General features: G+C 44.5%; 2 protein-coding genes across 6 annotated transcripts in view; one reads left to right on the forward strand and one right to left on the reverse strand.

Annotated features, from left to right (window-relative positions):
• Positions 1-65,227: 65,227 nt before the first annotated feature.
• On the reverse strand, positions 65,228-106,475 carry sh3tc2 (SH3 domain and tetratricopeptide repeats 2). Its single transcript, XM_031791350.1, has 25 exons — positions 105,569-106,475; positions 102,890-102,988; positions 101,761-101,889; positions 100,170-100,297; positions 99,844-99,949; positions 99,392-99,535; positions 97,868-98,066; positions 97,261-97,334; positions 95,836-96,031; positions 91,172-91,308; positions 90,452-90,502; positions 85,305-85,615; positions 84,820-85,014; positions 84,328-84,629; positions 83,874-84,105; positions 83,380-83,706; positions 81,934-82,154; positions 80,931-81,097; positions 77,258-77,435; positions 76,195-76,345; positions 75,192-75,314; positions 74,748-74,898; positions 74,361-74,557; positions 72,903-73,195; positions 65,228-65,558 (listed from the first exon to the last, which is right to left on the reverse strand). The coding sequence occupies exons 1-25, from the start codon at positions 105,651-105,653 to the stop codon at positions 65,228-65,230; spliced, it is 4,527 nt and encodes a 1,508-aa protein (XP_031647210.1). The 5' UTR covers positions 105,654-106,475.
• Positions 106,476-118,085: 11,610 nt separating this feature from the next.
• Positions 118,086-144,179, forward strand: part of LOC109905929 (actin-binding LIM protein 3) — a 93,663-nt gene continuing 67,569 nt past the window's right edge. For all 5 annotated transcript variants that reach the window (XM_031789705.1, XM_031789706.1, XM_031789707.1 and 2 more), the window contains exon 1: positions 118,086-118,467. In XM_031789705.1, the coding sequence (XP_031645565.1) occupies positions 118,455-118,467 (13 nt within the window). In that variant the 5' untranslated portion in view covers positions 118,086-118,454. The remainder of the gene's footprint in view (positions 118,468-144,179) is intronic.

Consider the following 144,179-nt stretch of genomic DNA (forward strand, 5'->3'; position numbering starts at 1 on the left):
CCAAGCCTCCCCATTTCTCCTTCACCCAAATCCAACGATATCATAACCGCCATTGACAAGAGACAATACTGTGCAGCCGTCTTCATCGACCTGGCCAAGACTTTCGACGCTGTCAATAACCACATTCGGCAGACTCAACAGCCTTGGTTTCTCAAATGATTGCCTCACCTGGTTCACCAACTACTTCTCTGATAGAGTTCAGTGTGTCAAATCGGAGGGCCTGTTGTCCATACCTCTGGCAGTCTCTATGGGGGTGCCACAGGGTTCAATTCTTGAGCAGACTCTCTTCTCTGTATACATCAATGATGTCGCTCTTGCTGCTGGTGATTCTCTGATCCACCTCTATGCAGTCGACACCATCCTGTATTTTTATGGCACTTCTTTGGACACTGTGTTATCTAACCTCCAGACGAGCTTCAATGCCATAAAACTCTCATTCCGTGGCCTCCAACTGCTCTTAACTAGACGTGCCGCTAGCAGCACACCTTGACAACATCCGGTGAAATTGCAGAGCGCGAAATTCAAAATACAAAAATCATAATATTAAACATTCATGAAAATACAAGTGTCTTACATCATTTAAAATATTAACTTCTTGTTAATCCAGACGCTTTGTCAGATTTCAAAAAGGCTTTACGGCGGAAACATACCATGTGATTATCTGAGGACAGATTCCCATATACAAAAGCATTAAAAACATTTTCCAAACCAGCAGAGTCAGAATAGCAATAAAATAAATCACTTACTTTTGAAGATCTTCCTCTGTTTGCAATCCCAAGGATCCCAGCTCCATAACAAATGGTTGTTTTGTTCGATAAAGTCCTTCTTTATATTCCATAAAAGTCAGTTTAGTTGGCGAGCTTGATTCAATAATCCATCTGTTCCCCTCGTTCAAAATGCATGCAAAGGAATCCCAAATGTTCCCAATAAACTTTGTCCAAACAAATCAAACAATGATTCTAATCAATCATCAGGTACCCTAATATGTAAATCAATGACAAAACTTAAGACAGAGAATAGTATGTTCATTACCGGTGTCGTGTCTTTGGCATCATTAAACTGAAGACTTATTTATCAAATAACTCTCTGTAATTATTATTACGTAATTAAACTGATTAATCATGTAACTGTAATTAACTAGGAAGTCGGGGTACCAAGGAAAATATTCAGATTATAAAGTTATAATTTTCCTAACATAACTTTCAGATATTTGAATATCTGATCACTTAGTCTTCGAATTAATGAATTATTTACCTCAGGTAAATGACTAACATCATAAAAATGTTAGTCTCGTTCCAAACAACAATCGTAAATTGTTGGTTATCTGCACGAACCCAGTCTTCACTATGAGCCATCCATACATCAATTGTCTTAAATCATTGATTTACTAACGAAGTAATTCACAGAAATACTTAAACAAACAGTAGATAGTTACAAGGAAATGATAACGGAGTTTCCCTAGTGAGATACACCAGCATCGCGGCTTGGTGTACAAAAGGGAAGTGGGGGTCGACTGAGATAAGACAACACACAGTTTATAATTATAATAATTGAAATGCTAATCCTTTGCACATGAACGCTCACTCATTCGGGAACAATTGAAATCAATATATATATTTACGCTCAGTGTGTCGTCGGGATCTCTGTTGAAAAGTTTGTTTCTGTTGGAGAGTCTGTCCGCCCTCTCTCTTTCTCTCTGTCGTGGTTAGAATGGCTAGTTCAGAGTGACATTCATTCATGTCGTTATAGAGTAGATGTTTCGGCGGTTGTCTTTCTTCACGTTCAATGATACCAAATTCCTAGCTCCAGATTAGTAATTAATATCAAAGACTTGTTCTTATTCTGTCGGTATCGATAGTCTAAGAGTTTAACCACGTGGGATGGTTAAAAGATTCAGCAATCATCTCAAACCTTGGCCCTCTCATTATCGAGGTAAGCTGGTCTGCAACCTTTGTCCTCTCATAATTGAGATAAACATGGTCTGGTGATAGGAAACCTGGGTGGGGTTTTTATTCGGAAGAGCAGAAAAAGGCTGTCTCATGACGCCAGGTCCTAACTGTGCTCATGGGGGTGTGCCAGTGACTTAAGTGAAACTTTACACAGAAATACAATTATCTCACATTACATCATAACATAGCATCCCATAATTTCACAAATAGTTAAAACTTTCCTCATTCATCCTGTACAGCGATTAGATGCAAGCCTCATAACTGAGGCTATTATATAAACAGCGTTATGGTCATGTGGCCGTATTGTCTCAGCCAGGTAGGGTTGGGCAGGCTCGGTGCTCGAGACCTCCAGTGCGCCTTCACGGTCCGGTCTATCCGGTGCCACCTCCACGCACCGGCCCTCCATTGGCAGCCCCCCGCACCAGGCTGTCTCTCCGTCTCCTCCCTACAGGTGCTCCCGCCTGTCCAGAGCTGCCAGAGCCTTCCTCCTGCACAGTGTTGCCAGAGTCTCCCGTCTGTCCTGAGCTGCCAGAGTCTCCCGTCTGTCCTGAGCTGCCAGAGTCTCCCGTCTGTCCTGAGCTGCCAGAGTCTCCCGTCTGTCCTGAGCTGCCAGAGTCTCCCGTCTGTCCTGAGCTGCCAGAGTCTCCCGTCAGTCCTGAGCTGCCAGTCTCCCGACTATCCTGAGCTGCCAGAGTCGCCCGTCTGTCCTGAGCTGCCAGAGTCGCCCGTCTGTCTTGAGCTGCCAGAGTCGCCCGTCTTTCCTGAGCTGCCAGAGTCGCCCGTCTGTCCTGAGCTGCCAGAACTGCCCGTCAGCCAGGAGCTGCCAGAGCCGCCAGTCAGCCAGGAGCTGCCAGAGCCGCCAGTCAGCCAGGAGCCGCCAGTCAGCCAGGAGCTGCCAGAGCAGCCAGTCAGCCAGGAGCTGCCAGAGCAGCCAGTCAGCCAGGAGCTGCCAGAGCCGTCAGTCAGCCAGGAGCTGCCCCCCCCCTTTGTTTTTACACTGCTGCTATTCACTGTTTAATATCTGCGCATAGTCACTTTACCGCTATCTACATGTACACATTACTTGGACTAACTTGTACCTTGTATATTACGGTAGCCTCATTATTGTTTTTATTGTGTTACTTTTTAATGACATTTGTTTTACTTTAATTTATTTAGTAAATATTTTCTCAACTCTATGTCTTGAACTACATTGTTGGTTAAGTAAGCATTTCACGGTAAGGTATGCACCTGTTGTATTTGTGCAACATTGTAGCCTAGAGTCCAACTCGTGGCAGAGTGAAGCATGCCTGTATCTCTCTCAGAACCAGAATGAGATTCACTTTCTATGATCGTTTTCCCTCTCTCTGCTCTGATAGACATGAGCCTGCAACTACCATCTCTCCAGAGTTGTACTTCATCATTTATTTCCTTATAGAATCATATGAGAAAAAATAAGACACCCACACACTGCTCTTGCTCGTATCACTGCTCTATATTAAGCTTTACATATCAGCGTCAGGGCCTTTGTCAGAGCTGTGCATCATTGGGTGAGTCATTGAAACTGGAAAGCTTTTTTAGGACTATCATTTCCTCCTCATGTTGTACAATATGTCTCCTCCAACACCTCCACACACCTTGGCTATTGATGTTTTCAATACGAGGTAGTTTTTAATTATCTCACATTCTCAGTTTGCCAGTGTCAAAGTGGCCTGACATTTAAATCATTTGTGCAGCATTTAAAAAGATTCTGCTGAAGTCTCAGTCATGTAAAAAATGACATAGAATTGCATGAAATGCATTTTTATAAAAGGCCCAATGTTTCCCAGACCCTAGGCTACAAAAACCATTTTGCAAGCACCTCTACTCTGCTTCTCTAGTCTAGACCACTTCGCAAATGTGATGATATGCATGCAAAGCTTAATTATAAAGGTGTTTTTCTGGTACCTCACAGCTCCCCAGTTCACCTACCTCTCGCTCTCACTATTTGTTCTGGCACCTCCCAATATACAAATTAAAAACTGGGGAAAATAATACCTGTGCAATGTTCTAGACCTTTTTTCCTTCACAAAGAACCTAACATGAGGTATGTAGCTCAAATCGTTTGTGAGCTATTGACGTTTGAAGGTCCCAAATATCGAATCTGAAACCAACTTAACCAGGGTAAAGCACCGAGGTCTGTAGCCATGCGAAAATGGAAGAATAGCGCCAAACCTACCGAGTTCATTTACTATTTCAAGAATGTTTTAATTATATGCCTACTTTTCACTGTATTTATTACAATTTGTAGCATTTTAAATAATATCAGTTATACCCACATATATTTCTAATTTTCACTTTAGTGTTAGTTTCCTTATATTTTGCATTCCATTACATCGTTAGTTTTCTTTCGACTAACGTATTACAAGTTGTGGAATAATTAGCAAAATGTAGTCTATTTGTATCATTATGGAACGCAGACCAAAAATAGTACTTTAAACCTGGAGCCTGCGCTCCACATGCGCTGGCTTGGGCAGGGGGACCTTGCGTGCGCTGCAGGATTTGAATCCATGACGGTGTACTGTGTTACTAATGGTTTTCTTTGAGACTGTGGTCCAAGCTCTTTTCAGGTCATTGACCAGTTCCTGCCGTGTAGTTCTGAGTTGATCCCTCACCTTCCTCATGATCAATGATGCCCCACAGGGTGAGATCTTGCATGGAGCCCCAGACGAGGGTGATTGACCGTTATCTTGAACTTCTTCCATTTTCTAATAATTGCGCCAACAGTTGTTGCCTTCTCACCAAGCTGCTTGCCTTTTGTCCTGTAGCCCATCCCAGCCTTGTGCATGTCTACAATTTTATCCCTGATGTCCTTACACAGCTCTCTGGTCTTGGCCATTGTGGAGAGGTGGGAGTCTGTTTGATTGAGTGTGTGGACAGGTGTCTTTTATACAGGTAACGAGTTCAAACAGGTGCAGTTAATACAGGTAATGAGTGCAGAACAGGAGGGCTTCTTAAAGAAAAACTAACAGGTCTGTGAGAGCCGGAATTCTTATTGGTTGGTAGGTGATCAAATACATATGCAATAAAATGCTAATTCATTACTTAATTTTTTGTATTTTATTTTCTGTATTTTTGTTTTTTGTTTTAGATTCCGTCTCTCACAGTTGAAGTGTACCTATGATAAAAATTACAGACCTCTACATGCTTTGTAAGTAGGAAAACCTGCAAAATCGGCAGTGTATCAAATACTTGTTCTCCCCACTGTATATAGACTACTGTCCAACCCCTACTGTACTCTTTTCTCACCTTCCAATATTTCATGGATTGAACAATTGAATATGGAAACTTTCAGGATGACTCAAACCACCTATATATTTAGTGTTTAATGGATTGTATTATTCACTAATACATTTCCTAACACTAAATAATATACAACATCAGAGTATTTTTAAATCTACCAATTGGCGCTGAAAGGGAGAAAAACATGGCTTTCTTTCATTGATCCCTAATATTCTAAACTATTCTCTCCATACTGTATATTCTAGTGAGTCTGTCGAGAAAATGTTATTAAAGGTACACCTAATTTAGATGAATGGCTTTAGATAAATGTACTGAAAACCCTATAGACTTCCACAATATGAGTCATAATACCCATAAAACCTAGCAGTCAAAGGAGGAAATGGTTCCAATTGTTTTTCCACCATTCATTTTTCCCATAGGGGATTTTAGAAACACATAAAATAAGGGTTGTGTTTTGTGTAGGCTTACCCTGGCGTGACATTTTGATAACCGTGCAAATCTCTGTAGGACAAGGTGACTTTTCTCAATATAATTGCCGGTATTTACACCCCAAAAATGAAATGCTAATTAACTGCTAATGTAGCTATCATGAACTACAAATGACATGATGATCTGGACGAGACTGCCGAAACGAGGCAAATGTAAGAATATTTGGATTAAATGTCTAATGTTAGCTAAATTTAAGAATTAATAAATGTGATACTTTTCTTTGAATTGACAATTATGTGAACAGTCTTGTGCTAGTTTTAAATTAACACAATACCTGTTAGCAAAGGTGTCAACTAGAGAGGATGAGCAGGAGCTTGCAGGGATTTGTAGTCTTGCATAATGTCTATTTTGATGCTAATTAGCATTTTAAAATCTGAGAGAAAATAGAGATGGATATATTGATAAAAGTTAGCTTGTCCGAGAGAGATTTACATGGTTATTAAAACGTCACTCCAGGGTAAACCAAAACACAGCCCACTGAGAAGTGTATAGGAAAGATGTGAGTAGGAAAGTTGTATAGAGAAGTCGTAGGATAGGCATACATTTACTAAGTCTGAATTGGCCTCCAAGTGAATATGGAATGTGTCATTCATCCAAATCCTTCATTCCATCCAGAAGGTTGTCCCCGCCCCTCTGGCAGTTTTCATTCACTTCCTTGGATCTGAGACGACAAGATCAGGATAATCAATACATCTACTTGTAGGCTCTGCTGTATGGCTTTCACCTGTCTAAACCATGTTTCAACTAGATAAAGCAATATCTCTACAGACTATCGGTCTAAACCATCAAGATAAAAAGTGGAATTATAATGCTGCATATATCCAAGACATACAGTCCTCTCACCAAGGAGAGGTTCAAATCACATGCTGCTGATCCATCTTCCATCTCTCACTCTGATGTTCGTAGGCAACCACTCTCATACCCCATAGGAAGGACAGAGCTGACAGTCTTTATTATTCAACCACTCTCATACCCCATAGGAAGGACAGAGCTGACAGTCTTTATTATTCAACCACTCTCATATCCCATAGGAAGGACAGAGCTGACAGTCTTTATTATTCAACCACTCTCATATCCCATAGGAAGGACAGAGCTGACAGTCTTTATTATTCAACCACTCTCATACCCCATAGGAAGGACAGAGCTGACAGTCTTTATTATTCAACCACTCTCATATCCCATAGGAAGGACAGAGCTGACAGTCTTTATTATTCAACCACTCTCATACCCCATAGGAAGGACAGAGATGACAGTCTTTAGTTTAAATGGGCCACTGCTGCTATTCACATGCTCACTCTAGAATCCATCTTCCTAACCCTGATGCAGTCGATAATCCTCCTCACGCACGCAGGGCCAAATGACATAACTTTACATATGTCAGAATATCAGACATGTAACGGATGTTCAATGTCACTATTTTGACATATTGGGGACCATGTTGCAAGGACAGAGTTGTGAAAGACACTTCTATGTCATTTTTCAACATCAGCAAACTTTCATAGTAATATAGTAGAGTCTCTGAGTGCTGAGGAGAACGGGGGTAGTGGCGTGGACATGGACTGAAATGTATAGGTAACATTGCAACGGAGGCATTTTGATGGAAAGGATTACAGTAGAGAAAAAGCAGGGAATAAAACTTACTGTACGAAGAAGCTGTTGCAATTACATTAAAGACGTCTGTCTGTAATATCACGGTGTAAAATTACATTAAAGACGTCTGTCTGTAATATCACGGTGTAAAATTACATTAAAGAAGTCTGTCTGTAATATCACGGTGTAAAATTACATTAAAGATGTCTGTCTGTAATATCACGGTGTAAAATTACATTAAAGACGTCTTTCTGTAATATCACGGTGTAAAATTACATTAAAGACGTCTTTCTGTAATATCACGGTGTAAAATTACATTAAAGACGTCTGTCTGTAATATCACGGTGTAAAATTACATTAAAGACGTCTGTCTGTAATATCACGGTGTAAAATTACATTAAAGACGTCTGTCTGTAATATCACGTTGTAAAATTACATTAAAGACGTCTGTCTGTAATATCACGGTGTAAAATTACATTAAAGACGTCTGTCTGTAATATCACGTTGTAAAATTACATTAAAGACGTCTGTCTGTAATATCACGGTGTAAAATTACATTAAAGACGTCTGTCTGTAATATCACGGTGTAAAATTACATTATTAAAGACGTCTGTCTGTAATATCACGTTGTAAAATTACATTAAAGACGTCTGTCTGTAATATCACGGTGTAAAATTACATTAAAGACGTCTGTCTGTAATATCACGGTGTAAAATTACATTAAAGACGTCTGTCTGTAATATCACGGTGTAAAATGAGTCATTTAGCAGACACACTTATCCAGAGTGACTGACTCTGAGTGAGTGCATGCCTTTTCATACTGGTCCCCCACGGGACTTTAACCCACAACCCTGGCATTTGAAGTGCCATGCTCTACCAACTGAGCGACACAGGACTTTGTTTGGGTTCACTATAAGATGTGGACTTACAATGAAGATGTCTGTCTGTAATATCAGGGTGTATAATGTTTGGGTTCACTATAAGATGTGGACTTACAATGAAGATGTCTGTCTGTAATATCAGGGTGTATAATGTTTGGGTTCACTATAAGATGTGGACTTACAATGAAGATGTCTGTCTGTAATATCAGGGTGTATAATGTTTGGGTTCACTATAAGATGTGGACTTACAATGAAGATGTCTGTCTGTAATATCAGGGTGTATAATGTTTGGGTTCACTATAAGATGTGGACTTACAATGAAGATGTCTGTCTGTAATATCAGGGTGTATAATGTTTGGGTTCGGTATATAGTATATTTTTTATTTAAGTCAGTTAAGAACAAATTCTTATTTACAATGAAGGCATACACAGGCCAAACCCAGAAGATGCTGGGCCAACTGGGCCAACAGTCTGGATTGGAAACATTGTTTCTGTTGTGACGCCTCTAGCACTGAGATGTGCCACTCAGGAGCCCCGAGAGGTGGATTTACATTGAAAATGTTTATAATCTACTCTACTTATCGGAAGAAACGGTTGGACCTCCATTGAAGTTTATGTTTATGGTACCAAGCGTCACCATCTCTGTGCTCTGCAATTTGATGGAGAAGAGGAGATTATGAGTGTATCCCAAATGTCACCATGTTCTCTGTATAATGTACTAATTTTGACCAAGGCCTATGGGGATTTGATGATGGAGAGCTTGTAATCAATGTTTATTTCAACGTCAGCAGACTGAGACAGCCAGAGTTCATCTGTACAGTCCTGCTCTGTGAGCGTTCCAGGGTTTAGTGGGTAATAGTGTGTAATCTGACAGGTTGACTAGATTAGACCCACCAGTCCCATTAATCCTCACAGTGGGTTGTTAAATGACAGCAGAATTACAGTTAACATGCAGAACCCTAATCAAAATAAACCACATTAAATCATTGTGCAGGAACATGGCTGTGACCAGTGCTGTGTTACGGTTTTCTTCAGGTGAAAGAGAGTCGGACCAAAATGCAGCGTGGTTAATTCGATACATGTTTAATGAAGACAAAAACACGAACTATACAAAAACGTAACGTGAAAACCGAAACAGCCTATCTTGTGCAAACAAACACAGAGACATGAACAATCACCCACAAAACACTCAAAGAATATGGCTGCCTAAATATGGTTCCCAATCAGAGACAACGAGAATCACCTGCCTCTGATTGAGAACCGCCTCAGGCAACCATAGACTTTGCTAGAACACCCCACTAAGCCACAATCCCAAAACCTACGAAAAACCCCCATACATAAACACAACACAAAATAAACCCATGTCACACCCTGGCCTGGCCAAATAAATAAAGAAAACACAAAATACTAAGACCAGGGCGTGACATGCTGGTTATTTATATTGTATTTTAAAGCCACCTTCATTGGCAGAATGTAACATATTTATATAGCCAATTCAATCCCAGAAAGGACCACCCTCTGGTTAGAGACCCTGAGGATTATGGGTATATCACGTTCTGTCTGTCCCCACAGATACCATGCAGACATGGCGTGAGCATGGTGTCAGCAGCGCCAAGTTGTGGGTTCAATTCCTGCATTGGGAGAAATACACTTGAAATGTTTTCAAGCTCTGTACTGTAGGACATTTTTGTTACAATCCAGGACCTACGTGGTCCAGGACCTACATGGTCATAGCACTTCTAGTATTTTGAACTATTTGACCTAAGTGTGTCTAGCTGCAGATCTGTCCAACCAGTGTTTCTATCTCTGTTCTGTTTTATTCTGTCCTGTTCCACGGAGGTCCGTGGGGCGACGCACAATTGGCCTAGCGTCGTCCGGGTTAGGGAGGGTTTGGCCGGTAGGGATATCCTTGTCTCATCGTGCACCAGCGACTCCTGTGGTGGAGTGCGCGCTAACCAAGGTGGCCAGGTGCACGGTGTTTCCTCCGACACATTGGTGCGGCTGGCTTCCGGGTTGGATGCGCTCTGTGTTAAGAAGCAGTGCGGCTTGGTTGGGTTGTGTATCGGAGGACGCATGACTTTCAACCTTCGTCTCTCCCGAGCCCGTATGGGAGTTGTAGCGATGAGACAAGATAGTAGCTACTAAACAATTGGATACCACGAAATTGGGGAGAAAAAGGGGTAAAAAATAAAATAAAATAAAAAGATTAGGCATTAAGTCTGAATGGTTAAGGTTAGGCATTATCTCTGAGTGGTTAAGGTAAGGGTTAAGGTTTGGTATGGACTTAAAACAAAAATCTCAAAACAACTTTCTATTGCTGGATTCAAACTTGCAACCTTTGGAATCAGAGGCAGATGCTTACACCCATCTGCCATCCCCGTCCACAACACCCTAGCAAAACCGAAACCTACTTGAAGGTAACAGCGCTCACTGTTGCCCCTAGTGGCCGGTTTCCACGTCATCTCCCGACATCCTCAGACATGGATGGACGTCAAAAACTGTCTTGTATCACGGTGTGACCTGGCAAGTGAAGTGAGTGGTTGTGATGTCTCAGTAGTGTGGTTATAAGTACCCTCTCCTGATAAGAAGAGGAGCACTACAGTATAAATAGACTGTGTGTGTATGTCTTGGCTGTGTGTTTGTGCGTGTGTGTGTGTATGTCTTGGCTGTGTGTTTGTGCGTGTGTGTGTGTATGTCTTGGCTGTGTGTGTGTGTGTGTGTGTGTATGTCTTGGCTGTGTGTTTGTGCGTGTGTGTGTGTGTCTCTGTGCTGCTGTCGTGCTCTGAACTACTATCAGGAGACGTCAGGGGAATCTGGTTCAACTGTACACCAGCAGTACAATACACTACCCAGCTCTGTTCTCCTCTGCTCTGCAGTGTCAGCCTACGACAATGGGACACCCAGATACACTATCACAGTCCTAAAACACTGAATGACAACGATGCACACATTCACATTCACTCAAATGCATGCACACACGCACGCTAGAGGTGAAGAAGAGAGGAAGCTAAATCTCTGTTATAGGCTAGGGGCCAATCCTCTAAAAATACTTTTGTTTCTGAGATACCTCTACCCAAACTGAAACAAAACACAATCATTCACATCTCCTTTTATGTATTTATTTTTATTTAACCTTTATTTAACTAGGTAAGTCAGTTAAATATTTATATATATTTTTTTATAGTTATCATTCGGGGTTTTAGGACTGTGATAGTGTATCTGGGTGTCCCATTGTCGTAGGCTGACACTGCAGAGCGGAGGAGAACAGAGCTGGGTAGTGTATTGTACTGCTGGTGTACAGTTGAACCAGATTCCCCTGACGTCTCCTGATAGTAGTTCAGAGCACGACAGCAGCACAGAGACACACACACACACGCACAAACACACAGCCAAGACATACACACACACACACACACACACACACACTCACACACACACACACACACACACACACACACACACACACACACACACACACACACACACACACACACAGCCAAGACATACACACACACACACGCACAAACACACAGCCAAGACATACACACACACACACACACACACACAGCCAAGACATACACACACACACACACACGCACAAACACACAGCCAAGACATACGCACACACACACACACAAACACACAGCCAAGACATACACACACAGTCTATTTATACTGTAGTGCTCCTCTTCTTATCAGGAGAGGGTACTTATAACCACACTACCGAGACATCACAACCACTCACTTCACTTGCCAGGTCACACCGTGATACAAGACAGTTTTTGACGTCCATCCATGTCTGAGGATGTCGGGAGATGACGTGGAAACCAGCCACTAGGGGCAACAGTGAGTGCTGTTACCTTCAAGTAGGTTTCGGTTTTGCTAGGGTGTTGTGGACGGGGATGGCAGATGGGTGTAAGCATAACCTTAACCACTCAGAGTTAATGTCTAAACTCAACCCTTACCTTAACCATTCATAATTAATGCCTAACCTTTACCACTCAGAGTGAATGTCTAACCTTAACCCTTACCTTAACCATTCAGGGTTAATGTCTAACCCTAATCCTTACCTTAACCATTAAGAGTTAATGCCTAACCTTGTCCCTTAAATTAACCATTCAGCATGAATGCCTAACCCTTACCTTAACCATTCAGAATGAATGCCTAACTTTAACCCTTACATTGATGATTCAGGGTTAATACCTAACCTTAAGATTTCAGAGATAATTCCTATCTTAACCGTAAACACTTGGAAATGTATTGTTTGCAGATACTAAATCATTGACTTGAATACATTTCCTTTATCAGAGACATATAACCTGACCTTTTAATATATGGATAATGTAATAGAATAAGGATCTAGTAAGAGAAAATATAACGTATGAATACACAGTAGATCTAATAATCCTGAAAAGCAAAGCGAGAGTGTAGGAATGCAGATCTAGTTCATGAATGAAGGTTGAACAGTACAGTTCCCTCACATCATTATCTGAGTCCATAAATTACACTGTATTCCTTATCGGCCTTGGTCAAAAAATAGCCACATTGAAAGGGAATAGGGTGCCATTTGGGAAGCAGACACCACTTTGAACGGCAGAAATAAACTCATTGGTTATCACCTTGCTCTGAAGAGACCAGTATAGAACTGTATCAGTTAACAGAGAAGAGACCAGTATAGAACTGTATCAGTTAATAGAGAAGAGACCAGTATAGAACTGTATCAGTTAACAGAGTAGAGACCAGTATAGAACTGTATCAGTTAACAGAGAAGAGACCAGTATAGAACTGTATCAGTTAACAGAGAAGAGACCAGTATAGAACTGTATCAGTTAATAGAGAAGAGACCAGTATAGAACTGTATCAGTTAACAGAGTAGAGACCAGTATAGAACTGTATCAGTTAATAGAGAAGAGACCAGTATAGAACTGTATCAGTTAACAGAGTAGAGACCAGTATAGAACTGTATCAGTTAACAGAGAAGAGACCAGTATAGAACTGTATCAGTTGTCAGAGAAGAGACCAGTATAGAACTGTATCAGTTATCATAGAAAAGAACAGTATAGAACTGTATCAGTTAACAGAGAAGAGACCAGTATAGAACTGTATCAGTTTATAGAAAAGAGACCAGTATAGAACTGTATCAGTTATCAGAGAAGAGACCAGTATAGAACTGTATCAGTTTATAGAAAAGAGACCAGTATAGAACTGTATCAGTTTATAGAGAAGAGACCAGTATAGAACTGTATCAGTTTATAGAGAAGAGACCAGTATAGAACTGTATCAGTTAACAGAGAAGAGACCAGTATAGAACTGTATCAGTTAACAGAGAAGAGACCAGTATAGAACTGTATCAGTTTATAGAAAAGAGACCAGTATAGAACTGTATCAGTTATCAGAGAAGAGACCAGTATAGAACTGTATCAGTTTATAGAAAAGAGACCAGTATAGAACTGTATCAGTTTATAGAGAAGAGACCAGTATAGAACTGTATCAGTTTATAGAGAAGAGACCAGTATATAACTGTATCAGTTGTCAGAGAAAAGAACAGTATAGAACTGTATCAGTTAACAGAGAAGAGACCAGTATAGAACTGTATCAGTTGTCAGAGAAGGGAACAGTATAGAACTGTATCAGTTAAGAACAAATTCTTATTTTCAATGACGGCCTAGGAACAGTGGGTTCACTGCCTGTTCAACGATGCACACATTCACATTCACTCAAATGCATGCACACACGCACTCTAGAGGTGAAGAGGAGAGGAAGCTAAATCTCTGTTATAGGCTAGGGGCCAATCCTCTAACAATGCTTTTGTTTCTGAGATACCTCTACCCAAAGTGGAACAAAACACAACCAGTCACATCTCTTTTTATGTATTTATTTTTATTGAACCTTTATTTAAGTAGGCAAGTCAGTTAAGAACTAATTCTTATTTACAATGACGACCTTCACCGGCCAAACCCGGACGACGCTGAGCCAATTGTGTGCCACCCTATATATAGGACTCCCAATCACGGCCGGTGGTGATACAGCCAGATACAGCCAATCTTGTCTGGGTTGCCGCCCCCCCTTGGGTTGTGCCGTGGCGGAGATCTTTGTGGGCTATACTCGGCCTTGTCTCAGGATGGTAAGTTGGTGGTTGAAGATATCCCTCTAGTGGTGTGGGGGCTGTGCTTTGGCAAAGCCTTATATCCTGCCTGTTTGGCCCTGTCCGGGGCTATCATCGGAAGGGGCCACAGTGTCTCCTGACCCCTCCTGTCTCAGCCTCCAGTATTTATGCTGCAGTAGTTTTTGTCGGGGGGCTTATATCTGGAGTATTTCTCCTGTCTTTTCCGGTGTCCCTGTGTGAATTTAAGTATGCTCTCTCTAATTCTCTCTTTCTTTCTCTCTTTCGTTCTTTCTCTCTCTCGGAGGACCTGAGCCCTAGGAACATGCCTCAGGACTACCTGGCATGATGACTCCTTGCTGTCCCCAGTTCACCGGGTCGTGCTGCTGCTCCAGTTTCAACTGTTCTGCCTCCGGCTATGGAACCCTGACCTGTTCACCGGATGTGCTACCTGTCCCAGACCTGCTGTTTTCAACTCTCTAGTGACAGCAGGAGCGGTAGAGATACTCTTAATGATCGGCTATGAAAAGCCAACTGACATTTACTCCTGAGGTGCCGACTTGTTGCACCCTCGACAACTACTGTGATTATTATTATTTGACCATGCTGTTCATTTATGAACATTTGAACATCTTGGCCATGTTCTGTTATAATCTCCACCCGGCACAGCCAGAAGAGGACTGGCCACCCCTCAAAGCCTGGTTCCTCTCTGGGTTTCTTCCTATATTCCGGCCTTTCTAGGGAGTTTTTCCTATCCACCGTGCTTCTACACCTGCAATGCTTGCTGTTTGGGGTTTTAGGCAGGGTTTCTGTACAGCACTTTGAGATATCAGCTGATGTACGAAGGGCTATATAAATACATTTGATTTGATTTGTATAAGCGCCACTGAACAGGGCCATGCCTCGATACGGTTTGGGAAAGGTTTCGATCCTCTCTCTGTGACTTGCCCCACAATGGACCCCTGCTAAGACGCCTGTGGCAGTGGGGCCCATTAATGGCTACCCCTCGATCTGCATGTCTCATTGTGGATGGCTGTTGCCTCTGACCTGCTGGCTTCCACACTATGAGGAGCAGGAGCTCGCCACTTCAATTCAAGGGGGTCTCTCTCTCTCTCTCTCTCTCTCTCTCTCGGCTCTTAGTAGTGCACTACCTTTGTATCTGCTCTAATTGGCCAGGTACATCGCCCATGTTCACGAAAATGGTTTGCTCCTACAGACAGAGAGTTACAGTTGGTTGAACGTTAGAAATGAGTGACCAAAGCAACTTTGAGCGTGATATGATCGTCGGTGCCAGGCGCTCCGGTTCCAGTATCTCACTCACAGGGTCTAGGGTATACTGAGAATGGTGAAACAAATCAATAATATCCAGTCAGCGGCAGTCCTGTGGGTGAAAAACAGCTTGTTGATAACAGTGGTTGAAAAAAATACCCATTTGTCAGTAAAAGTAAAGATACTTTAACAGAAAACGACTCAAGTAAAAGTGAAAGTCACCCAGAAAAATACTATTTGAGTAAAAGTCTAAAAGTATTTGGTTTTAAATATATTTAAGTATCAAAAGTAAGCACATAACTCCACTACATGTAACTGTTATTCTATACATTTGAGTATACTATACATATACATTTTCTTGTTTTTGGACCATTTTTCTGTCCTGCTAATTATTGCAAATGTAACGATTACTTTTGAGTGTCAAGGAAAATGTATGGAGTAAAAGTGCATTATTTTCTTTAGGAATGTAGTGGAGTAAAAGCAAAAGTAGTCAAAAATATAAATAGTAAAGTACAGATACCTAAAAAAATGACTATTTTTACTTTACACCACTGGTTGATAAGAGGTCGAAGGAGAACTAACAGGCTGGCCACAAACAGCCAAATTACAGCACAGTGCAACAGAGGTGTGCAGAACGGCATCTCGGAACGCACAACTCATCCGTCCTTGTGTCACGGAAGGACTATTGCAGCAGACGACCACACCGGGTTCCACTCCTATCAGCTAAAAACAAGAAGAAGCGGCTCCACACGATCACCAACACTGGACAACCTGCCGGGTGTCAACGGTACAGGCTGGTGACGGTGGTTTAATGGTGGGGAATGTTTTATTGACCATTTGAGCAACACTTCCATTCCCCAAAGAATTCAGGCTATTCTGTAGGCAAGGGGGGTCCGACCTGGTACTAGATGGCTGTACCTAATAAACTGTCCACAGTGTATATAGGGCACTACTTTTGCCCATGGTCAAAAGTAGTGCACTATGAAGGGAATAGGAGGCTATTTGGGACACGTCACTAATCATCTAAACCCACTGTGATCGCTATTCCGTCCCTATTTTCTCTCTACGACCCTTGTAACTTCCTCTCTGTATGAATGTTCCTGTAATGGCCGGTCTGTGCTATGTCGGTCAGAGCAAAGCATTCCAGCCGTGTAGATAATGGGTTGATATTGGAGGCCAGCAGCACAGGACCAGTGGAGCAGCTCTCTCAAACTGGCAGCCAGGGACCGGACCAGGTCCAGAGTTGTTCTACACTGGCCTAATTATATCTACAGGGAGGGGGCAATCAGGAGAGGTTATTTCCATCTGATGAAAGGCCCTGAGAGAGAGAGAGAGAGAGAGAGAGAGAGAGAGAGAGAGAGAGAGAGAGAGGGATACGTCGTTCATTGTGGGTCATAGTGGAAAGAACGTTTCACCGGTAACATATCATGGAAAGAGGAATGTGTGAATGACGTGTGTAGCATAACAGACACTGTAGTTGTTGCTAACGTGACTTGTTGCAATTAGATGACCTCAATGATAGCTTACCATTAGACAGTAGCATAGTTTAAAACTGTAAGAGGTGACCTCTATAATACCTAACCATTAGACAGTAGCATAGTTTAAGTCTGTAAGCAACGTGCTTCTTCAGAAAGTTATACAAAGTGTCACCATTACTGACCAAACAGAAGTTAGCATTCCTGATATGACATGGTATTTCACAGACCTGCTGTAGCCTCTCTTCTTCTGGCTCTATAGACACTATCTGATCTCTATGTAGTTCATTAAGTAGGTCATGTATTAGGGCTTCTCAGTAGCTTCCACACCACTGTGTCCCATACCTCCCCCATCAGCATGGGGTCATATACAGGGTCAGGAAGGGGATGCTGGATATCCTTTGGTTTCCAACCAGACAGGAAGCAATTTTTCCCAGCATTGGGTGTGTTTGTTGTTAGCTTTTAAAATATGTATGTATGTATGTGTGTGTGTGTGTGTGTGTGTGTGTGTGTGTGTGTGTGTGTGTGTGTGTGTGTGTGTGTGTGTGTGTGTGTGTGTGTGTGTGTGTGTGTGTGTGTGTGTGTGTGTGTGTGTGTGTGTGTGTGTGTGTGTGTGTGTGTGTAAAAAAAATGCGGCGTCATAGGGAAGGACAGGGGAATAACTCTGGACTAGAGGAAATCTGGTCATATAAGAGTTGATGAGAAAACAGTCAGGGTGAACAACTATCCCTCAACCTATCAGATCAGACCATGGCCCCTACTTCCCTCAACGTCTCAGATTAGACCATGGCCCCTACTTCCCTCAACCTATCAGATCAGACCATTGCCCCTACCTCCCTCAACCTATCAGATTCGACCATGGCCCCTACTTCCCTCAACCTATCAGATTAGACCATGGCCCCTACTTCCCTCAACCTATCAGATTAGACCATGGCCCCTACTTCCCTCAACCTATCAGATTAGACCATGGCCCCTACTTCCCTCAACCTATCAGATTAGACCATGGCCCCTACTTCTCTCAACCTATCAGATTAGACCATGGCCCCTACTTCCTTCAACCTATCAGACCATGGCCCCTACTTCCCTCAACGAATCAGATTAGACCATGGCCCCTACTTCCCTCAACCTATTAGATCAGATCCTGGCCCCTACTTCCCTCAACCTATCAGATCAGACCATGGCCCCTACTTCCCTCAACCTATCAGATCAGACCATGGCCCCTACTTCCATCAACCCATCAGACCATGGCCCCTACTTCCCTCAACCTATCAAATCAGAGTACAGAAAAGGACTGGGAGGGAGGGAATGGCAGGCTTACGTCAGGGGGCAGCACACACACAAACTGCTATGCCCTAAGGACATACCTGATTTAATCAGAATTTTCCATTGACCTCCTATCATGGGACAACTCTCTAAAACTCTAGAAGGTAATCTGTAGTGGCAGGGGAACTAGTCTCTAAAGCTCTAGAAGGTAATCTGTAGTGGCAGGGGAACTAGTCTCTAAAACTCTAGAAGGTGCCCTGTAGTGGCAGGGGAACTAGTCTCTAAATTTATAAAAGGTGACCTGTAGTGGCATTGGGACTACTATCTAGAGCTCTAGAAGTTGCCCTGTAGTGGAAGGGGGACTAGTCTCTAAAGCTCTAGAAGGTAACCTGTAGTAGCAGGGGGACTAGTCTCTAAAGCTCTAGAAGGTGCCCTGTAGTGGAAGGGGGACTAGTCTCTAAATTTATAAAAGGTGACCTGTAGTGGCATTGGGACTACTGTCTAGAGCTCTAGAAGTTGCCCTGTAGTGGAAGGGGGACTAGTCTCTAAAGCTCTAGAAGGTAACCTGTAGTAGCAGGGGGACTAGTCTCTAAAGCTCTAGAAGGTGCCCTGTAGTGGAAGGGGGACTAGTCTCTAAAGCTTTAGAAGGTAACCCATAGTGGCAGTAACCTATTGGCAGTTCTAATGGGGTACATCCTGAGGGCGGGCAGGGGAGCAATCACACTTATATATTTGTTAACAGGCTGTTTGTCTGCTTCCCGAGGAATCTAGGTTACCATGAACTCTTTTACCCTGTGTCCCAAAAGTTTATTGTTAAATCATAGACACCTATGTAAAGTGTGGCATATGTGTCATTTGGGAGGTTTGTCAGAGTCAATTCAAAACAACTCATTAGCTACTGAAAACAATTCTAAGATGGAGGGAGAAAGTCAGCCGTTGTCAGTCAAGTTGCCGATTGACATCCACACAGACGATGGCCTCGACTTTTTCCTGGTCAGAATATCATTCCATAATACTACAAAAGAGAAAGTGGTTTAGGTGAGTGCAGTTACAGAGTATGTGTTATAAAGGCTTTATAACTCCAATGGGGCTGCTGTAACATATGACCCACTTCTTAGAAACGACAGAAAGATTAAAGGGTTATGTTGAGGCGTTAATTAGCATGGTGCTGAGGTTAACCTCTTCTCCTGGCTCGGGACACACACACACACACACACACACACACACACACACACACACACACACACACACACACACACACACACACACACACACACTGTGAGAGGAGGTGATTTGTGCTCCAGAAGTATTGGGATCATGATGTTCACTATGTGTGTGAAGTGTGCAGTTGAAGAACCGACTTCACACCATCAATCTGCCACCCACACACACACTCCATCATTCATTGAATCAGATGGCTCATTCATCACAAAACCCACTGATATTGCCAACAACTTCAATTACTTTTTCTTTGGAAAGATAAGCAAACTTAAGTATGACATGCCAGAAACTAACGCACATCCAAGTATATCTGACCACATTATGAAAGACAGAATTGTACTTTTGAATTCTGTCAAGTTCGTGTGGAAGAGGTGAAAAAATGATTGTCTATCAACAATGACAAGCCACGAGGTCTGACAATGTAGATGGAAATTTACTGAGGATAATTGCCACTCCTATTTGCCACATTTTCAATATAAGCATACTAAAAAGTGTGTGCCCTCAGGCCTGGAGGAAGCCACAGTCATTCCGCTATCTAAGAATAGTAAGGCCCCCTTTACTGGCTCAAATAGCCGACAGATGTGCCTGTTACCAATCCATAGTAAACTTCTGGAAAAAATTGTGTTTGACCAGATACAATGCTACTTCACAGTAAACAAAATGAGAAAAGACTTTCGGCACGCTTATAGGGAAAGATACTCAACAAGCACAGCACTTACACAAATGACTGGTTGGCTGAGAGAAATTGATGATTGTGGTGGCTGTCTTGTTAGACTTCAGTGCAGATTTTGACATTATCGATCATAGTCTGCAGCTGGAAAAACGTATGTGTTATGGCTTTACACCCCCTGCTATAATGTGGATAAAGAGTTACTTGTCTAACAGAAAACAGAGCCTGTTCTTTAATGGAAGCCTCTCAAATATAATCCAGGTAGAATCTGGAATACCCCAGGGTAGCTGTTTAGGCCCCTTACTTTTTTCAATTTATACTAACGACATGCTTTGAGTAAAGTCAATGTGTCTTTGTATTCGGATGATTCAGCACTATACACATCAGCTACTACAGCAACTGAAATGACTGCAACACATAACAAAGAGCTGCAGTTAGTATCGGAATGGTTACCAAGGAATAAGTTAGTCCTAAATACTTCCAAAACTAAAAGTGTTGTAGTTGGAACAAATCATTCACTAAACCCTAAACCTCAACTACAGCTCATAATGAACCATGTGGAAATTGTGCAAGTAGAAGTGACTAAACTGCTTGGAGTAACCCTGGATTGTAAACTGTCATGGTTAAGACATATTGATACAACAGTAGCTAAGATGGGGAGAAGTCTGTCCATAATAAAGCGCTACTCTGCTTTCTTAACAACACTATCAAAAAGTCATGTCCTACAGGACCTAATTTTGTCACACCTAGACTAATTTTCAGTAATGTGGTCAGGTGCCACAAAGAGGGACTTAGGAAAATTGCAGTTGACTCAGAACAGGGCAGTACGGCAGGCCCTTAAATGTACACGGAGTGCTAACATTAATGACATGCATGTCAATCTATCATGGCTGAAAGTGGAAGAGAGATTGACTTCATCACTACTTGTTTTTGTAAGAGCTGTTGACAAGCTCAATGTACCGAGCTGTCTGTTTTAAAATACTAGCACACAGCTCGGACACTCAAGCATACCCCACAATACATGCCACCAGGTCTCTTCACTGTCCTCAAGTCCAGAACAGACTATGGTAGGCGCATAGTACAACTTAGAGCCATGACTGAATTCCACATCAGATAACTGATGCAAGGAGTAGAATCGGATTTTAAAAAACAGGTAAAAATACAACGGGGACTGTGGAACAACGGGGACTGTGAAGAGATACACAAAAAAGTACAGACACGTGCATATGCATACATTGTGATATTGTTGTATGGTGGTATTAATCATTTTGTGTTGTAGATGTGTAGTGGTGTAATAATGTTATTTTATGTGTAATGTAAATACTTTATTATGTTTGAACCCCAGGAAGAGTAGCTGCACATGCACAAACACAGACAAGGTGTAATATATGCCTATATTTAAAATGGAACTCAACATGCTGTAATTTGTGTGTGTAAAGATGCATGCCTGCACTCACGCTTATGTGTGTGTCTCAGTAAGTTACACTGCAACCTGATGCACCAGGAACCAACAGGTCCAAGTCTTGTAACATTAAACTGGACAGAAACTGACTAAGAAACTAATGAGGTGGTTGTGAACTCAAATAAGGTACAAGCATACAGTTGAAGTCAGAAGTGTACATACATCTTAGCCAAATACATTTAAACTTTAAAATACTTTAAACTTTATTTCAGCTTTTATTTCTTTCATCACATTCCCTGTGGGTCAGAAGTTAACATAAACTCAATTCGTATTTGGTAGCATTGCCTTTAAATTGTTTAACTTGGGTCAAATGTTTCGGGTAGCCTTCCACAAGCTTCCCACAATAAGTTGGGTGAATTTTGGCCAATTCCTCCTGACAGAGCTGGTGTAACTGAGTCAGGTTTGTAGGCATCCTTGCTCGCACACACCTTTTCAGTTCTGCCCACAAATGTTCTATAGGATTGAGGTCAGGGCTTTGTGATTGCCACTCCAATACCTTGACCTTGTCCTTAAGCCATTTTAACACAACTTTGGAAGTATGCTTGGGGTCATTGTCCATTTGGAAGACACATTTGCGACCAAGCTTTAACTTCCTGACTGATGTCTTGAGATGTTGCTTCAATATATCCACACAATTTTCCTTTCCTCATGATGCCATCTATTTTGTGAAGTGCACCAGTCCCTCCTGCAGCAAAGCACCCCCACAACATGATGCTGCCACTCCCATGCTTCACGGTTGAGATGGTGTTCTTTGGCTTGCAAGCTTCCCCCTTTTTCCACCTAACATAATGGTCATTATTGCCAAACAGTTCTATTTGTGATTCATCAGACCAGAGGACATTTCTCCAAAAAGTACAATCTTTGTCCCCATGTGCAGTTGCAAACCTTAGTCTGGCTTTTTTATGGAGGTTTTTGAGCAGTGGCTTCTTCCTTGCTGAGTGGCTTTTCAGGTTATATCAATATAGGACTCGTTTTACTTTGGATATAGAGACTTTTGTACCTGTTTCCTCCAGAATCTTCACAAGGTCCTTTGCTGTTGTTCTGGGATTGATTTACACTTTCCACACCAAAGTACATTCATCTCTAGCAGGCAGAATGAGTCTCCTTCCTGAGCTGTATGACGGCTGCGTGGTCCCATGGTTTTTATACTTTCGTTCTATTGTGTGTACAGATGAACATAGTACCTTTAGGCGTTTGGAAATTGCTCCCAAAGATGAACCAGACTTGTGGAGGTCTGCAATTTTTTTTCTGAGGTCTTGGATGATTTCTTTTGATTTTCCCATGATGTCATGCAAAGAGGCAGTGGTTTGGAAGGTAGGCCTTGAAATACATCCACAGGTACACCTCCAGTTGACCCAAAGGATGTCAATTAGCCTATCAGAAGCTTCTAAAGCCATGACATAATTTTCTGGAATTTTCCAAGCTGTTTAAAGGCACAGTTAATTTAGCGTATGTAAACTTCTGACCCACTGGAATTGTGATAATGTGAACTATAAGTGAAATAATCTTTATGTAAACAATTGTTGGAAAAATTACTTGTGTCATGCACAAAGTAGATATCCTAACCAAATTTCCAAAACTATAGATTGTAATAAGACATTTGTTGAGGACTTGAAAAACAAGATTTAATGACTCCAACCAAAGTGTATGTAAACTTCCGACATCAACTGTATATGCAGTGCTCCAAACAAATAATTTTGACTAATCCGTCACACAAGAGAGAGAGAGAGAGAGAGAGAGAGAGAGAGAAAGAGAGGGGAGTAAAGAGACCACTAAACCAATTGTAAACCACAAAGGAGGGATATATCTTCAGCTAGTGGCAATCATAGTGCTCTACTGTAACTCTGCCCCCCACCTCAGTAACAGCTAGTGGTAATCAGAGTCCTCTACTGTAACACTCCTCCCCACCACAGTAACATCTAGTGGTAATCATAGTGCTCTACTGTAACTCTGCCCCCCACCACAGTAACAGCTAGTGGTAATCATAGTGCTCTACTGTAACTCTCCCCCCACCACAGTAACATCTAGTGACAATCCCAGTGCTCTGCTGTAACTCCTCCCCCCACCACAGTAACATCTAGTGGTAATCATAGTGCTCTACTGTAACTCTGCCCCCACCACAGTAACATCTAGTGGTAATCATATTGCTCTACTGTAACTCCTCCTCCCACCACAGTAACATCTAGTGGTAATCATAGTGCTCTACTGTAACTCTGCCCCCCACCACAGTAACATCTAGTGGTAATCATAGTGCTCTACTGTAACTCTGCCCCCCACCACAGTAACAGCTAGTGGTAATCATATTGCTCTACTGTAACTCCTCCCCCCACCACAGTAACAGCTAGTGGTAATCATAGTGCTCTACCATAACTCTCCCCCCACCACAGTAACAGCTAGTGGTAATCCCAGTGCCCTGCTGTAACTCTCCCACACCACAGGAGCTAGCAGTAACATCTAGTGGTAATCCCAGTGCTCTGCTGTAACTCCTCCCCCCACCACAGTAACATCTAGTGGTAATCATAGTGCTCTGCCATAACTCTCCCCCCACCACAGTAACAGCTAGTGGTAATCATAGTGCTCTGCCATAACTCTCCCCCCACCACAGGAACAGCTAGTGGTAATCATAGTGCTCTACTGTAACTCTCCCCCCACGACAGTAACATCTAGTGGTAATCATAATGGCTTCACCTGTGTCAACATCATGGCAGAGTGTCTTCAGCAACAGCACAGGGGCTGTTTTCCTACTGACAGGCGTTCAGTGGTATTCAGTGGTGGCGTTAATTCTAACTACCATACTGTAAATCACTGCTGTGTTCAATGAGCTCTCCAATTACAGACATCCCAGTGAACACACTCAGGTATCTAATAATTCAAGACTGTCTGTGACTCTCCCGTCCCTCGGGTAGAATAACTAGACTGTCTGTGACTCTCCCGTCCCTCGGGTAGAATAACTAGACTGTCTGTGACTCTCCCATCTCTCTGGTAGAATAACTAGACTGTCTGTGACTCTCCCGTCCCTCGGGTAGAATAACTAGACTGTCTGTGACTCTCCCGTCCCTCGGGTAGAATAACTAGACTGTCTGTGACTCTCCCGTCCCTCGGGTAGAATAACTAGACTGTCTGTGACTCTCCCGTCCCTCGGGTAGAATAACTAGACTGTCTGTGACTCTCCCGTCCCTCAGGTAGAATAACTAGACTGGCTGTGACTCTCCCGTCCCTCGGGTAGAATAACTAGACTGTATGCTAATTTCTCAAAATGCAAACAACTACATGACCACGCGGTATGTTTGTCAGTGCTTTCACCGGAGTGGCAACATGAAGCTTGATAAAGCCAGCTTGCCTCATAAACTTTTAAATAATTGTCATAAAAAAATGGGAGAACTTTATGCAGAAAGAAACGGTATGGTGACCCAATGCAGGGTGTCACCCCAATCCTACACACACACACACACACACACACACACACACACACACACACACACACACACACACACACACACACACACACACACACACACACACACACACACACTGGGTTCACCTCTGTCCTTCTCCCTCCTTCTCCCTCCAGACTCAGGCAGAACATTTCTGATCAGGCAGATGTGCGGGACCTTCCTGGGGTCCTTGCTGTGTGTCTGTTACCTGAGAGTCAGTCCATCTCTCTGACACCTCATTGGCTGATGTGTGTGTGTGTGTGTTTGGGAGCAGAGGAGAGGGGACCATGCCAGTAACAGAGGGCCAAGAATCTGTTCCAGGGTTTCCATGTCACAGCCACACTTTTCCTCTGCCAGGGAACACTGCATCATCTAGGACAGCTTTTTTCAAACCTCTCCCCAGGGACCCCCAGACATTTCACAATTTTGTTGTAGCCCTAAAGTAGCTCATCTGATTCACCTAGTCAAGGGCCTGAAGTAGCTCATCTGATTCACCTAGTCAAGGGCCTGAAGTAACTCATCTGATTCACCTAGTCAAGGGCCTGAAGTAGCTAATTTGATTCACCTAGTCAATGGCCTGAATTAGCTCATCTGATTCACCTAGTCAAGGGCCTGAAGTAGCTCATCTGATTCACCTAGTCAAAGGCCTGAAGTAGCAAATTTGATTCACCTAGTCAATGGCCAGAATTAGCTCATCTGATTCACCTAGTCAAGGGCCTGAAGTAGCTCATCTGATTCATCTAGTCAAGGGCCTGAAGTAACTCATCTGATTCACCTAGTCAAGGGCCTGACGATTAGTTGACCAGGTCATTAAGGTGTGCTACTTCTGGAATAGTTCAGCTAACAGCTCAGCTAACAGCACAGCTAACAGCTCAGCTAACAGCACAGCTATCAACACAGCTAACAGCACAGCTAACAGCACAGCTAACAGCTCAGCTATCAGCTCAGCTAACAGCACAGCTAACAGGACAGCTAACAGCTCAGCTAACAGCTCAGCTATCAGCTCAGCTAACAGCACAGCTAACAGCTCAGCTGTTAGCTCAGCTAACAGCACAGCTAACAGCACAGCTAACAGCTCAGCTATCAGCTCAGCTATCAGCACAGCTAACAGCTCAGCTAACAGCACAGCTATCAACACAGCTAACAGCACAGCTAACAGCACAGCTAACAGCTCAGCTAACAACACAGCTAACAGCTCAGCTAACAGCTCAGCTATCAGCACAGCTAACAGCTCAGCAAGACATCTCCATTTAGTTCTGTCTGGTGAGGCAGAGGTCAGTACATGGGTGTATCTTAATAGTCTAAGGTGGCAGAAATCAGTACATGGGTGTATCTAAAAAGTCTAAAGTGGCAGAGATCAGTATATAGGTGTATTTCAATAGTCTGAGGTGGCTTCACTCCTCTTGTCTTTTCACCCTAATATTCACTGACAGACGTTATCTGCACATACTCAACTTCGACACAGGAAGGAAGGAATGTGTGAAAAAAACTTGACATAAGTGGATGGCTACAACACTTTTATGTTAATATGCTGGCTACTATGTCTCAAATATGGACATTTTACATTCAACAACCTTTTGGTGTGGAGAACATCAAATCAAATCAAATGTTATTGGTCACATACACGTGTTTAGCAGATGTTATTGCGAGTGGAGCAAAATGCTCCACCTTGTTGGACTGAAGATGTTGATATAAATCCAAGAGGGAGGTTACACATTGTCGGTGATATACGCCAGTTTATCTACGATATAAACAAAACCATAAAACCCTCAGAAAAGTTGGCCGTCTTTACAATGAAAAAACCAAACCTTGGATATTAATGTTCGGAAACAAGCGCCTAAACTTTTCCTAGTAAATGTTATGAAGTTTTTCTCCTTTTTTCTCCTTTTTGTCTGTGGCCCCAATGGCACCATATTCACTCTGTAATGCAATGCTTTTGACCAGAGCCTTATGAGGGAACAGGGAGCGAACCAATAACATTGTTACAGTATGTTCAAATCAAATCTAATTGTATTGGTCACATATAGTACACATATTTAGATGTGTTTGTGGGATTAACAAAATGCTTGTGCTCCTAGGTCCAACAGTGCAATAGTATCTAACAATTTAGAACAATACAAGCTCATTTAAAAGTAAAAGAAAGGTATTAAGAAATATATAAATATTAGGACAGGCAATGTTGGAGTGGCATTGATGAATATACAGCAGAATGGAATACAGTATATACAAATGAGATGAGTTAAGCAGAATGTAAACATGATTAAGGTGACTAGTGTTCCATTATGAAAGTGACCAGTGATTTCATGTCTATGTATATAGGGCAGCAGCCTCTAAGGTGCAGGGTTGAGTAACTGGGTGGTAGCCGGCTAGTGATGGCTATTTAATCGCTATTTGTGAATTTATGAAACCTGTGCCGGTGGAAAAATATTTTGATGTGTGGTGCCGTCCTCAAACAATGGCATGGCATGCTTTCACTGTAATAGCTACTGTAAATCAGACATTGGCGTTAGATTAACAAGAATTTAAGCTTTCAACCTATATAAGACACTTACATGTAACTACATGTTTAATATCCATAATTGTTATGATTATTCATTTGAATTGCGCGCCCTCCAGATTCACCGGAAGTTGCTAGCAGGACGCCTAGTCCTATTAACATATTGATGGCCTTGAGATAGAAGCTGTTTTTCAGACTCTCAGTCCCCGCTTTGATGCATCTGTATTGACCTCGCCTTCTGGATGATAGCGGGGTGAACAGGCCGTGGCTCAGGTGATTGATGTCCTTGATGATATTTTTGGCCTTCCTGTGACATCAGGTGTTGTAGGTGTCCTGGAGGGCAGGCAGTGTGCCCCCAGTGATGTGTTTGGCAGACCGCACCCCCCTTGGAGAGCCCTGCGGTTGAGGGCGGTGCTGTTGCCGTACCAGGCGGTGAAACAGCCCACCAGGATGCTATCAATTGTTCATCTGAAAATGTTTTAGGGGGTCTTAAGGGGCCAAGCCAGATTTCTTCAGCCTCCTGAGGAGGAAGAGGTGATGTTGCACCTTCTTCACCACACTGTCTATGTGGGTGGACCATTTCAGATTGTCATTGATACAGATGAAGTCAGAGGTTTACATACACTTTGGTTGGAGTCATTAAAACTCATTTTTCAACCACTCCACAAATTTCTTGTTAACAAACTATAGTTTTGACAGCTCAGTTAGGACATCTACTTTGTGCATGACACCAGTAATTTTTCCAACAATTTTTTACAGACAGATTATTTCAATTATAATTCACTGTATCACAATTCCAGTGGATCAGAAATGTACATACACTAAGTTGACTGTGCCTTTAAACAGCTTGGAAAATTCTGGAATATTATGTAATGGCGGCAGCGATTGGTTGCGAGTTCAAACCCCCGAGCTGACAAATCTATCGTTCTGCCCCTGAACAGGCAGTTAACCCACTGTTCTGAGGCTGTCATTGAAAATAAGAATGTGTTCTTAACTGACTTGCCTGGTTAAATAAAGGTAAAATAAAAAAAATGAAAAAATAGAAGCTTCTGATAGGCTATTTGACATAATTTGAGTCAATTGTAGGTGTACCTGTGGATGTATTTCAAGGCCTACCTTCAAACTCAGTGCCTCTTTGCATGACATCATGTGAAAATCAAAAGAAATCAGCCACAAAAACATTGTAGACCCCCACAATTCTGGTTCATCTTTGGGAGCAATTTCCAAATGCCTGAAGGTACCACGTTTATCTGTACAAACAATAGTACACAAGTATAAACACCATGGGACCACGCAGCCGTCATACCGCTCAAGAAGGAGAAGCGTTCTGTCTCCTTGAGATGAACCTATTTTGGTGTGTAAAATGCGAACCAATCCCAGAACAACGGAAAAGGAAAATGTGAAGATGCTGGAGGAAATGGGTACAAAAGTATCTAAATCCACAGTAAAACGAGTCCTATATCGAATAACCTGAAAGGCAGCTCAGCAAAGAAGAAGTCACTGCTCCAAAACCTCCATAAAAAAGCCAGACTACTGTTAACTGCACATGGGGACAAAGATCCTACTTTTTGGAGAAATGTCCTCTGGCCTGATGAAACAAAAATAGAACTGCTTGGCAATAATGACCATCATTATGTTTGGAGGAAAAATGGGGAGGCCTGCAAGCCGAAGAACACCATCTCAACCGTGAAGCACAGGGGGTGACAGCATCATGTTGCGGAGTGCTTTGCTGCAGGAGGGACTGGTGCACTTCACAAAATAGAAGGCTTCATGAGGAAGGAAAATTATGTGGATATATATTGAAGCAACATCTCAAAACACCAGTCAGGAAGTTAAAGCTTGGTTGCAAATGGGTCTTCCAAATGGACATTGACCTCAAACATACTTCCAAAAGGGCTTAAGGATATCAAAGTCAAGGTATTGGAGTGGACATCACAAAGCCCTGACCTCAATCCCATAGAAAATTTGTAGGCAGAACTGAAAAGGCGTGTGCGAGCAAGGATGGCTACAAAACCTGACTCAGTTACACCAGCTCTGTCAATAGGAATCGGCCAAAATTCACCGCTTATTGTGGGAAGATTGTGGAAGGCTACCCGAAACGTTTGACCCAAGTTAAACAATTTAAAGGCAATGCTACCAAATACTACTTGAGTGTATGTAAACTTCTGACCCACTGGGAATGTGATGAAAGAAATAAAAGCTGAAATAAATCATTCTCTATACTATTATTCTGACATTTCACATTCTTAAAATAAAGTGGTGATCCTAACTGACCTAAAACAGGAAATGTTTACTCGGAATAAATGTCAGGAAATGTAAAAAACGAAGTTTAAATGTATTTGGCTGTCATTCCCTGACCTTAGCGATCCGTTTTATTTAGGTCAGGGTGTGATTTGGGTAGGCATTCAATGTTTTCTATTTCTTTGTTTTTGGCCGAGTGTGGTTCCCAATCAGAGGCAGCTGTCTATTGTTGTCTCTGATTGGGAATCATACTTAGGCAGCCTTTTCCCCACCTATGTTGTGGGTAATTATTTATTTTCTGTGTGTGTTTGTGTGCCCCACAGTCGGGTCGCGGTCGGTTTCTGTTTAACTGTTTCTTTTGTGAAAGTTTCACTTTATTAAAAGTTGTGGAATTTCATGCACGCTGCGTCTTGGCTCATCTATGACAGGGAGTTTGAAGACAGTGAACGTGATATTGGCTAAGGAAAACCTCCGACTTCAATGGTATCTGTCGAGGAACTTGAAGCTTTCCACCATCTCCACTGCCGTCCCGTCGTGCTCCCTCCTGCTGTTTCCTGAAATCCATGATCAACTCCTTTGTTTTGTTGAGGGAGAGGTTATTTTCCTGGCACTGCTCCGCCTGTGCCCTCACCTCCTCCCAGTAGGCTGTCTCATCATTGTTGGTAATCAGACCTACTACTATTGTGTCGTTAGCAAACCTAATGATTGAGTTGGAGGTGTGCATTGCCACGCAGTCATGGGTGAACAGGGAGTACAGGAGGCTGAGCACTCACCCTTGTGGGGCCCCTATGTTGAGGATCAGCGAAGTGGAGGTGTTGTTTCCTACCTTCAACACCTAGGGGCGGCCCGTCAGGAAGTCCAGGACCCAGTTGCACAGAGCGGGGTTCAGTCTTAATGATGAGCTTGGAGGGTACTATGGTGTTGAATGCTGAGCTATAGTCAATGAACAGCATTCTCACATAGGTATTCCTCTTGTCCAGATGGGATAGGGCAGTGTGCAGTCTGATGGCAATTGCATCATCTGTGGATCTCCTGGGGCGGTAAACAAGTTGAAGTGGGTCTAGGGTGTCAGGTAAGGTAGGTGATATGAACCTTAACTAACCTCTCAAAGCACTTCATGATGACAGAAGTGAGTGCTACGGGGCGATAGTCATTTAATTCAGTTACCTTTGCTTTCTTGGGTACAGGAACAATGGTGGACATCTTCAAGCATGTGGGGACAGCAGGCTGGGATAGGGAGAGACTGAATATGTCTGTAAACACTCTAGGCTGGTGGTCTGCGGATGCTCTGAGGACGCGGCTAGGTATGCTGTCTGGGCCGACAGCCTTGCGAGGGTTAACACGCTTAATTGTCTTACTCACGTTGGCCACGGAGAATGAGAGTCCACAGTCCTTGTGAGCGTGCCGCGTTGGTGGCACTGTGTTATCCTCAAAGCGGGCGAAGAAGGTTTTTAGCTTGTCCGGGAGCAAGACGTTGATGTCCGCAACGTGGTGGTTTTCCCTTGTAATCCGCGATTGTCTGTAGACCCTGCCACATACGTCTCGTGTCTGAGCTTAGCAGGGGTGTTCTCTGCCCTTCTGCAGTAAACATTATATATCTGATGAAATGTGTACAGTTAATATACTGTAGGTCATAATCTCAGTCATATCATGTACCAGTCCACTGAGGTGGTCCAGACTATCTTTGTTTCCACCAAATGAATCAGTAGATAAAAATGTTTTATGTTTTATTGTCACATGCCCCAGATAGTATGCTGGTATGCAGTGGTACCAATTGTTGTTATGGTATTGGGGTGCTTGTCTGAGTTTTGGGAGGACATTTAAGTCAATCTGGGTAGAGATATCTGTAAATTAAATCAAGAAATAGGTTGTTGTTTTTGTCTGGACAATCAATGATCCATTCTTCAATTACGATGTCTTCACTCCAGAGCAAATAATGGGGTGGGGGGGTTCAAAGGTTACAGTCCAGAAGTGACTGCTCTGCAAACAGTGATGTCATCAGAATGTCGGGGGGTTGGAAGACGTCACAGAATATTCTACGTAAGCTGCTCAGACATGCAGTTAGCTAGACTATGTAAAGGGTTTCAGTTGGCCAGAGCTCCAAGCCAGGTGGATCATCGTTGGCCGCTCATGCCCAATAAAGTAAGACGCTCTGGGCTGTGGGCAGACTCAACAGTCACACTAATACATCGACAACTGTCAGGAAATTGAAAGCCCGAGAGGAGGGTTTTGAACATTAACTTGGGGAAATTTGACCTGGGTCAGCGTTAAGAATGTATTGTACAGCTCCGGAGTATATAGGTTGATGTCATTGGATGATTTCTCCGTAGAGACAGAGGGATCACACACATACTAATCCATCAATAGTGGGCTGTTATCATGTTGGAGCCTGTTTTGGTATTGTTGTAATAACGTTAGGGGATATTTGTAAAGTGAAGTAACCCCATTGTGTGTGCGTGTTGGATTTTTCCCCAAACGTAACGCTTTGTATTCAGGACATAAAGATAATTTCTTCAACAACTTATTTTCAGATTTACTCTAGTGCCTAATTGCTAATTGTTTTGGAATATTTGTATTCTGTACAGGCTTCCTTCTTTTCACTCTGTCAATTAGGTTAGTATTGTGGCGTAACTGCAATGTTGTTGATCCATCCTCAGTTTTTTGCTATCACAGCCATTAAACTCTGTTACTGTTTAATTAATAACTTCACCATGCTCAAAGGGATATTCAATGTTTGCTTTTTGCATTTTTACCCACCTACCAATAGGTGCCCTTTGTGAGGCATTGGAAAATCTCTCTGGTCTTTGTGGTTGAATCTGTGTTTGAAATTCACTGTTCGACTGAGGGACTTTACAGATATTTTTATGTGTGTGGTACAGAGATGGCGTTGTCATTTAAAAATCATAGTAAACACTATTATTACACACATAATGAGTCAATGCCTGGGGCGACAGGGTATCCTAGTGGTTAGAGCGTTGGGCTAGTAACCAAAAGGTTGCAAGTTCAAATCCCTGAGCTGACAAGGTACAAATCTGTCATTCTGCCCCTGAACAAGGCAGTTAACCCACTGTTCCTAGGCTGTCATTGAAAATAATAATTTATTTTTTAACTGACTTGCCAAGTTAATAAATAAAGGTCAAATAAATCAAGATTATGTGATCTATTAAGCTCATTTTTACTCCTGAATTTATTTAGGGTTGCCATAACAAAGGGATTGAGAACTTAGACATTTCAGCTTTTCATTTTTATTCATTTGTAATACAACTCTAAAAGCATAATTCCATTTGGACATTATTGGGGTATTGTGTGTAGGCCAGAAACATATAGATATTTTTTTACTATAAAAAAATTCAGGCTGTTACACCACAAAATGTGGAAAAAGTCCAGGGGTGTAAATCGTTTCTGGAGCCACTGTATTTATTAAGTAGTGGGTAGAAAGATGTTTCATTAACATTCCTCTACACAGTGAGAATTATTACCGGTAAGGGATTATTGTGTGTCTCTGCTTCTCTCTGTAACCAGAACAGGGGAGGGGAAGGTACATTGAGTACATGGAACCCAATTGATTCATTTAGTACCTAGAGAATCCTGTTTTGTGACTTATAGACGGAATCCGTTTGCAAGGTTTGTTTGAATAGGGCACTTGGCCAATCACAGTGTGTGACCCTTAACCTTTTATACAGCAATGTGACTGTTAAGCCCTTTGATGGTTTGTGTACATGTCAAGATCATCATTATGTCAATATCATCACCTTGTCAAGATCATCACCATGTCAAGGTCTCCATCATGTCAAGATCATCATTATGTCAATATCATCACCTTGTCAAGATCATCACCATGTCAATATCACCATGTCAAGATCATCCTTATGTCAATATCATCACCATGTCAAGATCATCACCATGTCAATATCATCATGTCAAGATCATCACCATGTCAATATCACCATGTCAAGATCATCATTATGTCAATATCATCACCATATCAAGATCATCACGTCAATATCATCACCCTGTCAAGACCTGTCAACAGGTCATTAACACTGAGCCCAGGACCTGTCAACAGGTCATTAACACTGAGCCCAGGACCTGTCAACAGGTCATTAACACTGAGCCCAGGACCTGTCAACAGGTCATTAACACTGAGCCCAGGACCTGTCAACAGGTCATTAACACTGAGCCCAGGACCTGTCAACAGGTCATTAACACCGAGCCCAGGACCTGTCAACAGGTCATTAACACTGAGCCCAGGACCTGTCAACAGGTCATTAACACTGAGCCCAGGACCTGTCAACAGGTCATTAACACTGAGCCCAGGACCTGTCAACAGGTCATTAACACTGAGCCCAGGACCTGTCAACAGGTCATTAACACAGAGCCCAGGACCTGTCAACAGGTCATTAACACTGAGCCCAGGACCTGTCAACAGGTCATTAACACTGAGCCCAGGACCTGTCAACAGGTCATTAACACTGAGCCCAGGACCTGTCAACAGGTCATTAACACTGAGCCCAAGGCATGCAGATGGTTACGCAATACAATACCAGACCAACCTCCGTCCTCTCCTCTTCCTGTGAGAGGAGGACAGATCTGATAAGATGGAAAGTGGTTAGAGCTGATATAACTAGAGGAGGTGCTGACTTTCAAATAAACCCTGAAAATGCACCGCTCTCTCCAGTAGACTTGTCCAGATAACTATACATCTACTGTGTGTTGAATGTGTGTGTATATGTGTGTGTTTGGGTGTGGGTGTGGGTGTGTACATGTGAGTGAGTGTGTGTGTGTGGGTGTGTACGTGGGAGTGTGTGCCCATAGAGAGACCAAAGACTAACTTCAGGACGTTGTTCTACAGGAGGATTACAGCCAGTTGTTCTACATAAAGGAGAATACAAGACTGGAACACACATCATTAATCATATGGTTCTTATTTTGTCATCAGCAAAAAAGCTGCAGATTATTCAGAACTGAAATTCCCCCTAGTCTTCATTGGATTCTAATTTGACTGCTATGTAGGAGGGGGAACACTTTCAGCTTCCAGCCGCATCTGTTTCAGGTTTAGACTCTATATTGGCCACTTATTCCAGGGTTTGGGGGGGATTTGGTGGACCATTACAGAGTGCCTAAGGTTGAAAAGACAGACAAGAAGATGGGAGAGTTAGTGTACTGGAGGACAAGACAACAACATATTTGTTATGTCTGCCCCCCACACTGTCTCTGTACATGTAGGAGGAAGTCCTAACAGGAGATGCAGTATGTTTGTGTGTGTAATTCCAATGTTCATATGAATTATAAGCTTCAGTCTTCCCACTATATTACAATACCATCCTGTATTAGTGTAACATGAAGAGGTTACGAGGTAATGTGTAACAAGGAGGGTTGAGACTGGCACGGATCTCAAGACAAAACACCCGTTTGAGTGGATATGAATTATAAGCTTCAGTCTTCCCACTATATTACAATACCATCCTGTATTAGTGTAACATGATGAGGTTACGAGGTAATGTGTAACAAGGAGGTGTGAGACTGGCACGGATCTCAAGACAAAACACCCGTTTGAGTGGATCTTTTGAACAGATTGAAAGGATTGGAACATCTGTCTCCAACATGTGCAATACCTCTGAAGTCTTCTTTTATTTCAGTCTAGTAGAACTTGCCTTTACAATGGAACCAATAGAATAGTTGTGTTAACCCGCCTACATGACACCCCAGACAAGCTAAAGCAAATGCTCAAAGAATGAATAGTATATAAACCTCTGGTCTGGTTGCTGTAGGTGGTTAGGAATCTGCAGGCGGGCTGCAAAAGTAATTAATCACTGCTTCCTCTTTCCCTTAGAACTTCTTCCTGTGTGGTGTCTCAGAGTGACGCACACACACACACACACACACACACAAACACACACACACACACACACACACACACACACACACACAAACACAGCCCAGCCCTAATAACCCCTGACCTATCTGACTATGTGTGATTATGGAGTGTGTGTGTGTGTGTCTGTGTGTGTGTGAGAGAGAGAGAGAGAGAGAGAGAGAGAGAGAGAGGAGTGAATGTGTTTGCTTTGAGGAGATACAGATAACACCCTCTGAGCAGAACGTGTTGAAGCATGTTGGAATACTCGCCAAGCATCCTCTCTCTTCCTGTTCTCTGAGTAAACAGTCACCAAGCATCCTCTCTCTTCCTGTTCTATGAGTAAACAGTCACCAAGCATCCTCTCTCTTCCTGTTCTCTGAGTAAACAGTCACCAAGCATCCTCTCTCTTCCTGTTCTCTGAGTAAACAGTCACCAAGCATCCTATCTCTTCCTGTTCCCTGAGTAAACAGTCACCAAGCATCCTCTTTCTTCCTGTTCTCTGAGTAAACAGTCACCAAGCATCCTTTCTCGTCCTGTTCTCTGAGTAAACAGTCACCAAGCATCCTCTCTCTTCCTGTTCTCTGAGTAAACAGTCACCAAGCATCCCCTCTCTTCCTGTTCTCTGAGTAAACAGTCACCAAGCATCCTTTCTCGTCCTGTTCTCTGAGTAAACAGTCACCAAGCATCCTCTCTCTTCCTGTTCTCTGAGTAAACAGTCACCAAGCATCCCCTCTCTTCCTGTTCTCTGAGTAAACAGTCACCAAGCATCCTCTCTCTTCCTGTTCCCTGAGTAAACAGTCACCAAGCATCCTCTCTCTTCCTGTTCTCTGAGTAAACAGTCACCAAGCATCCCCTCTCTTCCTGTTCTCTGAGGAAACAGTCAAGTAAGTGAACGGATGGATACAAGTAACTGTCAAAATAATGGAACAGATTGAGTAAAATAGGCATACAAAGTACAGTGCATTTGGAAAGTACTCCGACCCCTTGACATTTTGTTATGTTATTCTAAACAAAAAAATTGAATGAAATTAATAAAAAATGGTACATTTACGTAGTACTAGTACTTCCGGCGCCGACAGAGATGGCCGCCTCGCTTCGCGTTCCTACGTGTTATTTCTTACATTAGTACCCCAGGTCATCTTAGGTTTCATTACATACAGTCGAGAAGAACTACTGAACATAAGAGCAGCGTCAACTCACCATCAGTATGACCAAGAATATGACTTTTGCGAAGCGGATCCTGTGTTCTGCCTTTCACCCAGGACAACGGAATGGATCCCAGCCGGCGACCCAAAAAAACGACTTCGTAAAAGGGGGAAACGGAGCGGTCTTCTGGTCAGACTCCGGAGACGGGCACATCGTGCACCACTCCCTAGCATTCTTCTCGCCAATGTCCAGTCTCTTGACAACAAGGTTGATGAAATCCGAGCAAGGGTAGCATTCCAGAGAGACATCAGAGACTGTAACGTTCTTTGCTTCACGGAAACATGGCTCACTGGAGAGATGCTATCGGAGTCGGTGCAGCCAACTGGTTTCTCCACGCATCGCGCAGACAGAAACAAACATCTTTCTGGTAAGAAGAGGGGCGGGGGCGTATGCTTCATGGTTAACGTGACGTGGTGTGATCATAACAACATACAGGTACTCAAGTCCTTCTGTTCACCTGATTTAGAATTCCTCACAATCAAATGTCTCCATTCATCTTCCCCTCAATCCTAACTAGTCTCTCAGTCCCTGCCACTGAAAAACATCCCCACAGCATGACGCTGCCATCACCATGCTTCACCTTAGGAATGTTGCCAGCTTTCCTCCAAAAGTGACACTTGGCATTTAGGCCGAAGAGTTCAAACTTGGTTTAATCAGACCAGAGAATCTTGTTTATCATGGTCTGAGAGTCCTTTAGGTGCCTTTTGGCAATCTCCAAGCGGGCTGTCTTGTCTTTCACTGAGAAGTTGCTTCCGTCTGGACACTCTACCATAAAGGCCTGATTGGTGGAGTGCTGCAGAGATGGTTGTCCTTCTGAAAAATTTTCCCATCTCCACAAAGGAACTCTGGAGCTCTGTCAGAGTGACCATCGGGTTCTTGGTCACCTCCCTGCTCAGTTTGGCTGGGTGGCCAGCTCTAGGGAGAATCTTGATGGTTCTTCCATTCAAGAATGTTGGAGGCCACTGTGTTCTTGGGGACCTTCAATGCTGTAGAAATGTTTCGGTACCCTTCCCCAGATCTGTGCCTCGACACAATCCTGTCCCGGAGCTCTACGGGCAATTCCTTTATATCTCATGGCTTGGCTTTTGCATTGACATGCACTGTCAACTACGGGACCTTATACAGACATGAGTGTGTCTTTCCAATTGAATTTACCCCGGGTGGACTCCAATCAAGTTGTAGAAACATTTGAAGGATGATCAACGGAAACAGGATGCACCTGAGCTCAAAGCAAAGGGTCTGAATGCTAATGTTATGGTATATACATTTGCAATTATGGGGTATTGTTTATAGATTGATGAGGAAAAACATTTATTTAATCAATTTTAGAATAAGGCTGTAACATAACAAAATGTGTAAACAGGGTCTGAATACTTTCCGAATGCACTGTACATTATATATTGATATCAGGTGCTTCCACATAGCTGTGCTTCATGAGTTAATTAAGCAATTAACATCCAATTATGCTTAGTGTCATGTATAAAAATGCTGGGCAGGCCATTATTTTGGCTACCATTCCTATGCCCCCATAGGATGACAATACCCCCAGCCACAGGGTACGAGTGGTCACTGAATGGTTTGATGAGCATGAAAATGATGTAAACCATATGCCATGGCCTTCTCAGTCACCAGATCTCAACCCAATGGAACACTTATGGGAGATTCTGGAGTGGCGTCTGAGACAGCGTTTTCTACCACCTTCAACAAAACACCAAATTATGGATTTGGACAGGGGAGGGGAAGGTATTTAACCCTTAGAGGACAGGGAAGGGGAGAGGACAGGGCAGGGGAAGGTATTTAACCCTTAGAGGACAGGGGAGGGGAGGGATTTTAACCCTTAGAGGACAGGGGAGTGGAAGGTATTTAACCCTTAGAGGACAGGGGAGGGGAGAGGACAGGGCAGGGGAAGGTATCTAACCCTTAGAGGACAAGAGATGGGAGAGGACCTTAGAGGACAGGGGAGGGGAAGGTATTTAACCCTTGGAGGGCAGAGGAGGGGAGGGATTTTAACCCCTAGAGGTCAAGGGAGGGGAAGGTGTTTAACCCTTAGAGGGGAGGGGAAGGTGTTTAACCCTTAGATGGCAGGGGTGTGTATGGTGTTTAACCTTTAGAGGGGAGGGGAACGTGTTTAACCCTTAGAGGGGAGGGGAGGGGATGGTATTTAACCCTTAGAGGGCAGGGGAGGGGATGGCATCTGGTAGAGCACGTTCATAGGATGAAAACTTCCTTTGAAATAGCACTTAGCACAGTTAGACAGGGTGGGGTGGAGGGAGGGAGGGAGGGAGGCTGGCTGCTCTGCGATATCCTCAAGGGCAACTTGTCACACTGTCTAGTAGCGTTCAGTCCATAACTGACTGAATGTCTAGGACGTGATGTTAGAAGGAGGACTGTAGCTGGCACTGAGATTATAGAAAGTACACCTCAAACACACACACACACACACACAAAAGCATAACAGCAGATGGTTGGTGAAGTCACTGACAATCCGCCTCCCCTTCAACACAAAAATGCTTTGTTAAAGACGATGACATACTATGGTCACTGGCTTTTATAGCTTGAGATTCATATCACTTGTATTGCCACCGTTGATTAAAACATCAGTGCCCATTTGATTAATCTGGCTATGCTAGCTGCTCTAATACATGAAAGACAGACTCTGAGATAGCATCTTGTCTCCATGCTTCAGTATATTCTCTGATAGAGGTTCAGCCATGTCTCTGTTTAGAATAAGCCAGTGACGGACTGTGATGCTGATATAATTTCCCCACACCGTTACCAGCCGTGACCCCAGCTGCTCTGGCTTCTGGCCGGCTCTGTCTGTCATCATTCAACACTTCCTGGTACCTCTCAGAGAGAACTCAAGGAAGGTGGCTGTGGTTGAGGTCTCATATCTGCTTCAGTCATAGTTTACAGTCATACTTTACAATGACTGACTAAAAATGGTCTGGTGAGGTGGAATAGAATCAAATAGAATAGAATAGAATCAAATAGAATAGAATCAAATAGAACAGAGTAGAATTGAATATAATATAATAGAATCAAATAGAATATAATATAATATAGAATGGACCCTATAGCTTGGGCACAACTATGATGTCTCATTGTAATACTGTTGGAAGAAGGCTGCTTCAATCACACATGTATCTCTAGTCTGAAATGGTATTATAGTTTTGGCTCAGCTGTATGACTTTTAAAATGATTACCTACATTCTCTGCTTAGGCAGGCACAGCTGAGGCTCTGAGGTTCTGTTCGTGCATTCTCCAATCCGTTTGTACATATTTTGAAGCATACATTGATACAAGCTTCAATGGAAAGTATGCAAAGACAGTTGACACAACCACTATGCAGAATTTCTTGAACCCTGTGGGGGCTATTATTTGAGCAGTAGTGAGAGAAAATACACTCCGACTTCAGAATGAAATGTCACCTATTGTAACGGCGTTCTTCGTTTGTTGAGAGAGAGTCGGACCGAAATGCAGCCTGGTGGTTAATCATGATCTTTAATAAAGAAAAACGGCGATACATGAAATAACTAAATAAATACAAAAACAACAAATGGAACGTGAAACCTAATACAGCCTATCTGGTGAACACTACACAGAGACAGGAACAATCACCCACGAAATACAAAGCGAACTCAGGCTACCTAAATACGGTTCCCAATCAGAGGCAACGAGAATCACCTGACAGCTGATTGAGAACCGCCTCAGGCAGCCAAGCCTATACAACACCCCTAATCAGCGTCGATCCCAAATACTACAAACCCCAATACGAAATACAACACGTAAACCCCTGTCACACTCTGGCCTGACCAAATATATAACGAAAACACAAAACACTAAGACCAAGGCGTGACAGAACCCCCCCCCCCCCCAAGGTGCGGACTCCCGGACGCACCTCAAAACCAAAGGGAGGGTCCGGGTGGGCGTCTGTCATTGGTGGGGGCTCCGGCTCGGGACGTGGACCCCACTTCATTAATGTCCTCGTTCCTCCCCTTCGCGTCCTGGGATAATCCACCCTCGCCGCCGACCATGGCCTAATAGTCCTCACCCAGAACCCCACAGAACTGAGGAGCAGCTCGTGACTGAGGGGCATCTCGGGACTGAGGGGCAGCTCGGGACTGAGGGGCAGCTCGGGACTGAGGGGCAGCTCGGCACTGAGGGGCAGCTCGGGACTGAGGGGCAGCTCGGGACTGAGGCAGCTCGGGACTGAGGGGCAGCTCGGGACTGAGGGGCAGCCCGGAACAGAGGGGCAGCCCGGAACAGAGGGGCAGCCCGGAACAGAGGGGAAGCCCAGTACTGAGAGGAAGCCCAGTACTGAGAGGAAGCCCAGTACTGAGATGAAGCTCAGGTAGGTAGTAGGCTCCGGTAGATCCTGGCTGGCTGGCGGATCTGGAAGATTCAAGTTGACTAGCAGATCTGGAAGATTCTGGTTGACTAGCAGATCTGGAAGATTCTGGTTGACTAGCAGATCTGGAAGATTCTGGTTGACTGGCGGATCTAGTTGCTCTATGCAAACTGACAGCTCTGACTGCTCCATGCAGGCTGACAGCTCCTTGCAGACTGGCAGCTCTTTGCAGACTGACAGCTCTGACTGCTCCGTGCAGGCTGACAGCTCCTTGCAGACTGACAGCTCCTTGCAGACTGACAGCTCTGGCTGCTTCATGCAGACTGACAGCTCTGACTGCTCCGTGCAGGCTGACAGCTCCTTGCAGACTGGCAGCTCTTTGCAGACTGGCAGCTCCCTGCAGACTGGCAGCTCCTTGCAGACTGACAGCACCCTGCAGACTGGCAGCTCAGGCTGCTTCAAACAGGCAGGAGGCTCCGGCAGCGCAGGAGAGGAGGAAGGCTCTGGCTGCGCTAAACAGGCGGGAGACTCCGACAGCGCAGGAGGGAAGGAAGGCTCTGGCTGTGCTGAACAGGCGGGAGACTCCGACAGCGCAGGAGGGAAGGAAGGCTCTGGCTGTGCTGAACAGGCGGGAGACTCCGACAGCGCAGGAGAGGCGAGGCACACTGTAGGTCTGATGCGTGGTGCGGGCACTGGTGATACTGGAGCGAGGACACGCACAGGAAGCCTGGTGCGGGGAGCTGCTACCGGAGGACTGGTGTGTGGAGGTGGCACAGGATGTGCAAGGCTAGGGATGTGCACAGGAGGCCTGGTGCGTGAGGCTGGCACCAACTTCACCAGCCGACTAACACGCACCTCAGGACGAGTATGGAGCGCTAACTCAGGTGCCATCAAATCCCCGACACGATCCGTCGGACGAATATGATATCTATAGCACCAAGCTAGCAACTCCCTCATTACTCTCCACTCCACTTTCCCCATTAACTCCTTCACAGTCTCATCTTCGCTCACCTCTAACACCGCCTCTGGTTCTGGTCTCCTCCTTGGCTCCTCACGATAAACAAGGAGAGTTGGCTCAGGTCCATCTCCTGACTCAGCCACTCTCCCTCTGAGCCCCCCCCCAATACATTTTTTGGGGTGACTCTCGGGTTTCGCTCTGTGCCGCCGTGTCTGTTTCTCCAACTCCATTCGCCTATAGCCTTCTTCACACTGCTCCAGCGAATCCCATGCGGGCTCCTGCACTCTCTCTGGGTCGGCCGCCCACCTGTCGATTTCTTCCCACGTCGTATACTCCATGCCATTGCTGTCCATAACATCCTCCTTTCGCTTTTCCTGCGGTCGCTGCCTGTAACCACGCCGCTCGGTCCGTGTGTGGTGGGTGATTCTGTAACGGCGTTCTTCGTTTGTTGAGAGAGAGTCGGACCGAAATGCAGCCTGGTGGTTAATCATGATCTTTAATAAAGAAAAACGGCGATACATGAAATAACTAAATAAATACAAAAAACAACAAACGGAACGTGAAACCTAATACAGCCTATCTGGTGAACACTACACAGAGACAGGAACATCACCCACAAAAGACAAAGCGAAAATCAAGCTACCTAAATACGGTTCCCAATCAGAGGCAACGAGAATCACCTGACAGCTGATTGAGAACCGCCTCAGGCAGCCAAGCCTATACAACACCCCTAATCAGCCGCGATCCCAAATACTACAAACCCCAATACGAAATACAACACGTAAACCCCTGTCACACCCTGGCCTGACCAAATATATAACGAAAACCCAAAACACTAAGACCAAGGCGTGACACCTATTCACATCTCAGATGTTGCCTGACCACAATATTTTATCTTGATTTGTTAATAAATACATACAGTGTTCATTTTGGCATGTTTACCTGCCTACATGCTCTAGATCGCTTGCCCATAATAAGTCAATAGGGCCAACTGGCTAGCTACTACTGTTAACTAGCCACAAATAATTGTTAGCTAGCTACCCACGAAGAATCTTGCATAATATTAGTTTTAGGTCATTTTGGTCATCTGGTTATCTACATAACTACGATTTACATATTGCTAGGTGATAGTTATGAAGTGAAACGGTTGCTTTGTGCATGTCTTGTTTTTCATCTCTATTGCCATTGTCCTGGCTGGAAGACTGTTCAGTGAATGGGTAAGTCCATAGGTTAATAGGGCTAACTGGCTAATTAGATAGCCACGAAAAATGTACATCTATCTTGCACAACATTCGTTTTTCATCTCTACTGCCATTGTCCTGGCTGGAAGAAGGTTCAGTGAATGTGGAGGTGAAGTGTGAGGTAATACCGTAAGGGGAGTGCGAGAGTTAATCAAATGTAATGTTTTATGCATTCTCCACACTCTCGTCCTCACAAGAACATAGTTAAGAGAACGTTGTTGCAGAATGCACTCGGAGCACGGTAGTATGCATATTAAGAAACAGCCTCTGTGAGATCGGTGAGACCGCAGTAAAAACAACTTGATATCTTTCAAGCCTGTCGCCTGGCAGTCCTTACTGATAAATCTGTCAGGGGTGATATCATAAGCTTGTATGGGAAAGTCCTTCTCTATCCCATGAGAGATATACTACTATAGTAGAAATCTGGCCCTGCCTCAGCCCACAGCTACTCAAACACATGAGAATACATAGAAGAGAGTGACAAAACAAATGGAGAGAGAATCCCTCCATCCACAGAAAACGAGTGATGTCTCATTCTCTGACCTAGACTTCTATTTTGGGAGTTGGTATTTTTGTGTTGGTTGTTATTATTTTTATTGAGGGGCTTCCATAGGCATGCCTGCCTTTGAAAAATGTATTACCCAAACATGGCAATCCTAGTCGCCGTCATGCCACAGGAAATCAATGCTCTGACAAAACAAATTTTCATTAACATCCCTCAAAGGGGTTTTCTTCAATAAAATTGGATCAGCCAGGAATCCTGTTAAATATCGTATTTCAACAATTATTCCTTTTAATGTCATTTAGGAAATCTGATTTGAGACTGAGACATGTTTTTGTGCTGTTCTTGCAAGTACTGTATGGTTTGTTTTAACTGATTACAGGAGAGCTGTGTTTTGCAAAGTTGTATATTAAAACACGTTAGTTGACATAGTGCCTTCAGAAGGTTTTCATACCCCTTTACAGCCTGAATTCAAAATTGATTAAATAAATACAAATATCTCACCATCTACACACAATACCCCATAACGACAAAGGGAAAACATATTTTTAGACATTTTAGCAAATTTATTGAGAAAGAAATACAGAAATATCTCATTTGCATAAGCATTCACACCCTTGAGTCAATGCATGTTAGATGCACCTTTGGCAGTGATTAATCAAATTCATCAATCAAATGTATTTATAAAGCCCTTCTTACATCAGCTGATGTCACAAAGTGCTGTACAGAAACCCAGCATAAAACACCAAACAGCAAGCAATGCAGGTGTAGAAGCACGGTGGCTAGGAAAAACTCCCTAGAAAGGCTGGAACATAGGAATTAACCTAGGGAGGAACCAGGCTGAGGGGTGGCCTGTCCTCTTCTGGCTGTGTCTGGTGGAGATTATAACAGAACATGGCCAAGATGTTCAAATGTTCATAGATGACCAGCAGGTTCAGATAATAATAATCAGAGTGGTTGTAGAGGGTGCAACAGGTGTCAGTTGGCTTTTCAATGCCGATCATTCAGAGTATCTCAACTGCACCTGCTGTCTCTAGAGAGTTTAAAACAGCAGGTCTGGGACAGGTAGCACGTCCGGTGAACAGGCAATGGTTCCATAGTCACAGCCAGAACAGTTGAAACTGGAGCAGCAGCACAACCAGGTAGACTGGGGACAGCAAGGAGTCATCAGGGCAGGTAGTCCAGAGGCATGGTCCTAGGGCTCAGGTCCTCTGAGAGAAAGAGAAAGAGAGAAAGAGAGAGAGCATACTTCAATTCACAGAGGACGCCGGATAAGACAGGAGAAATACTTCAGATATAACAGACTGACCCTAGCCCCACCGACACATAAACCTTTGCAGAAAAAATACTGGAGGCTGAAACAGGAGGGGTCGGGAGACACTGTGGCCCCGTCCGATGATGTCCCCGGACAGGGCCAAACAGGCAGGATATAGCCCCACCCACTTGGCAAAGCACAGCCCCCACACCACCAGAGGGATATCTTCAACCACCAACTTACTATCCTGAGACAAGGCCGAGTATAGCCCACAAAGATCTCCCCCACGGCACGAACCAGAGGGGGTGAGCCAACCCGGACAGGAAGAACACGTCAGTGACTCAACCCACTCAATCAGCGCACCCCTCCTAGGGAAAGCATGGAAAGGACCAGTAAGCCAGTGACTCAGCCTCTGTAATAGGGTTTGAGGCAGAGCATTCCAGTGGAGAGAGGGGAACCGGCCAGTCAGAGACAGCAAGGGCGGTTCGTTGCTCAAGTGCCTTTCTGTTCGCCTTCACACCCCTGGGCCAGACTACACTCAATCATAGGACCTACTTATGTTAAGAGATGAGTCTTCAATAAAGAGTCTGTGTCTCTCACATGTGTAGGCAGACCATTCCATTAAAATGTTGCTCTATAGGAGACAGCCTCAAGCTGTTTTTCTAAGAAATTCTAGGGACAGTAAGGAGGCCTGCGTCTTGTGACCGTAGCATACATGTAGGTATGTACGGCAGGACCAAATCGGAAAAATAGGTAGAAGCAAGCCCATGTAATGCTTTGTAGTTTAGCAGTAAAACCTTGAAATCAGCCCTAGCCTTAACAGGAAGCCAATGTAGAGAGGCTAGCACTGGAGAAATATGATCACATTTTTGGGTTCTAGACAAGATTCTAGCAGCCGTATTTAGCACTAACTGTTTTTAATTTAGTGCTTTATCCGGGTAGCCGGAAAGTAGAGCATTGCAATAGTCTAATCTAGAAGTGACAAAAGCATGGATTAATTTTGTGGTGATCGATGGTATAAGAGAAGGGAATAAACAATAAGAGAAGGGAATAAACAACAGGAGAAGGGAATAAACAACAGGAGAAGGGAATAAACAATAATAAAGGGGAATAAACAACAGGAGAAGGGAATAAACAACAAGAGAAGGGAATAAACAGTAAGAGAAGGGAATAAACAATAATAAAGGGGAATAAACAATAAGAGAAGGAAATAAACAACAAGAGAAGGGAATAAACAACAAGAGAATGGAATAAACAATAAGAGAAGGGAATAAACAATAATAAAAGGGAATAAACAACAGGAGAAGGGAATAAACAATAAGAGAAGGGAATAAACAACAGGAGAAGGGAATAAACCATAAGAGAAGGGAATAAACAATAATAAAAGGGAATAAACAATAATAAAGGGGAATAAACAATAAGAGAAGGAAATAAACAACAGGAGAAGGAATAAACAACAAGAGAATGGAATAAACAATGAGAGAATGGAAAAACAACGAGAAGTGAATCTCACTTACAGGAATTGGAAACTCGAAACACCCTTCTGTTAGTGCTCCCTGTCCTTGGAATGGTGTTGCACAACTCTTGATTAAGTAGAGTTAGAAGACACCATGTCATGTTTCAAAACATCTCAGGATGATGTTTCAATAGTCTAAGTTTGTGGCAGCTCAGATGCCATCAGGATTAATTGGCAGATTCAAGAGAAGATCTCTTTGTTTCATGGGACCTAGAACTAGCATCTCTGTTTTGTCCAAGTTTAAAAGTAGAAAATGTACCACCATCCACCTCCTTATGTCTGAAACACAGGCTTCCAGGGAGGGCAATTTTGGGGCTTCACCATGTTTTATCGAAATGTACAGTTTGTGTGTCATCCGCATAGCAGTGAAAGTTAACATTATGTTTCGAAATGACATCACCAAGAGGTAAAATACATAGTGAAAACAATAGTGGTCCTAAAACGGAGCCTTGAAGAACTCCAATATTTACAGTTGATTTGTCAGAGGACAAACCATCTGCAGAGACAAACATATCTTTCTGACAGATAAGATCTAAACCAAGCCAGAACTTGTCCATGTAGACCAATTTGGGTTTCCAATCCCTAAAAAAGCATGTGGTGGTCGATGGTATCAAATGCAGACACTAAGGTCTAGGAGCACGAGGACAGATGCAGAGCCTCGGTCTGATGCCATTAAAACATCTTTGGGCTGAGATCCCGCTAACGGGATAGATATGACAACAGCCAGTGAAAGTGCAGGGTGCCAAATTCAAAACAACAGAAATCCCATAATTAAAATTCCTCAAACATACAAGTATTTTACACCATTTTAAAGTAACACTTGTTAATTCCACCACAGTTTCCGATTTCAAAAAGGCTTTACAAAGAAAGCAAACCAAACGATTATGTTAGGTGAGTGCCTAGTCATGGGAAAACACAGCCACAAGAGTCACAAAAAGCAGAAATAGAGCTAAATTAATCACTAACCTTTGATGATCTTCATCGGATGACACTCATAGGAATTCATGTTACACAATACATGTATGCTTTGTCCGATAAAGTTCATATTTATATAAAAAAATCTCAGTATACATTGCCGTGTTATGTTCAGTAGTTCCAAAACATCCGGGTGATTTTGCAGAGAGCCACTTCAATTTACAGAAACACTCAAAATAAACATTGATAAAAGATAGAACTATTATTAACTATTAGATACGCTTCTCCTTAATGCAACCGCTGTGTCAGATTTCAAAAAAGCTTTACCGAATAAGCACACCATGCAAAAATCTGAGTACAGCGCTCAGAGACCAAAACACTCCAAACAGATATCCGCCATGTTGTGTAGTCAACAGAAGTCAAAAATAGCATTATAAATATTCACTTACCTTTGACGATCTTATAATTCCACTCCCAGGAATCAGAGTTCCACAATAAATGTTTGATTTGTTCGATAAAGTCCATCATATATGTCCAAATACCTCCTTTTGTTTGCACATTTAGCCCAGTAATCCAAATTCATGACACGTGATCACTAGGTGCAGGCGAAAAGTCTAAAAGCTCCATCACAGTCCGTAGAAACATGTCAAACGATGTATAGAATCAATCTTTAGGATGTTTTTAACATAAATCTTCAATAATGTTCCAACCAGAGAATTCCTTTGTCTGTAGAAAAGCAACGGAACGCAAGCTAACTATCACGTGAACGCGCGTGGTCAGCTCGTGGCTCTCTGGCAAAAAGTTTTAGAAACGTCAGAGTGTTTTCTATCCAAATATGCTAATAACATGCATATATTAGCAACTGGGCCTGAGTAGCAGACAGTTAACTCTGGGCACCTTATTCCTCCAAGCTACTCAATACTGCCCCCAGCCATAGCAAGTTAAAAGGTCGTTTTCCACTTTCACAAGTGCAGTCTTAGTGCTATGATTGGGTTTTAAACCAGACGGAAGTGTTTTGTATACATTGATTGTCTTCAGGAAGGCAGTGAGTTGCTGCATCAAAAGCTTTTTCTAAAAGTTTTGAGAGGAATGGATGATTCGAAGCTCATGAATTTATCACTGCTGAAGTGAAAGCCATCCTCTCTTGGGGAATGCTGCTTTTTAGTTAGCTTTGCGACAGTATCAAAGATACATTTTTGATTGTTCTTATTTTCCTCAATTAAGTTGGATAAATAGGGTGATCGAGCAACAGTGAGAGCTCTTCGATACTCTCTTCGAGCTCTTCGATACTTTCCAAGCTAGTCGGAAGACTTTCAGTTTGGTGTATCGCCATTTCCATTCCAATTTTCCGGAAGCTTGCTTCAGAGGTCGGGTATTTTCTGTATACCAGGGAGCTAGTTTCTTATGACAAATGTTTTTTGTTTTTAGGGGTGCGACTGCATCTAGGGTATTACGAAAGGTTAAATTGAGTTCCTCAGTTAGGTGATTAACTGATTTTTGTACTCTGATGTCCTTGGGTAGGTGGAAAGAGTCTGGAAGTGCATCTAGGAATCTTTGGGTTATTTTTATAGCATAGCTTTTGATGAGCCTTGGTTCGGATCTGAGGAGATTATTTGTTGCGATTGCAAACATAATAAAATGATGGTCCGATAATCCAGGATTATGAGGAAAAACATTAATATCTGCAACATTTATTCCACAGGACAAAACTAGGTCCAGAGTATGACTGTGGCAGTGAGTAGGTCCAAAACCTACTCGATGATGGCTCCGAAGTCTTTTGGAATGAGTCTGTGGACTTTTCCATGTGAATATTAATGTCACCAAAAATTTGAATGTTATCTGCCATGACTGCAAGATCCGATAGGAATTCAGGGAACTCAGTGAGGGACGCCGCATGCGGCCCAGGAGGCCTGCAAACAGTAGCTATAAAAAGTGATTGAGTAGGCTGCCTAGATTTCATGACCAGGTCAAAAGACAAAAACTCTGGTGTTTTTTTTTGTACATTTAAATTTGCTATCGTAAATGTTAGCAACACCTCCGCCTTTGCAGGATGTGCAGGGGATTTGGTCACTAGTGTAATTTAACACAGTAAATTCATCAGGCTTAAGCCATGTTTCAGTCAGGACAATCACATCAAGATTATAATCAGTGATTAGTTCATTGACTATAACTGCCTTGGAAGTGAGGGATCTAACATTAAGTACCCCTATTTTGAGATGTGAGATATCACAATCTCTTTCAATAATGACAGGAATGGAGTAGGTCTTTATTCCAGTGAGATTGCTAAGGGAAACACTGCCATGTTCAGTTTTGCCCAACCTAGATTGAGGCACAGATATGGTCTCAATGGGGATAGCTGAGTTGACTACACTGATTGTGCTAGTGGCAGACTCCACTAAGCTGGCAGGCTGGCAGAGAGCCTGCTGCTTGGTCTGCACCCTATCACATTGTGGAGCAAGGGGAGTTAGAGCCTTGTCTATGTTCGTAGATAAGATGAGAGCACCCCTCCAGCTAGGATGGAGTCCGTCATTCCTTAGCAGGCCAGGCTTGGTCTTGTTTGTGGGTGAGTCCCAGAAAGAGGGCCAATTATCTACAAATTCTATCTTTTGGGAGGGGCAGACTCCCCCTAACTGGGAGGGGGGCAGAAACAAATACTCGATGCCAACACATCTTTCTAGCTGATTTAAACGCTGAAGCTATGTGCTATTGGTGACCTCTGACTGTTTCATCCTAACATCATTGGTGCTGACGTTGATAACAATTTCCCTATACTCTTTACACTCGCCAGTTTTAGTATTAGCCAGCACCATCTTCAGATTAGCCTTAATGCAGGCAGCCCTGCCCCCTGGTAAACAGTGTATGATCGCTGGATGATATGTTATAAGTCTAGTGCTCCGGGTAATGGAGTCACCAATGACTAGGGTTTTCAATATGTCAGAGCAAATGATGGGTGGCTTCGGCATCTCAGACCCCGCAACGGGAGGAGGAGAGACCAGAGAAGGCTCGGCCTCTGACTTCGAACCGTTTGAAAGTTTCTGTCGGCTGAATGAGCGATACCGGTAAGTTGAGCGAGTGAAAAAATGTAAATATGAAATGGTAATTAAAAAGTCAAAACCGTAAAGTTGGCAGGTAGCAAAGTAAGGTTAGCAACTAGATAAGTCTCTAAGAGCTTTTCAGACATGGATTGTGCGAAATTTGCCCATTAGTCTTCTCAACTCTGTTAAATTGTTTGTTGATCATTGCTACACATCCATTTTCAATTCTTGCCATGGATTATCAAGTAGATTTAAGTCAAAACTGTAACTTGGCCACTCAGATTCGGCCTTGTGTTTTAGGTTATTGTCCTGCTGAAAGGTGAATTAATCTCCAAGTTTCTGGTAGAAAGCAATCTTAATCAGGTTTGCCTGTGCTTACTTCCATTCTGTTTCTTTTTTATTGTGAAAACTCACCAGTCCCTAGTGATTACAAGCATACCCATAACATGATTCAGCCACCACTATGCTAGAAAACAGTTGAGGCTGCTTAAGGAAGTATGGCTCATCAACACGGCTGGAACGGAACGAGTGGAATTGCATCAAACAGGGGGAATAGTATCCCTCAATTGAGCAGTGAACGGAGCAAATGGAATGGCATCAAACACATGGAAATCATGTGTTTGCATTGTTTGATACTATTCCTCCTGTTCCGCTCCAGCCATTACCATGAGCCCGTCCTCCCCGATTAAGGTGCCACCAACCTCCTGTGCTTGAAAATATGGAGAGTGGTGCTCATTAATGTGTTGTATTGAAATGAACCGTTTGTTTTCAGGACAAAAAGTAAATTTCTTTGCCACATTTGTTGCAGTATTACTTTAGTGCCTTGTTGTAAACAGGATGCATGTTTTGGAATATTTTATTCTGTACAAGCTTCCTTCTTTTCACTCTGTCAAATAGGTTAGTATTGTGGACTAACTACAACATTGTTGATCTATCCTCGGTTTTCTCCTATCACAGCCACTAAACTCTGTAACTGTTTTAAAGTCACCATTAGCCTCGTGGTGAAATCCCTGAACTGTTTCCTTACTCTCCGGCAACTAAGTTAGGAAGGACGTCTGTATTTTCATAGCGATTGGGTGTATTGATACACCATCCAAAGTGGAATTAATAACTTCACCATGCTCAAACGGATATTCAATGTCTGTTGTTTTTTGTTGTTGACACATCTACATCTACTTTTCGAGGCATTAGAAAACCTCCCTGACCTTTGGGGTTGAATCTGTGTTTGAAATTCACTGCTCAACTGAGGGACCTTACAGATAATTGCATGTGTGGGGTACAGAGATAAAGTAGTCAACCTATTATGCAACCTATTATGTGACTTGTTAACTTATTATGGCTGGGGGGCAGTATTGAGTAGCTTGGATGAATAAGTTGCCCAAAGTAAACGGCCTGCCCCTCAGTCTCAGTTGCTAATATATGCATATTGTTATTAGTATTGGATAGAAAACACTCAGCGTTTTGTATGCGCAACAGAGTTTGGGCAGCCATTGCCTTTCCCTCTCCTACTGAAAAAGACAGTTGCGGTTGATATATTTTAAAAACAACCTGAGGGTTGATTTAAAAAAATCGTTTGACATGTTTCTGTGGACATTACGGATACTATTTGGAATTTGTCTGTGTTGTCGTGACCGCTCTTTCCTGTGGTGATCTGAACATAACACGCCAAACAAACAGAGGTCTTTTTGGATATAAAAAATTATCTTTATGGAACAAAAGGCACATTTATTGTGTAACTGGGAGTCTTGTGAGTGAAAACATCCGAAGATCATCAAAGGTAAACAATTAATTTGATTGCTTTTCTGATTATTGACCAAGCTACTCGATGTTAGGTGTTCATAATGTTTTGTCTAGCGATCGCTAAATTTACACAAACGCTTGGATTGCTTTCGCTGTAAAGCATTTTTTTTAAATCTGACACGACAGGTGGATTAACAAAAGGCTAAGCAGTGTTTTGCTATATTGCATTTGTGATTTCATTATTCATTATTCATCATTTTCACCCAGCCTAAATTCCCAAACAGCAAGCAATGCAGGTGTAGAAGCATGGTGGCTAGGAAAAACTCCCTAGAAAGGCCAAAACCTAGGAAGAAACCTAGAGAGGAACCAGGCTATGAGGGATGGACAGTCCTCTTCTGGCTGTGCCGGGTGAAGATTATAACAGAACATGGCCAAGATGTTCAAATGTTCATAAATGACCAGCATGGTCAAATAATAATAATCACAGTAGTTGTCGAGGGTGCAACAAGTCAGCACCTCCGGAGTAAATGTCAGTTGGCCTTTCATAGCCGATCATTAAGAGTATCGATACCGCTCCTGCTGTCTCTAGAGAGTTGAGGAGTGCCAACAAAGGAGTGCCAACAAAGAAGCTCGTCAAAGGTAATGAATGTTTTATATTTTATCTCTGCGTTTTGTGTAGCGCCGGCTACGCTAATTATTCTGTTTATGTCCCCTTTGGGTATTTCGGGGGTTGCATGCTATCAGATAATAGCTTCTCATGCTTTCGCCGAAAAGCATTTTAAAAACTTACATGTTGGCTAGATTCACAACGAGTGTAGCTTTAATTGAGTACCCTGCATGTGTGTTTTAATGAAAGTTTGAGTTGTATCGAGTACTATTAGTTGTCACTCTGAAATTTCCGCTGATTTCCGCTGATGTTGATCCCTGTACAGGGCTGCAGCCCTAAGAGGTTATTAACAGGATGCCAGTGTAGGGAGGCTAGGACTGGAGTAATATGATCAAATGTTTTGGTTCTAGTCAGGATTCTAGCACCCGTATTTAGTCCTAACTGAAGTGCTTTTTCCGGGCAGCCAGAAAGTAGAGCATTGCAGTAGTCTAACCTAGAAGTAACAAAAGCATGGATGAGTTTTTCTGCATCATTTCTGGACAGAAATGTTCTGAATTTTGCAATGTTACGTAGATGGAAAAAAGCTGTCCTTGGAACAGTCTTGATATGTTTGTCAAAAGGGAGATCAGGGTCCAGAGTAACGCCGAGGTCCTTCACAGTTTTATTTGAGACGACTGTACAACCATTAAGATTAATTGTCAGATTCAACAGAAGATCTCTTTGTTTCTTGGGATCTAGAACAAGCATCTCTGTTTTGTCCGAGTTTAAAAGTAGAACGTTTGCAGCCATCCACTTCCTTATGCCTGAAACACAAGCTTCTAGCGAGGGCAATTTTGGGGCTTCACCATGTTTTATCGAAATGTACAGCTGTGTGTCATCCGCATAGCGGTGAAAGTTAACATTATGTTTTCGAAAGACATCCCCTTGAGGTAAAATATATAGTGAAAACAATAGTGGTCCTGAAACGGAACCTTGAGGAACACCGAAATTTACAGTTGATTTGTCAGAGGACAAACCATTCACAGAGACAAACATATCTTTCCGACAGATAAGATCTAATCCAGGCCAGAACTTGTAGAACAATTTGGGTTTCCAGTCGCTCCAAAAGAATGTGGTGATCGATGGTATCAAAAGCAGCACTAAGGTCTAGGAACACGAGGACAGATGCAGAGCCTCGGTCTGATGCCATTGAAAGGTAATTTACCACCTTCACAAGTGCAGTCTCAGTGCTATGATGGGGTCTAAAACCAGACTGAAGCATTTCATTTACATTGTTTGTCTTCAGGAAGTCAGTGAGTTGCTGGGTCAAGGTTTGGCTTTTCCAAGACAGACTTTATTGCTGCCACTTTTAGTGAGTTTGGTACACATCCGGTGGATAGAGAGCCGTTTATTATGTTCAACATAGGAGGGCCAAGCACAGGAAGCAGCTCTTTCAGTAGTTTAGTTGGAATAGGGTCCAGTATGCAGCTTGAAGGTTTAGAGGCCGTGATTATTTTCATCATTGTGTCAAGAGATATATTACTAAAACACTTGAGTGTCTCTCTTGATCCTAGGTCCTGGGAGAGTTGTGCAGACTCAGGACAACTGAGCTTTGGAGGAATACGCAGATTCCATAATTTGTTTTCTAATGATCATAATCTTTTCTTCAAAGAAGTTCATGAATTTATTGCTGCATATCATTAGTAGAGATTTGTCCATCTCCTGTGTCCATGGCGACACAAAGCGGTATCCGACAGGGCAGGCCAACATCGTTACACCACAAGGGAGCTGCCCGATGGTGGTGGGTGCCGTACCCAAGTTGCCGGTGTCTGATCAGTGTAAACGTCTTGATCAAACCCCCTGGTCTGCCACAGTATAAGTAATGCACTTTGTCAACTTTGATTTTTAGCTGTGTCTATCTCTGGTGTCTTTTCTGTCTCTGACTTTCTCTCTCCTCTTATGTGTCACTATGTAAATGTAACCTTTGTCACTCTTTGCAGTGTGGCCAGGAAATCAGTGTTGTCATATATACTGTACAGAGCCATTCACACGTGAACGTCATCAAAATTACCTTGAAAACCACTGAAAATAGATCTGAAGGAAGTTTGTATTTGTCTATTTACATTTTCCATTCTTTTAGTCTATTTTGGGGACATTATTTTCCTATTCTCTGCCAGATGATTCTTTGTGAATGTTAGATATTCACTGGAATGTGTCCAGTGGCCATATTTAACCAGATGAAACAGCAAATAAATACGGTGTTCTCTGGCTTGGAAACGGGAACACTGAATTGCATTACCCATGACAAAGCTTTTACTACTGGCCTGAGATGTATAAAACACAACGCATACAGGTAGCTGCCAAAATAAACAAAACACCAACATAAAGTGTCTTAATAGGGTGCTGGGCCTCCACGAGCCAGAACAGCTTTAATGCACCTTGGCATAGATTCTACAAGAGTCTGGAACTCTATTGGAGGGATGCGACACCATTCTCCAATGGTGAATCTCCCATAAGTGTTCAGTTGGGTTGAGATCTGGTGACTGATGTAGAAACACACACACTTTAAACCTTCCATGCTACTTTGCAACCCCTCTTTCAAAGTCACTGTAATGTTTTCTTCTAGCCATGGGCAACTGGGCATTTTATACGTGGCCGTAAGTATAATGGAATGTTTGATGCTTAATTAACTCAGGAACCATACCTGTATGGAAGCACCTGCTTTCAATATACACTACATGGCCAAAAGTACGTGGACAACTCCTTCAGATGAGTGGATTCAACTATTTCAGCCACACCCATTGCTGACAGCTGTATAAAATCAACCACATAACCATGTAATCGTCATAGACAAACAATGGCCCGCACTGAAAAGCTCAGTGACTTTTAATGTGGCACCGTCATAGGACGCCAGCTTTACAACAGGTCAGTTTGTCAAATTTCTGCCCTGCTAGAGCTGCCCCGGTCAACTGTTATTTTGAAGAGAGAACGTCTAGGAGTAACAATGGATCAGCCGCGAAGTGGTTGGCCACACAAACTTCAAGAACGGGACCGCCGAATAGTACCAACTAGGTTTGGTGGAGGAGGAATAATGGTCTGGGGCTGTTTTTCATGGTTTGGGCTGGGTCCCTTAGTTCCATTCTAGACGATTTTGTGCTTCCAACTTTGTGGTAACAGTTTGGGGAAGGCCCTTTCCTGTTTCAGCATGACAATGCCCCCGTGCACAAAGCAAGGTCCATACTGAAATAGTTTGTTGAGATTGGTGTGGAAGAAATTGACTGCCCCGCACAGTGCCCTGACCTCAACCCCACCAAACACCTTTGGGATGAATTGGATCGCCGATTTCTAGCCAGGCCTAATCGCCCAATATCAGTGCCTGACATCACTAATGCTATTGTGCCTGAATGGAAGCATGTTCCTGAAGCAATGTTCCAACATCTAGTGGTAAGATTTCCCAGAAGAGTGGAGGCTTTTGTAGCAGCAAAGGGTGGAATACCCTCAATATTAATCCCCATGATTTTGGAATGAGATGTTCGACGAGTAGCTGTCCACATACTTTTGGCCTTAGAGTGTGCTTGTATGCCTCATTTACTCAAGTGTTTCCTTTAGTTTGGCATTTCACAAGCTACTCTAAACTCCCCTAGCAGACACTAATGCTAAACTCTAAACTCCCCTAGCAGACACTAATGCTAAACTCTAAACTCCCCTAGCAGACACTAATGCTAAACTCTAAACTCCCCTAGCAGACACTAATGCTAAACTCTAAACTTCCCTAGCAGACACTAATGCTAAACTCTAAACTCCCCTAGCAGAGACTAATGCTAAACTCTAAACTCCCCTAGCAGAGACTAATGCTAAACTCTAAACTCCCCTAGCAGAGACTGACGCTAAACTCTAAACGTCCCTAGCAGACACTAATGCTAAACTCTAAACTCCCCTAGCAGAGACTGACGCTAAACTCTAAACTCCCCTAGCAGACACTAATGCTAAACTCTAAACTTCCCTAGCAGACACTAATGCTAAACTCTAAACTTCCCTAGCAGACACTAATGCTAAACTCTAAACTTCCCTAGCAGACACTAATGCTAAACTCTAAACTCCCCTAGCAGACACTAATGCTAAACTCTAAACTCCCCTAGCAGACACTAATGCTAAACTCTAAACCCCCCTAGCAGACACTAATGCTAAACTCTAAACTTCCCTAGCAGACACTAATGCTAAACTCTAAACTTCCCTAGCAGACACTAATGCTAAACTCTAAACTCCCCTAGCAGACACTAATGCTAAACTCTAAACTTCCCTAGCAGACACTAATGCTAAACTCTAAACTTCCCTAGCAGACACTAATAATAAACTCTAAACTCCCTCCTAGCAAACACTAATGCTAAACTCTAAATTCCCTCCTACAGACACTAATGCTAAACTCTAAACTGCCTCCTAGCAGACACTAATGCTAAACTCTAAACTGCCTCCTAGCAGAGACTGACGCTAAACTCTAAACTCCCCTAGCAGACACTAATGCTAAACTCCCCTAGCAGAGACTGATGCTAAACTCTAAACTCCCCTAGCAGACACTAATGCTAAACTCTAAACTGCCTCCTAGCAGAGACTGACGCTAAGCAAAGAGCAATGACAATGTTTCATGTTGAGTATATCCTCCCAGGGTTTGGTGCTGGAATACCCACACACACACACACACACACGCTCTCTCTCTCTTCTTGTCTGTCTCTCTCTCCTCAGCTCCCCCTCACACCCCTTTGTCCCTGAGTCCTATCTACAGCACAATATTAAGCTGTTGTTTACTGTAGCATGATTTACATTGCTGTACCCTGTCAGACAATGCTGCAAAGAGTACGTCCGAACAGCGAAGGGATAAACAGAGTTCAAATATAACTATCAAGACTGTAGCTCCATCTCAGGTCTGAAACACTAAAATCAGACCGTAGGGGAGACTCTGTCATCCAGTACAGCTGGTTTTTTAAAATTATTTTTTGTTTTTCTTTTTCAAGTGGTTTGAGATGATTTCTGGAATGAAAAGCACTATAGAAGTTTTTAGTTTTATTTGACCTTTATTTAACTAGGCAAGTCAGTTAAGAACGAATTCTTATTTTCAATGACGGCCTAGGAAAAGTGGGTTAACTGCCTGTTCAGGGGCAGAACGACAGATTTATATCTTGTCAGTTCGGGGATTTGAACTTGCAACCTTTCAGTTACTAGTGTAACTCTCTAACCACTAGGCTACCCTGCCGCCCCGTTGAAAAAAAATATTATTATTTATTCAGTAAAAGTGGTTCAATGTTTACTTCCCAGACATGTTTTTTTTCTTTGTATTATCTTCTACCAGATCTATTGTGTTATATTCTCCTACATTCATTTCAGATTTCCACAAACTTCAAAGTGTTTCCTTTCAAATGGTACCAAGAATATGCATATCCTTGCTTCAGGTCCTGAGCTACAGGCAGTTAGATTTGGGGGAAAATTGAAAAAATGGTCTGATAATTATTTAAGCAGGAAACTGGCCCCAAGTGTCTATGTTGAGTTTGTCCTTCCTACCGTATTCTTTACTACTCTCAAGCCAGTTCCGTGAATCAGAGAGGAGGGAAATGGCTCCTTTTGAGATGTGATGACAGTGGAGTGAAGTTAATGTAACTCATTCATTATTTAACCTGCTGATGAGTACCTCTGACTGCTCATCAATCTCTGTTTGTGTGTGTGTGTGTGTCATCACTGATGCTCCTGGCAAGTCAGCAAAGCCTCCATTACCTCCCCAGGTCTTCACAACAGGAGTTCTAGGACCTCTTTTTCTAGTTTATGGCTGGCTTTCTGTTTCACTGAATTTGATAAAAAATCCAAAGCTATACTTAAGTAACATTTCCAACAGTCCAACATATCCAATTATATACTTTTTATAAATTTCTTTGAAATATTTCAATGAAGAAAGTCAACACTGAAAGACTTTGAGGTCCTTTCAATGTTCAGTACCCAATAGGATAAATACAGAACATGACTCACTGTTGCTTATGGGAAGTTTTCAACAGACATCTTTACATGTTTTGACTACACTACAGTATATATCATATTTTTATCAACCAGAATACATCATCTGTAAAACCTGAGATTAAAGCTATCCAGTGTTTGTGAAAATGTGTTGTTGTAATAATCAGCTCTCTGCTCAAACAAGCAGAGCTATACAGAGCAGAAACACTGAGGGTGGGTCACAGTCACAGCTGGCACACACACACACAGGGGCATCATGCACCCCAAAAATCTGAGAGGGCACAAAGTACGTGAGGATGGCTCGGGGGTGTTCTGGAGTAGGCAAAGCCCCCCTGTCCATAAATTGGAGATTTATTTTTTATTTTTCAAACACGTGAAACAGACTTTTCCTGTGATCTAGAACCATAATCATTGTGCTTAATTTTTCTGCATATCTAAGCATTTTGAAGTGGAAATGCCTAGGAGCAACAACGGCTCAGCCGCGAGGTGGCAGGCCACACAAGCTCACAGAAGGGACCTCTCTCTCTCTCAGCTCCTTGTGAGTAGCATGACAATGAATACTTGCCTTTTATTTACATTGCTGTACCCTGTCAGACAATGCTGCAAAGAGTACGTCCGAACAGCGAAGGGATAAACAGAGTTCAAATATAACTATCAAGACTGTCGCTCCATCTCAGGTCTGAAACACTCAAATCAAACCATAGTTAGTCAATAAAAGTAGTTCAATGTTTACTTCCCAGGCAGTTATTTATGAAATCATATGCATTAAGACTCTGAGTTAACTTTGAGTGATTCCATGTACATAATGCTTCTGATATTGAAAGAGAACCTCCATTAGATGAGCTGAGATTCACAAAGACAAAGACTAGATTAAGAGTGAGAACGACCGGAAGGATCATTGACAAGGTGGACCTGAATGTTTAGACTTTTGAAAACTTTTAAAAATGTATCCTTCCTTTCTTCACAAGTAGGATATGACTCGTTTCCCAGACACCAGGCCAAGCCTATTTCTGGTCTAAAGAGCACTTTCAACAGGGATTCTCAATTAAGTATGATACAGTATTCCTGGTCTAAAGAGCACTTTCAAAAAGGATTCTCCATTAAGCAGGAAACTGGTCCCAAGTGTCTATGTTGAGTTTGTCCTTCCTACCGTATTCTTTACTACTCTCAAGCCAGTTCTGTGAATCAGAGAGGAGGGAAATGGCTCCTTTTGAGATGTGATGACAGTGGAGTGAAGTTAATGTAACTCATTCATTATTTAACCTGCTGATGAGTACCTCTGACTGCTCATCAATCTCTGTTTGTGTGTGTGTGTGTCATCACTGATGCTCCTGGCAAGTCAGCAAAGCCTCCATTACCTCCCCAGGTCTTCACAACAGGAGTTCTAGGACCTCTTTTTTTAGTTTATGGCTGGCTTTCTGTTTCACTGAATTTGATAAAAAATCCAAAGCTATACTTAAGTAACATTTCCAACAGTCCAACATATCCAATTATATACTTTTTATAATTTTCTTTGAAATATTTCAATGAAGAAAGTCAACACTGAAAGACTTTGAGGTCCTTTCAATGTTCAGTACCCAATAGGATAAATACAGAACATGACTCACTGTTGCTTATGGGAAGTTTTCAACAGACATCTTTACATGTTTTGACTACACTACAGTATACATCATATGTTTATCAACCAGAATACATCATCTGTAAAACCTGAGATTAAAGCTATCCAGTGTTTGTGAAAATGTGTTGTTGTAATAATCAGCTCTCTGCTCAAACAAGCAGAGCTATACAGAGCAGAAACACTGAGGGTGGGTCACAGTCACAGCTGGCACACACACACACAGGGGCGTCATGCACCCCAAAAATCTGAGGGGGCACAAAGTAAGTGAGGGTGGCTGGGGGGTGCCCCCAATCCATAAATTGGAGAATGTTGCATTTTTCAAACACCTGAAACAGCTATTTCCTGCGATCTAGAACAATAGTTATTATGCTTAACTCTATTTCAAAAATATTTATATTTTCCTGCATATCTAAGCATACCTCTTGTGCTGTCTGTATGCTGCTGACTGGTGGTTATTTCTTTATTAAGGAAACAAAATATGCTTCACTGCTAAAATCTGGATAAACGTTTGAAAGAAATCTGTGTCTTTTTCAGTAAATTTAGTAATTGCTTGCTTTTCTAAAGTCTACCAATCTTGCCTGCAGGAATGCCAGCTAAGATAGTTAGACAAGCTACTCGAACTTGATTAATAGCCTGAAATAGCTTATGATGAGGTCGGGAGCTAGTTATGAGGTCGGGAGATGGGGACCTAGCTAGCTAAAGACAACTTCATAAAATGGTTTGCTAGCTAGTAGTATTACAGAGAAACAACCATTTGTTTTTAAATATACAGTGTCTTCAGAAAGTAAATCTGTAGAAGTTTGTGAGTGCTTTTGGTGACAAGCCGAATTTCTTCAGCCTCCTGAGTTTGATGAGTTGGAGGGTACTGTGGTGTTGAATGCTGAGTTGTAGTCAATGAACAGCATTCTTACATAGGTATTCCTCTTGTCCAGATTGGATAGGGTAGTGTGCAGTGTGATGGCAATTCCATCATCTGTGGACCTATTGGGCCATTAAGCAAATTGAAGTGGGTCTAGGGTGACAGGTAGGGTAGAGGTGATATGATGCTTGACTAGTCTCTCAAAGAACTTCATGATGACAGAAGTGAGTGCTACGGGGCGATAGTCATTTAATTCAGTTACCTTTGCTTTCTTGGGAACAGGAACAATGGTGGCCATCTTCAAGCATGTGGGGACAGTGGACTGGGATAGGGATTGATTGAATATGTCCGTAAACACACCAGCCAGCTGGTCTGCCCATGCTCTGAGGACGCGGCTAGGGATGCCGTCTGGGTCAGCAGCCTTGCGAGGGTTAACACGTTTAAATGTTTTACTCATGTCGGCCACGGAGAAGGAGAGCCCACAGTCTTCGGTAGCGGATCGCGTCGGTGGCACTGTATTGTCATTCAAATAAGTTTTTTTTATGGTTACACTTCAACTGTGAGAGACGGAATCTAAAATACTTATGTCATGTAATAAAATACAAATTAATTACTTAATGTTTTAGATTCTGTCTCTCGCAGTTGAAGTATACCTATAAAAATTACAGACCTCTACATGCTTTGTAAGTAGGAAAACCTGCAAAATCGGGAGTGTATCAAATACTTGTTCTCCCCACTGTAACTAAGTGGCTAAGGGAACCAAACATTGATATTTTGGGTCCATGGCCAGGAAACTCCCCAGACCTTAATCCCATTGAGAACTTGTGGTCAATCCTCAAGTGGCAGGTGGACAAACAAAACCCCACAAATTCTGACAAACTCCAAGCATTGATTATGCAAGAATGGGCTGCCATCAGTCAGAATATGGCCCAGAAGTTAATTGACAGCATGCCAGGGCGGATTGCAGAGGTTTTGAAAAAGAAGGGTCAACACTGCAAATATTGACTCTTTTCATCAACGTCATCTAATTGTCAATAAAAGCCTTTGACACTTATGAAATGCTTATAATTATACTTCAGTATTCCATAGTAACATCTGACAAAATTATCTAAATACACTGAAGTAGCAAACTTTGTGAAAATTAATATTTGTGTCATTCTCAAAACTTTTGGCCACAACTGTACACCAGATAGGACAGACTGACCCTAGCCCCCGATAAATAGGCTATTTCAGCGTAGTTACTGGGGACTGAGACAGGGGGATTGGGAAACTGTGGCCCCATTCATAATGACTCCCGGACAGGGCCAATCAGGCAGGATAAACACCACCCACTTTGCCAAAGCACACCCCCAAACCACTCAAGGGAAATCAACAGACCCCTAACTTACTACCATGAGACAAGCCCAAGCATAGCCTCCGGAAGAGGGTCAGAGGCACAGAATCCCAGGGGTGAGTAGAAAGCCGGCCAGGCAGAGACAGCAAGTGCCTTGCCGTTCACATTCACACTATAGAGCCACAATCATAGGACCTATTGAAGAGACTTATAGGTTGAGACCGAGACTACATCTCTCAAATGGATCGGCAGACCATTCCATAAATGAGGTCTATAGGCGAAAGCCCTGCTTCCAGGTGTTCCTTTGAAATTCTAGGGACAATTAGGAGGCCTGCGTCTTGTGACTGTAGTGTACGTGTAGGTTACATCATGTATGGCAGTGGGAGCAAGTCCATGCAACGTCTTGTAGGTTAATATTAAAACCTTGAAATCATTAATAGACATAGGTGTTGTCTGAGTGATGATGTTCCAGGAGTTTCAGGAGTTTCAGAGAAGTGCAGCTGAGCTGAAGGCACTGAAGAAAAGGTCCCCAGTGGCCAGGAGTCTAGTGTTGGGGGTGATATGGAAGCCGGAGTCAGATGAGTAGAGTGAGTGACAGGGGATTGAGATGTGCAGCATGTCAGATAGGTAAGAAAGAGCCAGGACATGGAGAGATTTGTAGGTGAGCAGTGAAGTTGGTGGAGAGTGGATGTGATGTATCAAGATGGCGCAGACAGAGATGGTCGCCTCGCTTTGAGTCCTTAGGAATCTGCAGTTTTTTTACCCCAGGAAATCTTAAGTCTTATTACATACAGCCAGGAAGAACTATTGGATAAAAGAGCGACGTCCTCTGTTTGGACTACCACCCAGGACAATGGATCTAATCCCAGAAGCCGACCCAAGACAACAGCGCCGCAGAAGGGGCTGATGGAGCGGCCTCCTGGTCAGGCTCCGTAGATGTTCACATCGCCCACCGCTCCCCAGTATACTACCCGCCAATGCGCAGTCTCTTGACAACAAGGTAGACAAAATTCGAGCAAGGGTGGCCTTCCAGAGAGACACCAGAGATTGAAACATTCTCTATTTCACAGAAACATGGCTCTCTCGGGATATGTTGTCGGAATCGCGCCTACAAGGATAAACACAACTCTTTGGGAAGAGGAATGGCGGGGGTGTATGCTTTGTGATTACTGACTCATGGTGTAATCATAACAACATACAGGAACTGAAGTGCTTCTGCTCACCCGGCCTAGAATTCCTCACAATGAAATGCCGGCCGTATTACTTTCCAAGAGAATTCTCGTCAGTTATCGTCACAGCTGTGTACATTCCCCCTCAAGCAGACACCAAGATGGTGTCTTCTTCAACCTCAGGAGGCTGAAGAAATGTGTCTTGTCACCCAAAACCCTGACTAACTTTTACAGATACACAATCGAGAGCATCTTGTTGGGCTGTATCACAGCCTGGTGTGGCAACTGCTCCGCACTCAACCGCAAGGCTCTCCAGAGGTTGGTGGGGTCTGCACAATGCATCACCGGGGGCAAACTTGACACCTATAGCACCTGCTGTCACAGGAAGGCAAAAAGATCATCAAAGACAACAACCACCCTAGCCACTGCCTGTTCACACCGCTACCATCTAGAAGGCAAGGTCAGGACAGGTGCATCAAAGCTGGGACCGAGAGAACGAAGAACAGCTTCTACCACAAGGCGATCAGACTGCTAAACAGCAATCAATAACTCAGAGAGGTTGCTGCCTGCATGGAGATCCAATCACTAGCCACTTTAACAAATGGATCACTAGTTACTTTAAAACTTCTTAGGGATAGCTCAATTTTATTAAATGTTCACCTAAAATGACATACCCAAATCTAACTGCCTGTTGCTCAGGCCCTGAAGCAAGGATACGCATATTCTTGGTAGCATTTGAAAGGAAACACTTTGAAATTTGTGGAAATGTGAATTGAATGTAGGAGAATATAACACCATAGATCTGGTAGAAGAAAATACAAAGCAAAACAACTGTTTTTTTCTACCACCATATTTGAAATGCAACAGAAAGGTCCCACGACTCTGATTGTAATTCCAATGGCGTCCACAAGATGGCACCAGTGTGTGTGCAAAGTTTCAGAATGGTAACTTGAAGAATGAGCAAGCTACATGACATTTAGTATGAAGTCACCGAGGTGTCCTTCACGATTTGCCGAAATGTACCCAAGTGGCCTCCGAGTGGCCGAATTGGTCAATTGAAAGATTTTCAAGAACATAACTATAGAAAACATACAGAAATGCTATGCTAATAAAAAATACAGGTTTACACACTCCAGGGAATATCAAACATTAAACACCTCCTTTAGTCTCTATCCCCCTGCGGTCATCAGCTGTGGGCCGTCCCCTTAGGCGGTTCCCCGACTCAACCCGGCTACCCTTCCGCAGGGCCTCAGTGTTCTGATGAGCCTCCATTGCTTCCAGGGGGTCCTACAAGGTCTGGGGCTTGCATAGACTCACAGCCCTCTTCATGTTGTGGGGTAGCGCACTTAAGAAGCGATCCATGACCACTTTGTCTACGATGGAGAGGGTATATCCGTCGGTTAGGAGCCATACCCTGATGATGTGCAGTAGGTCATCTGGGCTCGGGGGGACCAGTTGGGTCCACCGGGCCTGGCTGTACCCATAGCGGCAGAGTATCTCCCGTTTGAGTCCGTCGTAGTTAGCCGCCTGTTCGATGTTACGTTCATAATACTCCTTCCGGACAGGAACGGGGCCCGAAGACTCGCCCACTTCTCCGTTGGCCACCCTTCCCAGAGTGCTGTCCGTTCAAACGTGCAGAAGTAGGTTTCCATGTCGACATCCTCCATTAGCTTTATTAAAAATTGGTTTCCTTGTCCTCATCCTCCGTTAGCTTTATTAAGAACTGGTTTCCATGTCGACATCCTCCGTTAGCTTTATTAATGACTGGTTTCCATGTCGACATCCTCCGTTAGCTTTATTAAGAACTGGTTTCCATGTCAACATCCTCCATTAGCTTTATTAAGAACTGGTTTCCATGTCAACATCCTCCATTAGCTTTATTAAGAACTGGTTTCCATGTCAACATCCTCCATTAGCTTTATTAATGACTGGTTTCCATGTCGACATCCTCCGTTAGCTTTATTAAAATCTGGTTTCCATGTAGACATCCTCCGTTAGCTTTATTAAAATCTGGTTTCCATGTCGACATCCTCCGTTAGCTTTATTAAAATCTGGTTTCCATGTCGACATCCTCCGTTAGCTTTATTAAAATCTGGTTTCCATGTCGACATCCTCCGTTAGCTTTATTAATGACTGGTTTCCATGTCGACATCCTCTGTTAGCATTTTTTTATACTTGTTTGGATGCGATTCGGTAGGCGTTCCCCCTCCTTGATTCAGACATTTTGTAGGCACTGCTCCTCCAGCATTCATCCTGAACTGCCAGTTGCGGTTGTTGGGCCAGGACTGATGATGATGCTGCGTAAATGTCAATCCTAATCTGACCACGTTGTCACATTCCCGCATTCTCCGCCACTTGTTTCAGACCAGATTCCTCCTACTCCTCTGTGAAAAAAATTGCCTTTCATTTAACCATCTTTGGTACACATTAAGTCATGAACATTCTATTCTATTGTTATGAAAATGGTCAAACACAAAAACGACAGTCTGGAAGACATCGCAGCAGAGGGAAGGGTGGAACATAGCAAGAGACAATGGAAGTGTCATAATGAAGCGCTGATGTTTAGCCAATTAAGAGGTTGTACGTGTATTTGCCTTGGCTACAGTAAGTTCACAGAGAGAGGTCAGAGCTTTCTTTCCCTCATAGGGGATCCATATCTCGTTGTCAATCAACCCCAAATGAAATTCAGAGCTTGTGTGTGTGTGTGTGTATGTGTGTGTGTGTGTGTGTGTGTGTGTGTGTGTGTGTGTGTGTGTGTGTGTGTGTGTGTGTGTGTGTGTGTGTGTGTGTGTGTGTGTGTGTGTCTGTGTGTGTGTCTGTGTGTGTGTACGTGTGTGCGTCAGGGGTTGAGGCCTCATTGGCTAGAACTCGAATCGCTAGGGGAAATGGCACTGCACAGCTTCCAGAAAACATCTGCTTTCAAACTAGGGATTTTGTGGCTAATTGAGGTAAGACAGTAATTTCTGCTCATAGGTTTTGCATGGAGGAACTACACATTGACACATCCAGCCCATAGCGGGAGGTTTGTTTAAAACATAATTACTAGTTGACAAAGTGCTGGAGCATGTCTTTAAGTTGTCACACAATAGCATTCCAAAGTACAGCACATTGTGCACCTTTGTAAAAGGTGTGTGTGTGTGTGTGTTGTATGTAGAGAGAAAGAGTGTGGGGGTCAATTCCACCTCTCTCAGCACCAGTCATCACTATTCTGCTAACCACTACAGTGTTTCCAAAACTCCTCCACTATGCTGTCACTCACACAACCCACTGCCTTCCTGGTATCAGCACAATGAAAAATGAGAGAGAAGGAGAGAGGGGGGAGAAGGAGAGAGGGGGGGAGAGAGTGGGGAGCGAGAGAGAGACAGAGAGAGATGAAACAGCACACTCAGTCTGCACCTCATGTGATGTGCTCATGTCCAGCACACATCTCCCACATACTGTTTAGATGCTGTTGTATGGAGTTGTCTGGAGTTGGCAGTTTTGTAAAAAGGGGAGTGTGTAAAATATTTTCTTTTCACTGGAACAAAACAGCCCACTGCTAATACCACGTGTCTCCTCACATCTCCTAAGACAGGCAATATGGCAGGCCCAAAGCAACTGTTCTCTGAACATTTTCCCCTGGTGAATGATGACACAAGGTAGCAGTACAACAGTTCTAGGATAGAAAAGAGGGATGTCACTGCAGCCCTGCATGCAAACACTGTTTGACCTGGCTTATAGAGACGCCAGTCAAGTCTGTGCATATAGTAACACAACAATGAGAGTGAGAGTGAGAGTGAGTGAGTGAGTGAGTGAGTGAGTGAGAGACAGAGAGAGAGAGAGAGAGAGAGAGAGAGAGAGAGAGACCACAGTGTGCAGCAAGATTTGTGACCCTCTCCAAATATGGTACTGACTCAATAGTATTGATTTCTTCCTTACAAACATGCACAGTCCTGATCACTAAAGCTCAGACAGTACCTTTAGGTCTCTGCATGCAAAACAGTCTTCAAGTGATTCAAGTCACTCTTTTCTATTTAATGAGAACCCCCCCCCCCCCCATCCCTCTGTCTCTTTCCCCAGAAGCTCTTGCCAATAGAGAGGTGCTGGAACCAGAACTTGACATACAGTACATTATAGTATACTGCCATCAGGTGGAGAAACAACAGGTTACATACCGGCTTAGTGAAATCAAGCAGCACAACAACGATCTCTACTGGTTGAAGTACTACACAGTACTACACAAGTACTACACAGTACTACACAAGTACTACACAGTACTACACAACAATATGTACATTTGATCGTGACAGTGTAGACTCTTTTAGGGGCTTTTAACACAACATTTTGAATGAAGAAATAGATGGAGAAACCAATAAGGATAATCACTGGAGAGCACACACTCCTTTCCTGCCTACTCATTTGAAGCCAGACCGCAAATGTTTGGTAATGTTTTTTCATGTTGTAGCATTTCAAGCGTTGTCAAGCATTGACCCATAAGCCTGACATGTTCCATATTTGTATATAAAAGATCACACGCGATTAGAAATGTGAACATTGCGTCAGTTGCAACCAATATTGAGAACCATATGAAGAGGTGATCTCTCAGTAAACCATCAATATGCGCTAAGATCACATGCACAGCTGATCTCATTGGCAACCACTATTGGCCACTATGGCCTCATATGGGCAAAAATCTCCTCCGTTTTCTCTCCTCCTTGACCAGAAACCAGTAAGTGGTCGAGGAGCATGTCAATTTGTCAGTAGGAAAATGGAAGACAGTGGAAGACAGTCCATAGCAGCCACCCGTCTGAGCGGTTGGCTTGTATGCCCTCACCCGTCTGAGTGATCCTGTCAGAACTTAATGTTGTCTATTACCACAACACAAATTAGAAAGTGATTAATGTGTGATACACAGGACTGGAGTTCTACAGGGAAGAAAAATACACATATGACAGTATTAAAATACTTGTAGCACAATGGGATGGAAAGGGGGATACCTAGTCAGTTGTACAACTGAATGCCTTCAACCAAAATGTGTCTTCCACATTTAACCCAACCCCTCTGAATCAGAGAGGTGCGGGGGCTGCCTTAATCTACATCCTCGGCACCTGGGGAACAGTGGGTTAACAGTGGCCTTAATCAGGGACAGAATTACAGATTTGTACCTTGTCAGTTTGGGGATTCAATCCAGCAACCTTTGGGTTACTGACCACTCTAGCCCGGCAAATACGAAGGGCTGGTATGAACAGTACCGGGCTATGCACCCCCACTGGAGACACCGTGCGCTCCATAGCATAACACGGTGTCTGCCCGGTCTCTCTAGCCCACCGGAAAGCACAGGGAGTTTGCACAGGTCTCCTACCTGGCATAGCCATACTCCCTGTAAGCCCCCCCCCCAATAATTTTTTGGGGTTGCTTCTCGGGCTTCCTTGCCAACCGTGTTCCCTGGTATCGCCGGCTCCTATCTCCTGCTGCCTCTGCTTCCTCCTTGGGGCGGCGATATTCACCAGGCTGAGCCCAGGGTCCTCTTCCGTCTAATATCATCTCCCAAGACCAGAAGTCCTTATATCGCTGCTCCTCATGATTAACAGGGAGAGTTGGCTCAGGTCTGACTCCTGACTCTGCCACTCTCTCCCTGAGCCCCCCCCCAATACATTTTTTGGGGTGACTTTCGGGTTTCGCTCTGCGCCGCCGTGTTTTCCTTTTCGACTCCATTCGCCTATAGCCTTCTTCGCACTGCTCAAGCGAATCCCATGCGGGCTCCTGCACTCTCTCTGGGTCGGCCGCCCACCTGTCGATTTCTTCCCACGTCGTATACTCCATGCAATTGCTGTCCATAACGTCCTCCCATGTCCATTCCTCCTTTCGCTTTTCCTGCGGTCGCTGCCTGTAACCACGGTTGTGTGTGGTGGGTGATTCTGTAACGGTGTTCTTCGTTTGTTGAAAGAGAGTCGGACCGAAATGCAGCGTGGTGGTTACTCATGTTCTTTAATGAAGGAAAAGGTGATGATACATGAAATAACTTAATAAATACAAAAACAACAAACGGAACGTGAAACCTAATACAGCCTATCTGGTGAACACTACACAGAGACAGGAACAATCACCCACAAAAGACAAAGCGAAACTCAGGCTACCTAAATACGGTTCCCAATCAGAGGCAACGAGAATCACCTGACAGCTGATTGAGAACCGCCTCAGGCAGCCTAGCCTATACAACACCCCTAATCAGCCGCGATCCCAAATACAACAAACCCCAATACGAAATACAACATGTAAACCCCTGTCACACCCTGGCCTGACCAAATATATAACGAAAACACAAAACACTAAGACCAAGGCGTGACAGAATCCCAGTGCTGTGCGTTAAGTCCGCCTGTTGGTTGCAAATTATCCATTGGTTTTTAGATTTAAAATGTCCAAATGATCGCTGCCTGCCTACTCTCCACCACCGTGGATAGTTTGTGGACTTATAAGAGGAGCACTATCCAGCAGGTGTGACCGAACAGTATTTGGAATGTTCCATAAAAAAATTTAGGATATTTTCCTAATATCTTTATTCATTTAATATTTCTGTGACAATATGGCCTGATATGCTGAAATGTACTATGTATTGGCCAGTGAAAAACAAACTATTTAGAAATATTGAATAGATGAAATGATCTGTTTGTTATTTAGAGTTTGTACAGTATGTTAGTGTTCGTTGCCAAATCCTTACAACTGAATAATTCAAAACAAACACTAAGCTCAAGTCATACATAACTTTAATTCAGTTATAAAAACGACATATTTACAAAAGCTTGATAAACCTCTGTAATATACAGAGTATGTAAACTACAGAAAAGTTACGCATTCATAATTACATACAGACATAATATTAATGTTAAAAAAACACACTGTCATTGCTACAGTAGACCATAGTAAAGATGGCCGACATCTTTGTCTGTGTGATGTCTGTAGGACTGATACTATCTTTATGGAGAGTGTCTGTGAGGGTGTGAACAGATCTATCATCATCCTGCTCAGTCTGTGGCTGAACAGCGTCTGTCTGTCTTTCTAACGTTACTCACACTCAACATCAACAACATGTCCGTGTCTGTAGGGCTGTCTTTGTGGGTTACCTATGTGTCTGTCTTTGAAAGGAGTCTATGTCTGTATCTGTGTCTGTGTGACTGCTGTCTGTAGGGCTGTCTTTGTGGGTTACCTCTGTGTCTGTCTTTGAAAGGAGTCTATGTCTGTATCTGTGTCTGTGTGACTGATGTCTGTAGGGCTGTCTTTGTGGGTTACCTCTGTGTCTGTCTTTGGAAGGAGTCTATGTCTGTATCTGTGTCTGTGTGACTGCTGTCTGTAGGGCTGTCTTTGTGGGTTACCTCTGTGTCTGTCTTTGAAAGGAGTCTATGTCTGTATCTGTGTCTGTGTGACTGCTGTCTGTAGGGCTGTCTTTGTGGGTTACCTCTGTGTCTGTCTTTGAGAGGAGTCTATGTCTGTATCTGTGTCTGTGTGACTGCTGTCTGTAGGGTTGTCTTTGTGGGTTATCTCTGTGTCTGTCTTTGAGAGGAGTCTATGTCTGTATCTGTGTATGTGTGACTGCTGTCTGTAGGGCTGTCTTTGTGAGATACCTCTGTGTCTGTCTTTGATAGGAGTCTATGTCTGTATCTGTGTCTGTGTGACTGCTGTCTGTAGGGCCGTCTTTGTGGGTTATCTCTGTGTCTGTCTTTGAGAGGAGTCTATGTCTGTATCTGTGTATGTGTGACTGCTGTCTGTAGGGCTGTCTTTGTAGGGTGTGTCTGTATCTGTGTCTGTGGCCGTTGAGTCGCTATGTTTGATGCATGTTTCTGTTGGCATAGTCTCAGTGTTGTTAGGGTCACAAGGTATTCTGTCTATGCTGCCAGTGTCCTCTGTTATTGTAGTGTCTACAAATGCACTGCTTGTTGTTGTATAGTCATTCTGTGTGTGTTCAACGTCTGCTTGACAAGGGCTTGTGTCTGTAGTGTCAGTGTCTTGGTCTATGTGAGTAGCCCATGGGAGGATCTTGTCTGGATTTGAGTTACTGGTGTCTCTGTCTATTTTAAACGCATCAGAATCGGCTTCATGGTTATCTGCATTGGTGTGACTGCTATCCTTACAGTTAGCATCTTTGGAATTTGCTTCTGCAACGATAGAGTCACCACATCCAGTCTCAGTCTCTGGTTCTCTCTTTTTGGTAACTGGATGCTGTTTCTCTGTAGTGTCTGGGTGTCCTATCTCTGTCTCTCCCCTCTCTGTGTCTCCAAGTCCTGTGTGTTGTCCCTCTGTGTCTCCCCTCTCTGTGTCTCCAAGTCCTGTGTGTTGTCCCTCTGTGTCTCCCCTCTCCATGTCTCCAAGTCCTGTGTGTTGTCCCTCTGTGTCTCTCCCCTCCATGTCCTGTAGTCCAGCTGGCTCCAAACTCAGGCTCTGTGCACTGTCCATGTCAATAGCCTCTTTGGGGATAGTATCTGTATGCTCACTGCATCCAGTCTCTGACTCGGTCTCCTCCATAACTGTTTTTCTCGTCTCCAGGTCTGTATCACATGTTACTACTCCTCTCCCCTCTGTCTCTTCTCTCCCCTCTGTCTCTGTCTCTCCTCTCCCCTCCATCTCTCCTCTCCCCTCTGTCTCTTCTCTTCCCTCTGTCTCTGTCTCTCCTCTCCCCTCTGTCTCTTCTCTTCCCTCTGTCTCTGTCTCTCCTCTCCCCTCTGTCTCTTCTCTTCCCTCTGTCTCTGTCTCTCCTCTCCCCTCCATCTCTCCTCTGCCCTCCGTCTCTTCTCTTCCCTCTGTCTCTTCTCTTCCCTCTGTCTCTGTCTCTCCTCTCCCCTCCATCTCTCCTCTTCCCTCTGTCTCTGTCTCTCCTCTCCCCTCCATCTCTCCTCTGCCCTCCGTCTCTTCTCTTCCCTCTGTCTCTTCTCTTCCCTCTGTCTCTGTCTCTCCTCTCCCCTCCATCTCTCCTCTTCCCTCTGTCTCTTCTCTTCCCTCTGTCTCTTCTCTTCCCTCTGTCTCTGTCTCTCCTTTGCCCTCCATCTCTCCTCTCCACTCCTCTGTCTCTCCTTCCCTCCCATCCATCTCTTCCAGCCCAGAGAGTTCCCTCCTCAGGCTCTGTGCTCTTTCCCTGTAAGCCTGGCAGAGGAGTGGGTCTGGCATATGGTTGGCATGGATCTCTGCCAGCTTCATGTAGACCACATACAGCGCCTGCGGGTTGGCACGGTCCTCCAGGGCAGCAGCTAGAGCCAGCTGGAAGTAGCCCACCGAGTCATAGGCATCCTGGGGAGAAGGAGGGTGGGGGAGATGGAGGAGAGGAGGGAGGGGGGGGGGTATGGGGGGAGAGGAGGAGGACAGAGGTGTTGGGAATAATTGGCCTTTTAGGTAATGTATTCATTAATAGCTTTAAAGGGTTTGTTACTATCTATCAGTGGTGTAAAGTACTTAAGTAAAAATACTTTAAAGTACTACTTAAGTCGTTTTTTGGAGTATCTGTACTTTACTATTTATATTTTTGACAACTTTTACTTTTACTTCACTACATTCCTAAAGAAAATCTGTACTTTTTACTCCATACATTTTCCCTGACACCCAAAAGTACTCGTTATATTTTGAATGCTTAGCAGGACAGGAAAATGGTCTAATTCAAGCACTTATCAAGAGAACATCCCTGATTGTCACACCCTGATCTGTTTCACCTGTCCTCGTGATTGTCTCCACCCCCTCCTGGTGTCGCTTATTTTTCCCAGTGTATTTATCCCTGTGTTTCATGTCTCTCTGACAGTTCGTCTTGTATGTTTCCAAGTCAACCAGCGTTTTTCTCGTTCTCCTGCTTTTTGCATTCTCCTTATTCTAGTCCTCCTGGTTTTGACCTTTGCCTGTTTCTGGACTTTCAGACCATTCTGCCTGCCTTGACCACGAGCCTGTCTGCCACTCTATACCTCCTGGACTGATCTGGTTTTGACCTTTTTGCCTGTCCACGACCCTTCTCTTGCCTACCCCTTCGGATGAATAAACATTGTAAGACTCCAACCATCTGCCTCCTGTGTCTGCATGTGGTCACGCCTTGTGCCTTGATATGCTTATCCCTACTGACTCTGATTTGGAGGACTCACTAAACATAAATGCTTAATTTGTAAATTTTGTCTGAGTGTTGTAGTGTGCCCCTCCTGACTATCTGTAAATTTAAAAAACAAGAAAATCATTAGATTTTTACTCAAGTAGTATTTTACTGGGTGACTTTCACTTTTACTTGAGTAATTTTCGGTTAAGGTATCTTTACTTTTACTCAAGAATGACAATTGGGTACTTTTTCCACCACTGCTATCTCTCTCTCCTCTCTCACATGCTGTAGTGCTATTAAACTGGAAAGCCTATACAGATGAATGAACTACCGATAGTAAAGACAATCAGCAGTACTTCTGCCCTTCAGAGCTGGGGCCTTTACCTTTAGTTTGTGCAGGGTCAGATCCCCCAGCCTGCAGTAGAGCTTGGTGTAGTATCTAGCCTCCAGGGGGTGCTGCAGTACAGCAGGGCTGAGAGACAGAGACTTGAGGTAGTAGTTCTCTGTCATCTCATACTGCTCCAGACTGTAGTACACTGTAGCCAGACGGTGGTACGCTGCGCGCTCATTCACACACACACCTGGAGGACAATAACATCACAGGATGGTTATCTACATGAATGGAATGAACAGATTCAAACCAAGATTGGTTGTCCTGGTTATAGGAAGCAGACCAGTAGCTGGAAGCTGAAGGGTTGCTGCTTCAAATCCCGGTCCAGGTAATAAAAGTGTCCCTCCCTCCCTCCCTCCCTCCCTCCCTCCCTACATTACCTGTTTTGGTACTGATCTGTACAGCCAGAATGGCGTACTGTAGAGCCTCTTCATACTCTTCCTGGGTCATCAGTAGTTCAGTCAGTTTACTCAGCAGTCTGAACTCTGAGTGGACGTCATGGATGCTCCGAGCAAACGGGAGACTGCCGTCCTAAAACAAGAGTAGAGAACCACTGGTGTCATAATGTGTTGCTTTTAACAGGCTCAGGCCATGGTATAAAGCCTGTTATAAATGTGTGTAAAATGGCACACTAGTCCAATTAAAATCGTATGTGTCACTCATTTTCCAATTGAACTGAAACTATTATACAGTAACTTTGAAATACATGTTACCAATAAGTCATAACAATCTGTAATCTCATGGAGGAGATGGACCCTCCACAACCTCATTTCCTCCTCTGGTGATCAATAAAGTTCAATTCAATAACATCCCCTCATCCACACCCTGTAGAAGGGCAGTGACGCCAGTCTGTTCCTGTGGCCTTTGAAGAAGATATCTCCTGCCTCCTCGTAGATACTCATGGCGAAGCGAGGGTCATTCATCCTCAGGGCTGTCTTCACCGCTGCCTGCAAGTCAATCAGAATCAATCCATAATCAATACACCACCATATTAAGGGGGGAACATCATATTAAGGGGGGAACATCTCGTATGGTATTTACATTTTGGAAAATGCCAAAGTACCAGTAACATGTGGCATATACTTCATTAAACTCTTACCTTCTTGTTTGGCATTTGGATCATGCAACGCAGGATGTTGTAAACAAGGTTTATAGAGAGACAGATATTGTGACATCATATGATAAAACGTGTTATGAAGATGATATGATCCAGTGTGATTATAGGTCAGGTATGGGGAGAAGATGGTTATCACTGTGGTTGTTGACTGATAAGAGTCCATAATGTTCATGTTCATGCAGACACACATAGAGAGACTAATTTACTTCCTTCTTTCTCTCCTCTTCTATCTTTCATTCTCCTCTTTGCCTTCTCTACTTCTTCTCCTCCGTTCCTTCCCCTCTCTCATGGTGGTACAGGTCAACCAGTTAATCTTTGTGGATGAGGTAATAGATTTCGCTCTGTCCCTTTCTCTCTTCTCCCTTTCTCTATTCCCCCTTTCTCTATTCCCCCTTTCTCTCTTCCCCCTTTCTCTATTCCCCCTTTCTCTCTTCTCCCTTTCTCTATTCCCCCTTTCTCTATTCCCCCTTTCTCTCTTCCCCCTTTCTCTATTCCCCCTTTCTCTCTTCCCCCTTTCTCTATTCCCCCTTTCTCTCTTCCCCCTTTCTCTATTCCCCCTTTCTCTCTTCTCCCTTTCTCTATTCCCCCTTTCTCTCTTCTCCCTTTCTCTATTCCCCCTTTCTCTATTCCCCCTTTCTCTCTTCCCCCTTTCTCTATTCCCCCTTTCTTTATTCCCCCTTTCTATTTTCCCCCTTTCTCTCTGGACTCACCTGTAGGTACATGTCCGCCAGTTCGTCTTCACGGATGAGGTAGTAGATGCGTCCCACCTGAAGCCACGTCTCTGACTCTTCCTCTCTCTTCCCCAAGTCAATGGAGATACGCAGACTCTGCTTACTGTAGTCCAGAGACTTCCTCGATGATCTGTTTGAAATGAAGAACTTTATTAATCCTCAGACACTGCTTAGTGTAGGCCAGTGACTTCCTCGAAGACCTGAGAATAGCAAAACAGTAATTCACTCCAAATAAGTTATTTTGCAGTGTTGATAGGGAGAGAGAGACACAGCGTGAAAGACAGAGAGAGAGAGATCAGAATTGAGACAGATATACAAACCTACTTCTCAGTATTGAGGGACAGGTAGAGACAGACAGTGATATACAAACCTACTTCTCAGTATTGAGGGAGAGGTAGAGAGACAGACAGACAGATATACAAACCTACTTCTCAGTATTGAGGGACAGGTAGAGACAGACAGTGATATACAAACCTACTTCTCAGTATTGAGGGAGAGGTAGAGAGACAGACAGACATATATACAAACCTACTTCTCAGTATTGAGGGACAGGTAGAGACAGACAGATATACAAACCTACTTCTCAGTATTGAGGGACAGGTAGAGACAGACAGACATATATACAAACCTACTTCTCAGTATTGAGGGAGAGGTAGAGAGACAGACAGACAGATATATTAACCTACTTCTCAGTATTGAGGGACAGGTAGAGACAGACAGATATATAAACCTACTTCTCAGTATTGAGGGAGAGGTAGAGACAGAAAGACAGATATATTAACCTACTTCTCAGTATTGAGGGAGAGGTAGAGACAGACAGACAGATATATTAACCTACTTCTCAATATTGAGGGAGAGGTAGAGAAAGACAGACAGATATATTAACCTACTTCTCAGTATTGAGGGAGAGGTAGAGAAAGACAGACAGATATATAAACCTACTTCTCAGTATTGAGGGAGAGGTAGAGACAGACAGATATATAAACCTACTTCTCAGTATTGAGGGAGAGGTAGAGACAGACAGACAGATATATTAACCTACTTCTCAGTATTGAGGGACAGGTAGAGGCTACTGAGGATCTCTAGATATTCTCCCTCTAGTCTCTTGTCCTTCAGGTCCCTGGACACAGACACACAGTGCTCATAGTAGAGGATACTCTGTCCATACAGCAGCACGTCGGCATAGTGACGACTCAGGACTTTAGCCACCACCATCTGACCTAGAGAGAGAGAGAGGACAGAGGACTGATAGTGGCTACTTTTGATTAACATGCAATAATCGTCATTGATTGTTGTCTTTCATAGTTTGGTTGAACTAGCGTTAATGTTAGGTTTTGGATTAGGGTTAGTTTTGACAGTATTATTAAACGTGTCAGTTCCTGGCCTGGAGGGTTAGGGTCAAGGTAACTCACTATGGAGAGTCCTGGCCTGGAGGGTTAGGGTCAAGGTAACTCACTATGGAGAGTCCTGGCCTGGAGGGTTAGGGTCAAGGTAACTCACTATGGAGGTTCCTGGCCTGGAGGGTTAGGGTCAAGGTAACTCACTATGGAGAGTCCTGGCCTGGAGGGTTAGGGTCAAGGTAACTCACTATGGAGGTTCCTGGCCTGGAGGGTTAGGGTTAAGGTAACTCACTATGGAGAGTCCTGGCCTGGAGGGTTAGGGTTAAGGTAACTCACTATGGAGAGTCCTGGCCTGGAGGGTTAGGGTCAAGGTAACTCACTATGGAGGTTCCTGGCCTGGAGGGTTAGGGTTAAGGTAACTCACTATGGAGAGTCCTGGCCTGGAGGGTTAGGGTTAAGGTAACTCACTATGGAGGTTCCTGGCCTGGAGGGTTAGGGTCAAGGTAACTCACTATGGAGGTTCCTGGCCTGGAGGGTTAGGGTCAAGGTAACTCACTATGGAGGTTCCTGGCCTGGAGGGTTAGGGTTAAGGTAACTCACTATGGAGGTTCCTGGCCTGGAGGGTTAGGGTTAAGGTAACTCACTATGGAGGTTCCTGGCCTGGAGGGTTAGGGTCAAGGTAACTCACTATGGAGGTTCCTGGCCTGGAGGGTTTAGGGTTAAGGTAACTCACTATGGAGGTTCCTGGCCTGGAGGGTTAGGGTTAAGGTAACTCACTATGGAGGTTCCTGGCCTGGAGGGTTAGGGTTAAGGTAACTCACTATGGAGGTTCCTGGCCTGGAGGGTTAGGGTCAAGGTAACTCACTATGGAGGTTCCTGGCCTGGAGGGTTAGGGTCAAGGTAACTCACTATGGAGGTTCCTGGCCTGGAGGGTTTAGGGTTAAGGTAACTCACTATGGAGAGTCCTGGCCTGGAGGGTTAGGGTCAAGGTAACTCACTATGGAGAGTCCTGGCCTGGAGGGTTAGGGTTAAGGTAACTCACTATGGAGAGTCCTGGCCTGGAGGGTTAGGGTCAAGGTAACTCACTATGGAGAGTCCTGGCCTGGAGGGTTAGGGTCAAGGTAACTCACTATGGAGAGTCCTGGCCTGGAGGGTTAGGGTTAAGGTAACTCACTATGGAGAGTCCTGGCCTGGAGGGTTAGGGTCAAGGTAACTCACTATGGAGAGTCCTGGCCTGGAGGGTTAGGGTCAAGGTAACTCACTATGGAGGTTCCTGGCCTGGAGGGTTAGGGTCAAGGTAACTCACTATGGAGAGTCCTGGCCTGGAGGGTTAGGGTCAAGGTAACTCACTATGGAGAGTCCTGGCCTGGAGGGTTAGGGTTAAGGTAACTCACTATGGAGGTTCCTGGCCTGGAGGGTTAGGGTTAAGGTAACTCACTATGGAGGTTCCTGGCCTGGAGGGTTAGGGTTAAGGTAACTCACTATGGAGGTTCCTGGCCTGGAGGGTTAGGGTTAAGGTAACTCACTATGGAGAGTCCTGGCCTGGAGGGTTAGGGTTAAGGTAACTCACTATGGAGAGTCCTGGCCTGGAGGGTTAGGGTTAAGGTAACTCACTATGGAGGTTCCTGGCCTGGAGGGTTAGGGTCAAGGTAACTCACTATGGAGGTTCCTGGCCTGGAGGGTTAGGGTCAAGGTAACTCACTATGGAGAGTCCTGGCCTGGAGGGTTAGGGTCAAGGTAACTCACTATGGAGAGTCCTGGCCTGGAGGGTTAGGGTCAAGGTAACTCACTATGGAGGTTCCTGGCCTGGAGGGTTAGGGTCAAGGTAACTCACTATGGAGGTTCCTGGCCTGGAGGGTTAGGGTCAAGGTAACTCACTATGGAGGTTCCTGGCCTGGAGGGTTAGGGTCAAGGTAACTCACTATGGAGGTTCCTGGCCTGGAGGGTTAGGGTTAAGGTAACTCACTATGGAGGTTCCTGGCCTGGAGGGTTAGGGTTAAGGTAACTCACTATGGAGGTTCCTGGCCTGGAGGGTTAGGGTTAAGGTAACTCACTATGGAGGTTCCTGGCCTGGAGGGTTAGGGTTAAGGTAACTCACTATGGAGGTTCCTGGCCTGGAGGGTTAGGGTCAAGGTAACTCACTATGGAGAGTCCTGGCCTGGAGGGTTAGGGTCAAGGTAACTCACTATGGAGAGTCCTGGCCTGGAGGGTTAGGGTCAAGGTAACTCACTATGGAGAGTCCTGGCCTGGAGGGTTAGGGTCAAGGTAACTCACTATGGAGGTTCCTGGCCTGGAGGGTTAGGGTTAAGGTAACTCACTATGGAGGTTCCTGGCCTGGAGGGTTAGGGTTAAGGTAACTCACTATGGAGAGTCCTGGCCTGGAGGGTTAGGGTCAAGGTAACTCACTATGGAGGTTCCTGGCCTGGAGGGTTAGGGTCAAGGTAACTCACTATGGAGGTTCCTGGCCTGGAGGGTTAGGGTCAAGGTAACTCACTATGGAGAGTCCTGGCCTGGAGGGTTAGGGTCAAGGTAACTCACTATGGAGAGTCCTGGCCTGGAGGGTTAGGGTCAAGGTAACTCACTATGGAGGTTCCTGGCCTGGAGGGTTAGGGTCAAGGTAACTCACTATGGAGGTTCCTGGCCTGGAGGGTTAGGGTCAAGGTAACTCACTATGGAGGTTCCTGGCCTGGAGGGTTAGGGTCAAGGTAACTCACTATGGAGAGTCCTGGCCTGGAGGGTTAGGGTCAAGGTAACTCACTATGGAGAGTCCTGGCCTGGAGGGTTAGGGTCAAGGTAACTCACTATGGAGGTTCCTGGCCTGGAGGGTTAGGGTTAAGGTAACTCACTATGGAGGTTCCTGGCCTGGAGGGTTAGGGTTAAGGTAACTCACTATGGAGGTTCCTGGCCTGGAGGGTTAGGGTTAAGGTAACTCACTATGGAGGTTCCTGGCCTGGAGGGTTTAGGGTTAAGGTAACTCACTATGGAGAGTCCTGGCCTGGAGGGTTAGGGTCAAGGTAACTCACTATGGAGAGTCCTGGCCTGGAGGGTTAGGGTCAAGGTAACTCACTATGGAGAGTCCTGGCCTGGAGGGTTAGGGTCAAGGTAACTCACTATGGAGGTTCCTGGCCTGGAGGGTTAGGGTTAAGGTAACTCACTATGGAGGTTCCTGGCCTGGAGGGTTAGGGTCAAGGTAACTCACTATGGAGGTTCCTGGCGTGGAGGGTTAGGGTTAAGGTAACTCACTATGGAGGTTCCTGGCCTGGAGGGTTAGGGTTAAGGTAACTCACTATGGAGGTTCCTAGCGTGGAGGGTTAGGGTTAAGGTAACACACTATGGAGGTTCCTGGCCTGGAGGGTTAGGGTTAAGGTAACTCACTATGGAGGTTCCTGGCCTGGAGGGATATGAGGAGGCCCATCTCAAAACACAGCCTGACGTCCTGGCTCCTCCCCCTGTCCTTGTAGCTCCGCCCCAGCCATAGGTAGGTCTGGACGTGCTCCTCGTCAACGGGACTCTCCCAGATCTCCAGGAACAACCACAGAGACCTGAGGGAAATACAGTAGAAAACAGTTCCACTCATTCAACGGGTTACAACCATGTAGATATACAGACCAGTCTCACTCAGCAGGTTACAACCATGTAGATACAGACCAGTCTCACTCAGCAGTTTACAACCATGTAGATACAGACCAGTCTCACTCAGCAGGTTACAACCATGTAGATACAGACCAGTATCACTCAGCAGGTTACAACCATGTAGATATAAAGACCAGTCTCACTCAGCAGGTTACAACCATGTAGATACAGACCAGTCTCACTCAGCAGGTTACAACCATGTAGATACAGACCAGTCTCACTCAGCAGGTTACAACCATGTAGATACAGACCAGTCTCACTCAGCAGGTTACAACCATGTAGATACAGACCAGTCTCACTCAGCAGGTTACAACCATGTAGATACAGACCAGTCTCACTCAGCAGGTTTCAACCATGTAGATACAGACCAGTCTCACTCAGCAGGTTACAACCATGTAGATACAGACCAGTCTCACTCAGCAGGTTACAACCATGTAGATACAGACCAGTCTCACTCAGCAGGTTACAACCATGTAGATACAGACCAGTCTCACTCAGCAGGTTACAACCATGTAGATACAGACCAGTCTCACTCAGCAGGTTACAACCATGTAGATACAGACCAGTCTCACTCAGCAGGTTACAACCATGTAGATACAGACACTAACATTCTAACATGAACTGTAAAGAATTAATAATATTTCAAACGTAACACTCATGGATGTAAGCATCCACCTACTGTTCACACACACACACAACTGACCCACTGCCCCATCCACCCCACACACCCTCCCTCCTTGCTGACCTGAATAGGAATCGTTCTGCCAGTGTGGGTGCCCCCACGCCCAGTGCCAGGCAGCCTAGGTTGGCGAGGGCCAGGGCCTGGTTCCTCTGGTTGCCACTCTCCCTGGAGATGGTGAGGGCGTGGTGGAGGTGGCTTCCGGCCTCTGCGATGCGACCCTGTTGCCGCAGACACAGAGCCAGCAGGTTGTGGACCACTCCCCTCTGGGTCGGGCTGTCGGTTCCCTGATAGAAAGGAGAGGAGATAGAGGTATGATTGATTCATTGATTACAAGATCTTTACAAGTCCTGTTAAAAACTACTGTAACACGAGCAGGTGGCAAGGCAGAGCTGCTACCTTGTTCCTTACATCTGACCAGTTCTTTCAGAGCTAAACAAGTGTACAGTGGATGAGGACTAGGGGTCAATGTTGACTATGGTAATAATACTCACAATAGTTTAGAGATATCTGTAATGTAGTTAGTTACCTTTAATAGTTACCTGTAGAGACCATAGTTACCTGTAGAGACTGTAGTTATATGTAGACACTGTAGTTACCTGTAGAGACTGTAGTTACCTGTAGACACTGTAGTTACCTGTAGAGACTGTAGTTACCTGTAGAGACTGTAGTTACCTGTAGACACTGTAGTTACCTGTAGAGACTGTAGTTACCTGTAGAGACCGTAGTTACCTGTAGAGACTGTAGTTACCTGTAGAGACTGTAGTTAACCGTAGAGACTGTAGTTACCTGTAGAGACTGTAGTTACCTGTAGAGACCGTAGTTATCTGTAGAGACTGTAGTTACCTGTAGAGACTGTAGTTACCTGTAGACGCTGTAGTTACCTGTAGAGACTGTAGTTACCTGTAGACACTGTAGTTACCTGTAGAGACTGTAGTTACCTGTAGAGACCGTAGTTACCTGTAGAGACCGTAGTTATCTGTAGAGACTGTAGTTACCTGTAGAGACTGTAGTTACCTGTAGACGCTGTAGTTACCTGTAGAGACTGTAGTTACCTGTAGAGACTGACTGTAGTTACCTGTAGACACTGTAGTTACCTGCAGAGACTGTAGTTACCCGTAGAGACTGTAGTTAACCGTAGAGACTGTAGTTACCTGTAGAGACTGTAGTTACCTGTAGACGCTGTAGTTACCTGTAGACACTGTAGTTACCTGTAGAGACTGTAGTTACCTGTAGAGACTGACTGTAGTTACCCATAGAGACTGACTGTAGTTACCCGTAGAGACTGTAGTTAACCGTAGAGACTGCAGTTACCTGTAGAGACTGTAGTTACCTGTAGACGCTGTAGTTACCTGTAGAGACTGTAGTTACCTGTAGAGACTGACTGTAGTTACCCATAGAGACTGACTGTAGTTACCTGCAGAGACTGTAGTTACCTGCAGAGACTGTAGTTACCCGTAGAGGCTGTAGTTACCTGTAGAGACTGTGGTTACCTGTAGAGGCTGTAGTTACCTGTAGAGACTGCAGTAGTGGCTGCAGGGTGTGCTGTGCCCTCTCAGGCTCTCCCGTCAGGACTAACAACCATCCCAGCAGTACTGAAGCCTCGAACCCCTCCTCCTCGTTGATACCTCCCCCGGTCTGTACAGCCTGCTGGGCACAGGGCAGGGCCTTCACCAGGGCGCCGTGTTGCTGGTACACACAGGCCAAGCCCAGACACAGGTCCCTCTGGGTCTTAAGGTCCTCACCCCGCTCCGCAATGGCCAGAGCCTGCTGAAGATACACCACGATCTGGGCGGGGAGGAGAGACGTCCCCTCTTTCCATCGCGGATTCAGACGCACCTATGGAAAATGTACATGTAAAACATTTAAAGAACGATATGTTATTTCAAATTTTTTGGTTTGTGTGTCGGATATTTCCAATGTGTCTGTTGTATACTTTGTATCAATATGTCATTTGTTTTTGGAATATTAGAATGTGATGACCTAACAAACAAACCGTAGCCTACCGAGTTCCTGCTGAACAGTTCTATCCTGTGGAAGGCGTCTTGTAGTGAGTGATCCTGTCCAGAGTCAAGGCTGAGTGATGCCAGGGCCAGGTAGGGCATGTATTTACGGTGGTAGAGCCGGGACAGGAGCCAGTTGAGGTCCAGGGGGGCGATGGGGCGCCCCTCCTCAGCAGACAGGGTAACGGTGAGGAACTGGAGGCGCTCCACGAAGGGCAGGGCGTCATCTATCTTTCTGTATTAATAATCGTACAAATAATAACTATATATTTGATTTATAACAAATTTTTCACAGATATATCAAAACAAAGGACACAGAGTGTGTCCAACATGGCACCCTATTCACTATATAGTGCACCATATTTGACCAGAGCACTATGGGACCTGGTCAAAATAATTGCACCATATAGGGAATTGGATGCCATTTGGGAGCATTGACAACACAGACAACACCAACCTAAGGAGGAGGAAGAGGCTGGCGGTGAGGTAACAGACCCGTGCCTCCAGGTGTTTGTCCCCTTCCACCACAGACCTCCGCAGCACCAGCATCAGCAGCTCAAACTCATCCAGGGAGGTGAAGGTGTGTCTGGGGAGACAGAGGAGCAGAGCACTGGCCTTCTCCAGGGTCGGGGGCAGCTTGTCGGCCATCTTCTGTTTGAGGTAGATGGCTGTGAGGTTGGTGTACAGGGCGATGAGGAGAGGGAGGTCAGAGAAACCGTCAACAGAGACGCCAAGGGCTTCCTCGTAATACACACGGGCCTGGGAGAGAGGGATGGGAGATTAACATTTAAGTTCATTTAAGAGCACACTCATATGTGTGCTCTTAAATGAACTTTTAGTGCTCTTATGTGCTCTTAAATGAACATATTATGTATGTGTGTTTGTGTGTGTATGCGTAAATGTGTGTGTGCATGTGTACATACTCCAGGGTTCCTCCCTTCTGCCCTACCTGGGAGTACTTGAGCTTCTTGGCGCAGAGCCTCCCCAGTAGGAAGCATGCCCGTCGGTGTGCCCAGGCCATGCCCGTTCTCTTGGCCCCCTCCCTGACAATCTCCAGATGGCCCAGTAACTCATCCTCACTCTGTCCTGAGAACGTCAGCCACAGGAAGGAGTGGTTTAGGTCATAGAGGGGCAGGAAGTCCTCCTGGAGGAGAGGAGAGGAGAGGAGAGGAGAGGAGAGGAGAGGAGAGGAGAGGAGAGGAGAGGAGAGGAGAGGAGAGGAGAGGAGAGGAGAGGAGAGGAGAGGAGAGGAGAGGAGAGGAGAGGAGAGGAGAGGAGAGGAGAGGAGAGAGGAGAGGAGAGGATTGAAAATGAATATAATAGATTACTTTATTGACAATCAACAGTGAATTAAAATACAAACACAACTATACAAACCAGACGCAAACCCCTAAATCTCTTCAATTTCAAAACAGTGGTTCTTTGACCTCTCACCTGGAAGTGATGCATGTTGAGCAGAGTCAGGGTTGGGTCACAGAGCTCTGGATCCACCCCCTCCCAACTCCCCTCCTCCAGGAAAAGGGGTGGGTCTTCCTGGAACTCATTCATCTCTCTGAAGGTGTCGTCCAGACTGAAGGACAGCAACTCCCCGTCACCGCCACGCCCCAAAGCATTCTGGGAGGCGTAGAAGGAGGCGCGGGGCGAGGAGTGAGAGAGAGAGGGGCGGGGGGAGGAGTGGTAGGGGGGTGTTGCGTCACTCTTCTCTGAGATGATGGACTGCCGGGCGCTGACGGGGAGCTTATGCTCTGAGAGAGAAAGATATGAACACTGAATGGCCCCCTCCCAGTTAGGGGGAGTGATGAGCTCTACAGCAGAGTCTCACAACTCAATCGCTGGTTGAAAACTGTTTTCTGCCCCTCCCAAAAGATAGAATTTGTAGATAATTGGCCCTCTTTCTGGGACTCACACACAAACAGGACCAAGCCTGACCTGCTGAGGAGTGACGGACTCCATCCTAGCTGGAGGGGTGCTCTCATCTTATCTACCAACATCGACAGGGCTCTAACTCCTCTAGCTCCACAATGTGATAGGGTGCAGGCCAGGCAGCAGGCTGTTAGCCAGCCTGCCAGCATAGTGGAGTCTGCCACTAGCACAGTCAGTGTAGTCAGCTCAGCTATCACCATTGAGACCGTGTCTGTGCCTCGACCTAGGTTGGGCAAAACTAAACATGGCGGTGTTCGCCTTAGCAATCTCACTAGGATAAAGACCACCTCCATTCCTGTCAGTATTGAAAGAGATCATGATACCTCACATCTCCAAATAGGGCTACTTAATGTTAGATCCCTTACTTCAAAGGCAATTATAGTCAATGAACTAATCACTGATCATAATCTTGATGTGATTGGCCTGACTGAAACATGGCTTAAGCCTGATGAATTTACTGTGTTAAATGAGGCCTCACCTCCTGGCTACACTAGTGAACATATCCCCCGTGCATCCCGCAAAGGCGGAGGTGTTGCTAACATTTACGATAGCAAATTTCAATTTACAAAATAAAGAAATGACGTTTTCGTCTTTTGAGCTTCTAGTCATGAAATCTATGCAGCCTACTCAATCACTTTTTATAGCTACTGTTTACAGGCCTCCTGGGCCATATACAGCGTTCCTCACTGAGTTCCCTGAATTCCTATCGGACCTTGTAGTCATAGCAGATAATATTCTAATCTTTGGTGACTTTAATATTCACATGGAAAAGTCCACAGACCCACTCCAAAAGGCTTTCGGAGCCATCATCGACTCAGTGGGTCCAACATGTCTCTGGACCCACTCACTGTCACAGTCATACGCTGGACCTAGTTTTGTCCCATGGAATAAATGTGTTGGATCTTAATGTTTTTCCTCATAATCCTGGACTATCGGACCACCATTTTATTACGTTTGCAATTGCAACAAATAATCTGCTCAGACCCCAACCAAGGAACATCAAAAGTCGTGCTATAAATTCACAGACAACACAAAGATTCCTTGATGTCCTTCCAGATTCCCTCTGTCTACCCAGAGGACAAAAATCAGTTAACCACCTAACTGAGGAACTCAATTTAACCTTGCGCAATACCCTAGATGCAGTTGCACCCCTAAAAACTAAAAACATTTCTCATAAGAAACTAGCTCCCTGGTACACAGAAAATACCCGAGCTCTGAAGCAAGCTTCGAGAAAATTGGAACGGAAATGGCACCACACCAAACTGGAAGTCTTCCGACTAGCTTGGAAAGACAGTACAGTGCAGTACCGTAGAGCCGTTACTGCTGCTCGATCATCCTATTTTTCTAACTTAATTGAGGAAAATAAGAACAATCCGAAATTCCTTTTTGATACTGTCGCAAAGCTAACTAAAAAGCAGCATTCCCCAAGAGAGGATGACTTTCACTTTAGCAGTGATAAATTCATGAACTTCTTTGAGGAAAAGATTATGATTATTAGAAAGCAAATTACGGACTCCTCTTTAAATCTGCGTATTCCTTCAAAGCTCAGTTGTCCTGAGTCTGCACAACTCTCCCAGGACCTAGGATCAAGAGAGACGCGTCAAGTGTTTTAGTAATATATCTCTTGACACAATGATGAAAATAATCATGGCCTCTAAACCTTCAAGCTGCATACTGGACCCTATTCCAACTAAACTACTGAAAGAGCTGCTTCCTGTGCTTGGCCCTCCTATGTTGAACATAATAAACGGCTCTCTATCCACCGGATGTGTACCAAACTCACTAAAAGTGGCAGTAATAAAGCCTCTCTTGAAAAAGCCAAACCTTGACCCAGAAAATATAAAAAACTATCGGCCTATATCGAATCTTCAATTCCTCTCAAAAATTTTTGAAAAGGCTGTTGCGCAGCAACTTACTGCCTTCCGGAAGACAAACAATGTATACGAAATGCTTCAGTCTGGTTTTAGACCCCATCAAAGCACTGAGACGGCACTTGTGAAGGTGGTAAATGACATTTTAATGGCATCGGACCGAGGCTCTGCATCTGTCCTCGTGCTCCTAGACCTTAGTGCTGCTTTTGATACCATCGATCACCACATTCTTTTGGAGAGATTGGAAACCCAAATTGGTCTACACAGACAAGTTCTGGACTGGTTTAGATCTTATCTGTCGGAAAGATATCAGTTTGTCTCTGTGAATGGTTTGTCCTCTGACAAATCAACTGTAAATTTCGGTGTTCCTCAAGGTTTCCCGTTTTAGGACCACTATTGTTTTCACTATATATTTTACCTCTTGGGGATGTTATTCGAAAACATAATGTTAACTTTCACTGCTATGCGGATGACACACAGCTGTACATTTCAATGAAACATGGTGAAGCCCCAAAATTGCCCTCGCTAGAAGCCTGTGTTTCAGACATAAGGAAGTGGATGGCTGCAAACGTTCTACTTTTAAACTCGGACAAAACAGAGATGCTTGTTCTAGGTCCCAAGAAACAAAGAGATCTTCTTCTGAATCTGACAATTAATCTTAATGGTTGTACAGTCGTCTCAAATAAAACTGTGAAGGACCTCGGCGTTACTCTGGACCCTGATCTCTCTTTTGAAGAACATATCAAGACCATTTCAAGGACAGCTTGACAGCTTCTACGTAACATTGCAAAAATCAGAAACTTTCTGTCCAAAAATGATGCAGAAAAATTTATCCATGCTTTTGTCACTTCTAGGTTAGACTACGGCAATGCTCTACTTTCCGGCTACCCGGATAAAGCACTAAATAAACTTCAGTTGGTGCTAAATACGGCTGCTAGAATCCTGGCTAGAACCAAAAATTTGAGTCAGTGCTAGCCTCTCTACACTGGCTTCCTGTCAAAGCAAGGGCTGATTTCAAGGTTTTACTGCTAACCTACAAAGCATTACATGGGCTTGCTCCTACCTATCTCTCTGATTTGGTCCTGCCGTACATACCTACACGTACGCTACGGTCACAAGACGCAGGCCTCCTAATTGTCCCTAGAATTTCTAAGCAAACAGCTGGAGGCAGGGCTTTCTCCTATAGAGCTCCATTTTTATGGAACAGTCTGCCTACCCATGTCAGAGACGCAAACTCGGTCTCAACCTTTAAGTCTTTACTGAAGACTCATCTCTTCAGTGGGTCATATGATTGAGTGTAGTCTGGCCCAGGAGTGGGAAGGTGAACGGAAAGGCTCTGGAGCAACGAACCGCCCTTGCTGTCTCTGCCTGGCCGGTTCCCCTCTTTCCACTGGGATTCTCTGCCTCTAACCCTATTACAGGGGCTGAGTCACTGGCTTGCTGGGGCTCTCTCATGCCGTCCCTGGAAGGGGTGCGTCACCTGAGCGGGTTGATTCACTGATGTGGTCATCCTGTCTGGGTTGGCGCCCCCCCTTGGGTTGTGCCATGGCGGAGATCTTTGTGGGCTATACTCAGCCCTGTCTCAGGATGGTAAGTTGGTGGTTGAAGATATCCCTCTGGTGGTGTGGGGGCTGTGCTTTGGCAAAGTGGGTGGGGTTATATCCTTCCTGTTTGGCCCTGTCTGGGGGTGTCCTCAGATGGGGCCACAGTGTCTCCTGACCCCTCCTGTCTCAGCCTCCAGTATTTATGCTGCAGTAGTTTATGTGTCGGGGGGCTAGGGTCAGTTTGTTATATTTGGAGTACTTCTCCTGTCCTATTCGGTGTCCTGTGTGAATCTATGTGTGCATTCTCTAATTCTCTCCTTCTTTCTCTCTCTCGGAGGACTTGAGCCCTAGGACCATGCCCCAGGACTACCTGACATGATGACTCCTTGCTGTCCCCAGTCCATCTGACCGTGCTGCTGCTCCAGTTTCAACTGTTCTGCCTTATTATTATACGACCATGCTGGTCATTTATGAACATTTGAACATCTTGGCCATGTTCTGTTATAATCTCCACCCGGCACAGCCAGAAGAGGACTGGCCACCCCACATAGCCTGGTTCCTCTCTAGGTTTTTTCCTAGGTTTTGGCCTTTCTAGAGAGTTTTTCCTAGCCACTGTGCTTCTACACCTGCATTGCTTGCTGTTTGGGGTTTTAGGCTGTGTTTCTGTACAGCACTTTGAGATATCAGCTGATGTACGAAGGGCTATATAAATACATTTGATTTGATTTGAATGTAAAGGTTTCGGTACACTGTATATGAAAATCCATGTACTGTACATTAGAAATGTAGCTATGAAACTTCCTTGACTCTCCTAGCAGTTCAGCTTGGTGCTGCAATATGTGCCTGTTCAACAAATTAATAAAATATTAATTCATTAATTATATTATATTATTTTTTATCACATTCCAATTATAAAATTGCAATTTCTGAATTGGGCGTCCCCAGTGAAAGTTACGTCCCTGTCCCATGTAAAATGAAATGTAAGCAAAAACTGAAACATTATTGGTTTCCTTCTCTCCTCCTAAACAGGGAAGAAAAGTAAAGAGTTTGACTATGTATAGAGTTCCCCTTTCAGTGTTCTGGCCTACAGCTGTCAGGGAGAAAATGTTCTTGGCTTTGACTGAGACAGAAGGATATATCCACCTCTAAACAATCTTCTACCATTCAACTGAGGTTGTATTAACAATCTGATAAACAACGTATTAACTTTCATAAATATCTTATTTCCTTCCGTATTACTAACCTTGTTTTGGTTGGTTTCTGATGTAGGTAAAGTCAGACTGATCCAGTCTATCTGCAGGAAGAAATATATATTTAACTGGTGTTTCACATACAGTGGTTTTTCCGTTAAAAGTTGCTTGGTAATGCAGCACAGACTGCGGGCTCACGCAGAATTCTATGGCACATTATTTAACTGTCAGCCATTGTTGCCATTTATGCTAGTTAATGCTAGTTTGACCACCAGAGGGCGTCTTTGAGAAGCTAAGTTATTGAAATGAAATGGGGCTGTAGGCCTAAGGGTCCTCTGTACTGCAGCTGTTTTAGCATAACTTACCTATTGATAAAGCATACAGTACAGGTCTTTAAATACAGTCAAGCAGCACTCAGTAAAACACAGTGGTTCCCTACCTACAGTAGTCTGACAGTACTCAGTATAACACAGTGGTTCCCTTCCTACAGTAGTCTGATAGTACTCAGTAAAACACAGTGGTTCCCTACCGACAATAGTCTGACAGTACTCAGTATAACACAGTGGTTCCCTACCTACAGTAGTCTGACAGTACTCAGTATAACATAGTGGTTCCCTGCCTACAATAGTCTGACAGTACTCAGTATAACACAGTGGTTCCCTTCCTACAGTAGTCTGACAGTACTCAGTAAAACACAGTGGTTCCCTACCTACAGTAGTCTGACAGCACTCAGTAATTCCCTATACTGTATAGACTGAGGGATCCTCTCCTACCTAGTCTGTAGACAGTACTGATGTCAGAGGAGAAGAGTCTCTCTAGGAGGCCGCTGTCTCTGGGTTCACTACTGCAGGGGTTAATCTGGGCCATTGACGCACGTTCCTCCTCACTTAGAAACACCAGTTGTCTGTCTCTGACAAGGAGGGAGAGAGAGCGAGAGTGAGAGGGCAGAGAGAGGGAGTGGAGAGAGACAAAGAAAGCATTATCACCCACATGACTGCTCTCAACCACCCCTCCATCCCTCCCCCCTTCCATCTCTCTATCCCTCCATCCCTCCATCCAACCCTACATACCTCCATCCTTCCATTCCACCACCCCCACCCCTCCATCTCTCTACACCTCCCTCCCTTTACCCCTACACCCCTCTGCAACCATTTATCCTTCCATCCCTGCCCTCGTCATCTCTCTACTTCTCCATCCCCCCACCCCTCCATCTCTCTTCTCCTCCATCCCCCATCCCTCCACCCCTCCATCTCTCTTCTCCTCCATCCCCCCATCCCCCACCTCTCCATCTCTCTACTCCTCCATCCCCCACCTCTCCATCTCTCTACTCCTCCATCCTCCACCCCTCCATCTCTCTACTCCTCCATCCCCCCACCCTCCATCTCTCTACTCCTCCATCCTCCACCCCTCCATCTCTCTACTCCTCCATCCCCCACCTCTCCATCTCTCTACTCCTCCATCCTCCACCCCTCCATCTCTCTACTCCTCCATCCCCCCACCCTCCATCTCTCTACTCCTCCATTCCTCCACCCCTCCATCTCTCTACTCCTCCATCCCCCCATCCCCCCCACCCCTCCATCTCTGTACTCCTCCGTCCCCCCCACCCCTCCATCTCTCTACTCCTCCATCCCCCCACACCTCCATCTCTCTACTTCTCCATCCCCCCACCCCTCCATCTCTCTTCTCCTCCATCCCCCCATCCCCCACCTCTCCATCTCTCTACTTCTCCATCCCCCCACCCCTCCATCTCTCTTCTCCTCCATCCCCCCATCCCCCACCTCTCCATCTCTCTACTCCTCCATCCCCCATCCCCCAACCTTTCCATCTCTCTACTCCTCCATCCCCCCACCCCTCCATCTCTCTACTCCTCCATCCCCCATCCCCCACCCCTCCATCTCTCTACTCCTCCATCCCCCCACCCCTCCATCATCCTACTCCTCCATCCCCCAATGCTGTTATGTATAGCCCTCACAGTGGTTTGGTATTGCAATGCTGTTATGTATAGCCCTCACAGTGGTTTGGTATTGTAATGCTGTTATGTATAGCCCTCACAGTGGTTTGGTATTGTAATGCTGTTATGTATAGCCCTCACAGTGGTTTGGTATTGTAATGCTGTTATGTATAGCCCTCACAGTGGTTTGGTATTGTAATGCTGTTATGTTTAGTCCTCACAGTAGTTTGGTATTGTAATGCTGTTATGTATAGCCCTCACATTGGTTTGGTACTGTAATGCTGTTATGTATAGCCCTCACAGTGGTTTGGTATTGTAATGCTGTTATGTATAGCCCTCACAGTGGTTTGGTATTGTAATGCTGTTATGTATAGCCCTCACAGTGGTTTGGTATTGTAATGCTGTTATGTATAGCCCTCACAGTGGTTTGGTATTGTAATGCTGTTATGTATAGTCCTCACAGTAGTTTGGTATTGTAATGCTGTTATGTATAGACCTCACAGTGGTTTGGTATTGTAATGCTGTTATGTATAGTCCTCACAGTAGTTTGGTATTGTAATGCTGTTATGTATAGTCCTCACAGTAGTTTGGTATTGTAATGCTGTTATGTATAGACCTCACAGTAGTTTGGTATTGTAATGCTGTTATGTATAGTCCTCACAGTAGTTTGGTATTGTAATGCTGTTATGTATAGCCCTCACAGTAGTTTGGTATTGTAATGCTGTTATGTATAGCCCTCACAGTGGTTTGGTATTGTAATGCTGTTATGTATAGCCCTCACAGTGGTTTGGTATTGTAATGCTGTTATGTATAGCCCTCACAGTAGTTTGGTATTGTAATGCTGTTATGTATAGACCTCACAGTGGTTTGGTATTGTAATGCTGTTATGTATAGTCCTCACAGTAGTTTGGTATTGTAATGCTGTTATGTATAGACCTCACAGTGGTTTGGTATTGTAATGCTGTTATGTATAGTCCTCACAGTAGTTTGGTATTGTAATGCTGTTATGTATAGACCTCACAGTGGTTTGGTATTGTAATGCTGTTATGTATAGCCCTCACAGTGGTTTGGTATTGTAATGCTGTTATGTATAGTCCTCACAGTGGTTTGGTATTGTAATGCTGTTATGTATAGCCCTCACAGTGGTTTGGTATTGTAATGCTGTTATGTATAGCCCTCACAGTGGTTTGGTATTGTAATGCTGTTATGTATAGTCCTCACAGTGGTTTGGTATTGTAATGCTGTTATGTATAGCCCTCACAGTGGTTTGGTATTGTAATGCTGTTATGTATAGCCCTCACAGTGGTTTGGTATTGTAATGCTGTTATGTATAGTCCTCACAGTGGTTTGGTATTGTAATGCTGTTATGTATAGCCCTCACAGTGGTTTGGTATTGTAATGCTGTTATGTATAGTCCTCACAGTGGTTTGGTATTGTAATGCTGTTATGTATAGCCCTCACAGTGGTTTGGTATTGTAATGCTGTTATGTATAGTCCTCACAGTGGTTTGGTATTGTAATGCTGTTATGTATAGCCCTCACAGTGGTTTGGTATTGTAATGCTGTTATGTATAGTCCTCACAGTAGTTTGGTATTGTAATGCTGTTATGTATAGACCTCACAGTGGTTTGGTATTGTAATGCTGTTATGTATAGTCCTCACAGTGGTTTGGTATTGTAATGCTGTTATGTATAGACCTCACAGTGGTTTGGTATTGTAATGCTGTTATGTATAGCCCTCACAGTGGTTTGGTATTGTAATGCTGTTATGTATAGTCCTCACAGTGGTTTGGTATTGTAATGCTGTTATGTATAGTCCTCACAGTGGTTTGGTATTGTAATGCTGTTATGTATAGACCTCACAGTAGTTTGGTATTGTAATCCTGTTATGTATAGCCCTCACAGTGGTTTGGTATTGTAATGCTGTTATGTATAGTCCTCACAGTAGTTTGGTATTGTAATGCTGTTATGTATAGACCTCACAGTAGTTTGGTATTGTAATGCTGTTATGTATAGCCCTCACAGTGGTTTGGTATTGTAATGCTGTTATGTATAGCCCTCACAGTGGTTTGGTATTGTAATGCTGTTATGTATAGCCCTCACAGTGGTTTGGTATTGTAATGCTGTTATGTATAGCCCTCACAGTGGTTTGGTATTGTAATGCTGTTATGTATAGCCCTCACAGTGGTTTGGTATTGTAATGCTGTTATGTATAGCCCTCACAGTGGTTTGGTATTGTAATGCTGTTATGTATAGTCCTCACAGTAGTTTGGTATTGTAATGCTGTTATGTATAGTCCTCACAGTAGTTTGGTATTGTAATGCTGTTATGTATAGACCTCACAGTAGTTTGGTATTGTAATGCTGTTATGTATAGCCCTCACAGTGGTTTGGTATTGTAATGCTGTTATGTATAGACCTCACAGTAGTTTGGTATTGTAATGCTGTTATGTATAGTCCTCACAGTGGTTTGGTATTGTAATGCTTTTATGTTTAGACCTCACAGTGGTTTGGTATTGTAATGCTGTTATGTATAGCCCTCACAGTGGTTTGGTATTGTAATGCTGTTATGTATAGCCCTCACAGTGGTTTGGTATTGTAATGCTGTTATGTATAGTCCTCACAGTGGTTTGGTATTGTAATGCTGTTATGTATAGCCCTCACAGTGGTTTGGTATTGTAATGCTGTTATGTATAGTCCTCACAGTGGTTTGGTATTGTAATGCTGTTATGTATAGTCCTCACAGTAGTTTGGTATTGTAATGCTGTTATGTATAGACCTCACAGTAGTTTGGTATTGTAATGCTGTTATGTATAGACCTCACAGTAGTTTGGTATTGTAATGCTGTTATGTATAGACCTCACAGTGGTTTGGTATTGTAATGCTTTTATGCCATCAAACCCCTGCAACTTATCCAGAACGCTGCAGCCCACCTGGTTTTCTCATGTCACCCCGCTCCTCCACACACTGCACTGGCTTCCAGTCGAAGCTCACATCCACTACAAGACCCTGGTACTTACCTACAGACCAGCAAGAGGAACTGCCCCTCCCTATGCTTAAACCCTACACCCCATCCAGAGCTCTCCGTTCTGCCACATCTGGTCTCTTGGCCCTCCTACCCCTATGGGAGGGCAGGTCCCACTCAGCCCAGTCCAAGCTCTTCTCCGTCCTGGCACCGTAGTGGTGGAACCAGCTTCCCCCTGAAGTTAGGACAACATTCCCTGCCCAACTTACAAAACCCCCTGAAACTCTGCCTCCTCAATGAGTACCTTAAATAATCCCCCTCCTCACCTCGACCCCCCCCCCCCCCACTTCTAGCTCTGACTTTGCTGACAGCTACTTTATTGAGGAAAAGTGTATTTAATATGCCTGTGATATGTGGTTGTCCCACCTAGCTATCTTCAGATGAATGCACTAATTGCAAGTCGCTCTGGATAAGAGTGTCTGCTAAATGACTAAACATTTTACATTTAAATGTATTGCTCTTACGGGGGTTTGGCGTTGAGTGGTTTGACGTGAGCCTTGTGCACGAAGCCGGTGTTTCCTGTAGAGCAGTGTGTTCCTATGAACAGGTCCAGACCTCGAAGTAGCATCCCCTGTATCTCAATCAGGTCACCTTGACTCAGCTGGAGCTCATCAGAACCTACTGGGTTGTGGTCCACTACAGCCTCACAGGATCCGGTTACTGCAAGAGGAGGGGAGAGGAGAGGGGGTTGGAGGAAATACCTAGTATGTGTAATGAACACTGGCCATGGCATGAGTGTAGTGTGCTGTAGAACCCTAGAGGTTCCTGCCCTCACCTATAGGGTGATGAAACTGTCATCTCTCTGAAGGGTTAGGTTTAGGGTTAGGTTTAGGGTTAGATTTAGGGTAAGGGCCTCACCTATAGGGTGATCAAACTGTCCTCTCTCTGAAGGGTTAGGTTTAGGGTAAGGGCCTCACCTATAGGGTGATCAAACTGTCCTCTCTCTGGAGGGTTAGGTTTAGGGTAAGGGCCTCACCTATAGGGTGATCAAACTGTCCTCTCTCTGAACGGTTTGGGGTAAGGGCCTCACCTATAGGGTGGTCAAACTGTCCTCTCTCTGAAGGGTTAGGTTTAGGGTAAGGGCCTCACCTACAGGGTGGTCAAACTGTCCTCTCTCTGAAGGTTTAGGGTAAGGGCCTCACCTATAGGGTGGTCAAACTGTCCTCTCTCTGAAGGGTTAGGTTTAGGGTAAGGGCCTCACCTATAGGGTGGTCAAACTGTCCTCTCTCTGAAGGGTTAGGTTTAGGGTAAGCACCTCACCTACAGGGTGGGCAAACTGTCCTCTCTCTGAAGGGTTAGATTTAGGGTTAGATTTAGGGTTAGGTTTAGGACTAGGTTTAGAGTTAGGTTTAGGTTAAGGGTTAGGTTTAGGGTAAGGGCCTCACCTATACGGTGGTCAAACTGTCCTCTCTCTGAAGGGTTAGGTTTAGGGTAAGCACCTCACCTACAGGGTGGGCAAACTGTCCTCTCTCTGAAGGGTTAGATTTAGGGTTAGATTTAGGGTTAGGTTTAGGACTAGGTTTAGAGTTAGGTTTAGGTTAAGGGTTAGGTTTAGGGTAAGGGCCTCACCTATACGGTGGTCAAACTGTCCTCTCTCTGAAGGGTTAGGTTTAGGGTTAGATTTAGGGTTAGGTTTAGGACTAGGTTTAGGGTTAGGTTTAGGGTAAGGGCCTCACCTATAGGGTGGTCAAATTGTCCTCTCTCTGAAGAGTTAGGTTTAGGGTTAGGTTTAAGGTAAGGGCCTCACCTATAGGGTGGTCAAATTGTCCACTCTCTGAAGAGTTAGGTTTAGGGTTAGGTTTAAGGTAAGGGCCTCACCTATAGGGTGGTCAAATTGTCCTCTCTCTGAAGAGTTAGGTTTAGGGTTAGGTTTAAGGTAAGGGCCTCACCTATAGGGTGGTCAAATTGTCCTCTCTCTGAAGGGGAGCATCCGGCACAGTCAGAGTACTTCCTCAGAAACCACCTACACAAACAGGAAACACATCAGCTTGGGACAAAATGGCTGCCATATTTCCCTAAAAAATGTAAGACGAGAGGAAACACAAGTGTGAAAATTAAGGATAGAGGTTGATAGCTTATAGGGTGACTGAGTATGTCACTGTGTCATGTTATAAGGTGTACATACAGCATAGGATGTAATGTGACTTACTGGTAGAATGGGTATAGGTTAGGGACTAGGTAACTCACTGGTAGAAGGGGTATGGGTTAGGGACTAGGTAACTCACTGGTAGAAGGGGTATAGGTTAGGGACTAGGTAACTCACTGGTAGAAGGGGTATAGGTTAGGGACTAGGTAACTCACTGGTAGAAGGGGTATTGGTTAGGGTAGAGACTAGGTAACTCACTGGTAGAAGGGGTATAGGTTAGGGACTAGGTAACTCACTGGTAGAAGGGGTATAGGTTAGGGACTAGGTAACTCACTGGTAGAAGGGGTATAGGTTAGGGACTAGGTAACTCACTGGTAGAAGGGGTATAGGTTAGGGACTAGGTAACTCACTGGTAGAAGGGATATGGCAGCGGCTGCATGGTGTTGACAGGCACTAGTCCGTGTTGTCCGGTGGAGAGAAGGGTGCCCTCCCAGTGACTGTCCTGCCCCGTGTCTCTAACCATCAGCAAATCGTTACGTCTGAAACACAACTCCTCTTCCTCATCGCTATGCTCGCCACTGCTCACCAGCGCCTTGGCGAAGAACGAACCTGGGGGAGAGAGATACATATAGGTAAATAACATGCAACGAACACCACACCAGATGCAGGTTTCTGTAAAGAATGAACATTCGACTGAACTAAAGGGATCTTTTCATGGAACTGAGGCTCTGTCCTACGTCACAGAGTCCTGTTTTAAAGATCCATTCTCAACATACACACGCCTTCATTTCCCTGGCTATTGATTCCTCTCAGCCATTAGGGAGAACAGTACTTCCTATTAAAACACTATGTCTACAATGGAAATGCAGTGTAGGAAAATACCTCTCTAAAGTATGTTGAGTTAATGGCTGACAAATTGTAAAGTGAAAAGGGGCACTGTGGTTGTTTTGCTGTTTTACTTGATCTCTGAACATTCAGAACACGTCATCAGTTAAAGTGTAGCTCTATGTAATTTCTAGGTATCTGGAACAACTGCTGAAATATCATGAAAATGTCCCTTCAGTTCAGTGGTTAAGTAATAAGTTGACATGTTGTGCTTCTGTTCTTCTCTGAGGGGAGTGTGATGTAAACTGATGTTGACGATGAAGGTCAGGAAAGTAGAGCACATAAGCTGTCCATAAGGAGTTCGTAGAGTGTGTAAGGTCTTCATAACGTGTCCATTAGTAGTTTATAAACTGTTCATAAGATGTTTTTCATTTTTTTATTTAACCAGGTAGGCTAGCTGAGAACACCTTTATTTAACCAGGTAGGCTAGTTGAGAACACCTTTATTTAACCAGGTAGGCTAGTTGAGAACACCTTTATTTAACCAGGTAGGCTAGTTGAGAACACCTTTATTTAACCAGGTAGGCTAGTTGAGAACAAGTTCTCATTTACATCTGCGACCTGGCCAAGATAAAGCAAAGCAGTTCAACACAAACAACACAGAGTTACACATGGAATAAACAATAAATAAGTCAATACACAATAGAAAAAAAAGAATGTCTATATACATTGTGTGCAAACGAAGCAGCGAAGTAATTACAATTTAGCAAATGAACACTGAAGTGATGTCTATAAAGACCTCATAAGATGCTGATATGGTGTTCATAACCTGTCATAAGGAGTGTCCATCCCAAACCTTCTAAACTAGCAGTCCCAGGTAGTGTGGCCAGGTGTTGTTCATAATATGGTTATAACATGTCAGCAGCAGTCCCAGGTAAGTTGTTCATAGGGTGTTTATAAAGAGTTTATAAGGTGTTCGTTCACCCTCCTGCAGCAGCAGTCCCAGGTAGTGTGGCCAGGTGTTGTTCATAATATGGTTATAACATGTCATAAGGTGTTCATAAGTTGTTCATAGGGTGTTTATAAAGAGTTTATAAGGTGTTCGTTCACCCTCCTGCAGCAGCAGTCCCAGGTAGAGTGTTGCCAGGTGTTCCTCGTCTACAGTCACAGTGATCTCCAAGTCCCTCAGCAGCTCAGTGTCCAGCCAGAACGACTGGTCACACAGGAAATTCTCCAGGCACCGCGCCACATAGCCTGGACATACAAAATGCACATAATATGTTCATAACATGTCATAAGGTGTTTATAACATGGCATATGCTGTTCATAAGGTTCACCACGCCACACAGCCTAGACACAACGAAGTAAGAGGAAGTTGTCCCTACATCCTGATGTAAGGCCTGTTTTTTCTGGGTCGATTCATTAGGATTGGGTGCGGGGACACTGGTCCTAGATCTGTGCTTATTGGCAACTTCTAACCAGGCTGGACATAATAATCAGCTATCAGACTGTGTAAATGAGAGTTTCATCCAGGTCAGGTAGACTAGGATAGTACAGCATACCCAGAGCCAGGTAGGTAGAGAACTTCCAGATCTCCTCTACAGTCTTGAAGGTGATGACAAAGCTGTCCTTCTCAGCATGGACAGACAGCAGACGGGCAGACAGGTCCTGTATGGAGGCAGAAGAACCAAAGACATTGATGAAGGAGCAGAGAGGATGCAGAGAAGGTCACCTTTATGCTAAACGACTCCTGGCCCCTACATCAGGGAGAAAATACTTTCAGCAGGACAACGGTTGGTACTGCACCTTTGGTCTAGGCGGGGTCATCAGTTTTGGCATGCCTTGACCTCTATAACTTCTAACAACTGACCTAAGACCTGTGACTAACCTTGAAGAGCTGAATGACGTCCTGACTGTTGCTCTCGACGACCCTGAGTCTTGTACGGAGCGCCTCCTGTAGTTCAGAGTCAGGTATTACACCTGAGCACCGCCGACCGCTGAACACTAGAACCACGTCTACACACACACAAACACACACACACACACAAACACACACACAACACACACACAAACGCACGTACACACGCACATATGCACACGTGCACACACACACTGTCAGTCTCATCATCAGACGGTAGGCGTATTGACTGATACTGTGATATTGTCATGTAGAGGTCAATATGCAGAGGTTAAGCTGTTTATGTGACTTTTTGCAGAAGGTAAGTGAGTGAATTTTAGAGCCATTCTCAGTGAGTGCTTTACAGAGCTCAGTGAGTGTATTATAGAGCTCAGTGAGTGTATTATAGAGCTCAGTGAGTGTATTACAGAGTGCAGTGAGTGTATTACAGAGCTCAGTGAGTGTATTACAGAGCTCAGTGAGTGTATTACAGAGCTCAGTGGGTGTATTACAGAGCTCGGTGAGTGTATTATAGAGCTCAGTGAGTGTATTATAGAGCTCAGTGAGTGTATTATAGAGCTCAGTGAGTGTATTATAGAGCTCAGTGAGTGTATTACAGAGCCATTCTCATTGAATGTATTACAGAGCCATTCTCATTGAGTGTATTATAGAGTCATTCTCAGTGAGTGTAATACAGAGCTCAGTGAGTGTATTATAGAGCTCAGTGAGTGTATTATAGAGCTCAGTGAGTGTATTACAGAGCTCAGTGAGTGTATTATAGAGCTCAGTGAGTGTATTACAAAGCTCAGTGAGTGTATTACAGAGCTCAGTGAGTGTATTATAGAGCTCAGTGAGTGTATTATAGATCTCAGTGAGTGTATTATAGAGCTCAGTGAGTGTATTACAGAGCTCAGTGAGTGTATTATAGAGCTCAGTGAGTGTATTACAGAGCCATTCTCATTGAGTGTATTACAGAGCTCAGTGAGTGTATTATAGAGTCATTCTCAGTGAGTGTATTACAGAGCTCAGTGAGCTCATTGAGTGTCTCAGTGTTAGACTAGGAATAACAGATCTATTACAGCCCTGAGTGACTCTTAGTGGACGTTTAAAAGGGACCTTTAAACATTAGGTCCATTTAGGAGAGAGCTACACAGGAACCTGCTGGAGGAAAGTAACAGATTATCATAGAGTAGCTAAGTAGCTGTGTCTACTGCAACATTAACGTTAAGGGAAGATGAAGAGTCATCAGTTTTCTTGCAGGATGTTGACATACATACAGACAACATGAATGATAAAGTGATCATCTAGATGACTGTATAGAAAGAGACAGGATACAATAGAGATGCTGTGATAGCATCAACACCAACAGATCCACAATAAGCATCACACCACACAACCATGACCAGCAGCTGGTCAGCATGACCAGCACCACCACAACATTAGCAGTTAGCACATCCATAGCAGGAATAGAGAGAGAAACACCCTGGCTGTCCCAATTAGCACCGTATGGGTCAAAAGTAGCACCTATGGGTAATCGGGTGCCATTTGGAATACATCCGAGTATCTGTGAGTAGAACAGTACCTGAGGAGAACCTCTCTCCCACAGCCAGTGACACGGTGCTTCCTCTGGTGAACGCCTCCTTCCTCGTCCAGTAACTGTCCAGCTCCGCCTCCCCTTCCCCAGACTCCACCCCCGGACCCTCCTCCTCCCCTGGAGAAACCAGGAAACAGAGGTCAGGTCAGAGGAACCCTCAGGAAGGAAGGGGATGATACAGTTGTTTGGGGGTTGATTTTAAAAATAAACTTTTGTTTCAGCAACATGTGCTCTGTAAGCAAGTTCAAGATCATCCATCAACTTTGTTGTGTGACAACTATGAAGGGGGATGGAGATCAAATAGTGGACATGGCTACAAAACAACACCAGCATTTACCATCATTTAGTGTCCACATTGCTTCTTTGTCTATCCTTCTGGAATGCAAACCAGTCAAGGTAACGCGACAAAGTGACAGAATGGGTGGTTTGTCTATGTTACTGTATGAGAGAACATTCACACTAAGGTTGCATATCTGCTGGTGTACAGTGTATTCTGTGATCCAGCTTATGAGGGTTTCAATAGTGATTAGTTTTTTCCTCCAGAACATCAACAGGACATGAAGAGTCTATCATAGCCCACACATCTATTACCGTACTGCAGCTCCCAGATGGTCTATTACAATATAATGACCTGCTCTGGTTCTCCTGACAGGGCTTTGTGACTGGTGACGGCTTCACACACACGTGCTCACACACAGACGCACACACACACACGCACACACACACAGGAACACACACACACAAAGGCTTTATGAGCGGCTGGGCTGGCTTCCCCATGTTGTTGTCCCATTGTCCCAAACACATCCTCAGTCTGGGACTGACCGGTGACCAGTGGCATGACACAACAGCCTGAAAGAATCCTCCCAAACAGCCTGAAAGAATCCTCCCAAACAGCCTGAAAGAATCCTCCCGCTTAAATGACCACTGTTATGTTGTTTAGGCTACAGCGTAATACAATGTTTCATTGTTTGCTACAGTACAAATCCAGAAACATTCAAACTCCCAATTAGTCTGGGCAATATAACTCATGCAGGACATGGGAAGGAGGAGCATAATTGCGACAGAATCAGCTGGATGTTTTGTGAAGGTCATCGAAGGCTTTTTTACTGTACTCTACCTCGATTCCTAACATCATTTCCTGTGAAGTGCCCATTGGTTCCCGCTAGCGTGTACGGTGGTTCCCTCCATAGTGCATCCAGCTCAGCAGGGGAGATGTCTGCGAGGGGGGAAGGAGATAAGTGTGACACACATCAGTAAATGGTCGCTTTCCCCTGATCAGACGTTGCATGCATCAACCAATGGTTGCACGCCATGTCATCGACTGTACCTTCGGGCACCAGATTGCTATAGAATATGATGTGGTTAGCTGATAAAATACCTATCCAGGAGATTAGTCTAACACACATCTGTAAATGTCTGGGAGGGGGAAGGAGAATAGTGTAACACAAAGTAGTAAACACCATTAAGGGGTGCATGTCAATAGTCTAAAGTGGATTCCAATAGTCTAAGGATACCAGGAAGGACACATTTACTAGTCCTGAAGGAAAATTGTGTTGGTTGAAAATGTTGTATCACAAACAGGTCAAACAGCAAATAGTGAACAGACGTGTCGTCTTTACAAGAAAAGCAGCCATCAGACTTCGAAAGACAGCGCTTCCCAATCCTGGTCCTGGGGAGCCCAAGGGTTGCAAATGTTTGTTTTTGCGGCCTTACCAGCCACACTGATCTAGAGACAGATACTAGCACTATGGCCTTACCAGCCACCCTGATCACCCTGATCTAGAGACAGATACTAGCAGTATGGCCTTACCAGCCACCCTGATCTAGAGACAGATACTAGCAGTATGGCCTTACCAGCCACCCTGATCTAGAGACAGATACTAGCAGTATGGACTTACCAGCCACCCTGATCTAGAGACAGATACTAGCACTATGGCCTTACCAGCCACCCTGATCTAGAGACAGATACTAGCACTATGGCCTTACCAGCCACCCTGATCTAGAGACAGATGCTAGCACTATGGCCTTACCAGCCACCCTGATCTAGAGACAGATACTAGCACTATGGCCTTACCAGCCACCCTGATCACCCTGATCTAGAGACAGATACTAGCAGTATGGCCTTACCAGCCACCCTGATCTAGAGACAGATACTAGCACTATGGCCTTACCAGCCACCCTGATCTAGAGACAGATACTAGCAGTATGGACTTACCAGCCACCCTGATCTAGAGACAGATACTAGCAGTATGGACTTACCAGCCACCCTGATCTAGAGACAGATACTAGCACTATGGCCTTACCAGCCACCCTGATCTAGAGACAGATACTAGCACTATGGCCTTACCAGCCACCCTGATCTAGAGACAGATACTAGCAGTATGGCCTTACCAGCCACCCTGATCACCCTGATCTAGAGACAGATACTAGCAGTATGGCCTTACCAGCCACCCTGATCTAGAGACAGATACTAGCAGTATGGCCTTACCAGCCACCCAGATCTAGAGACAGATACTAGCACTATGGCCTTACCAGCCACCCTGATAACACTGATCTAGAGACAGATACTAGCACTATGGCCTTACCAGCCACCCTGATCTAGAGACAGATACTAGCAGTATGGACTTACCAGCCACCCTGATCTAGAGACAGATACTAGCAGTATGGCCTTACCAGCCACCCAGATCTAGAGACAGATACTAGCACTATGGCCTTACCAGCCACCCTGATCACCCTGATCTAGAGACAGATACTAGCAGTATGGCCTTACCAGCCACCCAGATCTAGAGACAGATACTAGCACTATGGCCTTACCAGCCACCCTGATCACCCTGATCTAGAGACAGATACTAGCACTATGGCCTTACCAGCCACCCTGATCACCCTGATCTAGAGACAGATACTAGCACTATGGCCTTACCAGCCACCCTGATCTAGAGACAGATACTAGCACTACACACCTGGTTCAAATAATCAAAGCTTGATCATGAGTTGATTATTAGATGTAGATGTGTGGTGCTAGGGCAAAATCCAAAACGTGCACCCCCTGGGGTCCAGGGACCAGGATTGGGAAAAGCTGTGGTAAGGGTTGACAGGGGATGGGAAACACAATGGCAAGAAGCAGAGAGGTCACACAATGACCCAGAGACAAACATCTGCACTGACATCATCAGCCAAAAACCCCACACATCACTGAGCGTTACCCATGAGACATCAGCTCAGCAAGACGAGAAAACACTCAGACTAGAACACACTCAGACAAGGACAAGCATGCCCTGTAAATGGAACAAAACAACGGTAAGCCTTTGTGTATTGTATACAAAACTGTATTGGTAAGCCACAGCTGACAGTCAATGTCAAAATTGTCTTCATGCTTTTGACCTTGTCGTAATACATACTGGTAATATTACCCAACATAGCAGAGAGACTCTCTACACAGGACAAAGCATAAAGACAATACAATACACAATGATTGACTGGTCCGTCATGCTGCACTGAGACACAGAACACAACAAACTGTACAGTTTAGTAACAATATGACAGACAGGACTGCAACTACAGTACACACAACAAGCACAATCAAACACCACCTAACACAGCGTCACACTGACACACCATGCCCTGTACTATACTATACCTTCATGGGATAGCCTGTTACCCATATCATATAGATATACCTACAGCAGCAGTATCTGTCTGAACGAGTGAGATACTGCTCTCTGTCTTCTCATGTCAGTGACCTACTAGCCTCAGCTACAGGCTGTGGGTACAGACGGCAGAGTGAAGTGGAACCAACCTGGGAAGAGAGGGCAGCGTTTGAGAAGCGGAGTGCAGCAGGAGGACGAGGAGGCCCGGAGAGGAGTGCAACAGCACCACGCCATGTGTACCAGCAGCTTACAGCTCCTAGAAATCAATGCTGCCAACAGCCGCAGCTCTCAGCACAGCTCTCAGCTACTAAGCATTTAGACTGACTGTCTGGTGGTCCGGCTCTGTCTGTCCTCAGAGACAGCTCTCTCTCTCTCCTGCTCTGATCTATCTCTCTCGTTCTGATCTCTCTCTCTCTCTCCTGCTCTGATCTATCTCTCTCGTTCTGATCTCTCTCTCTCTCTCACCTGCTCTGATCTATCTCTCTCGTTCTGATCTCTCTCTCTCTTTCCTGCTCTGATCTCTCTTTCTCACTTTCTCTTTTTCTGATTTCTCTCTCTCTCCTGTGTTGGATGTCTGATCTGTCACTTTCGTTCTCTCTCCAGTTAACTCTCGTTAGAGCTTCTTCCTGTACCCACACATCTCTCTCTCTCTCTCTCTCTCTCTCTCTAGCTGCTGCCCAGTCTGTGAATACACAAAGCACTCTTTTCTGATGGCATGTGTGAGTGGGGTGGTTAGTGAGAGAGAATGTGTGTGTGAGAGACCCCACTGTTTGTGCTGCTGAGACAGAGTAGTGCTGACCAACTGTAAGAGAATGCCAGCAGAGTGCAGCAGGCTACAAGGTCACTCTACAAGAGGTTACTGGGCACAGGTCTAAGATCAGCTTACCCTCCCCCACTCATAACCAGTAGAGGGGACAACACAAAACAAACCTTTCCCATGATCGGGGAAACACCATCCTACTCTCTGCAAGGTCACCATAGTGACCAGGGCTCGTATTCACAAAGCGGTGCTGATCTAGGAGTGCTGACTGGGGATCAGTTTAGTCTTTCAAATCATAATGAATACGATTTTATAGACAGGGGGAACCTGATCCTAGATCAGCTCTACTACTCAGACACATCGTGAATACCCGCCCATAGGGTCAGGGATTGGGATCAGATGGGGAGTTCTGATTGGCTGAAAGCTTGAGTGCTGCACATTGTGGGAGGATGCTACACTGTTCAAAGGAAACGCTTTGAAACACAAAGCTAGTGGCAACTATGCTGCCACAAACTTAGGGTATTGAAACATCATCCTGAGATGTTTTGAAACATGACATGGTGTGTGGTAACTCTACTTAATCAAGAGTTGGGCCACACCATGCCAGGGACAGGGAGCACTAACAGAAAGGTTTAAAAAAACAATTTGATGTTTCGTATTTCCAATTCCTGTAAATGAGATTCACTTCTCTTGTTGTTTATTCCCTTTTCATATTGTTTATTCCCTTTTCATATTGTTTATTCCCTTTTCATATTGTTTATTCCCTTTTCATATTGTCTATTCCCTTTTCATATTGTTTATTCCCTTCTCTTATTGTTTATTCCCTTTTCTTATTGTTTATTCCCTTTTCATACCTTGTTTTATTGACTCAAGTCCATGATAAGTCTGTATATCACAAGTCTGAATAGGGCCCCATGTGCTCAGTGTGACAAGGGTGGTTCATCACAACAGTTAAGTCTGAAGACTGGCTGAGTCAGTGTTTTGGGCAGTGTTTTGACAAGCAGGAGACCCGGGTTCAAATTCATATTGTCACGCACATACCAGCTTTATGCTGTAAATGTTATCTCGGCTATAAGTTGGACATGTTATCTCGGCTATAAGTTGGACATGTTATCTCTGCTATAAGTTGGACATGTTATCTCTGCTATAAGTTGGACGTATTACCACTGCTATAAGTTGAACATGTTATCTCTGCCATAAGTTGGACATGTTATCTCTGCTATAAATTGGACATGTTATCTAAGCTATAAGTTGGACATGTTATCTCTGCTATAAGTTGGACATGTTATCTCTGCTATAAGTTGGACATGTTATCTAAGCTATAAGTTGGACATGTTATCTAAGCTATAAGTTGGACATGTTATCTCTGCTATAAGTTGGACATGTTATCTAAGCTATAAGTTGGACATGTTATCTCTGCTATAAGTTGGACATTTTATCTCTGCCATAAGTTGAACATGTTATCTCTGCTATATGTTACCTTACTTAACCCTAAACATTTTGAAAGTAACATCATTTATAACCTCACAATGAGCCTGGCAGATGTAGTATTAATTACTGCCATTGCCTACCCTAGGAAAAGTATTCAATTTCCAGTGTCCTCTTTAACATTTGAACATATTTCAGCAAACTGTGGACGAATATGACAGCTCTGTCTATTCATCTCAATACATTTATAAAAATGTGTCACTGGAAATGAATGTATGACAGAGACAGTCTGAAAAAGAATTTGTGTGATTTGATGTTGCCTTTTACATGACCTGAAACCCTCAAAAGGTGTTTTCACAAGTTCACAACTCTCTCTTAAAAAACAGCAATGTTACCAGAGTGTTCCTTGTGATTCATTCAAATGTCTGCCACAGTACTGTTTCAGAGTACTTCTACTCTGTTTTAAACCACATTCTACTCTATGTATCAACACACATTGGGGTTTACATTCAAAGACAGCTTAGGTGCACTACTTTTCATGGTTTCAGTACACAATGATGGTGTTTTGAGTCTCTCTATTTTAACAGTGCAGGGAAAGGAATGGGGTAGGTAGGGCATAACTAATCAAATCCTCATTGCCTACTTTCCACTTCTCTCTCCCTCTCTCTGTCATCCAGCATTTCCATGCTAAAGTGAAGAAAACGAGGATGAAGATGCTCCTTCTCTAGAAACAACACCGGTCACTCCATTGAGGCATCCACGGTTGAGTCCCAAATGGCTCCCTATTCCCTATGTAGTACATTACTTTTGGCCAGAGCCTTATGGGTCCTGGTCAAAAGTAGTGCACTATATAGGGAATAAGGTGCAATTTAGGACGAAGGCCATGTCCTGATTGAATCAGTGTGTCTTGTGAGTCAGACAGCTGTAAACAGCCTGAGGCTCTTTACAGGAGAAACAACACTCTGTTTCCAGACACCGACAGACCCATTACAGAGAAATCTAATAGAGCAGGTTGACTCCCAAATGGTACCCTATTCCCTATGTAGTGCACTACTTTAGACCAGAGCTCTATCTGGTCAAAAGTCCTATCGAACCTGACCAAAAGTAGTGCACTACACTATAGGGAATAGAGAGGCCCCTGGAAGGCAGGCTCCTGAGCTCCTCATTACACAGGCTGGAGCACAGCATGTTGAAATGACAAACTGTTGTCCAACAGAGGATTTATACCCATATCTTCATCATCATGTCACAGACTGGATCATGCTGTGCTGGGGATTTTAATAGAACAAATCAATAATCTGATTCTAATGCAGACTAAGTCACAATGCCCTCCAGACACCTTGGCTGCTGTTGATCTAGCTAGACGTTGTTACATTCAAAGATACGTTTGCAGAAATGCTTCGGAATTTATGTAAGGTGTTTCCGTACGTTGCGGAATGTTCTAATACATTCAATTTGATGACATCACAATGACACACTAACTCATTCTCATTCCATGGCATTCTGTAATGGAACGTTGCTGCCAGCAGAACAGTAAACATTCTAAACTACTCAAGAGGTTAACAGTTCATGGATGTCAATGAGGAGCAATGGAGAAGAGCAGAGTCAGAAAAACTGACACAGATTTATTTTAAACTGCCCTCCATGTTAGCACCATTATTCTAATTGGGATTCGAGATCAATAGAATATCATTGTTACAGAACTTTTGATGCCAATATGAAGCCTAAGAACCTTCATAAACCTCAAACCTATATAGCTGGGCTATGGGTTCAACTGTAAGGCTGTGGGGTAAGCGTGTGTGAAATGAGTGTAAGTGAGGAACAGGGGTAACATGAGACAGACAGGGGGCTCTATATTTAGCCTAACCCCCTGGAACAACACACGCCTGTGTGCCTGTGACTGAACTACAGCTGAGAGATCCCCTCACTACAGTATAGTGGCTAACACAGAGAAACACACACACGTATCTACTGCAAATCATAGTCTAACGATCACACATTATCCATTGATCTCTTTTATTTGCTATGTCCTCAGATGGGAAGGGGAGAGAGAGAGAGAGAGAGAGAGAGAGAGAGAGAGACAGACAGACAGACAGACAGACAGACAGACAGACAGACAGACAGACAGACAGACAGACAGACAGACAGACAGACAGACAGACAGACAGACAGACAGACAGACAGACAGACAGACAGACAGACAGACAGACAGACAGACAGACAGACAGACAGACAGACAGACAGACAGACAGACAGACAGAGAGAGAGAGAGAGACCACTGTAATTGTATGAAGCCATAATATGACATTTAAAATGTCTCTATTCCTTAGGAACTTTTGTGAGTGTAATGTTTACTGTTCATTTTTTATTATTTATTTCACTGTTTATTACCTATTTCACTTGCTTGGCAATGTAAGCATGTTTCCCGTGCCAATAAAGCCCTTTGAACTGAATTAAGTTGAATAGAGAGAGAGTAGGACTAACACACACACACACACAGCATAAGTTCAAGACAAAGTGGAACTCAAACGTCTCAATGAAGCTCAATGAATACAGACAGATAGTTAGAGAGAAGAGTGTCTCACCTCTGTCCTGCTGTCTGTTCTCTCCTGTCACTTCATTCCTCATGAGGGTGGTAGTGGTACAGTAGTCCAGTATAGTAGTCCCAGTGTGTCCTCAGTTTGTTCACTGCCCAGTGAGGGAAACTTCCCCATCCGCCAGGCTAAAGCCCAGTCACTCTGCTCCTGTCCCTGTTCCTGTGTTTGGATAGAGCAACGGACAGCTGTGATTTCAGCCGTGAGAGAGTGTGTGACAGTGTGTGAGAAAGAGTGTGTGACAGTGTGTGAGAAAGAGTGTGTGACAGTGTGTGAGAACAGAGTATGTAAGTGAGAAGAGACTGTGTGTATGTCAGGGGCAGCATGACTCTGACCACTGAGGAAGTACTGAAACTCCTCCCTCTCCACTAACTTCTATGGGACAGGGTTTCCACTAGATAACAGCAATAAACTCAGATTCCACGGTCACAACATCAAAACTGGCAGCAACAGAAACATTTGGGAAAAGAACAAGAACAAATTCTTATTTTCAATGACGGCCTAGGAACAGTCCGTTAACTGCCTGTTCAGGAGCAGAACGACAGATTTGTACCTTGTCAGCTCGGGGGTTTGAACTTGCAACCTTCCGGTCACTAGTCCAACGCTCTAACCACTAGGCTACCCGGCCGCCCCAGTTAGGCATAAGGTTAGCCGTGTGGTTAAGGTTAGGGTTAGGCATAAGGTTAGCAGTGTGGTTAAGGTTAGGCATAAGGTTAGCAGTGTGGTTAAGGTTAGGGTTAGGCATAAGGTTAGCAGTGTGGTTAAGGTTAGGGTTAGGCATAAGGTTAGCCGTGTGGTTAGGGTTAGGCATAAGGTTAGCCGTGTGGTTAAGGTTAGGGTTAGGCATAAGGTTAGCAGTGTGGTTAAGGTTAGGGTTTGGCATAAGGTTAGCCGTGTGGTTACGGTTAGGGTTAAGGTTGGCAGTGTGGTTGAGGTTAGGGTTAAGGTTGGCAGGTTAGGGTTAAGGTTAAGGTTATTTTAACAGGAGGAATTGTAGAATTGGGCAGGGTTTAGCCATAATTATGACTGTTGGTGTGTTAACTAGTGATGAGTCTTACGACACATGCTGCGGTTACTGTCTCTGGCTGCGTGGAGTGTAATCCACCGAGACTCTGTGCCACAAAAAGTTACGAAACCTGGTCAGATAATTTCAAGTTATCGGTCTCAAGTCAAAGTCGAGTCCCGAGTCTTGAGGCACCAAGTCCAAGTCAAGTCTCAAGTTATTTTATTTTCTATCAAGTTGAGTCTAAAGTCAGCAAATTTATGACTCGAGTCCACAACTCTGGTGATGATCATGGGACAGGGCCAGCTCTCTCTCTCTCTCTCTCTCTCTCTCTCTCTCTCTCTCTCTCTCTCTCTCTCTCTCTCTCTCTCTCTCTCTCTCTCTCTCTCTCTCTCTCTCTCTCTCTCTCTCTCTAGTTCAAGTACTAAAGCGAAAATAAATCAACATAAATATGGGTTGTATTTACAATAGTGTTCGTTCTCCAGTGGTTGCCCTTTTCTTGTGGCAACAGGTCACAAATCTTGCTGTTGTGATGGCACACTGTGTCTCTAATATAGTCATACATTTGGCAGGAGGTTAGGAAGTGCAGCTCAGTTTCCACCTCATTTTGTGGGCAGTGTGCACATAGCCTGTCTTCTCTTGAGAGCCAGGTCTGCATACGGTGGCCTTTGTCAATGCCAAGGCTATGCTCACTGAGTCTGTACATAGTCAAAGCTTTCCTTCAGTTTGTGTCAGTCATAGTGGTCAGGTATTCTGCCACTGTGTACTCTCAGTTTTTTTTAAATTCTTTCGAACGTGTCAAGTAATTATCTTTTAGTTTTCTTATGATTTAGTTGGGTCTAATTGTGTTGCTGTCCAGGGCTCCGTGAGGTGTGTTAATGTTTGTGAACAGAGACCCAGGACCAGCTTGCTGGTCCTCTTCTCCAGGTTCATCTCTCTGTAGGTGATGGCTTTGTTATGGAAGGTTTGGGAATCGCTTCCTTTTAGGTGGTTGTAGAATTGAATGTCTCTTTTCTGGATTTTGTTAATTAGTGGGTATCGGCCTAATTCTGCTCTACATGCATTATTTGGTGTTTTATGCAGAGTCTCAATTTGGTGTTTGTCCCATTTTGTGAATTCTTGGTTGATGAGCGGACCCCTAGACCTCACAACCATGAAGGGCAATGTAACTGATTCTCTCCCTTTGTCCTCTCATGCTCTCTCTTCTCTCTCTCTATCTCATCTTCCTCTTCACTCTCTCTCTTCTCTCTCTCTATCTCATCTTCCTCATCACTCTCTCTCTTCTCTCTCTCTATCTCATCTTCCTCTTCACTCTCTCTCTTCTCTCTCTCTATCTCATCTTCCTCTTCACTCTCTCTCTTCTCTCTCTCTATCTCATCTTCCTCTTCACTCTCTCTCTTCTCTCTCTCTATCTCATCTTCCTCTTCACTCTCTCTCTTCTCTCTCTCTATCTCATCTTCCTCTTCACTCTCTCTCTTCTCTCTCTCTATCTCATCTTCCTCTTCACTCTCTCTCTATCTCATCTTCCTCTTCACTCTCTCTCTTCTCTCTCCGCTCTGTTTTCTTTCTCTGTAGCTCTCTCTCTCTTTCTCAACCATTTACTCAATCACTTTCTGATATTTCTCTGTAGACAAATTATAAACCCACTTCTGTGTATTCTTTGTTGTGTGTGTGCATGTATGTGTGTGTGCGTGCGTGTGTGTGTCTGTGTGGGTGAGTGTGAGTGAGTGTGTGACTGTGTTTCTCCGTGTGTTCCCCCTGATAGCTTGGTTAAATATAAACCCTGGACCTGATTGTGTATCCCAGGCCCCAGTGAGCCTTGACAAAGTCACCCTGAGAAAGAATAACACACCGAACATGTGACCACAGAATTCAGGATTGGCTGTGCAGGCCGCGGTGTGTGTGGGTGTGTGTGTGGCTGTGCAGGCCGCGGTGTGTGTGTGTGTGTGTGTGTGGGTGTGTGTGTGTGTGGGTGTGTGTGTGTGTGGCTGTGCAGGCCGCGGTGTGTGTGTGTGTGTGTGTGTGTGTGTGTGTGTGTGTGTGTGTGTGTGTGTGTGTGTGTGTGGGGGTGTGTGTGTGTGGGTGTGTGTGTGGGTGTGTGTGGCTGTGCAGGCCACGGTGTGTGTGTGTGTGGGTGTGTGGGTGTGTGGGTGTGTGTGTGTGTACGTGTTTTCCTACCTTATCAGGACCCCAATAACCTAACAATTCACCCGAATGTCCTGACAAGTTTTAAGGTTTGGGTTAGGGTTAAGTTTAGGGTTAGGTTAGGATAAGGGTTATGGGTTAGGGTTAAGTTTAGGGTTAGGTTAGGATAAGGGTTATGGGTTAAGGTTAAGTTTAGGGTTAGGTTAGGATAAGGGTTATGGGTTAGGGTTAAGTTTAGGGTTAGGTTAGGATAAGGGTTATGGGTAGGGTTTTTTACTCCCCAAAAAGGCCTGAAATTTCACAAAAACAAAAATCTGTGTGTGTGTTGTGTTAACCTATAGTAACAGTAACATGACAGAGTCTCTATGTGTTGTGTTAACCTATAGTAACAGTAACATGACACAGTCTCTATGTGTTGTGTTAACCTATAGTAACAGTAACATGACAGAGTCTCTATGTGTTGTGTTAACCTATAGTAACAGTAACATGACAGAGTCTCTATGTGTTGTGTTAACCTATAGTAACAGTAACATGACACAGTCTCTATGTGTTGTGTTAACCTATAGTAACAGTAACATGACAGAGTCTGGCTGTGTTGTGTTAACCTATAGTAACAGTAACATGACAGAGTCTCTATGTGTTGTGTTAACCTATAGTAACAGTAACATGACAGAGTCTGGACTGTGTTGTGTTAACCTATAGTAACAGTAACATGACAGAGTCTCTATGTGTTGTGTTAACCTATAGTAACAGTAACATGACATAGTCTCTATGTGTTGTGTTAACCTATAGTAACAGTAACATGACAGAGTCTATATGTGTTGTGTTAACCTATAGTAACAGTAACATGACAGAGTCTCTATGTGTTGTGTTAACCTATAGTAACAGTAACATGACAGAGTCTCGATGTGTTGTGTTAACCTATAGTAACAGTAACATGACAGAGTCTCTATGTGTTGTGTTAACCTATAGTAACAGTAACATGACAGAGTCTCTATGTGTTGTGTTAACCTATAGTAAGAGTAACATGTGTTGTGTTAACCGATAGTTACAGTAACATGACAGAGTCTGGGTGTGTTGTGTTTGTTCTGAGTGGAGCTGAGAGAGGAAGCTAAGTTCATAACAGAGTAGAGAGGAAACAAGACAATAGAGGGATGTAGAGAGGCGCCTCTCTCTCTCTCTCTCCCTCTCTCTCCACCTCTCTCTCTCTCCCTCTCTCTCTCTCTCTCTCTATCTCTCTCTCTCTCTCTCTCTCTCTCTCTCTCTCTCTCTCCTCTCTCTCTCTCTCTCTCTCTCTCTCTCTCTCTCGCTCTCTCTCTCTCTCTCTCTCTCTCTCTCTCTCTCTCTCTCCTCGTTTTTCCTTCCTTCTCTCTCTCTCTCAATCTCTCAGAGCCACAAAACTTCAACCCCCTTAACGATTGCTATGGGCACAAGACATCCCTGCTCTACACCTTGCAAATATATATTTTTCCAATCAGCAATCCCAATTCATATTAGGTCATTTAATTCTATAATGTTTCACTGCATTGGATTCACTGATTCCAACCCTTATTATCTCAACTTTGGAGTTACTCATTAGGACTGTGTAATTGTATGAGTGAGTGTGTGTGTGTGTGTTGTGTGTGTGTGTGTTGTGTGTGTGTGTGTGTGTGTGTGTGTGTGTGTGTGTGTGTGTGTGTGTGTGTGTGTGTGTGTGTGTGTGTGTGTGTGTGTGTGTGTGTGTGTGTGTGTGTGTGTGTGTGTGTGTGCAGGACGTGCAGTGAAGTGTGCTCTTGTGCCAGGCATGCGTTGTGCCCATTGTCTTCTGAACTGAAAACAGGAAACTTATGAGGGCAGGAGGGTTCTGCACAGGCATATTCTCCTCACCAGTGTGTATCAGGAATAATTAACAAGGGGCTATTCATTCTCTGGAAAATAATGCATAACATGGAAGCATTATTTTACAGAGAATGCATAGAGCCCTGAGTTGACTATTCTGCTTATACCACAGCTATAATTTAACACATTTGCTGCTAGAAATGTTTTTGTTTGCTTGTTGGAATGCACTGAAGTAACTACAGAAGCTAGCAACTTTACTAGAGCTACTACACAGTGTTTCCCCTATCATCAGCTGAATGAGAGACGATGAGAACCCTCCAGCAGGGTCTGCATATCAGGGCATGTCAAGTGATGACAGTGACAATGACAGGGAGGCTTTGATCCAACATTACGAAACGTACTGCCCTACCTGGATCTCATGGTAAGTTGTCACATTTGGTTAAGATAATGCTGAAATGAATTACTACATTACAAAAATGTACCTCATGAAGACACTCTCTCTCTCTCTCCATCTCTCCTGCACACACACGCACACACACACACACACACACACACACACACACACACACACACACACACACACACACACACACACACACACACACACACACACACACACACACACACACACACACTCACACACACAGCATTTGGATGAATTGTTAGGACATTGGGGTCCTGATAAGGTAGGAAAACATGTACACACACACACACACACACACGTACACACACACACACACACACAAGTACACACACACACACACACACACAAAGCGTTCACCCTGATCATAATATTCTGAGATATTCAGTGGGCTTCACTATATCTCTAACTATCCTTACTGGCAAACTGTCCCACGATGCTTGGAAGGACATGGAAGACTTTGGGTAGAGAACGGTTTTGTTAAGTCTTCTGATGGACGGCTAGCTTACCTGCTGCCATTAGTCTACGATATGTTTTGATCCAGGACTGTCCCTCCCTTTACCCAGGAGTTACTACGAGGTACAGTGGGCTCCCAAATCAAATCCTGCTCAGGGCCCCCACATAGCTTAACTTGTTTTGATCGCTCGGCATCAGTAGTCTCGTATCATCTCTTCCCACGTGGCTCCAAGCAGCAGGTTCAAATGAACACTAATGTCTGACAGGTGGCAACAACATCATGAGGAGCACAGCCCTGGCAGCTCCATTCAGTCAATGTACAAGCATGAATAGCTACTGATTGATATCAATGGTTCCATACCTGTATATATGAAACTCATCCTTTGTGTGTGTTATAGACATCCAATTGATGGGAAATTCATTCACAACTCTCACTTTATCTTATGATTATAAGGTGAAAGTTAACCTGTTTTTTTAATAGCAATATTTTATAAAAAATTAGGGAATTAACTTTTGTAATGATAGCTGTTTGGTTTAGTTTTTGACAGTGTTGGGGAGTAGTAAACTACATGTAATTTAACTAGTAATTAAGCTACATTGAACTAAATTCTTATATTGGTAGTGTTTTCAGTGGTTAGTTATTTTTTTTACCATGTAGCGGTGTAGCTAACTACTGGAACTCCACTACTGTTTTACCATGTAGCGGAGTAGCTAGCTACTGGAACTACACACTACTGTTTTACCATGTAGAGGTGTAGCTAACTACTGGAACTACACACTACTGTTTTACCATGTAGAGGTGTAGCTAACTACTGGAACTACACACTACTGTTTTACCATGTAGAGGTGTAGCTAACTACTGGAACTACACACTACTGTTTTACCATGTAGCGGAGTAGCTAGCTACTGGAACTACACACAACTGTTTTACCATGTAGCGGAGTAGCTAGCTACTGGAACTACACACTACTGTTTTACCGTGTAGAGGTGTAGCTAACTACTGGAACTACACACTACTGTTTTACCATGTCGAGGTGTAGCTAACTACTGGAACTACACACTACTGTTTTACCATGTAGAGGTGTAGCTAACTACTGGAACTACACACTACTGTTTTACCATGTAGAGGTGTAGCTAACTACTGGAACTACACACTACTGTTTTACCATGTAGAGGTGTAGCTAACTACTGGAACTACACACTACTGTTTTACCATGTAGAGGTGTAGCTAACTACTGGAACTACACACTACTGTATACCATGTAGCGGCGTAGCTAGCTACTGGAACTACACACAACTGTTTTACCATGTAGCGGAGTAGCTAGCTACTGGAACTACACACTACTGTTTTACCATGTAGCGGTGTAGCTAACTACTGGAACTACACACAACTTTTTTTTAATAAAATAAAATATGGGTGAAGTATAGGCAAGAATCTCCTTTCTTTTTCAGGATCAGACATTCATAATTCTCAATTGAAACATATGTGTTTGTGTTTAATAGGCTAAATTTAACATCTGACCCCAGATTGATCTCCTCTTACAATTTGTAGTCTATGACATTTCAGATTCAGATATGATAATTTTTCATCCAGTAGCTTAGATGTAATGAAACAACTTTTTCAAAGTAACTTTAGTTCAGTAAACTATATGCTATTTCTCTTCGGGCTAGCTTTAGTGTAGCTTAACTTTCTTCCAGTGTAAAGTAATTGGTAGGTCGGTAAACTATGATTTCAGAGTAGCTTCCCCAAACAGTTTGCTGTATAAAGCTGCAATTAATATATTAGTGTGCACTAGAATATACTTCCAGAAGAGGGCGGTGTCATCCCTGTTAATTATCAGCGGATTTTAAATCCCATGCCGCCGGTGCGCCTGTTCTCCCCTCCTCTCCCTTGAGAAAACGCGCTCATTGTTGGCTCCCTGGTTCGCTCGCGTGCCACACTGAACCCGCGCGCTCTGCTCCGGTGACGTCGCTCCAGTGGGATGGGAGCTAGACGTTGGAGCGCGAGCGCTTTTCACATACCAACTGGGAGAGAGGAGAGCGAGCGCACGGCAGTGCCAACCATGGTCAGCGCTTTGAGAGAACACTGTGGAATCAACCGGGAGGGACAACATCAAAACATGGAATGCGACCCAGCAACATTGTATCTTTCCTGTCTGCCCGAAGTTATTTTCTACTCGACCACTGAAGAAGAGGAGGAGGGTTGTCGTTTACGAATTGGATTCCAGAGCACCCTCTCTCAACCTCTCTTCTTCTCTCTCTCTCTCTTTCTCTCTGTCTTTCTTCGGGTCTCCCTATCTTCGCATTGAAAAGTCACAGAGTGGAAAGGATATTTTGGTTTATTGGAATTATAGTTGTTCTGAAAATAATTTTCTGGGAACATCGTATTGGATGAGAACCTGTGAGCATCATGAGTACCAGTGGTGAGTCAGTCCATTCCTGTGCGCCTCTCTTCTCTAGGTTACTGTGAAGCTCTCTTCTCTAGGTTATTGTGAAGCTCTCTTCTCTAGGTTACTGTGAAGCTCTCTTCTCTAGGTTATTGTGAAGCTCTCTTCTCTAGGTTACTGTGAAGCTCTCTTCTCTAGGTTATTGCGAAGCTCTCTTCTCTAGGTTATTGTGAAGCTCTCTTCTCTAGGTTACTGTGAAGCTCTCTTCTCTAGGTTACTGTGAAGCTTTCTTCTCTAGGTTACTGTGAAGCTTTCTTCTCTAGGTTATTGTGAAGCTCTCTTCTCTAGGTTACTGTGAAGCTCTCTTCTCTGGGTTACTGTGAAGCTCTCTTCTCTAGTTTACTTTGAAGCTATCTTCTCTTCTCTTGGTTACTGTGAAGCTCTCTTGGTTACTTTGAAGCTATCTTCTCTAGTTTACTGTGAAGCTATCTTCTCTAGTTTACTTTGAAGCTATATTCTCTTGGTTACTGTGAAGCTCTCTTCTCTAGTTTACTTTGAAGCTATCTTCTCTTCTCTAGGTTACTGTAAAGCTATCTTCTCTAGTTTACTTTGAAGCTATCTTCTCTTCTCTTGGTTACTGTGAAGCTCTCTTCTCGAGGTTACTATGAAGCTATCTTCTCGAAGTTACTGTGAAGCTCTCTTCTCTAGGTTACTGTGAAGCTCTCTTCTCTAGGTTACTGTGAAGCTCTCTTCTCTAGGTTACTGTGAAGCTCTCTTCTCGAGGTTACTGTGAAGCTCTCTTCTCTAGGTTACTATGAAGGAGTATAAAGAGATAAGACAGATGAACAATAAGACACAACAATAGAGAATAGACATGTTTAGTAGCATTCAAAGAAACATTAGCTGCTAATGTGCATTAAATTCAAGATTTTATTAACATGTGTTCTCACTTACTCTGTATTGATTAAGTTATTCTCACAGAGAGCTAAAGTCAAAAGCCTTTTCTGTTGCTTTCCTGTCTTTCCCCTCTTTTCTGTTGCTTTCCCCTCGCCTCTTTCCCCTCTTTTCTGTTGCTTTCCCCTCTTTCCTCTTCCCCCTCTTTTCTGTTGCTTTCCCCTCTTACCTCTTCCCCCTCTTTTCTGTTGCTTTCCTGTCTTTCCCCTCTTTTCTGTTGCTTTCCCCTCTTACCTCTTCCCCCTCTTTTCTGTTGCTTTCCCCTCTTACCTCTTCCCCCTCTTTTCTGTTGCTTTCCCCTCTTACCTCTTCCCCCTCTTTTCTGTTGCTTTCCCCTCTTACCTCTTCCCCCTCTTTTCTGTTGCTTTCCCCTCTTACCTCTTCCCCCTCTTTTCTGTTGCTTTCCCCTCTTACCTCTTCCCCCTCTTTTCTGTTGCTTTCCCCTCTTACCTCTTCCCCCTCTTTTCTGTTGCTTTCCCCTCTTACCTCTTCCCCCTCTTTTCTGTTGCTTTCCCCTCTTACCTCTTCCCCCTCTTTTCTGTTGCTTTCCCCTCTTACCTCTTCCCCCTCTTTTCTGTTGCTTTCCCCTCTTACCTCTTCCCCCTCTTTTCTGTTGCTTTCCTCTCTTCCCCTCTTTCCCCTGTTTCCTCTCTTTCCTCTCTTTCCCCTGTTTCCTCTCTTTCCCCTCTTTCCCCTGTTTCCTCTCTTTCCTCTCTTTCCCCTGTTTCCTCTCTTTCCCCTCTTTCCCCTGTTTCCTCTCCTTACCCTTTTTCCCTTCATTCCCCTGTTTCCCCTCTTTGCTCTATTTCCCCTCTTTCCCCTCTTTCCTCTCTTTCCTCTCTTTCCCCTCTTTCCTCTCTTTCCCCTCTTTCCCCTCTTTCCTCTCTTTCCTCTCTTTCCTCTCTTTCCTCTCTTTCCCCTGTTTCCCCTCTTTCCTCTATTTCCCCTCTTTCCCCTCTTTCCTCTCTTTCCTCTCTCTCCCTTCTGTCCCCTCTTTCCTCTCTTTCCCCTCTTTCCTCTCTTTCCCCTCTTTCCCCTCGTTCCTCTCTTTCCCCTCTTTCCTGTCTTTCCTCTCTTTCCTCTCTTTCCTCTCTTTCCTCTCTTTCCCCTCTTTCCTCTCTCTCCCCTCTTTCCCCTCTTTCCTCTCTTTCCTCTCTTTCCTCTCTTTCCCCTCTTTCCTCTCTCTCCCTTCTGTCCCCTCTTTCCTCTCTTTCCCCCCACTTCTTCTCTGATTCATCAATGCTTTTTATTAGCCCATCCTTGGTAATATTAATTGAAGAAGTTGCTTCAATTAGGGGACTGAGTATCAGGATGGTGTTATGTATTTGTGTGGTCTGTGTTTGGGGTTATGTTAAGGGTTAGGGGTTAGGGGTCAAGGTAGGAGACTTGCTGTGAGTCGTCTTAGACTTCCTTCAGTAGCTGTTGCTTTCTGACGTCATGGTTTCTGTGTGTCTGTCTGGCTGGCAAACTTCATCTCTACATAATAAATCACAGAATTTGATATTACAAATGTGTAATTTGTCTTTTTAATTTCGTAAACAATCCATCCCCCCTGCTTAATTTCGTCATTATCTTCATCATCAGCATCGTCAGCATTAGACTCATACTGTACCTCACATCACATACATCCACAAACCTGATGTCTCCCAGAATTGCAAAGCTCATTGCGACCAGACCCTGTCAGCCCCAGTCCAGCTCTACATCAATCCTGGACAGCTCAGCCCCTGTTAACCCCAGTCCAGCTCCACACCAAGCCTGGACAGCTCAGCCCCTGTTAACCCCAGTCCAGCTCCACACCCAGCCTGGACAGCTCAGCCCCTGTTAACCCCAGTCCAGCTCCACACCAAGCCTGGACAGCTCAGCCCCTGTTAACCCCAGTCCAGCTCCACACCAAGCCTGGACAGCTCAGCCCCTGTTAACCCCAGTCCAGCTCCACACCATGCCTGGACATCTCAGCCCCTGTTAACCCCAGTCCAGCTCCACACCAAGCCTGGACAGCTCAGTCCCTGTTAACCCCAGTCCAGCTCCACACCAAGCCTGGACAGCTCAGTCCCTGTTAACCCCAGTCCAGCTCCACACCAAGCCTGGACAACTCAGTCCCTGTTAACCCCAGTCCAGCTCCACACCAAGCCTGGACAGCTCAGTCCCTGTTAACCCCAGTCCAGCTCCACACCAAGCCTGGACAGCTCAGTCCCTGTTAACCCCAGTCCAGCTCCACACCAAGCCTGGACAACTCAGTCCCTGTTAACCCCAGTCCAGCTCCACACCAAGCCTGGACAGCTCAGTCCCTGTTAACCCCAGTCCAGCTCCACACCAAGCCTGGACAGCTAGACCCCAGCCCCAGATCTACTGAGCTGGAGACAGCTCAAATCAAATCAAATTGTATTGGTCACATACACATGGTTAGCAGATGTCATAGTGAGTGTAGTGAAATGCTTCTGCTTCTAAATCCGATCTATCTAACAGGTAATATCCAACAAATTCCACAACAAAACCTAATATCTAACAAATTCCACAACAAAACCTAATATCTAACAAATTCCACAACAAAACCTAATATCTAAAGAATTGCACAACAAAACCTAATATTTAACAAATTCCACAACAAAACCTAATAGACACAATCACAGACACACACAGGCCTTCCCCATAACCACTACTTTGATAAGAGGAGCCTGTGTGCTAGTGTTGGGCTGGAATTCAGAGATCCCCCAGGACCCACACTGCTGTACTGTCTTCAGTGTGTCCAGAGATCCCCCAGGACCCACACTGCTGCACTGTCTTCAGTCTGTCCAGAGATCCCCCAGGACCCACACTGCTGCACTGTCTTCAGTCTGTCCAGAGATCCCCCAGGACCCACACTGCTGCACTGTCTTCAGTCTGTCCAGAGATCCCCCAGGACCCACACTGCTACACTGTCTTCAGTCTGTCCAGAGATCCCCCAGGACCCACACTGCTGCACTGTCTTCAGTCTGTCCAGAGATCCCCCAGGACCCACACTGCTACACTGTCTTCAGTGTGTCCAGAGATCCCCCAGGACCCACACTGCTGCACTGTCTTCAGTCTGTCCAGAGATCCCCCAGGACCCACACTGCTGTACTGTCTTCAGTCTGTCCAGAGATCCCCCAGGACCCACACTGCTGTACTGTCTTCAGTCTGTCCAGAGATCCCCCAGGGCCCACACTGCTGCACTGTCTTCAGTCTGTCCAGAGATCCCCCAGGACCCACACTGCTGCACTGTCTTCAGTCTGTCCAGAGATCCCCCAGGACCCACACTGCTGTACTGTCTTCAGTCTGTCCAGAGATCCCCCAGGACCCACACTGCTACACTGTCTTCAGTGTGTCCAGAGATCCCCCAGGACCCACACTGCTGCACTGTCTTCAGTCTGTCCAGAGATCCCCCAGGACCCACACTGCTGCACTGTCTTCAGTCTGTCCAGAAATCCCCCAGGACCCACACTGCTACACTGTCTTCAGTGTGTCCAGAGATCCCCCAGGACCCACACTGCTGCACTGTCTTCAGTCTGTCCAGAGATCCCCCAGGACCCACACTGCTGTACTGTCTTCAGTCTGTACAGAGATCCCCCAGGACCCACACTGCTGTACTGTCTTCAGTCTGTCCAGAGATCCCCCAGGACCCACACTGCTGCACTGTCTTCAGTCTGTCCAGAGATCCCCCAGGACCCACACTGCTACACTGTCTTCAGTGTGTCCAGAGATCCCCCAGGACCCACACTGCTGCACTGTCTTCAGTCTGTCCAGAGATCCCCCAGGACCCACACTGCTGTACTGTCTTCAGTATGTCCAGAGATCCCCCAGGACCCACACTGCTGTACTGTCTTCAGTCTGTCCAGAGATCCCCCAGGACCCACACTGCTGCACTGTCTTCAGTCTGTCCAGAGATCCCCCAGGACCCACACTGCTGCACTGTCTTCAGTCTGTCCAGAGATCCCCCAGGACCCACACTGCTGTACTGTCTTCAGTCTGTCCAGAGATCCCCCAGGACCCACACTGCTGTACTGTCTTCAGTCTGTCCAGAGATCCCCCAGGGCCCACACTGCTGCACTGTCTTCAGTCTGTCCAGAGATCCCCCAGGACCCACACTGCTGCACTGTCTTCAGTCTGTCCAGAGATGCCCCAGGACCCACACTGCTGTACTGTCTTCAGTCTGTCCAGAGATCCCCCAGGACCCACACTGCTGTACTGTCTTCAGTCTGTCCAGAGATCCCCCAGGGCCCACACTGCTGTACTGTCTTCAGTCTGTCCAGAGATCCCCCAGGACCCACACTGCTACACTGTCTTCAGTGTGTCCAGAGATCCCCCAGGACCCACACTGCTGCACTGTCTTCAGTCTGTCCAGAGATCCCCCAGGACCCACACTGCTGCACTGTCTTCAGTCTGTCCAGAAATCCCCCAGGCCCCACACTGCTACACTGTCTTCAGTGTGTCCAGAGATCCCCCAGGACCCACACTGCTGCACTGTCTTCAGTCTGTCCAGAGATCCCCCAGGACCCACACTGCTGTACTGTCCTCAGTCTGTCCAGAGATCCCCCAGGACCCACACTGCTGTACTGTCTTCAGTCTGTCCAGAGATCCCCCAGGACCCACACTGCTGTACTGTCTTCAGTGTGTCCAGAGATCCCCCAGGACCCACACTGCTGCACTGTCTTCAGTCTGTCCAGAGATCCCCCAGGACCCACACTGCTGTACTGTCTTCAGTCTGTCCAGAGATCCCCCAGGACCCACACTGCTACACTGTCTTCAGTGTGTCCAGAGATCCCCCAGGACCCACACTGCTGCACTGTCTTCAGTCTGTCCAGAGATCCCCCAGGACCCACACTGCTGTACTGTCTTCAGTCTGTCCAGAGATTCCCCAGGGCCCACACTGCTGTACTGTCTTCAGTCTGTCCAGAGATCCCCCAGGACCCACACTGCTACACTGTCTTCAGTGTGTCCAGAGATCCCCCAGGACCCGCACTGCGGCACTGTCTTCAGTCTGTCCAGAGATCCCCCAGGACCCACACTGCTGCACTGTCTTCAGTCTGTCCAGAGATCCCCCAGGACCCACACTGCTGCACTGTCTTCAGTCTGTCCAGAGATCCCCCAGGACCCACACTGCTACACTGTCTTCAGTCTGTCCAGGCTCCCCTCCCCTCTCCTCCCCCTGTCTCCACTCCCCTCTCCTCCCCCTGTCTCCACTCCCACTCTCCTCCCCCTATCTCCCCTCACCCATCTCCCCTCCCCTATCTCCCCTCCCCTATCTCCCCTCCCCTATCTCCACTCCCCCTCTCCTCCCCCTATCTCCCCTCCCCTATCTCCCCTCACCCTATCTCCCCTCCCACTGTCTCTCTTCCCAAATGTCCAGGTCTGTATGATTTAGGTCGACATCAATCTTTCTCCTGTTATTGCATTATTCACTATTCATTCTTTAGGCTCCCATGTAGTTCCTTGCCTTATTGAGTGTGTGTGTGTGTGTGTGTGTGTGTGTGTGTGTGTGTGTGTGTGTGTGTGTGTGTGTGTGTGTGTGTGTGTGTGTGTGTGTGTGTGTGTGTGTGTGTGTGTGTGTACAAATTCTATGGTGGCTATATAAATGTTTGGAATTGTTTTGTTAGTCTGTAGAATTATTGTGTCATCTGACAGGAGACGGAGGGGTTAGGTCACTATGTGGAGAACTGTCAACAGAGCAACAAGCACGAGCTGTCTGTAGACACACACACACACACCCTCTCAGCAGCGTGTGCGTAGAGTCAGCAGTGTCACAGCAGGCAGATGGTTGTGTGACGTGTCAGTGCTCTGGCTCCAGGCATACACACACACAGCAGATAAAGCATCTCCTCTCCTCTCCTCTCCTCACCCCTCCTCACCTCTCCTCTCCTCTTTTCTCCTCTCCTCACCTCTATTTTCCTCTACTCTCCTCCTTTCCCCTCTCCTCTCTTCTCTCCTCCTCTCCTCTTTTCCCCTCTCCTCTCTTCTCTCCTCCTCTCCTCTTTTCCCCTCTCCTCTCTTCTCTCCTCCTCTCCTCTTTTCCCCTCTCCTCTCTTCTCTCCTCCTCTCCTCTTTTCTCCTCTCCTCACTTCTCCTCTCCTCTCCTTTTTTCTCCTCCTCACTTCACCTTTCCTCTTTTCAACTCTGCTCACCTCTTTTCTCCTCTCCTCACCTCTTTTCTCCTCTCCTCACCTCACCTCTTTTATCCTCTCCCCTCCTCTTTTCTCCTCACCTCACCTCTTTTATCCTCTCCTCACCTCACCTCTTTTCTCCTCACCTCTTTTCTCCTCACCTCACCTCTTTTCTCCTCTCCTCACCTCTTTCCTCCTCTCCTCACCTCACCTCTTTTATCCTCTCCCCTCCTCTTTTCTCCTCTCCTCACCTCTTTTATCCTCTCATTTCCTCTTTTCCCCTCCCCTATTTTATCCTCTCCTCTTTTCTCCTCTCTTCACCTCACCTCTCCTCTTTTCTCTTCTCCTATCCTCTCCTCACCTATCTTCTCCTCTTTTCTCCTCACCTCTCCTTTTTTATAGTCTTCTCTATTCTCCTCTTTTCTCCTCTCCCCCTAGGCCTGCTGGTGTTAGTGTTCTGTGCTGTTCTGTGTGTTATGCACTACATTGTTTGAGATAGTAGCCCAGAAGCTACACTGTAATTACATTGAGGTTAGACTGTCTCTTCTCATCTGCTGCTTGCTCTGTATCTCATGGTCAGTTGGTTAGAACCGTGTGTCTTTTTGTGTGTTTCTTTATGGGTATACAAGTTAGAGAGCAGCAGGTTATTTTCTGATGAAGTTTCACGCGCTGTCGCACACGACTACACAAAATCCTTCTCTATATCTCTCTCTTTCAATTTCCATCTCTCTCTCTCTCTCTCTCTCTCTCTCTGTGTCTCTCTCTCTCTGTCTCTCTCTGTCTCTCTCTCTCTCTCTCTCTCTCTCGCACGCTCTCTCTCTCTCTCACTCTCTATCGCTCTTTCTCTCTTCCCATTTCCATCTCTCTCTCTGTCTCTTTCTTTCTATTTCCATTTCCATCTCTCTCTTTCCATTTCCATCTCTCTCTCTCTCTCTCTCTCTCTCTCTCTCTCTCTCTCTCTCTCTCTCTCTCTCTCTTTCTATTTCAATTTCCATCTCTCTTTTCTTTTAAGTTCTTTGTGGGTCTGTGTAATCTGTTTCCATCTCTCTCTCTCTTTCTATTTCCATCTCCCTCCCTCTATCCCTGCTCTCTCTCTCTCACTCTCTCTCTGTCGCTCTCTCTCTACCCCTGCTCTCTCTCTCCTTCTCCCTCTCCAGGTCTCTCTCTTTCTCTCTCTCTCTCTCCCTCTCCCTCTTTCCATCCCTCCTTCAAATTGTTTTTGAGGGGGCTTTATTGCATGGTAAACATGTTTACATTGCCAAAGCAAGTGAAATAGATAATAAACAAAAGATAAATAAAGACTGAAAAAATATAAACATAAATATTATATTTACAGTGATGTTTGTTCTTCACTGGTTGCCCCTTTCTTGTGGTAACTTTCAGGCAAACTGTGATATTTCACCCAGTAGATATGGGAGTTTAACAAAATTGTGTTTGTTTTCAAATTCTTTGTAGGTCTGTGTAATCTGAGGGAAATATGTTTCCATCTCTCTTTCCATTTCCATCTCTCCTACGCTATACGGAATAGGGGGCCTTTTGACCAGGGTCTACGCTATGCAGAATAGGGTGCCTTTTGATCAGGGTCTCTACGCTATACAGAATAGGGTGCCTTTTGACCAGGGTCTACGCTATACGGAATAGGATGCCTTTTGACCAGGGTCTACGCTATGCAGAATAGGGTGCCTTTTGACCAGGGTCTACGCTATATGGAATAGGGTGCCTTTTGACCAGGGTCTCTACGCTATACAGAATAGGGTGCCTTTTGACCAGGGTCTACGCTATACGGAATAGGATGCCTTTTGACCAGGGTCTACGCTATGCAGAATAGGGTGCCTTTTGACCAGGGTCTACGCTATATGGAATAGGGTGCCTTTTGACCAGGGTCTACGCTATACAGAATAGGGTGCCTTTTGACCAGGGTCTACGCTATACGGAATAGGATGCCTTTTGACCAGGGTCTACGCTATGCAGAATAGGGTGCCTTTTGACCAGGGTCTACGCTATATGGAATAGGGTGCCTTTTGACCAGGGTCTTCACTATACAGAATAGGGTGCCTTTTGACCAGGGTCTACGCTATACAGAATAGGGTGCCTTTTGACCAGGGTCTACACTATACAGAATAGGGTGCCTTTTGACCAGCGTCTCTACACTATACAGAATAGGGTGCCTTTTGACCAGGGTCTACACTATACAGAATAGGGTGCCTTTTGACCAGGGTCTCTACGCAATACAGAATAGGGTGCGTTTTGATCAGGGTCTACGCTATACAGTATAGGGTGCCTTTTGACCAGGGTCTAAGCTATACAGAATAGGGTGCCTTTTGACCAGGGTCTAAGCTATACAGAATAGGGTGCCTTTTGACCAGGGTCTCTACACTATACAGAATAGGGTGCCTTTTGACCAGGGTCTCTACACTATACAGAATAGGGTGCCTTTTGACCAGGGTCTACGCTATACAGAATATGGTGCCTTTTGACCAGGGTCTCTACGCAATACAGAATAGGGTGCCTTTTGACCAGGGTCTCTACGCTATACAGAATAGGGTGCCTTTTGACCAGGGTCTCTACACTATACAGAATAGGGTACCTTTTGACCAGGGTCTACTCTATACAGAATAGGGTGACTTTTGACCAGGGTCTCTACACTATACAGAATAGGGTGCATTTTGACCAGGGTCTCTACACTTTACAGAATAGGGTGACTTTTGACCAGGGTCTCTACACTATATAGAATAGGGTGTCTTTTGTCCAGGGTCTCTACGCTATATGGAATAGGGTGCCTTTTGACCAGGGTCTACTCTATACAGAATAGGGTGACTTTTGACCAGGGTCTCTACACTATACAGAATAGACTGACTTTTGACCAGGGTCTCTACACTATACAGAATAGGGTGTCTTTTGACCAGGGTCTCTACGCTATACAGAATAGGGTGACTTTTGTCCAGGGTCTACTCTATACAGAATAGGGTGCCTTTTGACCAGGGTCTCTACACTATACAGAATAGGGTACCTTTTGACCAGGGTCTCTACACTATACAGAATAGGGTACCTTTTGACCAGGGTATCTACGCTATACAGAATAGGGTGTCTTTTGACCAGGGTCTCTACACTATACAGAATAGGGTGCCTTTTGACCAGGGTCTCTACACTATACAGAATAGGGTGACTTTTGACCAGGGTCTACTCTATACAGAATAGGGTGCCTTTTGACCAGGGTCTCTACGCTATACAGAATAGGGTGACTTTTGTCCAGGGTCTACTCTATACAGAATAGGGTGCCTTTTGACCAGGGTCTCTACACTATACATAATAGGGTACCTTTTGACCAGGGTCTCTACACTATACAGAATAGGGTACCTTTTGACCAGGGTATCTACGCTATACAGAATAGGGTGTCTTTTGACCAGGGTCTCTACACTATACAGAATAGGGTGCCTTTTGACCAGGGTCTCTACACTATACAGAATAGGGTGACTTTTGACCAGGGTCTACTCTATACAGAATAGGGTGCCTTTTGACCAGGGTCTCTACGCTATACAGAATAGGGTCCCTTTTGACCAGGGTCTCTACTCTATACAGAATATGGTGCCTTTTGACCAGGGTCTCTACACTATACAGAATAGGGTACCTTTTGACCAGGGTATCTACGCTATACAGAATAGGTTGTCTTTTGACTGGGGTCTCTACACTATACAGAATAGGGTGCCTTTTGACCAGGGTCTCTACACTATACAGAATAGGGTGTCTTTTGACCAGGGTCTCTACGCTATACAGAATAGGGTGACTTTTGACCAGGGTCTACTCTATACAGAATAGGGTGCCTTTTGACCAGGGTCTCTACGCTATACAGAATAGGGTGCCTTTTGACCAGGGTCTCTACGCTATACAGAATAGGGTCCCTTTTGACCAGGGTCTCTACTCTATTCAGAATAGGGTGCCTTTTGACCAGGGTCTCTACACTATACATAATAGGGTGTCTTTTGACCAGGGTCTCTATGCTATACAGAATAGGGTGACTTTTGACAAGGGTCTACTCTATACAGAATAGGGTGCCTTTTGACCAGGGTCTCTACACTATACAGAATAGGGTGTCTTTTGACCAGGGTCTCTATGCTATACAGAATAGGGTGACTTTTGACCAGGGTCTACACTATACAGAATATGGTGCCTTTTGACCAGGGTCTCTACGCAATACAGAATAGGGTGCGTTTTGATCAGGGTCTACGCTATACAGTATAGGGTGCCTTTTGACCAGGGTCTAAGCTATACAGAATAGGGTGCCTTTTGACCAGGGTCTAAGCTATACAGAATAGGGTGCATTTTGACCAGGGTCTAAGCTATACAGAATAGGGTGCCTTTTGACCAGGGTCTCTACACTATACAGAATAGGGTGCCTTTTGACCAGGGTCTACGCTATACAGAATATGGTGCCTTTTGACCAGGGTCTCTACGCAATACAGAATAGGGTGCCGTTTGACCAGGGTCTCTACGCTATACAGAATAGGGTGCCTTTTGACCAGGGTCTCTACACTATACAGAATAGGGTGCCTTTTGACCAGGGTCTACGCTATACGGAATAGGATGCCTTTTGACCAGGGTCTACGCTATGCAGAATAGGGTGCCTTTTGACCAGGGTCTACGCTATATGGAATATGGTGTCTTTTGTCCAGGGTCTCTACACTTTACAGAATAGGGTGACTTTTGACCAGGGTCTCTACACTATATAGAATAGGGTGTCTTTTGTCCAGGGTCTCTACGCTATATGGAATAGGGTGCCTTTTGACCAGGGTCTACTCTATACAGAATAGGGTGACTTTTGACCAGGGTCTCTACACTATACAGAATAGACTGACTTTTGACCAGGGTCTCTACACTATACAGAATAGGGTGTCTTTTGACCAGGGTCTCTACGCTATACAGAATAGGGTGACTTTTGTCCAGGGTCTACTCTATACAGAATAGGGTGCCTTTTGACCAGGGTCTCTACACTATACAGAATAGGGTACCTTTTGACCAGGGTCTCTACACTATACAGAATAGGGTACCTTTTGACCAGGGTATCTACGCTATACAGAATAGGGTGTCTTTTGACCAGGGTCTCTACACTATACAGAATAGGGTGCCTTTTGACCAGGGTCTCTACACTATACAGAATAGGGTGACTTTTGACCAGGGTCTACTCTATACAGAATAGGGTGCCTTTTGACCAGGGTCTCAACGCTATACAGAATAGGGTGACTTTTGTCCAGGGTCTACTCTATACAGAATAGGGTGCCTTTTGACCAGGGTCTCTACACTATACAGAATAGGGTACCTTTTGACCAGGGTCTCTACACTATACAGAATAGGGTACCTTTTGACCAGGGTATCTACGCTATACAGAATAGACTGACTTTTGACCAGGGTCTCTACACTATACAGAATAGGGTGTCTTTTGACCAGGGTCTCTACGCTATACAGAATAGGGTGACTTTTGTCCAGGGTCTACTCTATACAGAATAGGGTGCCTTTTGACCAGGGTCTCTACACTATACAGAATAGGGTGCCTTTTGACCAGGGTCTCTACACTATACAGAATAGGGTGACTTTTGACCAGGGTCTACTCTATACAGAATAGGGTGCCTTTTGACCAGGGTCTCTACGCTATACAGAATAGGGTGACTTTTGTCCAGGGTCTACTCTATACAGAATAGGGTGCCTTTTGACCAGGGTCTCTACACTATACAGAATAGGGTACCTTTTGACCAGGGTCTCTACACTATACAGAATAGGGTACCTTTTGACCAGGGTATCTACGCTATACAGAATAGGGTGTCTTTTGACCAGGGTCTCTACACTATACAGAATAGGGTGCCTTTTGACCAGGGTCTCTACACTATACAGAATAGGGTGACTTTTGACCAGGGTCTACTCTATACAGAATAGGGTGCCTTTTGACCAGGGTCTCTACACTATACAGAATAGGGTCCCTTTTGACCAGGGTCTCTACTCTATACAGAATATGGTGCCTTTTGACGAGGGTCTCTACACTATACAGAATAGGGTACCTTTTGACCAGGGTATCTACGCTATACAGAATAGGTTGTCTTTTGACTGGGGTCTCTACACTATACAGAATAGGGTGCCTTTTGACCAGGGTCTCTACACTATACAGAATAGGGTGTCTTTTGACCAGGGTCTCTACGCTATACAGAATAGGGTGACTTTTGACCAGGGTCTACTCTATACAGAATAGGGTGCCTTTTGACCAGGGTCTCTACGCTATACAGAATAGGGTACCTTTTGACCAGGGTCTCTACGCTATACAGAATAGGGTCCCTTTTGACCAGGGTCTCTACTCTATTCAGAATAGGGTGCCTTTTGACCAGGGTCTCTACACTATACATAATAGGGTGTCTTTTGACCAGGGTCTCTATGCTATACAGAATAGGGTGACTTTTGACCAGGGTCTACTCTATACAGAATAGGGTGCCTTTTGACCAGGGTCTCTACACTATACAGAATAGGGTGTCTTTTGACCAGGGTCTCTATGCTATACAGAATAGGGTGACTTTTGACCAGGGTCTACACTATACAGAATATGGTGCCTTTTGACCAGGGTCTCTACGCAATACAGAATAGGGTGCCTTTTGACCAGGGTCTCTACGCTATACAGAATAGGGTGCCTTTTGACCAGGGTCTCTACACTATACAGAATAGGGTGCCTTTTGACCAGGGTCTACGCTATACGGAATAGGATGCCTTTTGACCAGGGTCTACGCTATGCAGAATAGGGTGCCTTTTGACCAGGGTCTACGCTATATGGAATAGGGTGCCTTTTGACCAGGGTCTTCACTATACAGAATAGGGTGCCTTTTGACCAGGGTCTACGCTATACAGAATAGGGTGCCTTTTGACCATGGTCTACACTATACAGAATAGGGTGCCTTTTGACCAGCGTCTCTACACTATACAGAATAGGGTGCCTTTTGACCAGGGTCTACACTATACAGAATAGGGTGCCTTTTGACCAGCGTCTCTACACTATACAGAATAGGGTGCCTTTTGACCAGGGTCTACACTATACAGAATAGGGTGCCTTTTGACCAGGGTCTCTACGCAATACAGAATAGGGTGCGTTTTGATCAAGGTCTACGCTATACAGTATAGGGTGCCTTTTGACCAGGGTCTAAGCTATACAGAATAGGGTGCCTTTTGACCAGGGTCTAAGCTATACAGAATAGGGTGCATTTTGACCAGGGTCTAAGCTATACAGAATAGGGTGCCTTTTGACCAGGGTCTCTACACTATACAGAATAGGGTGCCTTTTGACCAGGGTCTACGCTTTACAGAATATGGTGCCTTTTGACCAGGGTCTCTACGCAATACAGAATAGGGTGCCTTTTGACCAGGGTCTCTACGCTATACAGAATAGGGTGCCTTTTGACCAGGGTCTCTACACTATACAGAATAGGGTACCTTTTGACCAGGGTCTACTCTATACAGAATAGGGTGCCTTTTGACCAGCGTCTCTACACTATACAGAATAGGGTGCCTTTTGACCAGGGTCTACACTATACAGAATAGGGTGCCTTTTGACCAGCGTCTCTACACTATACAGAATAGGGTGCCTTTTGACCAGGGTCTACACTATACAGAATAGGGTGCCTTTTGACCAGGGTCTCTACGCAATACAGAATAGGGTGCGTTTTGATCAAGGTCTACGCTATACAGTATAGGGTGCCTTTTGACCAGGGTCTAAGCTATACAGAATAGGGTGCCTTTTGACCAGGGTCTAAGCTATACAGAATAGGGTGCATTTTGACCAGGGTCTAAGCTATACAGAATAGGGTGCCTTTTGACCAGGGTCTCTACACTATACAGAATAGGGTGCCTTTTGACCAGGGTCTACGCTTTACAGAATATGGTGCCTTTTGACCAGGGTCTCTACGCAATACAGAATAGGGTGCCTTTTGACCAGGGTCTCTACGCTATACAGAATAGGGTGCCTTTTGACCAGGGTCTCTACACTATACAGAATAGGGTACCTTTTGACCAGGGTCTACTCTATACAGAATAGGGTGACTTTTGACCAGGGTCTCTACACTATACAGAATAGGGTGCCTTTTGACCAGGGTCTACGCTATACAGAATATGGTGCCTTTTGACCAGGGTCTCTACGCAATACAGAACCGGGTGCCTTTTGACCAGGGTCTCTACGCTATACAGAATAGGGTGCCTTTTGACCAGGGTCTCTACACTATACAGAATAGGGTACCTTTTGACCAGGGTCTACTCTATACAGAATAGGGTGACTTTTGACCAGGGTCTCTACACTATACAGAATAGGGTGCATTTTGACCAGGGTCTCTACACTTTACAGAATAGGGTGACTTTTGACCAGGGTCTCTACACTATATAGAATAGGGTGTCTTTTGTCCAGGGTCTCTACGCTATATGGAATAGGGTGCCTTTTGACCAGGGTCTACTCTATACAGAATAGGGTGACTTTTGACCAGGGTCTCTACACTATACAGAATAGACTGACTTTTGACCAGGGTCTCAACGCTATACAGAATAGGGTGACTTTTGTCCAGGGTCTACTCTATACAGAATAGGGTGCCTTTTGACCAGGGTCTCTACACTATACAGAATAGGGTACCTTTTGACCAGGGTCTCTACACTATACAGAATAGGGTACCTTTTGACCAGGGTATCTACGCTATACAGAATAGACTGACTTTTGACCAGGGTCTCTACACTATACAGAATAGGGTGTCTTTTGACCAGGGTCTCTACGCTATACAGAATAGGGTGACTTTTGTCCAGGGTCTACTCTATACAGAATAGGGTGCCTTTTGACCAGGGTCTCTACACTATACAGAATAGGGTGCCTTTTGACCAGGGTCTCTACACTATACAGAATAGGGTGACTTTTGACCAGGGTCTACTCTATACAGAATAGGGTGCCTTTTGACCAGGGTCTCTACGCTATACAGAATAGGGTGACTTTTGTCCAGGGTCTACTCTATACAGAATAGGGTGCCTTTTGACCAGGGTCTCTACACTATACAGAATAGGGTACCTTTTGACCAGGGTCTCTACACTATACAGAATAGGGTACCTTTTGACCAGGGTATCTACGCTATACAGAATAGGGTGTCTTTTGACCAGGGTCTCTACACTATACAGAATAGGGTGCCTTTTGACCAGGGTCTCTACACTATACAGAATAGGGTGACTTTTGACCAGGGTCTACTCTATACAGAATAGGGTGCCTTTTGACCAGGGTCTCTACGCTATACAGAATAGGGTCCCTTTTGACCAGGGTCTCTACTCTATACAGAATATGGTGCCTTTTGACGAGGGTCTCTACACTATACAGAATAGGGTACCTTTTGACCAGGGTATCTACGCTATACAGAATAGGTTGTCTTTTGACTGGGGTCTCTACACTATACAGAATAGGGTGCCTTTTGACCAGGGTCTCTACACTATACAGAATAGGGTGTCTTTTGACCAGGGTCTCTACGCTATACAGAATAGGGTGACTTTTGACCAGGGTCTACTCTATACAGAATAGGGTGCCTTTTGACCAGGGTCTCTACGCTATACAGAATAGGGTACCTTTTGACCAGGGTCTCTACGCTATACAGAATAGGGTCCCTTTTGACCAGGGTCTCTACTCTATTCAGAATAGGGTGCCTTTTGACCAGGGTCTCTACACTATACATAATAGGGTGTCTTTTGACCAGGGTCTCTATGCTATACAGAATAGGGTGACTTTTGACCAGGGTCTACTCTATACAGAATAGGGTGCCTTTTGACCAGGGTCTCTACACTATACAGAATAGGGTGTCTTTTGACCAGGGTCTCTATGCTATACAGAATAGGGTGACTTTTGACCAGGGTCTACACAATACACGATATGGTGCCTTTTGACCAGGGTCTCTACGCAATACAGAATAGGGTGCCTTTTGACCAGGGTCTCTACGCTATACAGAATAGGGTGCCTTTTGACCAGGGTCTCTACACTATACAGAATAGGGTGCCTTTTGACCAGGGTCTACGCTATACGGAATAGGATGCCTTTTGACCAGGGTCTACGCTATGCAGAATAGGGTGCCTTTTGACCAGGGTCTACGCTATATGGAATAGGGTGCCTTTTGACCAGGGTCTTCACTATACAGAATAGGGTGCCTTTTGACCAGGGTCTACGCTATACAGAATAGGGTGCCTTTTGACCATGGTCTACACTATACAGAATAGGGTGCCTTTTGACCAGCGTCTCTACACTATACAGAATAGGGTGCCTTTTGACCAGGGTCTACACTATACAGAATAGGGTGCCTTTTGACCAGCGTCTCTACACTATACAGAATAGGGTGCCTTTTGACCAGGGTCTACACTATACAGAATAGGGTGCCTTTTGACCAGGGTCTCTACGCAATACAGAATAGGGTGCGTTTTGATCAAGGTCTACGCTATACAGTATAGGGTGCCTTTTGACCAGGGTCTAAGCTATACAGAATAGGATGCCTTTTGACCAGGGTCTAAGCTATACAGAATAGGGTGCATTTTGACCAGGGTCTAAGCTATACAGAATAGGGTGCCTTTTGACCAGGGTCTCTACACTATACAGAATAGGGTGCCTTTTGACCAGGGTCTACGCTTTACAGAATATGGTGCCTTTTGACCAGGGTCTCTACGCAATACAGAATAGGGTGCCTTTTGACCAGGGTCTCTACGCTATACAGAATAGGGTGCCTTTTGAACAGGGTCTCTACACTATACAGAATAGGGTACCTTTTGACCAGGGTCTACTCTATACAGAATAGGGTGCCTTTTGACCAGCGTCTCTACACTATACAGAATAGGGTGCCTTTTGACCAGGGTCTACACTATACAGAATAGGGTGCCTTTTGACCAGCGTCTCTACACTATACAGAATAGGGTGCCTTTTGACCAGGGTCTACACTATACAGAATAGGGTGCCTTTTGACCAGGGTCTCTACGCAATACAGAATAGGAGGCGTTTTGATCAAGGTCTACGCTATACAGTATAGGGTGCCTTTTGACCAGGGTCTAAGCTATACAGAATAGGGTGCCTTTTGACCAGGGTCTAAGCTATACAGAATAGGGTGCATTTTGACCAGGGTCTAAGCTATACAGAATAGGGTGCCTTTTGACCAGGGTCTCTACACTATACAGAATAGGGTGCCTTTTGACCAGGGTCTACGCTTTACAGAATATGGTGCCTTTTGACCAGGGTCTCTACGCAATACAGAATAGGGTGCCTTTTGACCAGGGTCTCTACGCTATACAGAATAGGGTGCCTTTTGACCAGGGTCTCTACACTATACAGAATAGGGTACCTTTTGACCAGGGTCTACTCTATACAGAATAGGGTGACTTTTGACCAGGGTCTCTACACTATACAGAATAGGGTGCCTTTTGACCAGGGTCTACGCTATACAGAATATGGTGCCTTTTGACCAGGGTCTCTACGCAATACAGAACCGGGTGCCTTTTGACCAGGGTCTCTACGCTATACAGAATAGGGTGCCTTTTGACCAGGGTCTCTACACTATACAGAATAGGGTACCTTTTGACCAGGGTCTACTCTATACAGAATAGGGTGACTTTTGACCAGGGTCTCTACACTATACAGAATAGGGTGCATTTTGACCAGGGTCTCTACACTTTACAGAATAGGGTGACTTTTGACCAGGGTCTCTACACTATATAGAATAGGGTGTCTTTTGTCCAGGGTCTCTACGCTATATGGAATAGGGTGCCTTTTGACCAGGGTCTACTCTATACAGAATAGGGTGACTTTTGACCAGGGTCTCTACACTATACAGAATAGACTGACTTTTGACCAGGGTCTCTACACTATACAGAATAGGGTGTCTTTTGACCAGGGTCTCTACGCTATACAGAATAGGGTGACTTTTGTCCAGGGTCTACTCTATACAGAATAGGGTGCCTTTTGACCAGGGTCTCTACACTATACAGAATAGGGTACCTTTTGACCAAGGTCTCTACACTATACAGAATAGGGTACCTTTTGACCAGGGTATCTACACTATACAGAATAGGGTGCCTTTTGACCAGGGTCTCTACACTATACAGAATAGGGTGACTTTTGTCCAGGGTCTACTCTATACAGAATAGGGTGCCTTTTGACCAGGGTCTCTACACTATACAGAATAGGGTACCTTTTGACCAGGGTCTCTACACTATACAGAATAGGGTACCTTTTGACCAGGGTATCTACGCTATACAGAATAGGGTGTCTTTTGACCAGGGTCTCTACACTATACAGAATAGGGTGCCTTTTGACCAGGGTCTCTACACTATACAGAATAGGGTACCTTTTGACCAAGGTCTCTACACTATACAGAATAGGGTACCTTTTGACCAGGGTATCTACACTATACAGAATAGGGTGCCTTTTGACCAGGGTCTCTACACTATACAGAATAGGGTGACTTTTGTCCAGGGTCTACTCTATACAGAATAGGGTGCCTTTTGACCAGGGTCTCTACACTATACAGAATAGGGTACCTTTTGACCAGGGTCTCTACACTATACAGAATAGGGTACCTTTTGACCAGGGTATCTACGCTATACAGAATAGGGTGTCTTTTGACCAGGGTCTCTACACTATACAGAATAGGGTGCCTTTTGACCAGGGTCTCTACACTATACAGAATAGGGTGACTTTTGACCAGGGTCTACTCTATACAGAATAGGGTGCCTTTTGACCAGGGTCTCTACGCTATACAGAATAGGGTCCCTTTTGACCAGGGTCTCTACTCTATACAGAATATGGTGCCTTTTGACCAGGGTCTCTACACTATACAGAATAGGGTACATTTTGACCAGGGTATCTACGCTATACAGAATAGGTTGTCTTTTGACCGGGGTCTCTACACTATACAGAATAGGGTGCCTTTTGACCAGGGTCTCTACACTATATAGAATAGGGTGTCTTTTGACCAGGGTCTCTACGCTATACAGAATAGGGTGACTTTTGACCAGGGTCTACTCTATACAGAATAGGGTGCCTTTTGACCAGGGTCTCTACGCTATACAGAATAGGGTACCTTTTGACCAGGGTCTCTACGCTATACAGAATAGGGTCCCTTTTGACCAGGGTCTCTACTCTATTCAGAATAGGGTGCCTTTTGACCAGGGTCTCTACACTATACAGAATAGGGTGTCTTTTGACCAGGGTCTCTATGCTATACAGAATAGGGTGACTTTTGACCAGGGTCTACTCTATACAGAATAGGGTGCCTTTTGACCAGGGTCTCTACACTATACAGAATAGGGTGTCTTTTGACCAGGGTCTCTATGCTATACAGAATAGGGTGACTTTTGACCAGGGTCTACTCTATACAGAATAGGGTGCCTTTTGACCAGGGTCTCTACGCTATACAGAATAGGGTACCTTTTGACCAGGGTCTCTACGCTATACAGAATAGGGTCCCTTTTGACCAGGGTCTCTACTCTATACAGAATAGGGTGCCTTTTGACCAGGGTCTCTACACTATACAGATAGGGTACCTTTTGACCAGGGTCTCTACACTATACAGAATAGGGTACCGTTTGACCAGGGTCTCTACACTATACAGAATAGGGTGCCTTTTGACCAGGGTCTCTACACTATACAGAATAGGGTGCCTTTTGACCAGGGTCTCTACGCTATACAGAATAGGGTGACTTTTGACCAGGGTCTCTACACTATACAGAATAGGGTGACTTTTGATCAGGGTCTCTACACTATACAGAATAGGATGACTTTTGACCAGGGTCTACTCTATACAGAATAGGGTGACTTTTGATCAGGGTCTCTAAACTATATGGAATAGGGTACCTTTTGGAATGCACACACTGTCAACTAAACTGAGGGGGTGGTTAGCTAACCAACATCCCAGAGACAGGTTTATTTTATTCTTTATTTAACTAGGCAAGTCAGTTAAGAACAAATTCTTATTTTCAATGACGGCCTAGAAACAGTGGGTTAACTACCTTGTTCAGGGGCAGAACGACAGATTTTTACTTTGTCAGCTCTTGGGATTCAATCTAGCAACCTTTCCTTTACTGGCCATACGCTCTAACCACTAGGCTACCTACCACCCAAGGTAATTGAGAAACAGAAGTATTTCTGGCCATCAGGGATGACCAGGCGAGGTCAGGACTTATCCACAGTCGCTCCTGTGAGGTGACGAACACACTGAGTCCTTGAGAACCAAGCCTTCAGCACACAGAGTTAGAATTAATAGAAGAGACATACATGTCCAATCTATGTCTATATATTTCTATGCCTTCAGCCTTGGTGACCTTGGTGGGGGCCGGGCTGGTATGTCATCATGTGGTCTGTCTACTAGAGAAGTTTGACCCACTTCTCTCTGTGTAGAGTGGCTCTGTTTTTGATGTCACTGGATAAGGGCTTGAATTTCCCGGCAGAATCAGTGGCCATGGCCCTCAATGCCCCCTTGTGTGGCCGTACTTCCCTTTAGATAAACGTAGGCTTTTTGGCCAAAGCAGCCATTGTGCTGAATATAATAATTATAATTCCCTTCACCTGGCTGCAAATCGCCATAGCCTACCCCGAAGCACCTGTCCCTCACATGGCTCTCTCAGATACAATATCTCAATTCTTATTAGCCAATGCCCATCACGTCATTGGTTCCTTCTCACAGGCATCGCAGCTCTGAAGTAGGCTACAAGTGAAGACAGACACATTGTGGATCTAACGGCGTGCGTCCTACCAGAACGAACAGGCAGTGACCTTTCTGTCCTATCAGAATAAACAGGCACTGACCATTCTGTCCTATCAGAACAAACAGGCACTGACCATTCTGTCCTATCAGAACAAACAGTCACTGACCATTCTGTCCTATCAGAACAAACAGTGCCTCAAGTATGTCATAGAATCCAGCCTTTAGATATGAATAATTATCCTATATTATATCTGGAAAACATCATTGGTGTTTAGCCTATACAGTGGGGCAAAAAAGTATTTAGTCAGCCCCCAATTGTGCAAGTTCTCCCACTTTACACTTCAACTATGACAGACAAAATTAGAAAAAAAAATCCAAAAATAGGAATGAATTGTTTGAATGAATGTATTTGCTAATTATGGTGGACAATAAGTATTTGGTCACCTACAAACAAGCTAGATTTCTGGCTCTCACAGACCTGTAACTTCTTCTTTAAGAGGCTCCTCTGTCCTCCACTCGTTACCTGTATTAATGGCACCTGTTTGAACTTGTTATCAGTATAAAAGACACCTGTGCACAACCTCAAACAGTCACACTCCAAACTCCACTATGGCCAAGACCAAAGAGCTGTCAAAGGACACCAGAAACAAAAGTGTAGACCTGCACCAGAATGGGAAGACTGAATCTGCAATAGGTAAGCAGCTTGGTTTGAAGAAATCAACTGTGGGAGCAATTATTAGGAAATGGAAGACATACAAGACCACTGATAATCTCCCTCGATCTGGGGCTCCATGCAAGATCTCACCCCGTGGGGTCAAAATGATCACAAGAATGGTGAGCAAAACGGTGAACCCCATACCTACTGTGAAGTATGGGGGTGGAAACATCATGCTTTGGGGCTGTTTTTATGCAAAGGGGCCAGGACGACTGATCCGTGTAAAGGAAAGAATGAATGGGGCCATTTATCGTGAGATTTTGAGTGAAAACCTCCTTCCATCAGCAAGGGCATTGAAGATGAAACGTGGCTGGGTCTTTCAGCATGACAATGATCCCAAACACACTGCCCGGGCAACGAAGGAGTGGCTTCGTAAGAAGCATTTCAAGGCCAGTCTCCAGATCTCAACACCATAGAAAATCTTTGGAGGGAGTTGAAAGTCTGTGTTGCCCAGCAACAGCCCCAAAACATCACTGCTCTAGAGGAGATCTGCATGGAGGAATGGGCCAAAATACCAGCAACAGTGTGTGAAAACCTTGTGAAGACATACAGAAAACTTTTGACCTCTGTCATTGCCAACAAAGGGTATATAACAAAGTATTGAGATAAACTTTTGTTATTGACCAAATACTTGTTTTCCACCATAATTTGCTAATTAATTAATAAAAATGTATTTACTCTGGATTTACTTTTCTCATTTTGTCTGTCATAGTTGAAGTGTACCTATGATGAAAATTACAGGCCTCTCTCATCTTTTTAAGTGGGAGAACTTGCACAATTGGTGGCTGACTAAATACTTTTTTGCCCCACTGTATATATATACAGTACCAGTCAAAAGGCTGGACACACCAATGCATACAAGGGTTTTTCTTTATTTACTATTTTCTACATTGTAGAATAATAGTGAAGACATCAGAACTATGAAATAACACATATGGAATCATGTGGTAAGCAAAAAAATGTCAAACAAATTCTTCAAAGTAGCCCCTCTTTGCCTTGATGACAGCGTGGCACACTCTGGGCATAGTGTAGGTGTGTCCAAACTTTTGACTGGTTATGTATATGTAAATAAAAGCCTCATTAAAGTTTGGCGCCTCCCTTATGTCAGCATAGGTCTGGACATGACAGGCTGTAGCCAATAGGGTATCATCTACACTTCAACATTTAGGCTAATTATTTATGCACATTTACAGTTGAAGTCAGAAGTTTACATACACCTTAGCCAAATACATTTAAGCTCAGTTTTTCACAATTCCTGACATTTAATCCTTGTAACAATTCCCTGTCTCAGGTCAGTTAGGATCACCACTTTATTTTAAGAATGTGAAATGTCAGAATAATAGTAGAGGAAGTGATTTATTTCAGCTTTTATTTCTTTCATCACATTCCCAGTGGGTCAGAAGTTTACATACACTCAATCAGTATTTGGTAGCATTGAATTACATTTTGTTAACTTGGGTCAAACGTTCCGGATAGCCTTCCACAAGCTTCCCACAATAGGTTGGGTGAATTTTGGCCCTTTCCTCCTTACAGAGCTGGTGTAACTGAGTCAGGTTTGTAGGCTTCCTTGCTCGCACACACTTTTTCAGTTCTGCCCACACATATTCTGCCACTCCAATACCTTGACTTTGTTGTCCTTAAGCCATTTTGCCACCACCTTGGAAGTATGCTTGGGGTCATTGTCCATTTGTAAGGCCCATTTGCAACCAAGCTTTAACTTCCTGACTGATGTCTTGAGATGTTGCTTCAATATATCCACATAATTTTCCTTTCCTCATGATGCCACCTATTTTGTGAAGTGCACCAGTCCCTCCTGCATCAAAGCACCCCCACAACATGATGCTGCCACCCCTGTGCTTCACGGTTGGGATGGTGTTCTTCAGCTGGCAAGCCTCCCCCTTTTTCCTCCAAACATAACGATGGTCATTATGGCCAAGCAGTTCTAATTTTGTTTCATCAGACCAGAGGACATTTCTCAAAAAACTATGATCTTTGTCCCCATGTGCAGTTGCAAACCATAGTCTGGATTTTTTATGGCGGTTTTGGAGCAGTGGTTTCTTCCTTGCTGAGCGGCCTTTGAGGTCATGTCGATAAGGACTCGTTTTACTGTGGATATAGATACTTTTGTACCTGCTTCTTCCAGCATCTTCACAAGGTCCTTTGCTGTTGTTCTGGCATTGATTTGCACTTTTCGCACTAAAGTACATTCATCTCTAGGAGACGGAACGCGTCTCCTTCCTGAGCGGTATGATGGCTGGGTGGTCCCATGGTTTTTATACTTGCGTGTTTTCCAGTTGTCAAATCAATTTAATTGTCTATTTTGGTTAATGGCCTTGTTGCGTATGGTCTTGGTGCCCTGGCAGATTGGATACCTCTTGAAGGCCAAATGGCATTAGCTCTGAAATTTGTGATTTTCAAGAGGTACCCAATCTGCCAGGGCACCAAGGCCATTGGACCCTATATCACACTCTGATGGATGGGCCTCCCCAAGGGAAGGAAGGAAGTAGTGAATGAGAAAGAGAGAGAGGGGGTGGGGGTGAGAGAAACAGAGAAAGAAAGAGGGTGTAGAGAGAGAGACTATACTGGTTTTCTGTAAATACAGACGGTCACTGACTTACTGCAGCTCATCACCACCTGCTTTGGGTGTTTCTTCTCAACATGGTCTTGTTGCCAACCCTACATCCCCTCCCTCTGTTCTGTTGTCTCCATCCTTCTCTCTTCTTCTCCTCCCTCTCATCTCTTCCGTTTATCTCAGCGGAGAGAGAGAGACTAACAACGACTAACAACTAACAACATTGGACACTTTATGTAACACAAAGCCTTCACTATCTCATCCTGGAATATCCAAGGCCTGAGGTCATCTGCCTTTGGCCTAAAGAGCAGGAACCTGGACTTCACCAAAGAAATTAGAAATACAGACATTGTCATCCTACAAGAAACCTGGTATAAAGGAGACGGACCCACTGGTTGCCCTCTAGGTTACAGAGAGCTGGTCATCCCATCCACCAAACTACCAGGTGTGAAACAGGGAAGAGGGGTGTGCTAATATGGTATAGAGCAGCCCTAACTCACTCTTATTATATTCATCAAAACAGGATCATTTTACATTTGGCTAGAAGTTAAAAAGGAAATGATCTCAACAGAGATTTTATTTAACTCGGCAAGTCAGTTTACAATGACCCCAGTAAAACTTGGACAACGCTGGGCCAATGACCCCAGTAAAACTTGGACAACGCTGGGCCAATGACC

This window comes from Oncorhynchus kisutch, linkage group LG15 (genome assembly GCF_002021735.2).
Source record: "Oncorhynchus kisutch isolate 150728-3 linkage group LG15, Okis_V2, whole genome shotgun sequence".
Lineage (NCBI taxonomy): Eukaryota > Metazoa > Chordata > Actinopteri > Salmoniformes > Salmonidae > Oncorhynchus > Oncorhynchus kisutch.

Excerpts from the sequence above, each read along its gene's own strand:
- sh3tc2 (XM_031791350.1), bottom strand. The coding sequence starts at position 105,653 with ATGGCGTGGTGCTGTTGCACTCCTCTCCGGGCCTCCTCGTCCTCCTGC. Across the intron at positions 99,536-99,843 it reads CTCTACCTACCTGGCTCTGG|GCTATGTGGCGCGGTGCCTG; the intron begins GTATGCTGTACT and ends TTGTATGTCCAG. Across the intron at positions 75,315-76,194 it reads TGGCGGACATGTACCTACAG|GCAGCGGTGAAGACAGCCCT; the intron begins GTGAGTCCAGAG and ends ATTGACTTGCAG.